The following is a 116201-nucleotide window of genomic DNA, read 5'->3' as shown; positions in this document are numbered from 1 at the left end:
TCCGATTAGACAGAAGTAAAAATCAGAACAAAATAAAGCATAAGTGTGAATGAATGACTGTCCCATCAGAGCTATATCAGGCCGGAACCGTTACAAGTAAACCAACAAAGCAAAAAAAGACCCGAAAAGTAGTTTAAACGTGCAAGACAACTGGAACCTAAGCAGATGTACTCTGAGATCTGCGCCTCGTTTTCTAAGACTAAATACATCAGCGACCCAGTGAGGGCTTTCAACGATCGTGCAGCCTCCAAACTGAAAATATCGAGAACCTTAAGGCTGCAACAGTTTAGGTAACCGGAAAGCGGTTATGACAACGTTTTGTTTGATCAGCTTCGACTGCACAGTGTCATAAGTTAACACCCGCTTTCCATTTCTTTCTTTGCGGAGCTAACCCAAGTTGTGTCAAAAGGTTTCGGCACACTTTAGAAACCGCCAGCTTTTGTCAGAGGGAACCCAGCACGTTAACGTCAATCCTGACTGGGATCTTCATAACTTCCACCGTGTTTTTTCTACCAGGCTCATTTCGGCCGAGGCCTCGTCAGCATAGACTAAAAATCATTTATCTCGAAGCATGCTGTAAACCCAAGAGGCCTAAAAGTCTGCTCAAGCATGACGTGGGCTCTGAAAAGCAAGATGTAGCAGAGCACGATGTGAATGTCAGACTCGATGCATGTTTCTTCCCTCTGAGAAAGTAATTTTCCGCTGAAGTAGACACAGAATGACGTAACGTATAGCCTTGAAAGGGAGAAAAATTTCTTCGGACTACTGCAACACTCGTTCATAATCTTGTCGAAGTCATGAAGTTGCATGCACACTCCAACAGAATGGAATTGGAGGTCACGTGTCACGCTGCATGCAAGGTCGGTCTGCTGCAATGATTGAAAAGGATGTCGCACGAGGCTTGGCCGTGAGGAAGTCGGTAACCTCACTCGACTTGTGGACGAGCAAAGGGTCGTTAACGTGATGCTTGTTTAGGTGCTTCTGCAGGTTACGTAACCTAATAATGATAACCAATTATTATTATTATTATTAGGTTACGTAAGATTTTTTTCGGCCTATGCTGCCCATCGTGACCCACAGGCTTATTGTCGATACGTATGGCGTATAGACGGCGTCAGTAGCGCCACCTTGAGAAAAATAGGTGAATTTTTGTGGGACTGAATTAGAGAACGAATAAATGTAACCGGTTTCGTTGGTTCCGTGGAACGATGAATTAATAATAATAATAATTGGTTTTGGCGGAAAGGAAATGGCGCAGTATCTGTCTCATATAACGTTGGACACCTGAACCGCGCCGTTAGGGAAGGGATAAAGTAGGGAGTGAAAGAAGAAAGGAAGAATGAGGTCCCGTAGTGGAGGGCTCCGGAATAATTTCGACCACCTGGGGATCTTTAACGTGCACTGACATCGCACAGCACACGGGCACCTTCGCGTTTTTACTCCATAAAAACACAGCCACCGCGGTCGGGTTCGAACCCGGGAACTCCGGATCAGTAGTCGAGCGCCCTAACCACTGAGCCACAGCGGCGGGGCAACGATGGATTGGTGGTGGTGGTAGTGGTTTTATTAAAAAATAATAGTAAAAAGGAAGGAAAAGATTTTTGCTAGCCCCGGCATCTGCCATCGATACTGAAGCACCTGAGCTGGGGCAGCGGAAATAAAGGACAGCTGGCAGAATGGAGAAATGAAATGAAAGAGGTGAGGGGACAGGAATAGAGGACAGGGGGAGAAGTAATATGTATTAGCGGTTCGTTTTTGAACGTTAAATGCAATGCTTTCATTTCCTTTCCTATAAGTGAACCGTTTCCTACCTTTTTTTCGCTCTAAAAACTAAAAATTACCAACAAACAAGCCAGTTATAATTTTTCACTGGAATGTATTACCTTTTAGGTTTCATGCAAAGGTGCTTTAGAGTCAAAATTACCGTTTATACTGAAGCGCTCGAAATCAAATATTCCTCGTTTCCTTGACGAACGATCACCAGCCCGTAAATAATTTATCATTCCCACTAAGTATTTTAGGTTAAATTCTGAAACCATTTTCTGATAAAATTGTGTCCCATGATAGCACTCCTAGGCGTAGTCTGTTCGAGTGTCTGCGCAGGCTATGGCCTGGAAATAAGTGATCGGAATTTAGGGGACAAGTGGCAGGCGGCAATGGCAAGGTTTATGGTTTATGGGGGTTTAACGTCCCAAAGCGACTCAGGCTATGAGGGACGCCGTAGTGAAAGGCTCCGGAAATCTCGACCACCTGGGGTTCTTTAACGTGCACTGACATCACACAGTACACGGGCCTCTAGAATTTCGCCTCCATCGAAATTCGACCGCCGCGGCTGGGATCGAACCCGCGTCTTTCGGGCCAGAAGCCGAGCGCCGTAACCACTCAGCCACCGCGGCGGCTGCAGGCGGCAAGGGGCAGTGGGAAGCTCTTTTTCTTATGAATAGTGACTACCGATGTTTACCCGCCAGCATTTTCAATGCGCTGCTGGGCCGTAAGGAGGACGTCTCGAGCTCGATTACACTGGCTGTGTTGTACGAAGCACTGGTGCAGGGGGGAAGCTTTGCGTTCAAGGTATTCTCTTTTGTCAGCTGCTGCGTCCCAAATTTGTGGGAGGTCTTATTTAATACGACTTCCATTCCCGGCCTTCAGGTCTTTGTCTAGCACGTCTTCTGGCTTTCTATAAACCGAAGCTGGTTATATTCCTTCTAGCTTTCATCGGGATTAAATTCTCGGCGTCTTAATGCACGTCACCTCGCTACGTGTGAAAACTATATTTCGCCTTGAACTTGAAATTATTCCGGAGCCCTCCACTACGGCACCACTCACTTTGTTCCTTTCTTCTTTCACTCCCTCCTTTATCCCTTCCCTTATGGCGCGGTTCAGGTGTCCAGCGATATATGAGACAGGTTCTGCAACATTTCATCTCCCCCAAAACTAATTATTATTATTATTATTATTATTATTATTATTATTATTATTATTATTATTATTATTATTATTATTATTATTATTATTGAACTCAGAATTCAATACACGCATCCTTGGCCGTCCGCATGGCGCGGTCGCTACGATCAGTAGCCTTCCTCCTCAGTCTCGAAATACGTTTCTTTGAGCATTCTTTTTCAGGCACTTGGAAAATCTAAGGTTACACTTTTCCTTCGCGAATGTTTTAGTCTAATGCTGATAGCAGCATCATTTTTCTGAACACCTGGATTTATATCTTGATTGCCATAATTTAATAACATTATATATGTGAGGCAGACGCGTTTCATCAGTTCCGTCTGGATGGCCATCCAATGGTTCTTCTTCTGAATTTCCCAATGCATTCGCCTCTGCGCCAAAGTATTTCAATCGAACTTTAGATTTCGCGTCGCAAATCGCACACCTCGTACTCTCCCCTAATTCCGTTATACTAAATCATAAATTTTTCAACGCACTCAAGGAAGAGTGCGTTGCAAACCTGTTGCTTTGTGGTTGTTTTCAAAAACTTCTTGCTCTCACTTAGCTTGAGCAACAAATTAAGGACGGATGAATTTTGAAATGCTTTGAAAATGTAGGATTAATCATTTCGAGAATGCCTGCATCTCAAGGCATGTATGCTAAGCATAAAGACTCGGGACACCTATGAAGCATTTGCCGGGACGCGATCCAAAACTGTCACATGCTTCGTAGTTTCAGCTCGTCTTTTTCCGGTTGCACAAACTCGCAGCAATAAACCAGATATTCACGAGAGAAACCTTCACAAGAAGGAAGCCTCGTTTTTATCCCTTTTATCGCCGACAGCATGGCGCGTGTTGAGCAGCTTAAAAGCACGGGTTTTCGTGCCAAGAGCGGCCTTTCATCGCAAAAGTAATTTTTATACATTTCCAAGTCAAATTTTCCAAGTCAGGGATTTTGTTATTTCTCAACGAGCGGTCTCGTTCCATTAGCAATAAGACATCAGTCTGAATAGCTATCATCGCAATCTATCTGGCTACAATGACGCCAGCTTTACTCGGGAGTCTAGAGGACCTGTTCAACAAGTCGTTCTTATCGGGGCTCATTTAAATTTGCTTTTTTTATGTGGTTATACCTAACGATGAGACTACAGCACTGGTTAAAATGATTACATAAGTGTTAGTGCAGCTACAAAAATGTGTGGTAACTGCAACGATGAGACTACAGCACTGGTTAGTGGTAACTGCAACGATGAGACTACAGCACTGGTTAAAATGATTACATAAGTGTTAGTACAGCCACGAAAATATGTTGTAACTCTAACGATGAGACTACAGCACTGGTTAAAATGATTACAAAAGTGATAGTACAGCTACAAAATTTTTGTGTGGTAACTGTAGGGAAGAGACTACAGCACTGGTTAAAATGATTACATAAGTGTTAGTGCAGCTACGAAAAAATGTGGTAACTGTAACGATGAGACTACAGCACTGGTTAAAATGATTACATAAGTGTTAGTGCAGCTACGAAAAAATGTGGTAACTGTAACGATGAGACTACAGCACTGGTTAAAATGATTACATAAGTGTTAGTACAGCTACAAAAACGTGTGGTCACTGTAACGATGAGACTACATCACTGGTTAAAATGATTACATAAGAGTTAGTGCAGCTACGAAAAAATGTGGTAACTGTAACGATGAGACTACGTCACTGGTTAAAATGATTACATAAGTGTTAGTACAGGTACGAAAATATGTTGTAACTGTAACGATGAGACTACAGCACTGGTTAAAATGATTACATAAGTGTTAGTGCAGCTACGAAAAAATGTGGTAACTGTAACGATGAGACTACAGCACTGGTTAAAATGATTACATAAGTGTTAGTACAGCTACAAAAACGTGTGGTCACTGTAACGATGAGACTACATCACTGGTTAAAATGATTACATAAGAGTTAGTACAGCTACGAAAATATGTGGTAACTGTAACGATGAGACTACGTCACTGGTTAAAATGATTACATAAGTGTTAGTACAGGTACGAAAATATGTTGTAACTGTAACGATGAGACTACAGCACTGGTTAAAATGATTACATAAGTGTTAGTGCAGCTACGAAAAAATGTGGTAACTGTAACGATGAGACTACAGCACTGGTTAAAATGATTACATAAGTGTTAGTACAGCTACAAAAACGTGTGGTCACTGTAACGATGAGACTACATCACTGGTTAAAATGATTACATAAGAGTTAGTACAGCTACGAAAATATGTGGTAACTGTAACGATGAGACTACGTCACTGGTTAAAATGATTACATAAGTGTTAGTACAGGTACGAAAATATGTTGTAACTGTAACGATGAGACTACAGCACTGGTTAAAATGATTACATAAGTGTTAGTGCAGCTACGAAAAAATGTGGTAACTGTAACGATGAGACTACAGCACTGGTTAAAATGATTACATAAGTGTTAGTACAGCTACAAAAACGTGTGGTCACTGTAACGATGAGACTACATCACTGGTTAAAATGATTACATAAGTGTTAGTACAGCTACAAAAACGTGTGGTAACTGTAACGATGAGACTACAGCACTGGTTAAAATGATTACATAAGTGTTAGTGCAGCTACGAAAAAATGTGGTAACTGTAACGATGAGACTACGTCACTGGTTAAAATGATTACATAAGTGTTAGTACAGGTACGAAAATATGTTGTAACTGTAACGATGAGACTACAGCACTGGTTAAAATGATTACATAAGTGTTAGTGCAGCTACGAAAAAATGTGGTAACTGTAACGATGAGACTACAGCACTGGTTAAAATGATTACATAAGTGTTAGTACAGCTACAAAAACGTGTGGTCACTGTAACGATGAGACTACATCACTGGTTAAAATGATTACATAAGAGTTAGTACAGCTACGAAAATATGTGGTAACTGTAACGATGAGACTACGTCACTGGTTAAAATGATTACATAAGTGTTAGTACAGGTACGAAAATATGTTGTAACTGTAACGATGAGACTACAGCACTGGTTAAAATGATTACATAAGTGTTAGTGCAGCTACGAAAAAATGTGGTAACTGTAACGATGAGACTACAGCACTGGTTAAAATGATTACATAAGTGTTAGTACAGCTACAAAAACGTGTGGTCACTGTAACGATGAGACTACATCAATGGTTAAAATGATTACATAAGAGTTAGTACAGCTACGAAAATATGTGGTAACTGTAACGATGAGACTACGTCACTGGTTAAAATGATTACATAAGTGTTAGTACAGGTACGAAAATATGTTGTAACTGTAACGATGAGACTACAGCACTGGTTAAAATGATTACATAAGTGTTAGTGCAGCTACGAAAAAATGTGGTAACTGTAACGATGAGACTACAGCACTGGTTAAAATGATTACATAAGTGTTAGTACAGCTACAAAAACGTGTGGTCACTGTAACGATGAGACTACATCACTGGTTAAAATGATTACATAAGAGTTAGTACAGCTACGAAAAAATGTGGTAACTGTAACGATGAGACTACGTCACTGGTTAAAATGATTACATAAGTGTTAGTACAGGTACGAAAATATGTTGTAACTGTAACGATGAGACTACAGCACTGGTTAAAATGATTACATAAGTGTTAGTGCAGCTACGAAAAAATGTGGTAACTGTAACGATGAGACTACAGCACTGGTTAAAATGATTACATAAGTGTTAGTACAGCTACAAAAACGTGTGGTCACTGTAACGATGAGACTACATCACTGGTTAAAATGATTACATAAGTGTTAGTACAGCTACAAAAACGTGTGGTAACTGTAACGATGAGACTACAGCACTGGTTAAAATGATTACATAAGTGTTAGTGCAGCTACGAAAAAATGTGGTAACTGTAACGATGAGACTACAGCACTGGTTAAAATGATTACATAAGTGTTAGTGCAGCTACGAAAAAATGTGGTAACTGTAACGATGAGACTACAGCACTGGTTAAAATGATTACATAAGTGTTAGTACAGCTACAAAAACGTGTGGTCACTGTAACGATGAGACTACATCACTGGTTAAAATGATTACATAAGTGTTAGTACAGGTACGAAAATATGTTGTAACTGTAAGGATGAGACTACAGCACTGGTTAAAATGATTACAAAAGTGTTAGTACAGCTACGAAAACGTGTGGTCACTGTAAGGATGAGACTACATCACTGGTTAAAATGATTACATAAGAGTTAGTACAGCTACGAAAATATGTGGTAACTGTAACGATGAGACTGCAGCACTGGTTAAAATTATTATATAAGTGTTAGTAAAGCTACGAAAATATGTTGTAACTGTAAGGATGAGACTACATCACTGGTTAAAATGATTACATAAGAGTTAGTACAGCTACGAAAATATGTGGTAACTGTAACGATGAGACTACGTCACTGGTTAAAATGATTACAAAAGTGTTAGTACAGCTACGAAAATATGTGGTAACTGTAACGATGAGACTACAGCACTGGTTAAAATGATTACATAAGTGTTAGTACAGGTACGAAAAAATGTTGTAACTGTAAGGATGAGACTACAGCACTGGTTAAAATGATTACAAAAGTGTTAGTACAGCTACGAAAATATGTGGTTACCGTAACGATGAGACTACAGCACTGGTTAAAATGATTACATAAGTGTTAGTACAGGTACGAAAAAATGTTGTAACTGTAAGGATGAGACTACAGCACTGGTTAAAATGATTACAAAAGTGTTAGTACAGCTACGAAAACGTGTGGTCACTGTAAGGATGAGACTACATCACTGGTTAAAATGATTACATAAGTGTTAGTACAGGTACGAAAAAATGTTGTAACTGCAAGGATGAGACTACAGCACTGGTTAAAATGATTACATAAGTGTTAGTACAGGTACGAAAATATGTTGTAACTGTAAGGATGAGACTACAGCACTGGTTAAAATGATTACAAAAGTGTTAGTACAGCTACGAAAATATGTGGTAACTGTAACGATGAGACTACAGCACTGGTTAAAATGATTACATAAGTGTTAGTACAGCTACGAGAATATGTGGTTACCGTAACGATGAGACTACAGCACTGGTTAAAATGATTACATAAGTGTTAGTACAGGTACGAAAAAATGTTGTAACTGTAAGGATGAGACTACAGCACTGGTTAAAATGATTACAAAAGTGTTAGTACAGCTACGAAAACGTGTGGTCACTGTAAGGATGAGACTACGTCACTGGTTAAAATGATTACATATGTGTTAGTACAGGTACGAAAATATGTTGTAACTGTAAGGATGAGACTACAGCACTGGTTAAAATGATTACAAAAGTGTTAGTACAGCTACGAAAATATGTGGTAACTGTAACGATGAGACTACAGCACTGGTTAAAATGATTACATAAGTGTTAGTACAGGTACGAAAATATGTTGTAACTGTAAGGATGAGACTACAGCACTGGTTAAAATGATTACAAAAGTGTTAGTACAGCTACGAAAATATGTGGTAACTGTAACGATGAGACTACAGCACTGGTTAAAATGATTACATAAGTGTTAGCACAGGTACGAAAATATGTTGTAACTGTAAGGATGAGACTACAGCACTGGTTAAAATGATTACAAAAGTGTTAGTACAGCTACGAAAACGTGTGGTCACTGTAAGGATGAGACTACATCACTGGTTAAAATGATTACATAAGAATTAGTACAGCTACGAAAATATGTGGTAACTGTAACGATGAGACTACGTCACTGGTTAAAATGATTACATAAGTGTTAGTACAGGTACGAAAATATGTTGTAACTGTAAGGATGAGACTACAGCACTGGTTAAAATGATTACAAAAGTGTTAGTACAGCTACGAAAATATGTGGTAACTGTAAGGATGAGACTACAGCACTGGTTAAAATGATTACATAAGTGTTAGTACAGCTACGAAAACGTGTGGTCACTGTAAGGATGAGACTACATCACTGGTTAAAATGATTACATAAGAGTTAGTACAGCTACGAAAATATGTGGTAACTGTAACGATGAGACTACGTCACTGGTTAAAATGATTACATAAATGTTAGTACAGGTACGAAAATATGTTGTAACTGTAAGGATGAGACTACAGCACTGGTTAAAATGATTACATAAGTGTTAGTGCAGGTACGAAAATATGTTGTAACTGTAAGGATGAGACTACAGCACTGGTTAAAATGATTACAAAAGTGTTAGTACAGCTACGAAAACGTGTGGTCACTGTAAGGATGAGACTACATCACTGGTTAAAATGATTACATAAGAGTTAGTACAGCTACGAAAATATGTGGTAACTGTAACGATGAGACTACGTCACTGGTTAAAATGATTACATAAATGTTAGTACAGGTACGAAAATATGTTGTAACTGTAAGGATGAGACTACAGCACTGGTTAAAATGATTACATAAGTGTTAGTACAGCTACGAAAATATGTGGTTACCGTAACGATGAGACTACAGTACTGGTTAAAATGATTACATAAGTGTTAGTACAGGTACGAAAAAATGTTGTAACTGTAAGGATGAGACTACAGCACTGGTTAAAATGATTACAAAAGTGTTAGTACAGCTACGAAAACGTGTGGTCACTGTAAGGATGAGACTACATCACTGGTTAAAATGATTACATAAGTGTTAGTACAGGTACGAAAAAATGTTGTAACTGTAAGGATGAGACTACAGCACTGGTTAAAATGATTACAAAAGTGTTAGTACAGCTACGAAAACGTGTGGTAACTGTAACGATGAGACTACGTCACTGGTTAAAATGATTACATAAGTGTTAGTACAGGTACGAAAATATGTTGTAACTGTAAGGATGAGACAACAGCACTGGTTAAAATGATTACAAAAGTGTTAGTACAGCTACGAAAATATGTGGTAACTGTAACGATGAGACTACGTCACTGGTTAAAATGATTACATAGGTGTTAGTACAGGTACGAAAATATGTTGTAACTGTAAGGATGAGACTACAGCACTGGTTAAAATGATTACAAAAGTGTTAGTACAGCTACGAAAATATGTGGTAACTGTAACGATGAGACTACAGCACTGGTTAAAATGATTACATAAGTGTTAGTACAGCTACGAAAATATGTGGTTACCGTAAAGATGAGACTACAGCACTGGTTAAAATGATTACATAAGTGTTAGTACAGGTACGAAAAAATGTTGTAACTGTAAGGATGAGACTACAGCACTGGTTAAAATGATTACAAAAGTGTTAGTACAGCTACGAAAACGTGTGGTAACTGTAACGATGAGACTACGTCACTGGTTAAAATGATTACATAAGTGTTAGTACAGGTACGAAAATATGTTGTAACTGTAAGGATGAGACTACAGCACTGGTTAAAATGATTACAAAAGTGTTAGTACAGCTACGAAAATATGTGGTAACTGTAAGGATGAGACTACAGCACTGGTTAAAATGATTACATAAGTGTTAGTACAGCTACGAAAACGTGTGGTCACTGTAAGGATGAGACTACATCACTGGTTAAAATGATTACATAAGAGTTAGTACAGCTACGAAAATATGTGGTAACTGTAACGATGAGACTACGTCACTGGTTAAAATGATTACATAAATGTTAGTACAGGTACGAAAATATGTTGTAACTGTAAGGATGAGACTACAGCACTGGTTAAAATGATTACATAAGTGTTAGTGCAGGTACGAAAATATGTTGTAACTGTAAGGATGAGACTACAGCACTGGTTAAAATGATTACAAAAGTGTTAGTACAGCTACGAAAATATGTGGTAACTGTAACGATGAGACTACGTCACTGGTTAAAATGATTACATAAGTGTTAGTACAGGTACGAAAATATGTTGTAACTGTAAGGATGAGACTACAGCACTGGTTAAAATGATTACAAAAGTGTTAGTACAGCTACGAAAATATGTGGTAACTGTAACGATGAGACTACAGCACTGGTTAAAATGATTACATAAGTGTTAGTACAGCTACGAAAATATGTGGTTACCGTAACGATGAGACTACAGCACTGGTTAAAATGATTACATAAGTGTTAGTACAGGTACGAAAAAATGTTGTAACTGTAAGGATGAGACTACAGCACTGGTTAAAATGATTACAAAAGTGTTAGTACAGCTACGAAAACGTGTGGTAACTGTAACGATGAGACTACGTCACTGGTTAAAATGATTACATAAGTGTTAGTACAGGTACGAAAATATGTTGTAACTGTAAGGATGAGACTACAGCACTGGTTAAAATGATTACAAAAGTGTTAGTACAGCTACGAAAATATGTGGTAACTGTAACGATGAGACTACGTCACTGGTTAAAATGATTACATAAGTGTTAGTACAGGTACGAAAATATGTTGTAACTGTAAGGATGAGACTACAGCACTGGTTAAAATGATTACAAAAGTGTTAGTACAGCTACGAAAATATGTGGTAACTGTAACGATGAGACTACGTCACTGGTTAAAATGATTACATAAGTGTTAGTACAGGTACGAAAATATGTTGTAACTGTAAGGATGAGACTACAGCACTGGTTAAAATGATTACAAAAGTGTAAGTACAGCTACGAAAATATGTGGTAACTGTAACGATGAGACTACAGCACTGGTTAAATGATTACATAAGTGTTAGTACAGCTACGAAAATATGTGGTTACCGTAACGATGAAACTACAGCACTGGTTAAAATGATTACATAAGTGTTAGTACAGGTACGAAAAAATGTAACTTTAAGGATGAGACTACAGCACTGGTTAAAATGATTACAAAAGTGTTAGTACAGCTACGAAAACGTGTGGTAACTGTAACGATGAGACTACGTCACTGGTGAAAATGATTACATAAGTGTTAGTACAGGTACGAAAATATGTTGTAACTGTAAGGATGAGACTACAGCACTGGTTAAAATGATTACAAAAGTGTTAGTACAGCTACGAAAATATGTGGTAACGGTAACGATGAGACTACGTCACTGGTTAAAATGATTACATAAGTGTTAGTACAGGTACGAAAATATGTTGTAACTGTAAGGATGAGACTACAGCACTGGTTAAAATGATTACAAAAGTGTTAGTACAGCTACGAAAATATGTGGTAACTGTAACGATGAGACTACAGCACTGGTTAAATGATTACATAAGTGTTAGTACAGCTACGAAAATATGTGGTTACCGTAACGATGAGACTACAGCACTGGTTAAAATGATTACATAAGTGTTAGTACAGGTACGAAAAAATGTTGTAATTGTAAGGATGAGACTACAGCACTGGTTTAAATGATTACAAAAGTGTTAGTACAGCTACGAAAATATGTGGTAACTGTAACGATGAGACTACGTCACTGGTTAAAATGATTACATAAGTGTTAGTACAGGTACGAAAATATGTTGTAACTGTAAGGATGAGACTACAGCACTGGTTAAAATGATTACAAAAGTGTTAGTACAGCTACGAAAATATGTGGTAACTGTAACGATGAGACTACGTCACTGGTTAAAATGATTACATAAGTGTTAGTACAGGTACGAAAATATGTTGTAACTGTAAGGATGAGACTACAGCACTGGTTAAAATGATTACAAAAGTGTAAGTACAGCTACGAAAATATGTGGTAACTGTAACGATGAGACTACAGCACTGGTTAAATGATTACATAAGTGTTAGTACAGCTACGAAAATATGTGGTTACCGTAACGATGAGACTACAGCACTGGTTAAAATGATTACATAAGTGTTAGTACAGGTACGAAAAAATGTTGTAACTGTAAGGATGAGACTACAGCACTGGTTAAAATGATTACAAAAGTGTTAGTACAGCTACGAAAACGTGTGGTAACTGTAACGATGAGACTACGTCACTGGTGAAAATGATTACATAAGTGTTAGTACAGGTACGAAAATATGTTGTAACTGTAAGGATGAGACTACAGCACTGGTTAAAATGATTACAAAAGTGTTAGTACAGCTACGAAAATATGTGGTAACGGTAACGATGAGACTACGTCACTGGTTAAAATGATTACATAAGTGTTAGTACAGGTACGAAAATATGTTGTAACTGTAAGGATGAGACTACAGCACTGGTTAAAATGATTACAAAAGTGTTAGTACAGCTACGAAAATATGTGGTAACTGTAACGATGAGACTACAGCACTGGTTAAATGATTACATAAGTGTTAGTACAGCTACGAAAATATGTGGTTACCGTAACGATGAGACTACAGCACTGGTTAAAATGATTACATAAGTGTTAGTACAGGTACGAAAAAATGTTGTAACTGTAAGGATGAGACTACAGCACTGGTTAAAATGATTACAAAAGTGTTAGTACAGCTACGAAAACGTGTGGTCACTGTAAGGATGAGACTACATCACTGGTTAAAATGATTACATAAGTGTTAGTACAGCTACGAAAATGGCGCATTTCGGTAAAGTTTCATCGGCACTCGGAAGCTCGCTGAAGCGGGGTGAGCAAAAACCGGATTCGTTAACAGTTATGAACGTGTTTAGCTGGAAGACGTGTGTATACACTTGCGATTGTGGTGGAAGAGGTAGGCGGAGAATGTATGTAGTGACTGCTGTGAGCTGCTGTAGTATTGATTGAGGGACTACTCGTAGAAATATGTCTCGTCCTCCATTCGTGGGAGGGGCCAGGGGAGCACCCGCGCCTGGGTAGTAATATCGCGATCAAGTTGATGGGCCAGCTGAGTGATGGTAATCGCTGCGTGATCGGACACCCACGTCACAGTGACTGAGGCAGGAGAACGCGGGAGAGGAGGGAGAAAGCTGCATGAAGGTTTTCAGGAACATCCTCAGGAATTCGGCGATCATGAAGTGCTACCCTACAGCCCCCAGAAGTGTGTAATCGGGAAGATTGAGGGAGGTGGTATGATGGGAGTGAAAACATTTATTAACTGGTTGCAGATAGGTGACTGGGTTTCGGCCCTATCGGCCCCTTCCCCTCACAATACTATGCTTCCGGCGAACAATCGGCGCCAGTTCAGGGATTCTCTATACCTCTACAAATTCTCGATATCTAGCCTGCTCTCCCTGCAGCAGTTGTGAAAATCCAGCAACTTCAGAGAAAAGGCGAAAATGTCGGTTAACATTCTCTGAAAACTAAAGGGGATTTTCTCTTCGGTTATTTTAATCCTCGTACTTTCTAAAGTTGGAAAAAATTATTTGAATTGAACAACATCGGCAGTGGGATAGAAGCATGGGCCAGCAGTGAAAGATGGTGGAAGGGCCATGAGTGAAGTAGTATGCTGAAAAAAATGGCCTCTAATACAGAGCGAGCCGAGATAGTCACCCATAGGAAGAATGCAGTAGATGTGGCCAAATCTTCATATAGTGCCCTACGTCGTTTCTACTGAGCGTATTAGGGGGACAGAGCTTGAGAACCGGAATAGCTAGCCTTGAATATAGCGAGTTGCCACGCCGTTGGCGTTGATAAGGTACAGTACTTGTCACATACTCACCCACCGACATAGTCGCGCCAGATTTCCTGTCAGCGCTTGGTGTTATTATTATTAATATGTTATGTTGACATTATTATGTTGACATTACATTTCGTCATGTGAGTGCCACACGGCGATCACAACAAAAACGACCAGCGCAATGGAATAGCATATCTGTTAACTTTTAACTTTTAGCTCTAAGATTTTTCAGCTCTCACATTAGTTGAACCTAAGTTTAAAAGAAAAATGGCAAATTTAATTGAAAGACAGCCCTAACAATGTCATTTGCTGTTCAGAACTTGATAGCACTTGTGAGCTTTCGTTAGATCTAGCAGCTGCTGATGATCTACTGTCGCTGTGAGTGTCATTTTTTTAATTAGCAAGGAAGAATAAATGCATAAAAAATATGTTACATCTTGAAAAGCTTCAAATGGAGTGTTGCAGGTCGTCAGCGGCACTGAATATGATGGTGGTGATTACTAGCTGTGTATGGCGGACGTATTGTATCGCGCCGCTGAGACCACGGGAACACCTATGCTTTTTCAGTTTTTACACTATTGGGAATTGCGTTGACTTCGTGTGGGGGCGAAATCTCACAGGATTGGTTCTAAAGAAGTTCCGCAGCCTCCATGCTGTCAGTTGACATGCGGGTTCTTACTGACAGGCTTCGTTGTAGTGCAATGCGGCCAGCTTTGTTTGTGCACAATGAGTGCTTTTCGCATTGCACTTCTAGCCGCTGTGGTAGGCTGCCGTGGTCACGTGGCTACGCACAAACGGTTCTTGCCCATACACTTGCTTGTAGCTGTAATCATGAACACGTGGTTTTCGCTGCTACGCTGCTCCTGCTACTAAGACAAAAACCTGGATTTGCTGCGCATATTTTCGATTACGTTGTACCTTCTTGAATTTGCATGTTTCTCCTGACTTCCTGATCTTATCACGAGGGCAGTAAATAGTTCAACTCCGGAAACAACTGTGTTTTCGAACATTGTAACTGCCTGAGGAGGCGTCGGTTGTTGCCCGCGTTATAGCTCGTCCAAAGGCACGGAATTCACAGAATTTCATGAAATCCCGACTCGGACCGAATCTTCTTGCAATTTACTGCTTATTTGTGTAGCCTTATGCCACTTTCTGTTCTATTTGTTATTCTGGAGGACTCAAAGACACTGACTACTAGCTTGTTTATTAGAGGAAATCCGAGCAACACGCTGCAATACGTTTAGTGACGCACAACTGAAAAGGTTAAGGCAGAAAGTATGAAGGAGAAGGTCAAAGAAGACTAACTATTGTGACAAAACAGACCAGCCCGAAGTAAGCCCTAGGCGGCCAAGTGGTCAAGGGTACTTCTCGGGAAACTGTACGTAGGCATGTAATTTGTATTCTTAAAACGTTAGACACACAAAAAAGCATAATACATGAAAAATTTAGTTTTCCTAGGTAGGATACGCCTATTACGCGATGTAATTCCAACAGTTATAGAATGTGCTGAGGAAAAATTGTCAACATGTGCATGTCATGCCATTCTACTGCTTAGCGTTACACCGAACGATTTGAAGGTGTCCACGTACTTAATCACAGTGCCACTGAGGTATAAACGGGGGCGGTTAAATACATGTTTTCTTTTAGGAAGAAATACTAACGGTTTTGCTTTCTTCTTATTTATATTTATTGAGTTAAATGATGACCATGTGTCAAGTAAAGCGAGTAGACGGTTTGCCGTTTCAGTAAAGTACTGTATATCATTGGAAGCAAACAACAAGCTGGTATCATCTGCATGTATAATGTATTTTTCATGACTACTAAGGTTAGGGACGTATTTTAGGGACTTATTTTAGGTATATATTAAAAATTAGTGGCCCCAAAATGTAACCGGAGTATTCCATTGTGATCTAATTTTGCGAAGAAAGAATTGTGATTCAAGCAATAGAAAGCTGTGCCGAAAACATATCGATTGAGTGTTTCACCGGCATCCGTACTTAAATCAATTTAGTGGGCTTCCAATAATCGAGTATGCAGCTTTCGTCCCAGTACTGTTGATATCATTCGGCAGCCTTGCATTGCTTTCTTGTTTAGCATGTTTAGGCACTCTGCATCACTGGGCTTCCATCACCAGAATCACACGTAATGAGCTAAACTATATGTTACAACTCTTGTCATGCCAAAACTATCGCAGATCGTGGATGGATAGATGGATGGAAGATAAGACTGTCCCCTGTGAAATAGGTTGGTGGCAGTTGACACCGTGCTGGGCTTTTTTATACTTCTTCCACGGTGTTATCGGTGTAATAAATCTGTCAATAAATTCGCCATTTTCTTTCAATACAATTTTTAAGCCTGCACTTGAACCCTTGTGTCACCTCCCTGCTTTTGAGCCACCAATCTTACGATCGCCTTTTGCTAACTTCTACCTCAGATTCACTCACATGGTCATTGTTATCTCTAAACCCTAGGACTTCAGGGAGAGTGTGTGGGTCGCCAGATCGCCCTCTGTAATGCAACCCGCCACGAGCTCCTGGGATACATACATCTGAACACCAACCTGCGCCAGCACCCCTAACGCCACGTCCGTCTGGAATCGGCCCCTGGACACAAGGCCATGGAAGAGAGAGAGAGAAATACGAACGGAAAGGCAGGGAGGTTAACTAGGCTACTCCCGGTATGCTACCCTACGCATGGGAAGGGGAAAGGAGGGAGAGATAAAGGGGAGAGAGAAAAGAGATCAGTTTTCCACGTGTCCGTTGGCCATTACTTGCAGGGTACACAGGAGACACACATGATAGGTCACAACCTTGCACTCAGTCCACAAGACCATGGAAGGAAACGAATAAGCTTATGCTTTGGAAGTACTTTGGTTTGGACTAGTTGGTGCATAGCTTTTTGATGATGTCAGGACGGCGCGAAAACAACAAGGACAAAAGAGGCACACGAACGATGTTTCAATGAACGTACCAGTGAGCACTTGCGGAATGTGCACGACGAACATGGAAGCTTCCTTGCAGACCACTGCAAAACCTGCAAGGAGTGTCGTCCGGAACTAGACAAAACAATTTTTTTGAAGAGCGGAAAAGACAAGTTTGAGCGAGAAGTAGTAGAGGCATATTTTATTAAGAAAGCGGGAAGCGCATCCGTTAGTAAACCGTCCATTTCAATCAGTGACGCTGAGGTGGCTTTTCTCGAAGGGTGTCTAGGTTTTAATGTGTTGAAGTTTTCTCTGCATAGTTTGCTGTTCCTGAATGTGTTTTAACAGCCAAACGAGAATTGTGTAGAATCCAATACCTTTAGTTCTTTGACGGTGAGAGGATTTCTCCAAGGTTTAAAGTTTTGACACTTGTTTTAGTACTTTGACGCTGAGAGGATTTCTCGAAGGTTTTAAGTTTTTTATGTCCATGATTTTTTCCGTTGTTGGTCATTCATTCATTCATTATCACACGATGTACTAAAGGAAGAATTTTGATATTGCGATTTGTTTGCCTTGGCCAAGCGTGGGTGTTTGCTGTGAGGATGAATTGCTTTCCTGTTGGTGTTGCGCTCGGATAATCTTGGGACGTAGTTTGCTTTTATCAGGAGTTTAGTGCTGAATGCATGAATGTATCTTACGGTCTGTTAGAAGTAGCACCTACTTCCTGAATTCTGATTATTGTTTACAATCTCTTATTCTTGTGTGATAGGCTTTCGCGATACGGCTCGGGTGCTTCATAAAATGTAAGGGTTTGGGCGAATAAACCTCAGTTGCAAGTTGGCGCCTGTCCTGTTGTGTTAGTGTGCCTCTTTTGTCCTTGTTGTTTTCGCGCCGTCCTGACATCATCAAAAAACTTATGCTGTGGCTTGCGGCACTCAGCCGAACCACTTCCTTGTGGCCATTATTGCATTCACTGGCCGTTGTGTCTGGTGAGGTGAAATGACTGTATCTTAACTTCCAATCTTGCGTGGCTGTACTCTGTATAATGTAAGATAGTTTTCTTACTAAGCAGGACGCTTACTTGGACTACCGCTAGTTCGAGGTTCTTTTCCTCTTTGCACGGGTTGACTATTTAAATGCGTCTCATGTGCTGCATTGATCTCTCTTTTAAGTAGATTACTTTGGGAAGAACTGTCGCAACTCCTCGTCGGGAGTTTGATTTTTCGATCCACTTGGCCCGTTCGTAAGTCAGATCTTACTTCGGATGGCTAATAGTTCCTAGTGGGGCAAGGCAGAATTGGACTGTACCCAGATGGGAAGTGAGCGCGTCCTTGTGAACCAGATGTGATACTTGTGCTTGCGCCACCGTTGAGAGTGTGCTGTGGAGGTGGATATGAGCACTGAAAATACAGTTCGAGAAAAATGCTTTCTATTTTCTTGCAAACGAAATTGTGCTATGTGTTTCTGGTAAAATACTACTTTGCCAACTCGTGCATAAAAGGGCGTTATCTAGAAGGCGTAATAAAGAAGGATGTTCGAAACGGCTTTTGGCGTCCGAAGCATGCTTTCCCTACTTCGCTAAAAGCAGGTAAGGCTCTAGGCCTTTCAGTTCCTAACTTGTCACGACTTTCATGCGAGTCCTTCGCGGCAGTTTAATCTGCCTACAACGCTTCACCTAAAAAGGGGATAATGTAGCGTAACTTAATTGGGCGGGGGGGGGGTCTGACTGGATGTGTCCTCGAGTTGTAGTCAAGCGCTTTTTTTGTTTCGGGACGGGGGGGGGGGGGCTAGATTTCTCACCATCGTGATTGTTACATCTTTTGTTTTCCATTTTTATCTCCCGATGCTAGTGGAAATGAAATTTGCAAAGCCGAGACGGCATTCATACTAGTGACAGTAGAGCCACGGCTCTGCCATCTCGGACTATGGATACGTGGCAACCCGTCTAGCAGGTGCACTTAGATGAAGATGCATATACATATGATGCAAATAACGTTTTTAGCACTTTGTAGTTCTAGCGCAATGCAGTGTAGCAGACGTGACGGCCTTTCAAAGTCATAACCTACTATCATTCTCTATGTTGGCTATACTCAATCTTACTGATCCGTCCGGTCGTCTTGTCCGCTGAGCTCTCCGCCTGCAAGAGTACAAGTGCTCCGTCTCGTATAAGACTTATCGAAGGCACCCTGACACTGAGTGCTTCTCCCGGCTACCACTTGCAACGACGCAAGCTGATGCTCATGATTTAGACCACTACATCGCTTTTATATCACCAGAGTTCTCTTATTATCGCGCCTTCCACAGTGAACAACATCAGGAGCATCGCCAAGAGAAATTCCCTAGCGCTACGCAGGACTCTACCGGTGCCAGCACTTTCAATGCGTAAACATTACTTGTCTCATGCGTGGCGTCCACGGAAAGTGCGCACGAGAGTGTTAACAGAAAGTGTGGACGCTTACCCGAGGTAGTAACTCGGGTAAGCTCGGAGGAACACCGCGCAAGCAGCAGCCAAAGAAGTTCGGGTAAGCACGAGTAAGTTCGGAGGTGCGTCGCGCCAGCTGCTCGAAAAGCTGCTAGGTAAGAACAACATCGCCTAACCGATGCGCCACCGCACTGGTAGTGGTATGAGGACTCGCCGCCATCTGTGAGTGTTAAGTAGATAATGACCAACTCCTCTTATATGGCATTAACACACGGAACTCCGAATGGTGTGTGGTTTGGTGACCAACGCGAATGATGTTACACAAATGAACAAACCACAAACGCGCCAACGGAAACTGCAGTATACAGTGCACAATGCTTTCGCATTCATAGCACGTAAGCAGACTTACGCGCCCGCGGTAGTTTTCTATCTACGTGATGCTCTCTTATACAAGAAGTCTTACTCGGCCACCGGTCTTCGTTTTCTCATCGATGTCCGCAAGAGTCTCCGCTCCCCCGTTTTACGTGCTATGCATGAGGACCCAACTGCTAGACACCTGAGATCTGCGAGGACCCTCCATCGCACTCAGGAGCGGTTTTACTGGCCGTGGTTGCGCGAAACGTCTGTGCCCATTGTCAGAGTCACAAATGTCCGACTGTGGCTGCTCCTGGTATGTTTCACCCTTTGGCGCCCCTAAAAGCTCATTTTTGAGAAAGTCGGAATCGACCTGTTCGGTCCTTTCCCAAAGTCGCGCGATGGCAACCGCTGGATCATCGACTGCGTGGACTACCTCACTCGTTACTGTGAGACGACCGCCCTTCTCGCTGCTACGGCGCGCCACGTGTCTCTTACCATGCTGCATTCTATCGTCGTGCGACATGGACCTCCACGACCTGTTATAAGGGACAAAGTCAGCCAGTTCACCGCCGACGTCATCGAGGAACTCCTCCGCTTTTGTGCATTCCACTTCCGACATTCGACCCCTTATGATCATCAAAGAAATGAGTTAACAAAGAGCACCAACAGAATACTGGCCAATAAGTTTTCTATGTACAGTCTTTGTCAAAGGTATACAGTCCAACGGGTTTGCTTCCAAGCCGTGTAGCGGGGCTCTTAAGCACATTTGACCGTCCTAAGCTTGGGAGGGTTGAGGTCTTCAGTTCCGCCTTCGTGAGATTGGGGTCCCTGAGTAAGCAAGAGGAGCCGCGCTGCGGGGCTCAGAAGCAGACCCCTTAATTGGCCTGTAGAATTGTGACAAAGGCTGTACATCATTTCTGATCACAAGAACAGGGACTATGTTTTACCCCTCATAACACACGCCGTCAACACTGTCAGACATTAAACAACCGGCTACAATACACTCTTCATCCTTTGTGTGCGTTCCCTCGGCTCACTAACGACACCATCCTCCATTTCTTCACCGATGACGATCCCTGCATAGCGGAGACTCTCTGCCTGGCATTCCAAAACCGCTCAAAAGATCGCTATGACAGCCACCATCGCCATATCATTGACTTTCCTGGCTACCAATCAGAAAGCGTTGGTTACACCAGAAAATGCTGGTAAACTACACTGGTTCTTATGTAATAGTTAACCAAATCAGTGACCGGAACTACCGGATTGGGCACCTTACCTCAAGTGGACGACGTTCCGCGCAAACTGAAGTCAATCACGCTGTCTGGTTGAAACCCTACCATTCGCGTGGCAATAGAGGGGCGGTGCATGGCTTTTGATTCTTTATTGTTGGGTGAAGCACACTTGGGGCGTTCTACCAGCGACACGGATAAAGTAGGGCCGTAATTTTAGCAGACAAAAAGATTATTCGGTGCTTATTTACTTATTATTGGTATATTCTACAGTTGCACTCTCCTCACGGAAGAAAAGCTGCAAGCAGTATCGCTCTTTTACTCGATTGTTCCCCGACACATGTTAAAAATGAAAGAAGGCCGAAGCTGAAATTATTCCAGTGGTCTCCTAATAAACCACTTTGATTCCTAATTCCTAATTCACCCAACATTATACGCATATACACGTCCTTGGTGTGGCGGAATTCCCACATTGACGCAGATTACATGGACATGCTCAGGTAAACCGAACAACTTAAAGCCGTACAATGCGGCGCTGGAGCAGTAGGATGTGACGCCGGCCAGCGGCACCCGGGAAGACCAGGAGGCGCTAGTCGCCATCGCCAAAGCGTTGGCGGAAGCCACTGGAGTCTTGGACTGATGACCCCATCCACAATCCCGTCCGGTCTCCTTTTTACAAATAAATGTTTATTCCCGCTCTCACACTTGTAGACCGAGATAATCATCTGCAAGAGAAGTTAAAGGAAAAAGCGCTAAATCCAGCACTTGGCTGCACTACTGAAGCCCAGTGTTCGGAGTAATAGATTAGTATTATTCTAAGTAGCATTCGTAATGTAATACATTATCTCGTGAAAACATACAGTGATCGCTCTGTGCTACTTTGTCCTGTATTTAGTGTTGCTGCCAATACACCAGATGAATTTATTTCAGTGTCAATGTTAACCGGCACTTACCTTTTTTGCTGATAAGAGAGAGAGGAGGAAAAAAGGCGCTGAAGGTTAACCAGGTGAAGACGCTGGTTTTCTACCCCGCACTAAGGGAAAGGGAAGAGGCTATGCAGGCGTGGCGGAAAACAGGGAGCTAAGATTGATACGAACATAGGGTTTCATACGGTAGATTTGTAGCCTATAGCGCAGGATCGACGTCTTCGTGAAGCTAAACTGTGCCTGGCAGGCTTTATACTGACATAAAAATGCAGGAAGCGGGCGACAAACTTTATTTTTCATATTTATGTGCCTAATCAGTGACAGCTTGTTTTCGGTTGTGTCAGATGCCCTTGGTCTCACAAAGTCATTTGAACTGTCGCAAGCACTCAAGCACAGAACAGTGAAGATAAAAACACAATTCTGGAGAGCGCCATAACGGTAACATGCGCTGGCAAAGTTAAAAAATAAAAGAAATCACCCATTATGAAATACACTGCAGCGTACAGCTCCTGTGTACAAATCCCTGTAAAAAAATGGACAGTGCTAAATCCATTCGTGCTAAATATCACTCAGTGACATGAAATTGCAATCATGAACCGCTAATCAATGTTGGCGGCTCAAACGTGCCGTGAATAGACTAGCAAAATTACAGTGCCCCAGAGGACACTCAGAGAAATGCCAAAGCGGAATGCGTGTAATACAGGTATTCAAGGAACCTACGAGAGGCGGTTAGAGAATTGCTGAAAGGCTGTTGAGCGTCAACAAAATAATCACAACACACCCGTACAAGCTTGTACTTCATGGCATTATGTGCCTAAGAACATATAACAGGGAATGCACCTCTTCCTGGAAGAAGCACTGTAGAGTATTATATCGCGACTCGCGAGCATCAACACGGACGTCATTGACAACAAGGCGTAGACACACGGTACACCACAACTGCTCGGAAAAACATGAAGTTAGTGGCGTAGTAGATATTTGTTTTGCGTGCGCACGAAAAGATATTGCCTGAGTCCCAGAGCATGCAGGAAAGCGGGAACTGGTTTAAGAAACGTGGAGACAGCCTACTGCATCATCATAAAACTAAATCTAAAAACCGGCAGTGATTCTTTTCAATCACTCTGCATCGCTCGGCTGCTTAAGTTGACAGGCAAGTTTCTGTTCGTTGAAAATGCGCATTTTAGACATTGCAGACAGACTTGCAAAAAATTTGTGAACAGTCAAAGAATGAGAGAAAAGCTGCCGGAGCAAAGCTTTGCCAAGCTACAGGCCTGGCTGATTGCTTTGGGGAAGCCTTACGAAACACCATGCCTTGCCTCGGGCTTGCCTTGTAGAAGTCTTGAGGACATTTTCTCATGACGTCAAAAGTAGGTCACGTGTGCTTCGTGTTGTGTGTTTGTTTTTCTCATCTCATATACCAGGCCAGCTAAGGCTCTGGGGACCGGGCATCGATGATTCCTTCGCCTGAAATGAATGTAGAACAATAAAGCATTCGAAACCGTGTTCACACGACGGAACTTATGAGGTGGACGATGTAAGTCAGCGATGAACCGTGTCGGCGTACAGTGCTTAGAGTGGGCCTACTCCTTCTTGCCCAGGGAACTGGCAACACTGATGGCCTGTTCGATGACGTTGGTGATCCTGGACTCGTCGGCACCGAGCTCCGGGAGCTTTGGTAGCTCCTGGCAGGCGCGGGACCCACGGGAGTAGGCGCCGCATACTAGGCTGAGGGTCTCGCCGAAGATGCTCTCCATACTACCAGCCATGAACTCCTTGCCGGCGTCCGAGTCACAGCCGGCCAAAGATTCCTCGACGCACTGCAGGGCTTCGTGGTACGCACTGAGAAGACAAGCACAAATTTGCCGTTAGCCTCACTGAGCAGTCCAACGTATTAGAGCAATCCGTCCAAGAGAGAGAGAGAGAGAAAGACGAACGGAAAGGGGCAGTGAGGTTAACTAGGAGACGCCCAGTATGCTACCCTACACGTCGGAAGGGGAACGGAGGGAGAGATATAAAGGGGAGAGACGAAAGGGAGATCACTTTCCCACGTGTACGTTGGCCATTACTTACAGGGTACACAGGGCACACACTGATAGTTCACAACCTTGCACTCAGTCCTGAGTCCTCCAAGAATTTGAAAAGTGCCTTCACAGCTGTCCTCTGCGATGAAGGTTCAATCCAAGGACCCAGAATCCTCCAAGTGTTACGCCTAACTACAAAGAGGAGAAGCTCAGAAGAATGGCGCATTGTGCGACTGTGCATTGATTCTTCACAAGAGGTCGCCGAAAGGGTCAGGGGCGCGACGCTGCGTTCGGCAGTTTCTTTTTTCGAGAAGGCTTTTTGTCCAGTATTACGACAGTTTTTAGTAAACTGCGACACACCTCCAACAAATACTTTTGCGTTCAGCATTACTTCATATGGCTAAAATCAAAAACCAACAATTTCCAAAACCTTACAGGTGGAAGAAAAACTCTCTCCGATTTTCTCGTTTTATTTATTTATTTATTATAGATACCTCAAGGGCACTTGGATGAGGGCTTTATAACGTCTACTAGAGCTACTACAGCGATCGCGACAACTTTTTATTTCACGCGAATTGATCCATACCCACCAAATCTGGACAAGAGCATTTTTGAGTGGGAAACCATTTATTTTTTTCATGTAAGATTTCACGACAACAATCAATATATCCGCAGATCACCCGAGGGGAGTCTTGCATTTCTTTTTTTCTATTAACGTTTTTGCTATCGTCAAAAGCCTTCCCCATTAGTTTTCTATTCCACTCTTGAATGTTCTATGCGATCGATGGAAACACATTGAAAGAAATATTTTGCTGCATATCAGAAGAACGTACCATTATTTCCAATATTTAGACAGCATAATCTTACAATTTTCCAATCTTTAAAATTTTTGTCCGATAATGTTGGACAAATCAGCGCATAAAATAGTTTATATTGACACAGGTGATAGAAGAGGAGGACGAAGGGAACTCAGGCGATAGAAGCAGAGGACGAAAAAATCTTCCTGCTCGTGCTCGCTCTACCGGCTGTGTAGCTCCTTGGTCCCCGAGTGCTTTTGGTGTACTATTCGTTACAAATCTGGTGGAGGTGCTGGGTACGCTTCCAGACCCGCGCAGCCCACATGTGATCACGGATCTCACCCCGGTCCACCAGCGCCGCGGCCGTCGCCTGCGAGGAGAGTCCCCAGAGTTCGGACCCCTTCCGGCAGCCACCAGGACGACACAGCCTCGGACGTCGGAGGAGCCAGCTGCCATGTCAACTGAGAGTAGGCTCCCAGCTCACATCCTGTGCCAGCAGCCACGAACACCCCCGTCTTTTCATGGCGACGTGTTCGAGGACGCCGAGGACTGGCTCGAGACATTCGAGCGTGTCGCCCGTTACAACGGGTGGAGCGATGAGCGGAAGCTCCACAACGTGTATTTCGCTCTCGAAGAGTCGGCGCGGACACGGTTCGAAAACCATGAGGCTTCGTTTCCATCCTGGGAGGCCTTCTGCCGCAACCTGCTCGCCACTTTTCCAAACGCCAACCGCCGGGAGCGAGCTGAAGCTGCGCTACACTCGCGCAACCAGCGCCCGAACGAGAGTGTCCGCATGTTCTTTGAGGACATGACCCGCCTTTTCAAGCGCGCGGACCCCTCTATGTCGGAAGACAAGAAGCTTCGCCATTTAATGCGTGGTGTCAAGCAGGAGCTATTCGCGGGACTCGTGCGCAGCCCACCGCGCACTGTGGCCGAGTTTCTCAGCGAGGCGGCCACCATGGAGAAGACTCTACAGCAACGAGCTCGCCAATACAATCGTGACGTCAACGCCTTCGGGCCAGACACCTGTTCTATGCATCTCGGAAGCGCCCCGGACGACTTACGCGAACTCATCCGTTCCGTCGTCCGGGAGGAACTCCAAGCCCTTCGGACGCCTTCTAACATGCCATCCTTCGCGTCGCTGACTGACGTCGTCCGCGACGAGGTGCGCCTCGCAGCCCAACAACAAGCATCTGAGGTACCCCTCCAGCTTGACGCAAGACCCACGTACGCGTCTGTACTCCGTCAAGCTCCGACGTCGGGCTACACCATCAATGCCGCGGCTCCATCAGTGCGGCCACCGGGTCCCCCTCGTGACCCCGCTCTGCCATCCTACGAGCGGACGCGTAAGAGTCAAGTGTGGCGTGGCGGGCCCCAGACCGTCGGCCCCTCTGTTATCATTGTGGCGAGGCGGGTCACCTCTATAGGGCGTGCCCGTACCGCCGCGTGGGCCTGCGGGGTTTCGCCCCGGACGACCCCTGCCCTCGCGATGGCGAAAGGCCACTTGAGATAGCCTCTCACCTATTGGAGCGGCAGAATCTCGTCACATCCGGTCGCCGCGGGTCTCGATCACCGTCCCCAATGCGCTACCGTTCTCCAAGTCCCCGCGGAGCGCAAAGCTATTCCGGACGCCGTTCGCCCAGCCCACGCCGGGAAAACTAATGCCGGCGGCCTCCGGAGGCAAGGCCGCTGCTGTAGGGAAATGTGAAGATCCTCCGCCACCATCACGCCGATACGCCATTTCGCTGGGGGCAGGTAGCGACAGCATCCGACACGCTACCTCCGATTTGTACGTAACAATTGATGGAGTCGACGTCTCCGCCTTACTCGACACCGGTGCCGATTACTCCGTAATGAGCCGTGCCCTCGCCCAAGAATTAAAGAAAGTTTTGACGCGATGGTCTGGGCCGAGCATTCGTACTGCTGGGAGTCACCTGATTACCCCTGCTGGAGAGTGTACTGCAAGGGTCGGCATCCGTGGTTTTCTGTACGTCTGTGAATTCGTGGTACTGTCCGAGTGTTCGAGGGACTTGATCCTGGGCCTCGACTTTCTGCAGACGAACGGCGCTGTCATTGATCTGAACGAAGCCCGGATCACGTTCTCGACGAAACAGGCCGTGGCGCATACCGACAGAGATCCGGGAATCAACGCTCTGCGTATAGTCGACGATGACGTGATGGTGCCACCACGGTCTAGCGTCCTGGTTCTCGTGAGACATGACTTGTTCCACGATTACGAGGGTATCGCGGATAGCCACCTCCCGCTGCTGCTCGCGAAGGGAATAGCCGTCGCTCGAGGCCTCGTCCAGTTGCATAACGGTTGTACTAGTGTCCTACTCACGAACTTCGCCAACGAGGTTCAGCACCTCGCCAGGGACACGGCTGTTGCCTTACTTCACGAAGTTACTGTGTTGCCTGATTTATGCGCCGTCGGGCCCAGCCCTCAAGACGAGGCCGCACCATGCCACGCCCTGCAGACCGTGAAAATCAACCCGGACTTGGCACCTGAGCAGAAGAATCTTCTGTCTGCTCTTCTAGCAGATTTTGCAGATTGCTTCGCCACCAGCTCCAGGGTCGGTCGTACACCTGTCGCCAAGCATCGCATCATCACAGACGAGGCCACGCCGCCTGTATGCCAGCGCCCATACCGTGTTTCTCCTAAGGAACGCGAAGCCATTAAAACGCAAGTCGATGAAATGCTTGCAGACGATGTTATTCAGCCGTCAACAAGCCCATGGGCGTCGCCCGTGGTCCTCGTCAAAAAGAAAGACGGCACCTTGAGATTCTGTGTTGATTACCGGAAACTAAACAACGTGACCAAAAAGGACGTTTATCCGCTTCCCAGGATTGACGATGCCCTCGACCGATTACGTGACGCCAGGTTCTTCTCCTCATTAGATATCAAAAGCGGATACTGGCAGATAGAGGTGGACCAGAGAGACCGAGAGAAGACGGCTTTCGTGACTCCAGACGGTTTATACGAGTTCAAGGTGCTCCCGTTTGGTCTTTGCTCGGCGCCGGCCACGTTCCAGCGTATGATGGACACCGTTTTATCCGGTCTGAAGTGGCAGTCTTGCTTGGTGTACTTGGACGACGTCGTCATTTTCTCGCCTACCTTCGATCAACACTTGGACCGGCTGCGCATCGTGCTTCGAGCCCTGAAATGCGCGCAACTAACGATCAAGCCCGAGAAATGTCATTTTGGTTTCAAGGAACTTCGCTTCCTTGGCCATGTTGTCAGCGCACAAGGCGTTCTCCCGGACCCCGACAAGACTGCTGCCGTTTCCAGTTTTCCGCGCCCAACCGACAAGAAGGCACTTCGACGTTTTCTGGGCCTCTGTTCTTACTACCGACGCCTAGAGCCCGATTTCTCCAGATTAGCTGACCCGTTGACAGCACTGACTAGAGACGAAATACCCTTTCTGTGGGGAAGCGACCAAGAAGAAGCTTTTCAGGAGCTCCGCAACCGTCTACACAGCCCCCCGATACTCGCCCATTTCGATGAAGACGCCGCCACCGACATACACACCGATGCCAGCAATGTTGGTCTTGGGGCGGTACTTATCCAGTGGCAGGACGGCGTGGAACACGTTATCGCTTACGCGAGCCGAACACTTTCGCGATCGGAGGCGAACTATTCGACGACAGAGAAAGAATGCCTTGCGGTGATCTGGGCCATCAGCAAGTTTCGTTCATACCTGTACGGACGACCCTTCCGTGTTGTCAGCGACCATCCCTCGTTATGCTGGCTGGCAAGCCTTAAAGATCCGTCCGGCCGGTTGGCTAGGTGGAGCCTCCGTTTGCAAGAGTACGACGTGACTGTCGTTTACAAGTCGGGCCGGCAGCACCAAGATGCGGATTGCTTATCACGCGCGCCCGTGGACCACGCTCGCTCCGCAAGAAATCACCGAAGATCTTCCTTTCATTTGTGCTCTTAGCCCATCCCATGTGGCTCAGCTTCAACGAACGGACCCGGAGCTAGCGCCGCTCATCGAGCACCTGGAAGGTCACAGTGGTCGGGTTCCGCGTGTTTTTCGTCGTGGCCTGCAATCCTTCACCATGCGAAATGGCGTTCTCTACAAGCGCAACTTTGGAAAGTCCACCGAAACATTTTTACTCGTGGTGCCCACCCAGTTACGACCTGACATCTTGAGCGCTTGTCACGACGAGCCGTCCGCCGGCCACTTGGGAGTCAGTCGCACGCTGTCAAGGATTCGGGAGAAGTACTATTGGCCCAAATTACTTCCATCAGTGCAGACCTACGTGCGAACCTGCCGCGACTGCCAACGCCGGAAGTCTCCACCCATGAAACCAGCCGGATTTCTTCAGCCAATAGCGCCACCGAAGATCCCTTTTCAACAATGCTTTTGAAGAAACCATGTTGCGCATAAAAGGACAACCACGGGAAAGGCCAAAAGAACAGAAAGGCCTTTCCTGTGGTTGTCTTTTTATGCGCAACATGGTTTCTTCAAAAGCAATGTACCAACTTGCCCAACAAGAAGTTCTTCTAAACTACCTTTTCAACAAGTTGGAATGGATCTCCTTGGCCCCTTCCCGAAGTCATCCACTGGAAAACGGTGGATCGCTGTTGCGACGGACTACTTGACACGTTATGCTGAGACCACGTCGCTTGCGAGCGGAACTGCTGCCGAAGTAGCCGAGTTTTTTGTCCACAGCATCGTCCTGCGTCATGGCGCCCCTGCGGTCATTATTACTGACCGTGGCGCAGCTTTCACAGCCCGCCTAACCCAGGCTGTGCTGAAACTGACGCACACCAGCCATAGACGTGCGACGGCGTACCGCCCGCAGACCAATGGCTTGGTGGAACGGCTCAACAGAACTCTGGCCGACATGCTTTCCATGTACGTGGATATAGAGCATAAAACCTGGGACCAAATTCTGCCATACGCTACATTCGCTTACAATACGGCACTGCAGGAGACAACGCGGCTCACTCCCTTCCAGCTTGTCTTCGGCCGTCGAGTTACTACTACGCTGGATGCTATGCTGCCTGTTGACCCCCACTGCGAGAGTGACCCTGACCTCGACATCGCCACTTTTGTGCAGCGTGCGGAAGAAGCGCGGCAACTGGCAAGGCAGCGCATACACCGTCAACAGCAACTAGACGCTGGCCGCTACAACCAGGGACGGCGCTTCGTTGCCTACGAGCCAGGCGACTATGTGTGGATTTGGACGCCCGTTCGTCACCGCGGGCTGTCTGAAAAATTACTCCGTCGATACTTCGGCCCATACCGTGTCCTCCGCCGCATTAGCGACGTCACCTACGAAGTTCAACCCGCCACCCAAGCCAGCTCATCCCACAGACGCAGGCTTACCGACGTTGTGCATGTCGTTCGTATGAAGCCGTACCACGACCGACCACCCGATTGAACTTGAGGCTGACCGCTGTGCCCTGTTCTATGTTGTGATCCTCGTGCCTCACCCTAGCACGCTCGCTTTCTGCTCGTCACTCTAGTGCACGATGGCCGCATCGGGGCGATGCTGCAGGGGAGGGAGCAATGACACAGGTGATAGAAGAGGAGGACGAAGGGAACTCAGGCGATAGAAGCAGAGGACGAAGAAAATCTTCTTCCTGCTCGTGCTCGCTCTACCGGCTGTGTAGCTCCTTGGTCCCCGAGTGCTTTTGGTGTACTATTCGTTACAATATCACTTCAGCACAGCTGAGGTACACAGTATTTCAGTTAGTGCTTTATAGAGCGTCTAAAGATTAGCAAACGGTGCAATTTGTGTAGTGCTATAGCTTCCCCACAAAAGCGCTTCCAGCGCTGTGAACTAAGCACGAAAAATTTCAGATGGGCGTGGTTAGTCCACAGGAAGTTGTGAGATGAACCAAGGTGTCTTATGGGTAATGATAAAATTAATTCGGTGACAACATTACAACGGATGCTCCAAGAAGGCGCATGGGGAAATCACTCCTCTATGAGTTCCGGGTGCTCACCTCGCAAGCGGATCAATTCCCAGTAAGCATGGCATTATTTTGTAGCAACAAGCATCAAAGGTACAATGCGCCAACGACGTCTGTCAATGTCTATCCGTCTGAAAGCGTACATATCCACACCTTAATCGTTACCACTGCCTCTCTCTCTATTAACGTAGTGTTAATGAACAGTCGAGCTGCAAACACACAGGGAGTTGTTACTCACCAGCATGAGTAGTGGATAACTTCCTTGGGTGCAGCCTTGGTAGTACCCCGCTGCAGCTTGTCACTGAGTGATTCCATGCAGCCGTGCAACTCGGTGCCGTGCGCGTTCAAGCACTTGACGCCATTTTTGTACACTGGTCATGGTTTTGCACAGAGGGAAAAAGAAAAACGTTACAGCAGGAACTGAAACACTGCGTACTACACCTTCAACCATCTTCTGTCGTTAATGGTTGGCTGCAAGAAATATATTTTGGCCCTGATTGCTTGGGGCCGATAGTTCGGCTTTGGGAGACAATGTAAAGCGACATATTTTCGCTTGGTCTTCTGTTCTTTTTCTGCTCTTACCGCCTTCTCCGAAACAACGCCACGCTCCCGCTGGATATGCCTTTATAGTTGCGGACCATAAGAATAGAATAAGCATACAATAAGAAATAAATAAGAATGGAATAAGAATAGAATAAGAATAGAATAAGAATAGAATCGTATGAAATTCATTTTTCTATTTTTTTTCTATCTTATTTGTTCCTCAGACAGTGTCTAAGAGGAGGTCAAGGCTAAAGGCAAAGAGCCTGACGAGGCCTTGGCCCTTTGTGCAAGTTTTTGCAGCAAAGAACAAACCTCGGAGATGCTACTTATGTCAGTAGTAGGCATACAATGTGAACAACTCTTTAAAAGGCAAAATTGTACGTCCTGTACATCAGTCTGAAATGAAAATTGTAACCGCACGCAGGAAAACGCAGCTTCTATTATCGCATCCATGTTTGTATACAAAGGGCACAGGTAACAGGAAACATCAAGTGCGAAACCGGCACTACAAACACCATAAAAAATACACGAGAAAAACAAAATCACGAAACCAGAACAATTTTGTATTCAATGGCAAGCATTACATGTTCCATGTGTAAACCACGGAAGACGGATTAGTGATTCAACCGATTTGGTAACGGTCTAGTAATAACACGTATCATTGAGTTGTGTATGGAAATGCTCAATTAACCAAGAAGTGTGTGCATTTACATTTAAAAACAGTAAAGAATTTGTTGAAATCCATGTGCATTGCAGAGCAATTCAACAGTTTAGTAGACTGAAGAGTTACCGTTTGGCGACCATAATTAGTTCGCGTCATACACGCTCTCCGTTTATGATTGCGGATTGGGTATGTACTTGTATGTTCTCTTGGAGGACTAACTGGTTTGTTTTGTTGAACCCACAGCAGCAGTTTAAAGTAATGGACCTGGTTGGCTTTTAGCATGTTGTATTTAACGAAAAGCGGCCCAGTCCGTAAGCTGCGTCTCTAGCCTCTGTAGTACTCACACAAGCGTTGTACCTTTTTTGTGCGACAATTAACTCATTATTTATTATAATTTATTATTATATAATGGAGGTGCTGTTGGTTTGCTGCCTATTCTTCGCACAAGCTCGAAAACACGATAACATCGAAAAGGAGGACGAAGCGACGCTGCCAGCTCAAAGTATATTTACTTTAAAACAAGGACACTTTCTTGGTAGATTTAAACTGCCGCAGAAAATTGCATATTGACACATACCTCTTGACCGATATACAGAAAATTCATCATAAAGAACATCTGTGCCTGCACAATCAATCAATCAATCAATCAATCAATCAATCAATCAATCAATCAATCAATCAATCAATCAATCAATCAATCAATCAATCAATCAATAAATCAATCAATTAACCAATCAATTCTATACGAGCAGAAATCCGTAATCGCCTCGCATCGCTCTCGAACTCGCACGCATGCGTCGGTGACGCTGTACTCCTATAACTGCATGGATGAAAATGAATAAATGTTGTGACCGCACTTAACACCTCTAGGGACAGTAATTTTGGAAGACACCGGAATGTTCTGTAGTCACGATTTTTAGCTCATTTTGTATACGTAGAGCAGTCGGGAATCGAGCCTAGAATGCCTTTCGGCCTCTTCTCACGAGTCGTCCTTTTCTCACGATTCCATGTACTCGCAAAGCTGGGAATATGCCTACGTGCCTCACCTGCTGAGACATCAAGCACGCAATTTTGAAATCCCTTAGTTTTAGGCTTTTTTTTTCTCTATTTCACGAGGCACCTATTTCTAGCCTTGGTGCCTGTGATTGGTCAGGCTGCCTGCGTCAGGCGTCAGCGCTTCGGCTTCTCGCTGTTTTAAATTACATTGAGCTGTGATTTCTCCGCAGCATTTATGCGGCCCATGAAAGTTAATGACGAATAGTCATTTTGAAACCCAAACAAGCACGCGCATTTGGCGAAAAGGGCGCATGTCTTAAATAGTCGTAGGAAGGAAAAAGTCTAACTTCGTTCCTGATTCTATGTTCTAACTTCTGTATACGCAGGCGTAATATTTAGCTGAGATGTCCATGATAACATTGTCTAGCCCCAGGGTGAGTTTATATACAGAGTTCCAAAAGTCTGCAGGGCTCTGTTAACCCAAAGGAAGGACACAGGAACGCGAAGAGGCAGACACATTTTTTTTTTGTGTCTCGTTATGTGTCTGCGTGAACATTCTGCGTCCTTCTCGTTTAAAAGCTGCTGAAGGTCTTCATGGTTGAAATGCCAAGCATACTAGTCCAAGGGAACGCAGTGGCGGTTGTACTGGCGGTTTTCACGCCTTTCAAGGGGCACCTGACATGATCAACAATGGCGGCGCTAGGGATAACTACTTCCGGGACCAGCGTATGTGGCATAGCACTTGTTTTAACATTTTACGATAAACTTGCGTTTATTTGGTGACGGAAGCAGCCTGAATGAGTCAAACACACTCTTTTCTTGGGGATGTAAAGAAATAATCAAAAAACAACAAAGAAATAGCTATCTAGCGGCCTGAAGGTGAATAGGTAGACGATCGGTGCGTGATTCAGATCTAATTTGAAATCAAAAACATCGACGGTGAAGAATTTCGTACTCTGGGAGGATGACAAAGCCATGAGATGAGGCAAGTAAGATCCAGAGATAGTTAATTTACCGTGCTGCTTTGCACAAAACAAGCATGAAAATGCTGTCCCAGTCGCTTGCATGGGTTTTAGCTGATAAAACTGCGCTCTTGTGCAATTTTTCACGCTCACAGATTTTATTAACCATATACTGCCCGACTGGTTCCAGCGGCAGCGGATGCATTCGGCAATTAGAGGGCAAAAATAATCGGAATGACACACAATTCCACTAATACCTTTATATCAACCCCCTCCCTTTGTGGACACGAAATCACCATGTCACTATAACGCATGCCGTAATAAGGTCTTGAAGTCTCTAAGGCAGTCGCGCATAAAGCTCTTCGCGCTTGAAATACGCTTGTTAGTAATGTGTACCCGGAGATGTTTATTTAACATGCCGGGTGTTTCGGCGAACACTCTCAAACCTTTTCAAAAACAGGTTTTTTTTGGGTAGAAGTATGGCTTTTGTGGCATAATATTACCAGTGTTCGTGGACACCGGAAAACCGGCGAATAGTCTTAAGTAGTGAGCTGGTTACTAATTTTTAATAAATAACTTTCTAACGAGTAGAGTTAGGCGCCTAGTTGTAATTAGAAATTTGTAGGCGTTTGTTGGTAACAGCCATATCAGTTTTTAGAATTTCGAAAATGCGTTTACCCCCGCTGCTGTGGCTCAACAAAATCTGGCTGCATCGTGCAGAAGTACACGTGCTTTCGAAAGCATGCAGGCAAAGCAACCCCTCCAGTGCTCGTAACTAGAGGAAAAAGACAAATTCTGTCGAGCCACACCGCCAAGGGTAATCGCGTTTTCGAAATTCTAGAAACTGCTATGGATATCTCTAACGACCGGCTATAAATCTCTAATTGAAAATAGGCGCCGAAGTTCCTCATTAAAAATTAGTTAACCACCCGACTACTTCAAACGATTCACCGGTTTTCTTGTCTACCAACACTGGTAATATAAAAACGCGAAAGCCATAGTTTTACCGAAAAAGCCTATTTTTGAAAATTCTTGAGTGTTCGCTGAAACATTTTGTGTAGCGCCCCGTATTTGCACAGGCCTTGCTAGTCCAGGCTTGTATTATATATTTAGAAATTTAGGCTTGAAGCCTGATAGGAACAGTGCCGTCATGGCCCTGCAAGAGTTTCAATGCAGTGCGAAAACTATTGCTCGCAAGCTATCCCTCCATTGCTGGCTACAGAAAATCGCGAAGTGGCAATTAGCCGAAATGCCATCTCGCTAGCTTGTAGACATCCATGAAACAGCGCTCCGCAGAAAGATTTTTACAGATAAGCTCGGGAAACAACGTCCGTGTGTTGACTGAGCTTAGCTCAGACAGACGAACTACTCCGGAAACGGCGGAAACGATATGGCTTTGCGTGCGTCGGTCTTTATTAAGCTATAATCATGTCACACTGCAGTGCTTGAAGGCCTTTCCAGCAAAGGAGGCTCTTTTCTAGAAACGAACAAAACCTTGAACGGTCAGCGACGCAGCTACACGGTGCAGCCGAAAGGCGAAACAGTCATAACTGCACAAATGCCAACTGGAACGAAGGCACGAGGACTGGCTAGACCGTATTTCTTCTTCATTGACCTCTCTCCTGTACTATGTCTCGATACAACCAATTAGCTCAATCTAAACTTTTGCGAAACAGTCGTTGAGCTTTAGCGCCGGTGGTTGTGCGTAACGTGACTGTAGTGAAAGTCAAGTGGAGTATTTTTGTACATTAAGTTTTTCTCGTTCATAAATGAGCTACCGACAGGTTCTCTCAATAGCAGCAGCAAGCTTTGTTTAAAATTGCATTAGCGGCCATGCGAACTCGGTGGTGCACCAACATTTTAGTGCCCTGGGATCTGAGCAAGAAATGTAAACTCACGTCCAGAAATTGAAACAGGACAATCCTGTTTATGTTTATAAAATGTTTCAAGGATTGTTAGCCACTTAAGCTATTTTATTGATGCTTTTAGTTTTCTACGCCAAATGGCGCTGCAATCGTAGGTAATACTAGCGTTAGAGAGCAAACTAGAAACGAGAGGACTGGGCTTCAGCCTTTCTATTTTGAAGCAAAGGAAATGGATTGAACAGTCATTATCAGAAATAATGTACGCGGATGATATAGTGCTAACGGTTGGCAACAAGGAAGATTTGCAGACTTAGATGGACATCTGCTGTACAGAGGGAGATAGATTAGGTTTCAAGTTTAGTAAGGAAGAATCTGCAGTCATGGCACTTAATGATGAGAATGGTGTACTTAGGATTCAGGAGATAACGTTAGAGGTCGTGGATAAGTACAATTATCTTGGGGTGTGGATAAACAACGGTGCTGAGTATCTGACGGAGCAGGAAAAATATGTAATGACTAAAAGTAGTAGGAATGCATCTGTCAGGAAAAATAGGGCACTGGGGAATTACAATAGGTAGAAAGTGGTAAGATGGATCTAGAAAGGGGTGATGGTTCCTAGTCTAACTTTACGCAATGTGGTCCTGAGCATGAGACCAAAGGTTTTCAAGCAAGGTCAGAAACCAAACAAAGCGGGGATAGGTAGGCTAGGTTTGGGGGGCACAAGGCAATACACCAAATTAAGGGTTGCAAGGTGATATGGGATGGGCACCACTCGTGAGCAGAGAAGCTAGCAGTAAGAAAGCATTTGAGGAGCGATTGAGAGAAATGGGGGAAAAGCGGAGGGCTAGAAAATTTTTCAGCTACTTGTACATGTGAAATGTGGGCACAAAATGTGCAAAGCCAACCAGAAAACTCAGAAGCAAATATCTGGACAACAGTTGGGGGGCAAAAGAAGAATTATCGGTTGAGAAAAAGGTTACAGAAACAGACAGAGCTCTGTGGAAAGCAGAGATGCTGTGTTAATTGGCGCCGGGAACATGCAGAATGTTTCAGCAGAAAATTCCCACAGAAAATAGCTACGATGATTCTAGGGGAAGGTCTTTATTGTTCGAGGCCACGACGGGAGTATTGCGGACTAAGATATACCGAGTCAGGTACCACGAGATAGACACTTTATGCGGTGCGTGTGGAGAGGAGGAAGAAATGGTTGAACACTTGATAGGTTTCTGTGAAGGGCTTAACTTTACAGTTGAAAGGAGCGGGGCTGATTTATTTAAAGTACTGGGGTTGAAGGGCACTAAAGGAAAAATACATTTTAAGCGGGTAAAAATAACCAAGCGAACGTTATCTAAATGGTGGCTAAAATCAAGACAAGTGTGAAATTTCGCGAATCATGGCTTGGTGGAGTGAGCCATCCCTCAATTTAAAGGGTTCAGCCTTATCTATCCATCGATATAAAGGCGCTCCTTCGTGCTCCAAAAGTCTCATATGGGCACCCCCCCCCCCCCGGCACCCCCCCGCCCCCCCCCCCCCCCCCCGACCTCAGCGGCAAAGGCGCAGCACATGCATGGTGTTTCACCTAACACTTTACACAATTTTTAAAAATAGGCTTTTCGAGTTAGAGTAGTGATTTTTCGGCATAGCATTGTCAGAGGCGTAGTGCATCAAAATACAGTAAAAACGTGCAAGTTAACAATCTGGTTAACTAATACTTAATAGTTAACTTTTTAACTGTTACTGTCAGGCTCCTTAATTATTCAGAGGTACGTAGCACACCGTAAGTAATATCCATATCAGTTTTAATAATTTCGAAAACGCCGTTACCCTCGGCGCTGTGGCGAAACAAATTTAGGTTATTTCGACGAGTTACGTGCACTGGAGCGGTTGCTTTGCCTGCAAGCTTCTCGAAAGCGCATCTATTTTGGCGCAATGTGACCGAAATTTGCTGGGCCACAGTGCCGAGGGTTTTTGGATTTTCAAAATTGTAAAAGCTGATGTGGATATAACTTTCGGTGGCCTACACGCCTCTCAATAATTAAGGAGCCTAACAGTAGCAGTTAAAAACTTAACTATTAGGTATTAGTTGACCAGCTTGTTAGTACGCCTTAACTGCATTCTGATGCACTACACGACTGGCGACGCTATGCAGTAAAAAGCACTCTTCTAACTAAAAAAGTCTATGTTTGAAGATTGTGTAAAATATTAGGTGAAACCCCCTATATGCCATGTAGGTGTCACAGTGATGCTTTAAATATCATGGCCTGATTCTCAAAGGCGTTTGAGGTGCCCGTGTTACAGGTGTATTAGATTAGTTCGCGGCGCCACCGCAGCGTGGCGTCGAGTGCGTGAAAATCGCCAATGCTCACGTTTGTGCTGGTCTGTCCCTTCGGTGCAGGTGGCCTCGTAGCTCTCTTCCATGGCTTTGATGGCCAGTTGTGCGGCCACACGCGGCAGTCCCTCGAGGCAGTCTTCGACGAACTTGAGCGTGCATGCAATCTGCTTGTTGTCCAATCTGCAGTACAAAAGGGGCTTATTTTTTGATATAAGAGCGTTAGCTCTTACTCATCACGTTTCTCGGTTTCTTGGGGTCTGCTACCACTTCCCTTCGGTGTGAAATTTTCCAAGTCCGAAGAATTAAAGGTGGCGGCCCCCATAGTAAATTGATACAGCAACCAAATTGGTGATTGATTGGTGACGTCATTGGTATATCTAATTGGAGATTGATGAGGTCACTGATTTTGTGACGTCATAATTAACTAGTCCGGTGACTATGCTTAATCGCTAATAACTCAGTAATTAATGAGGTCATCATAGAACAAATAAAATATTTGGAATCCTCTAGATGAGTAGAACACGTTAGACACCAATGTTAACTAATGAACTTAATATTTAGTTATGGCTACGCTTAACTTTAATGGCTTATAATTAATTGAGCGATGACGTCATGCTATAACTAATAGCATATTCGTAATGCGCTCGATGAGTAGAACATGTTAGAGACCAATCCACCTTATTAGGTTTATATTTAATTACAGTTAGGCTTAACATGGCCGTGACGTGAGCACTCGGCAGCTCACAAGGCGGTAGGCGCCTTCTCGCCGTGAGGTATGGAAACGTAGCCTAATCAAGAGTTACTACTTCGCATAGATTGCGCTACCAAACAGCTGACGCTCGTTACTTCAACGTCTTCCAGACGGTAGCGGCATAATGTTTTCCTAATAACTTCGATGGCAAGTCAGTGATGACCTCATTTATGTCACTCATTTATGCATGGCTGACTCAACTAGTGCTAAAATGGTTCATTGAGCCATTTGATCAATCGGTGGCATGTATATTTTTTTCATTTTTGACTGCTATGATTAAGTGGTAATTCATGTAAGGCTGTTTATCAAGTCGCTTGGCTGATTATGCATGCAGTGAGCCCTCTGTAAATTTTTGACTGAGCGAAGAATTCACCACAAAATGGCGTGTTTCATGTACCGGCCACTTTGATGTCCAGTGCTTGGAAACTAATTGCGAGCAATTAAATTTATATGCCTGCATTAAAAAGTGCAAAATACGTCACTATTGCGATCTCGGGTGCAAATTTGCTTCATAAACTCTTAGAACCAACTGAATGCGATGGGCTGGAGGCGATGAGAAGGAAATTCGGCGAGTATGCGTAGCAAGACAGTGCAACTAAAATATCCTGCCTTAACAGCAATGCCTCTTGTAGGCTAAATACAGGCAAATTTTTCTCTATGCACAAATCAGGAAAGCACTAAACTATAGTTTGTGCTGAAAAAGATGGCATTTACAATTTTACCAGTTTCAGTACGCAGACTGGTTATTGGCGCAGGTCTTTCTTGGCAACATCAGCCGACAAATAAGTAGATATGAATCCTACTAAACAAATAAACAAACCCGAATACGCCATCGCATTTACGGGACATGGTTATACGGTAAACGGCCTGTACTGGACGCACGCAACAGGCGCCATCATGACATCCCTGTAGAAATATCAGTTTTCTTAATCTGTTTAATTAAGCGATGATTCGTTGATAATTTCAGCGATAGGCCTAAAAACCCTACCATTATCTGATTCGGTGGTCATTTACCCTCCATTAAATGACGATGAAGGGTACAGTACTACATCAGTAAGCCTAGATCATGTACTAATTCTCGAATAACGCGCAATAAAAATTCCAAGCATATAGGAAAAAAAAGATTTTCAAAAGACTGCGAGAAGCATTCCTTTTTCGTCCAAACAGCGCGAGACTGAAATAAACTGCCCAATAATATTGTGTGTACAGGAAGCCGTGAATAATTCTCCTCTATGTTCATTGTACTGCTGAATTGACACTTGTCCATATGTTGTTCATTATTTTGTTTTTGTTTTGTCATACTGTATTGCATGTGCAATTTTTTTTCGGGGGGAGGGAGTTTAGTAATATGAGTGTGCAGTTTATGTAACGACACTATTCTTATCTTAGTTCTGAATGGGACTGACAGGATGGTAAATAAATAAATGAAGGTACTATTTAGTTCGGGTTTCTTACAAACATAAACCTCATTGGAGCATTTGTCTTACAGTGCGATAAGCCTAAAGGAATGACCTTCAAATCGCATAAGATTGCACTTGTCCTCAGCAAAAACAAGAAGTAGGCAAATATATGAATCTAAAATAAAAACCTTGCAGAAAATCCGCTTGGCTTGGTCTTGAACTGTCATGAGAAGGTACTCTTCAAAACAGGCAAAAGTCTATGGATTACACAGATCTTCGAACACTTACGCGCAGGCTTCCTTGAACTTTTCGCCACCTTCGTGGAGATAAGTACGGGTTACGAATGGCACATAGTCTGAACCACAGGCGCGAAGCTGGTCTATTTTACATCCAGCCTTCAGCTGAGCCAGGGAAGCTCCTGCAGAGAAGAGAAGGAAAGACGTATATGTTAATATGGGCCGGAACAAGCTACAAAAATAACTGTGCAGTGCTCGAGCGACATAGTGGAGGAGAATGGAAACAACGTTTTTTTTTTCGTTTATTGGACGGGCCATAGAATTTCACTTTTCTTTCTGATTTTCAAATTCACAGATCCTGCACATAGCACTCAACACAGCACACAGCAACAATCACAGAAAACGTCAACAAGGATTTCTTTGCTGTTACTGTACTAGCGAAGCATTGTGGTAGTGTGATTTTCATACCAGTGAATCAACACTCTCAACCACGGACGTACTGGCGTACAGGTACGAGATATATGAAAGATATGCTCAGTCTCAGCATATCGGCTCCTGCAGTATGTCTTTTTCTCCATCTGCAGTGATCCTTGAAGTGCAGCCTAAGGGTACCTTCAATTTGCGAGCCTCAGTCTTTTAAATATCGTCGTCAATGCTTTTTCATGCAAAACAAGTGCTTTTGTCTGGGTAGTCTTTAAAATAATTGTACGTACATGTATGTTCTCTTTTATGCTGATGCTATCAAAGCGTATTATCAAATAAGTACAAGGATGGCTTGTCACGCCATTTTAGTTTTTTGCTTGTAAATATTATTCGCAGGAAAAGGTACAGCGCAAAAAGACTGGTCTAAAGGAGCGGACAGGACACATTTGGTTCTCTCTAACTGGTTCTATCGAACAAGCGGTCCTTAAGCTACTTTTTGCATACCAAGGAGGAGGCTTTGTCGTCCTACCATCGGCAGTTAACCACAAACAAGCATAAGATGCCATTTATGAAAACTTCCTCATATTAAAGAAGTTTCGACCAAACAGCGCCTGTGTCTGTCTGCTCATTTAGTCCCGTCTTTTTTGCGCTGTACCTTTTCCTGCGAAATGTGCCGACTAGCCCAGACAAATACCCTTTTAATATTATTTACGCGGTCTTTACTCTTTCCCGACACCAAACAAGGACCGGAAGTAGTGACCTGGTGTACTGACGTACAAGTACGATTTATATGAAAGACGACATGAGCGGTCCACTCAAAAGCCATATTGATTTTACTTCCACATCAAACTCGGACAGGCACCAATGACATCAAGCGTGTACACGAGAACTACAAAAAAAATTTTCCTCGCTGAGGAGATAATAGAAATTTGTCTTTCATGTTCCTATGACTTACGTGTATTTTCACGTTCAAAAGTTTCCACGAGATAATTTTATTTTGTGGGAAGCATATATCGAGCGTTGTCACTGTTATCTGCTACAGGCCATTTTCTCAGCCACGATCCATGTGTATGGGTATTTGTGAACAATCCGAACGTAAACAAACTCGGTGGCGTGGCATCTGTTAGGCGACAGAGTAAGGCTCATATTCTGCATAAAATCCGATGTCTGCATTGTTGTGAGCTATAAATACGAAACTGATAGGAAAGTTGGCTACGTCCGGCTTGTGAAGAGGCGGATCTGAAACGTGAATAAAATGATAGAAAATTTGTGGTTGGAAGACCCAAGCACGACTCAGGCGTCAGTAGACCTGTTAGTGCACCAAGTAAACGGGATCCGATCAAAGCAAAACTGGGGGAATTAGCCCCTGACCATTGGGTTGCAAGTCGCACATGCTACCGCTGGGCCACGGAGGTATGCACGTTCGCATGGTTTCGTTAAAGTGGGGCTGTAATATTATGTTTTATGGTCTTACGCATAATTGTTTTGAAAGGGGAAACAGTGTCCGCGTGTGCGTTGGCAAGAGTAACCACAACAGGGGCTCATTAACGCTGTCGTGTCGTACCCTTGAAGGCGGAAATTAAGTCTCGCCCAATTTTTTTCTCTCAAGGCTGTGCGGTAAAAAAAGACGTTCACAGGAAAAAAGGAGGTAGAGACAAGAGGAAAGAAACCCAACTTTCAACTTTAATGACGACAAAAGAAGCCAGGCGCACTTATCTATCCGCTGTTATGCGGAGATAAGCTGCATGAGAGAGCGTCAACCTAACAACCAAACACAGAGAAATGGCAATGGGGCATACCTAAGTGAGATAAAAACTAAGAAGGTGAACATATGAACACTTGGCGAGGTATGGTAAAAAAAGAATTCACATGTGCTAACAACAATGCATAACAACATGGGAATACCGAGCTGCATGAAAGATGACAGTGAATAGAAACAAGTGCATAACAAAATGAAAATAGGCATAACAACATGAAAAAATTCTGACATCGAAAGGAAACAAGAGAGATGGAAATAAAAACCTTGTAAAGGGCGGCAAAAAACGGTGAAAGTACATTAAAAATTCTATAAGCAAACTAAAATACATAGCTGCGAACGGGTTAAGAGACTATAAATGTAACCATCAAAACGATAGTTCATTCCTAGAAAGGTTAATAGAAGGTGTGCTAACGCACTTATCTTTTCTTAGGCCAATGAAAAAAGGCCTCAATTACTTCTCTCTCAGTCTTGTCTGGGGCCTTAGCTAGAAACTTAGTTGCATTAAACTTGGGGCAGCAGTTTTGGCAATTGCTGCAGTGTAACAGAAGGTTACCTCCAGATTTGCTCTTCAAGGTGACATTGTGCTTTAGGGTGCCAATGCTGTGTATGAGATTCCTCCTGACGTGCGGCAAAGTGTATGTGGGGCAAACCGGGAAATGTTTCAATGAGCGCGCCCGCAAGCACAATGTCACCCCGAAGAGCAAATCTGGGGGTAACATTCCGTTACACTGCAGCAATTGCCAAAACTGCTACCCCAAGTTTAATGAAAACTAAGTTTCTAGCTAGAGCTCAGGGCAAGACCGAGGGAGAAGTAATTGAGGCCTTTATCATTGACCTAAGAAAAAGACAAGTGCGGTAGCGTGCCTTCCATTAACCTTTCATGAAATGAACTATCCTTCTTGGATGGTTACATCTAGTCTCTCAGCCCGTTCGCTGCTATGTATTTCTGTTAGCTCTTAGAATTTTTAATGTGCTTTTACCTTTTTCTTGCCGCCATTTACACGATTATTATCCCCTTCTCTCTTGTTTCCTTTCGATGTCAGAATTTTTAAATGTTGTTATGCATATTTTTATGTTGTTATGCACTTGTTTATTTTCGCTGTCATCTTTCATGCAGCTCGGTATTCCCACGTTGTTATGCATTGTTGTTAGTCCATGTGAAGTCTTTTTTACCACACCTCACCACGCGTTGATATGTTCACCTTCCTAGGTTTTTAATCTCACTTAGATATGCGCCATTGCTCTTTCTCGTTTTTGGTTGTTAGTTTGACGCCCTCATGCAGGTTATTTCTGGATAACAGCGGATATGTAAGTGCGCCTGGCTTCTTTTGTCGTCATTAAAGTTGAAAGTTGCGCTTCTTTCTTTCGTCTCTACCTCCTTTTTCCTGTGAACGTCTTTTTTTTTTATCGCACAGCCTTCAGAAATGAATATGTACCAACTAGCCCGTCATAAAGTCCTACCAAATTTTTTTATACTGCTTCTGAAAACAACAGCTACTTCATAAAAACAACTAGAAATAAAGCGCTAAATACATATTAGATCATGATCGCAGTCTTGATGCTGCCCTCAGCTCAAGCAGGTGACCAAAATTAGGATTTACAAATTTCTTAAAATTATGAGCTTAGAGGTTACGTGAAATCACCTCTGCAGAAAAGTTATTCGGCCAGAGGAACACAAAGTGAGAATATAATTGACCGCGTCAGGCGCATAATTAACTAAAATCGATTACTGAACGTTTTAGTGACTGCAGTTAGAGGGTACTTTTATAGTGGGGAAGGAGCAGTCGTATTCCTATACAATTCCATTTGATAGAATTCTCTTAGTACGCTTGTGTTCCGTGACAATCGCTTCCGAACTTTCAGCTCGATTCGCATAATTGCGCATGCAAGGCTGAGACGATCGGTGCGAAACCCTCCCTCTTTTTTCTCCTCTTCCGGTTCCCCAGTATAGAGTAACATGCCAGATATTCATTTTTCCGGCCAACCTCTCTGCCTTTCTCGTCAATAACCCCCCCCCCCCCCCCCCCCTCTCCCAGCTTGACACCTCGTTTCGTTTGCCAACGGCGTAGAGCGACCGGTTTGGCTGATAACTGTTTCCTTTTAACTTCTCGTTATTTAAATGAAGAAACACCCGACGCAACAGCTGCGTCAAACTAGGAAAGAGTTTCGCATCGCCTGCCTACGCCATGCATGAGTAATTAAGGAAAATCAGTGAAACCTTTGGAGGCGAATGCCTCGGAACCTGCGTGTTTCAAGAGAATTTACAAAATGCAGTAGTTTACCAATGCGACCGCTTATATTTTTCCAATGTAATCATTCGCTCAAGCCAGCAGCTGCAAAGGTGTTCATTAGCATATTTTAAGTAATTAGTTGCCTAACAGTGACAGATATCGTCTTTGTGTCCTCTTGGCCGCGTAACTTATGTGCAGAGGTGGATTTCATGCACCTCGCAGTGCCTACTCTAGAGAAATCTGCAAAGCTCATTCTGATCACCTTGTATGTTAAACCAAAGAATGTGCTAGAAGAAGTTATAAGCACATTTAACGAAAATTTTTTGGGGTAATCTAAGGTGATGCTTTTAACCAAGTGATGCTTTTGGCTGTCACGTCGGCATAGTGTCGATGCGACGGGAAAACAAATGTTCCAGGCACTGTACCTCCCCTTTTGTATTTTTTTCTTGAAATAGCTTTCAGACAGTTTTCTGTAGACTACTGGTTTTTCGCACAGCAGTTTCGCTTTCAACGTCCCTGGACGGTGATTCTAGGCAAGCGTGTCGAGTTGGCCTCTTTCTGCTACGTCCTTGTGCTAAAAACAAGATTGTGAATAGTCTATTATCCGTAACTATCTAGTCGCCGCGGCATTCGAAAAAAAACAAACAAGCAGCTTGTTGTCAACACCAATTATAGTCGGCTTGGAGAACGAGACAAAGCTGGGACAATTACGCGTCCCAGAACAACGCCTGCTCAGGATTAGCCGTCGTTTGCATACGTCAACGTTGGAATCCGCGGGATGAAGAGCCAGAACAAAAGACACGACGGAAAAACGGGGCCACCGCATTCACTCACCAAGCAAAGAAGACGTCGTTGCCAGAAGCAGAACACCCACCACGCTGTGAGCAGCCATTGTCGCGTTGCCCGTCTGCGCGGCCGTATCCCGCTTTCAGTGAGCGCCGATCCGGAACAGCGATTCATTTTAATACCTCGCCACGATACAAGGAAAAAGGAAAGCGGCTCTTTTCTTCCTGCCGACTGCGTGTGCCTAGCAAAACAAAAAACAAAAAAAACAAGAAGCATAAACACGCATAACCAGCCAACGACAGCGGTGCAGAGGAAGACGCGAAGACGACGTAGGCGAGAAAGTGAGAGGGTATGGACGCATGTAGTGTGCCTGGGGGTCTCGTGTTGCTCACGGTGGCGGGGTGCTGGTTCACCTTGACCATTCGTAGTCGCTTATTGCGCTTGTCTTCGTCGCCTTCGTCTCGGCACCCTCGTTTCTTGTCGATTCTACGCGAAGGCTCTCGCTGAACCCGCGTGCGTGTGAAAAAAAAAAAAAAGGAAAACAGGAAAAGGAATGCATTACACGAGAGCGCCGCGGTCGCTCACGCAGGATGGTTCTCGCAATGTCTGCAGCGAGCGAAGGTATAGGCAAGAGCGTGACAGGCATTGGTCGGCTGTGGCAGTGGTGGCAATTGCGTGAATGCAGCTGACGAGGGAGAAGGGCGAGGGGTATGGGTGGGGGGGCTGTCTGGGGAAGGCTTTCCTTCCGTCTGCGTTAGATGCTGACAAAGAGGAAATGTGTGGTCTCCATGGTCTCCTGGAGGGCGCAGGTCTTGCGTAACGTCCGGCATCAGGGATTCGAGGGCGGCAGTTAGTGAGCGGTGTTTCTGGAGAAAAGAAGGACGTGTGGGTGCCTGGGAGAGAGGATAGAGAGAGTTGGGTTTGATCTCCGGGTAATAACGGTCACCCTTTCTCTGCCCTACGGCTCCGCGCATGCTGCGCGTGATCTCCTCGAGAATGTCTTCCGATCAAATAAGCCCGGAGGTCTCGAACACGACTGATTGCGCGAATTAAATAACGTGCTCACGCCGTGCGTCATAATGGCGTACGTGTTAGACATTCAATGCTTCGTGGAGTGTCAAGGTGTAAAAGCGCGTAGGGCGAGATCAGAGTTTTTCGTAGCTAACGTAAAGGTTCACCTTCTTAATGAAGTCCCCGAGGGTGTTTGGTCTGGATCGACGAATGTTATGAACGTTGTTGTCCTCCAACACGACAAATAAATCAGCGTATAAGGTGCCCGGAAACACGTCGTTTAAGATTTATGATTTCCTTCCATGTCACCGGATGTGCTTCTTAACATGCATTTTAGTATTTTATCTCATTTAGTTATAATAATAATAACTGGTTTTGGGGGAAAGGAAATGGCGCAGTATCTGTCTCATATATCGTTGGACACCTGAACCGCGCCGTAAGGGAAGGGATAAAGGAGGGAGTGAAAGAAGAAAGGAAGAGAGAGGTGCCCGTAGTTGAGGGCTCCGGAATAATTTCGACCACCTTGGTTCCTTAACGTGCACTGACATCGCACAGCACACGGGCGCCGTAGCGTTTCGCCTCCATAAAAACGCAGCAGCCGCGGTCGGGTTCGTTCATATAGCTATCCAATTTTGTTTTTGCTAGGTGCCCCCCTCCCCCATTCCTTTCCTCTTGCTAATATTAAACCGCTGCTAAATTGTTTTGGATTCCTAAGCATGCTACAGCTAATGAATTTTACTCCTGAACGATCACAACAAAACTTGCTGCGTCCGACATGAACAGTTAGTTATTCCTGCATTGCGTTCGACTTGGTTTCGAAGCATTAGGCCATGGTATTCTCAGGACTGTTTTCTCATCGTTAAGGGCGCATTCCGGCGCAACGCTTGCGATGTAGATGTTACACTTTGCTCCCATACAAGATGAAATATATTATAGTGAGAACATTGGCTTAGCTTAGGCGCTAACGAGATGAAACTGATGAATGCGTTCCAAACGTCACGAACCCGCTGCGGTGGCATAGTGGGGTGGCGTTAGGAAGCTGTGGCGAAATGCAAAAGCACACGCGTGTTTTGCAATGCCAGTAAAGGTTAAGAAACCCCAGGTAGTCGAAATTAATCCCGAGCCCTCCCTTAGACCAGATCTCAATTAGAGACGTTAAACACCATCATATCATATCACACTATTCCGAACGTTACGAACTGGATCGCACGATTGAAACCTTTCAGTGACACCTGGGAAGTAGTAGTAGGCCGCAGAGAAGGTCGGGAAAAAATTTTTGACTTTTAATGGTTCTGAGACAATTCAAGAACTCTTTTCGTTGAAGACACAATCGTTCCGATTGAGGAGAATAGATGTATCGACGAAAAGAACAAAACGCAGCGAGTCCTTAAAAATTATTTTAGTGTGGAACTCGACACTTTCTGCAGATGTTAACCGAGGACTACCAATGTGGTTAAGCATTTTTTGCAAAGGATATTTTCGTGTGCCTCTTTCGGGAAATAATTTGGTGCTGGCCAATTTGTTCTACTTTTGTCCACCATTTCAAGTCTCAACTCTGCAGTAGACTAAATTATTTCTCACGAACCACTTTCTGACCATTTGGCATGATGCCAGAAAGACCTTGTGTGTGGGAGAGGTCGCATGTGCCGTGTGAAAAAACAAAATCGAAATATAAAACTCGGAAGTCCCGCATTAGAGCTTAACACAGAGGCACGCTAAGGTACAAGTTCACTTTCCCAAGACGTAGGTATCGAGACGATCGAGAAGATACAGCTGCTGAGAACCTATACCTCATCGAGGAACAAGGAAACCACATTAGCGAATCCACGAGATAGCCGAAAACGAATGCAAGAAACTCGCCACTAGTACGACTATTGCCTCAATGTTGACTCTTTGAATTCCGGATTAGATTTCGCAGGCACCCCCCCTCCGGATGCGCTTTCTGAAGGCCGGAGGAAAATTTTTTAATTAGCTTGTGTATGCTGCCCTGGGGGTAACCATGTCATCAGAAGGAAACGAACCTCAAGAGATGGAAAAGAATGCATGCGAATGAAGGAGAAAGAAAGGGAGCCCTAGATTTTTTCCCTCTGATAGGTGATCAGGCGGACAGCGAGAAAAAAAACAATAGAGAGGATTTTGGGCTTGTATCCAGAGAGCGGTCTCGTCTGAGTCATTTGATGATTAGGATAGAATAAATTTCATTTCCGGGAAGACGAATGGAATTGGAGTCCCCTTTACAAAGCGAAAGCGAGTGTTTATAGCATAAATTGCATAAACGATATTGATACCATTATAGAATATTTACGCGAAAGTTTATCTTGCGCCCAAAAATGGTTAAGTGCGAAAACACTAAATACTTCACGAGGTCAAACCGGCAAACAGAGTTTATGTGAAGCTTGACCTTGAGCGAGACTTCAGCCAAACCATAAATGAATAAATTAAGTACTGCAGCAACTGGGATTCGAACCCGCGGCGGCCCGAACAGATCAGCTTCGCTGGCTGCTGAATGAGATAACTATACTATCACTGCTTTTTTTTCTTTATTGCGGACTTGAGCACGTCATTTACAAACCAATCCGCGCGAACAACACAACACAGGTGCTAAAACTACGTCACCCGCAATTGGGGTTTCGTGAACACATTAAAATTCGCGCATGTATAACAAAACTTCCATTCTCGGAAGCCACTCAAGCACTGGGTCTTGTATCTTGTGGCCTTCAATAACGTTGTGGCTAACAGATTCACGAAAATACTCTCTTATCGGCCTCGCATCAATGTCTGCATGTCTAACTGCCATCCTGGTTCGCCAAATACTGTGCAGGCGTAATATCATAATCATGTCGAAAGGAGCCCCATCTTCTTTGTCAACAGGCAACAATCTGTTCCGAAAGGATCCACAGGTAAGACTTCTTTTATCGTGCGTTGTAGAATGTCCCAAAAGAAAAAGGATTCCCAACATTCTTAGAAGGCGTGTTCAAACGTTTCCGGCTTTCGGCATATGAAACAATGACCTCCCCAAGGTATAAAAAAACCCTTCTCTTCTAGATACATCTTGACCTCAAGAATATTCGTATGGAGCTTAAAAAAGAAACTTTTAACTCCACCCGGTACAGCCATGCTTTTCACTCGTTTTAGAACTGTCTGCCACGAGCCTGCACAGTACAATAACCTGCACAATGGGACCGGAAGAAAGCCATCACATAGGTCCTTATAAAGTTTCGTTCGCCATACAGCTGAGACATATTGCAGGGAAAATCGCTCTTGCAAGACGCGACATGCCATGTATACCGCTCTAAGGAAGCCGACAATGCCCCCTTGCCTAGTCGCCGAACTGACAACTAAATTTGGCAAGACCCAACCCAACCTAACCAGACACACAGTTCGCAGAAAGGGGTCATTTACGTCCCGAAAGAACATAAATTGATTCATCAACTGGCGCAAATACAAATGCGCCAAACCTACTCCTCCATAGCGGACACGATGAAACAGATTGGTTCGCCGTGTCCGCTCCCAAGTGCTTCCTCATACAAAAGCAGCAAGAACCCGGTGCAACCTCTGCACATTGACTCGAGAACAATGAATTGCTTGCATAACATACAAAAGCTTGGTTACAAAAAAATATGCTACATATTGTGGCACGCGCGAAAATAGACCACCTGAAGCCTTTCAGCCTGTCGGCCTACTATACAATCGCTGCAGCCGATCACGCCTCGTGTTAAACTGCAGCGCACACTGGCGCTGTGCAATGCACATCGCCGTCTTCATCAACTAATATTACTGGAATGGCGAAGATGATCATCCGCTGATGCCAACGACGACGGTGCTCTTTAGGCGGCCAGGTGACGCCCCTGCTAGAGCACTGCTTGTGGCTCTTCCTCTGGCCCCGCTGCTTCATCGATTACTTGTACACGAGTCTTCGTCGCCGGCGCTTCCCACGCCCCTGTAAATCGCCGCTCAATACTATCGAACTAACATCGTCTCCACACGTGCTGACGACCCAGCAAAGTAAAATCATGAGCCAAGCAGGCTAAACGCCTGGTCTCGCACGGCTACTCGGTTTAACTACGTTAAAACCCTACCACATTTCTTTCAACGCCATATTTGCTGACATTTGAAGCAGTAATGCCATGATCATTGAAGTAATTAAACAATGTTGGAAGGCAATAGTGAAGCATTTGATGCTTCATTTCACGATGAAGTTATGCTTGTCCACGTTTGGGCAATATGAAATTCCTCTCCGCTGCACAGAGAAAGAAGCATGTTTTTCTGAATTTCAAGAAAAATATTTTTTGCCCTTCAGAAGCTGATCTGGGGTCAGTTGCTCTAGCGTATGCGTTGCCAGTCTTCCACAAGTGTCTGTTCTTAATGTATACCACCTACCAACGTAAAAGTGAGCGAGAGACACGGCTTACAAAATCGCATTTTTCATTGCGGCTCCAGGCTTCGTAACCCAGTCGACTGTCGTAAGTACCGTGTTGCAGAATAACACCACACTTTCAGTCCACACCGCCGCCCAGCGACCAGCACCATGAACTGTATTGCGTCCTTGCATGCGCCAGCTGCAAACGAAAACCAATAATCTCGGTATATATACGCTTGCAACACCCGCACGCCCACACGCGGGTTCTGCTCAGTGTGTGCCCTCCCAGCATGGTCACATGCACAGAGTTTCTACGCGTGATGTGCTTCGGAGAAAGATGTAATTAGATTGCACCGTGCTGAGCAACAACTGCTGAGCACTCAGCCGTGATAACGCTGTCGGCGAGATGAGCGAAAACATGGGCGAATCTCCGTTCGCGGTAACTTTTACTTTTTTTATTGCTGCAGCCCCTCCTTTCTTGGCATATAAATTTATCACGCTCGCACAGCCTCTTCTTTGGCAAAACAACTGCTTCTCTTTTAGCGTAAAGTTATAACCTCTTGAGAGCTTTTGCGACGCGTTGTCTTCACGATAATTGGTGTCCGGTTTTATCTCACACATGAAGTTGTTGTTGTCCTTGGTCTTTTCTTTTGTGCTCCCGTGCAGTGCGTTGCACCGACTTTATTTTTTGTTCTGCACAGGTCTTTACGGGTCCTTTATATTGAAATGCCCAGCTTTTTAAGAGGTGTAAAACTATACATTGTCCCCTGCCCTCCGGCCTTGACGCAACGGTCGAAAGCACATGAGCGCTTACCGAATACTGGCTATTTTCGTTGCGCGGTTTGTTGCTTCCGGTTTAGGTTTCAGTTTGTTTTTTCATGGTAGCACATTTCATATCTTATGGAAGCGGTAGTACATAAAGACTGCAACGAAAATCTCGATTAATGCTCACAAAGTGCGAACAGTCAGAGCAATGTTTCCTATGCACGGAACCAAAGAAAAAGCTTAATTGGCGTAAAAGGGGTGGGGGGGTTGGATAGCTGGAACCGAGGATGCACTGTGTCGATTTCACAGGGAAGTGCACAGAACACCCCTTAGTTTTTTTAAGGCGATAATTATTGCGTCACGGCATAAAGGAGGCATGTAATGATGGTCGAATGAAAAGGATGGTTAAATTAATGAACGAAAAGATTGGCCGGTCTAATTAAGTCGAATAGTGAACGATGATGAATCAGGACACGCTGCCTCCAGGTGATGGATTTCCGTCGGCTTCAGTGCCACGCAAGTCCGCAGCAGGTGCTGTATATAGGCCTGAGAATTCCGAAATTTGCAGATCGGACAGCCGGGGCGGCGATGTAACTCTGGAAATTGAGGCCACTTGCGAGTTACGGCAGGAGTTGGGGTCGATTGAGCTTATAGACTACCAAGTAATTGATCATTTCTTACGGCCTCTGACTTCCGAAATCTTTTGCGGGCACATGCGCATGCCTAAAGATGAGCACTTATTATACAAGGGGTTTGAAGTAAGCCCGCGTCTAATTTTATTAGAACAGCACCCCTCTGAAGCCTATCAGCGAGGTCTCAATCACTGCACGCTCTTTGTCGGAACGCAAAGGCTGCGGTAAATGGACCCCTCCCCCCCCCCCCCCCCTTCCCTATCTTCGTCGGAGAAACTTAAAAGCGCGAACTTTGTAGATCCGCACCGCAAGAGACCAGTTTATAACGCCGACCGGACAATGCATAGCAGGAGTCTCAGTGAATAGAATCACGTACTCCGTGACCTTCATAATTCTATAAAACCGTTCGGCCTACGTATTTTTAGACTAGAACTTCCTCGGTGAGCATGGACTCATTGACCTACGATCCAAGTCGATCATACTTTCTACTCAGGACGCTCTTCGTGTCAGCATGCCACTGGAACCAGCGCAGCTACTTGTGTACTTAATGAAGTGAGCCTCCAACCCCGGTTGGGCTTCATCGTCCCTTCGAGCACAATTTTGAGGCGAAGAAGCGTTTATTTCGAGCCTAAGGAAATGGTGTTGCATGACGCTTCGCTCTGTTTTGAAATGGTCAAGATGGAGTGAGGGCTACAAAATTCAGCGAACAGCAGCGACACCTTGACAGAGGCTTGGTGATCGCGTTCTTAGACGAAACTGCCGCCCTCTCAAACCAGTCGTCAACGATCCTACTAAATGAAGCACCGGAGCCAACCTACGATATAAAACCCAGCGCAGCCAAGGCACGGGCAGAATAGCCCGAATGTCCTTCTTAGAAGCTGCACAAACTGCCTTTCTTCGTCGTCAAAGTTCCGGCACATGCCAGACAAGGGTTTATATCTTAGTTTACCGTGTAAAGTGAGGCAACCCGGGTTAACCTCTATTTGATTTCGGGTATAGTGTATGAATCATATTCTTGTTCGCCTTTAGCCCTTATAAAAATGGTCTATGGGCAGTTTATAGACTTTGCTCCTTATAGACTCTATTACCTTCCTATAGATATTTATTTTTGTCTACTCATAATCTATAGACTGTCGGTAGACATAACTCTACTAAAAGTGTATGGCCATAAATCTATCGATTGTCTGTAGACTGTTCTCTAAGGCCTGTCTATAGAGTCAATAGATATTATAGATAGAAGTATATGGACAATCCTTAGAGTGTCTAAATTAATGTTTGTAATCGAGCTGCTGAGAAAAGTTCCACGACAACACTTTATGACATCAGCATACGGTAGTTTGCCGTCGTGAGGGACTCAATAAAGCCCTGTAGCCTCCACTCCAGTTAGTAGCGCATAAAATATTGCCCTCACAATTTTATTTGCTTGTTTTATGACACTGTACAGTTGTGGACGATATTATTCTATACCTGCATCTAACTGAAAACGCCCGTTCAGCGGGAACGCTAAGGCGCCCGTGTGCTGTGCGATGTCAGTGCACGTTAAAGATCCCCAGGTGGTCGAAATTATTCCGGAGCCCTCCACTAAGGCACCTCTTCTTCCTTTCTTCTTTCATTCCCTCCTTTATCCCATCCCTTACAGCGCGGTTCAGGTGTCCAACGATATATGAGCCAGATACTGCGCCATTTCCTTTCCCCAAAAACCAATTATTATTATTATTATTTTTAAACGCAATGCTTGCAAATGTTTTTGAATAAACAGCCTCGGCATGGGTGCTGCAGTTTCTCGTAATCGAGATATCCCCCTCACCCTTTCGCTTCCAACACCTCTTTGATCTTACCAGTTACCAAACTCCGCATAGAGCCCATGCATTTAACTCGAACTTTCTGATTGGTCCAGAACTTGGAGGTTAGCACTACTCTAGTGGGCAGTAAAATAAACTTCGTACAGGTTGCAAATAATGGAACGTTTGATAGGCACGGGAATGCTGACAACAAAATAAATTCAACGGGTGTCATAATGAAAGGCATAGAAATGATACACACAGATATCAATTAATGGTTGAAAGAAGCTTTATGTTTCAGTCTCCTGAAGTTAATGAAAACGAAAGGAAAAATGAAAAGGAAAATTTGTTTTGAGGAAAGGAATTGACGCAGTAACTGTCTCACATATCTCGATGGTCACCCGAACCGCGCAGTAAGGGAAGGGATAAAGGAGGCAGTGAACGAAGAAAGTAGGAAAGAGGTGCCGCAGTGGAGGGCTCAGAAATCATTTCGACCACCTGGGGATCTTTAACCCGCACTGACATCGCACAACACACGGGCGTCTTTTTACGTTTCGCCTCCATCGAAACGCGGCCGCAGCGGTCGGGTTCGAACCCGGGTGCTCCGGCTGAGTACCCGGGTTTGAGCAATGTTCTCTGAATGGAGGCACTGAAGAAAAAAAACACGGGGGACGGTCGGAATTGACAGTAACATATATCGTTGTCTTCTTTTTACTGTGCTAGATCTGCTAGTCTGCTTACTTCTGTTTCGCCTCGTCGTCGTCCAGTACACGCAGGCTCTCTGCTACAGAAAAATGATAAAAAACTATATATATATATATATATATATATATATATATATATATATATATATATATATATATTAAAAGCGAAAGCATTTGATGGCTCATCGACACGAAAACCCGGCTTCGCCCAGACAATTGGCGGCGTTACAAAACTCGCGATTTGGTAAAACGGTGTGACGTCGTTAAAGGCCGGAAGATCTGAAATGTCAACCAGAAATTGTCAGTACTAGTGCTTATAATGGCACCAACTACATAGAAATGGAATATAATTATAATACAATTCCAATAGAACTAGATTAGAATAGGAAAATAATTTAAACTTTCTCTTTACTCGCACGGATGTTTTTTATGTGTCCGTGGTTATTTTCGCTGTGTAGATTTGTACTGTTCTTTTTTTTTTGTTGATGCTCGAAGCCACCGGCATTTGGTCGAATCTCGTTGTGTGTGACGCGAGATGCGACCAGGTTTATCTGGAATCATCTCAACCACGCACACTTGCTTCTACATTGCTCGTAGTTGTCGTAGTTACTTATGGTGTCTTATCGCAAATGTTTTCAGGACAAATTAAGGTCAGCACGGCCGAAAACGGTGGTGATTGTTCGGTGACCGCGGAACATGTTTGTTGCTATCGGCGCCGCCATGTCGTTAGGTTCTCTGCGGAGGCAAGTCAGCCTCAAAAAGAATTTTTCAGTCTGCTCGTTCATTGTCCACGGCGTTTTCATTCCCACGTGACAATATGCACGAGTGCATGTACAATAAAATCATAATAGCGGTTACCAGACGGCGTTCTGACAACGCCTAACATATCTACGCAATTCACAGATTTCGTCGTTATAAATGGGTTGAAGATTTGTTAAAGGTTTAGCTTGGCAGATGAAAGAAGCATTTTCACATGTAGCAAATAAAGATATAGTTGCCCCTAATGGGCGTCAAGGTTTATGCGCTTCGAAATTGAAAGAGACACCTGAAAATCTTTTCTTGATTGATCAAGTTGTTCTCCCTGATTGCTATATTTAACTTCTTGTATAGCCTCTTTGCTTTAGGTTTTACTTTCAACATAGCTATTTCTTTACAACAGTCAAATACACTGGACGATCTTCGTCAGCCTTGCATTTGTGCCATCCTCAAGGTAGCCCACATTCCTAAGGAGCGTGCCACGGGCGAATGCACCCGACATGTTCTCGGTTCCCCGGAGAAACTTACTACGTTTCGCAAGAGGAAAAACTGATACGCCCACGAATGGCGTATATGGATTAGTAAGCAACTGAAACCGTAGGCCACTTACGATGATGATGTCCTGTGCGAAATTTCCTCGTCATGCGGAATTAAGTACATCGGGTGGACTAAAAGATGTTTAATCTTCTAATGCAGTATGCGTAGAACGTTAGGAACGGTTGAGGAGGATCGCTTATGGTCACATTATTCCATAACGCCGCGGGAGCTCTAAGTTTTTCTTGACAAAGGTGATGTAATCAGAGGAAGCAAAGAGAGGATAGAAAGATATAATTGAAACATAAAAGATACACACATCAGGACGCACTAGTGATAGCGCTCCATCCATAATCCTAAGCGATAAAGAGCTCTCGTTTCTATGTTCTGGCGCATAAATATGTTGCTTGTGGAAAACGAAATGTATTGAAAGTTAGGAATTGTGCTGCTTGTGTCTGTCGCGTACTTAGTCGTTTCCTGATGTTTTAAAGTTTTTTTTTAATGCACAATGCCCCAACAAGCCAGGCTGTTGATAAAGAATGCACTTTTGGCAAGTAAAAGCTATTAACTAAAGTCACTTTTGATTCTCTCTATCCCTTGTGTCGATTCATCACTATCATCATAATAATCATCATCAGCCTGACTACGCCCACTGCTGGGCAAAGGCCTCTCCCATGTCTCTCCAATTAACCCTGTCCTGTGCCAGGTGCGCCCATCCTATGCCTGCAAACTTCTTAATCTCATCCGCCCACCTAACCTTCTGCCGCCCCTTGCTACGCTTGACTTCTCTTGGAATCCACCCCGTTACCCTTTAGGACTAACGGTTACTTTGCCTTCACATTACATGCCTTGCCCAAGCCCATTTTTTCCTCTTGATTACGACTAGAATGTCATTAACCTGCGTTTGTTCCCTCACCCACTCCGCCCGCTTCAATTACAAAATTGACAATTTGCTTTTGAATCCCCATCTTATGTTTGTTTTCCTTTAAATAGCTTTTGGTTTCGGATGGGTTTCGGTTGGCGAATAGCGCGTTTCGTATTGAGGAAAACGAGAATACGACCACAGCTCGTGCATTACCGATGGAATGGTTCGGCGAATCGGTCAAGGAAATATCAACCCAAATATAACGACACGGCACTATATATATATAGTCTTTCAGGCGAAGGAAAACCGTTGCTGGGCTTCTAACACCTACGAGCTTGGGCCAGTGCCACGCCTACACAATGGCACCTCCCATACTTCGCGTCTCCTGTTATAACGTCTACATTTGTATGTGACCTTTTCCTGGTGTTCTGTAGCTGGGTCTTTGGAACAGCATCAGAAGCAAATATAGCGAGATGTTTTGATCGCTTCCTCAGAAAATTACCAGCGACGAAGAAGAGGTAGCGTTTGAAGGGCACAGTCGCGCTTTCCGCATAGGAATAGTACCAGGAATTGACGCGTGCGTGGCAGTAATGCGGAGGCGCGACTCGCTTGACAGCACCAAGCAGCCTTGGTTCACGTGGTCAGAACGTGAGAGGGGCGGCGACATTGGCGAGTAGCTAAGTTTAGCTGTTTATAACTTTTATGAAATGTTTACCATGCTCGAGGGAGCGCGGCTGCTTTTGACGAATTGAGATTGAAGCTGAAGCAAAGGACGTTTCACCACATTTTCTCGTCTGGGTCGGGATATCTCAAGGGCGACCAGCTACGAGTCAAGTTTCCGCCCAGAGGTACACGCTTGACCGTTCTGGGACTTAATAGACTCTCCTCTCTGTTTCATCCATGCACTGGAAGGCATCTAGGCTGGTCTCATCGCTTCTTCTACCATAGCCTTACTTTCCCTCCTCCCTTTCTTTACATAAATTATTTCGACAAAAACGCGTATAGAACGTTCACAATAAACAACTTAATCTGTCTTTCTCTCTCGCTCTCGCGCTGTATGAAGTCAAAATTGACAAGCGCAGCGGTAGCCTAGGGGCACAGCTTCCGCCTCGAGTGTAGGAAGACGGCGGTTCGAATCCCGGTGTCACACATTTAGGCACCTGTTAAAAAAGAGTTTCGATAAAACTGAATAACCAGGCCTTGGGTGCGGCTTTATCCCGGTGACCAGATCCTTATCCCGGCGGCCTTATCCAGGTGACCAGGATGGCACCTCCTGCTGGAATAAACTCATTAACCCCCGGCTGTGAGACCACAATGGCTGCTCAGCAACGCACCAAAGCAGTGGTCAGACGTGGGACGCAGCGAAGGGTGCTTAGGATCTCTTGGTTTGTATAGTCCTTTCCAAAAAGGGCTCCCTGGGCGCTGCAATCTTGCTCGCTGGGCTGCTGTGTGCACGTGACGTCAGCAGTGGAAGCGGCAGCGGAACCGGTTTTCAGCAGCCCGAACAGGAAATGTTTCGTCATCTTCGTCGCCCAATGGAAATGCCTATAGGCTGCCATACGGAGCCCAAAGCGATGTATGGCTGCGCGAAGGCAGCGCCGCGCTGTTTCCCTAGCGGCAGAATTCTGAAGTATTGATTGGGCACGACGCAGCCGCGGAGGTTTGATTGAACATGTTCGCGTGCTGCTGGGGACTGTCGCGCTTATCTCCGCGCGGGTGCGGTGGGTGCCAGCAGATGGCTATACTTAGCGCCGATTATGTTCATCGTTGGGCAATATCAGCAAGGACTGCAGCGGAGCCGCAGTCGCCTAAAAGGGCGGGGCGAGGGGGGAGGGGAGCGTCTGGCGTGTCTTGTGAGCGTCCCTCAAATGACGCATTCGCTTACAGGCGTGTGTGTCATCAACAAAATTGTTGTCAGGTGGCAAGAATCGCGTACTGTTTGTGAGGCAGTAAGGCAGGACGCTGCAGCAGGGGTTACAAGATGAAAATAATTGAGGGTCGGTTACAATATTCTGTAGCATGATATTCAGTGACATATGCTAAGATATTTTTTTATTTTACAGTACGTTGAGGTTGAGAATATGAGAGTCTATTGTTCTAGAGCGCTCGTTTTAGTTTCCCCTGCCTACTCGTTTGCGACTAGCTCTTCTCTCCGGCCAGCCCCTCTAGGCGCGTTAAACATTTAGTTTCAATTACATGCATTTAATTTTTCAAATTATTATTTGTGTATATAGTTAATTGGTCGAATTTGATAATTTGTTCATTTAGTGAATCGATTCACACATTCATCTGTATTTTAATCGATTTGATGAATTACTTTAGTGTATTCGTCAATCTATTAAATTAACAAATTAGTTAATTAATATTTTGCTGTGCTTACTAGGCGCTCTAGCAACGCGACCCGCATCTTCAGATGTGGTAGAACCGAAGTTAGAGCGAAAATGCGACTTACATGCTGCAAAAGGCATAAAGAAACGAACACGCAATCACATTGTCGGCAGCAGGAAGAGAAACGCTTTCGCATTACTGCACCTGTAAGCAGACAAGTGAACCCCTGCAATTGTTAGGCGTGCAAAACAGCGTGATGGAGATATGGGCTGTTTCATAGCGCAATGCATCCCATAATAGCTCTTCCTGCAAAAAATTAACATAAACCACATGTTGTGCAATGTGGGCGAATAAGCTACAGCTGTACCACCTCTCCACACTAGTGCCGCTTTACACCTGGGCTGCTGTTCTAAATGTGCGGTAATATAGTCTCACAATGGCTGGACACATGGACCGTAGCGGTAAGAGAGGAATTACAGAAGGGGTAAAAAAAAGACAGACTTTGAAACCAAATTCATGTATTTTTGAGCCGCAATTCGCGAAGTGTCGCTTACTAAAACAAGCGCCTACACACGTTAAAAAGCTCGCGTACACCATGTTAATCAGACCTAGAACTGAATACGCATGTGCCAAATGCGACCCGCTCCTAGTCTACACCATGCGTGACATTGAGCCCCTGCAAAGTCTTGCCGCGCGTTGCATTTCTTCCGATTATTCCCCATACACAGGTGTGACATCTTTAAAAAGTCATGCCGAATTAGATCCCCTATCACTACAACGAAAACATGCTTCTTTATCACTCTTTCATAACCTTTATCATTACGAAGGTTGGGCGATGACTTCTTTCAGTCACCCACTGTCATTTTCTTTCGCCGAGATCACCTATACAAAGTCAAACGACTGGCATGTCACTCGGCTCATTACGCACAATCATTCGTACCCAGAATCATAGCTGACTGGAATGACCTACCATCATATATTTCCACTGAAGTTCGCACAGCGCAACTTCATTAAATTCTGCTTACTCATATCGCAATGTGACGTCTGTGTGCTTTTCCGGCTGTTATTCTTGTTCCGGACTACTTTAATACGTTTTCAATTCAATTCAATTCTTTTATTTTTCCAGAAATAAAGGATCCTGGAAAGGGTCAAGAGCTAAAAGCTGTCTCGACAGCTTGACTAGGCCCATGACCCCTTCTACAACGCAGCAGGTTTACAGCAATAGGTAACATCAATTAAGAAATGTAAAGAACAATGAGTTATACAATAGTAGAAATGCAATTTAATTATTAACTAAACAGCATATGATTTCAAAATGTGTCTACAAAAACTGTACTTATAGTTTTGAGCACAGCACAATACCAACAAGAGAAGTAAGCAGACATAAATATAAAGAAAAATTGAATACATACATGTTCTTGAAAAACAGCACTTGCAATAGTTTCTACATATTACTTCTCCCCCTGTCCTCTATTCCTGTCCCCTCACCTCTTTCATTTCATTTCTCCACTCTGCCTGCTGTCCTTTATTTCCGCTGCCCTAGCTCAGGTGCTTCAGTATCGATAGCAGATGCCGGGGCTAGCAAAAATCTTTTCCTTCCTTTTTACTATTATTTTAATAAAACCACTACCACCACCAAATGAAAAGGTAAACACGCATAGCCATTCATTCTTTGAATACAAAAAACATTCTCAGTTCTTTTACGCCGACTCTCATCACACATTTATGCTCATTTAGAATAAATGGCAGATTATGCTGTAGTGACTGAAATTTATAATTATTTCGAAATTTCGGGCGCACCCAGAGATCATCATTACGCGTGGATAGTGTAACATGTCTTCTTTTTAGAGATCCTAGATTCATTAAAAAAATCTATTTTCGACACTTTATTGCAATTTTTCTCTGTTTGTGCTGCTTTTACTGTTCTAAATGTAGTAGTAATGGGTGGTTTTTATAATAATGAACAATAATTGATTTTTTGGGGAAAGGAAATGGCGCAGTATCTGTCTCATATATCGTTGGACACCTGAACCGCGCCGTAAAGGAAGGGGGAAAGGAGGGAGTGAAAGAAGAAAGGAATAAAGAGGTGCCGTAGTGGAGGGCTCCGGGATAATTTCGACCACCTGGGGATCTTTAACGTGCACTGACATCGCACAGCACAGGGGCGCCTTAGCGTTTTATTAAAATAATATTAAAAAGGAAGGAAAATATTTTTGCTAGCCTCGGCATCTGCCATCGATACTGAAGCACCTGAGCTGGGGCAGTGGAAATAAAAGATAGGAGGCAGAGTGGAGAAATGAAATGAAAGAGGTTAGGAGACCGGAAGAGACGATAGGGGGGGGGGGGGGGTGAGGAGGTAATATACACAGCTCTATTTACACACTAAGAAATCTGTACAGGTTGTGCTCGTGATTAGTTGATGATGGAGCAATAAAAACACGCGTTCACAGCACTGTGTTGGCTACAACTGGAGTGGGGCGTCCAGTTATTAATCTTCCAACGTAGAACTCGCGGAGCGTTTGGTCTTTGCGTGTAACTACCTGGCGGAGAACAGACGGGACGTCAAGCTCGTGTGTTCGAGGAATGCACAGAGGCTCACTAAGGTTCGCTTACGGGTACGCACACTGCCCTGCGGCTGCAATAGCGTCTTGAGGGAGTCTGGTAGTATGCGAACGCCCTAGTAGGCCGCAAGCATATCGCGACGAGCATCGGCGAACGCGGCACAGTGAAGGAGCAGGTGCTCTAGTGTTTCCACTGCACCGCATCCGTCACACACATCACTCCTCGCGATTCCGTGACGCGCCCGTCGTTCCCCGGGCCACACGCAGCCAAAGCTCGCGCGGAGGATCATTGCACGTTGTGACCGCGTAAGTGCGCGACAGCCGGTGATGCTGTCGATGCGCTCACCTCCTGCGATGCGTGGGTCGGGGTGCTGCTTTCGGAGATGGTCATGGATGACCGCGCGCACGTCCTCCAGTGCAAGGGGCAGATGGCTTGGAGGTAATTGATATGCGGCCGTCGCGAGGTCGTCAACTTCTTCGTTGCCGGCGATGCTGCAGTTACCGGGCACCCACTGTGCACGCAAGGCGCATCCTCTCTGCGCAAGGCGCTCGATGCGCGAGCGAATGTCCCGCACTAGTGGGGTACCGCGGCCGTTGGATTGCAGGCGGCAGAGGGTGGCGCGGGAGTCGCACAGCAGGGCACTCCTGGGAGGCGGAGGGCAGAGGGTGAGCAGTAGGTCCAGCCCGAGCCGCATCCCCATCAACTCCGCCGTGGTGGAGCCGGAGCCCAGGAAGGTTACCTGTTGCTGGCTGTGCAGTCGCAGGGTGGGCATGGTAGCCGCTGCTGCAAGGGAGCAGCTGTCGCAGGCCACTGAACCGTCGGTGTACAATTTTTTGTGTTTCAATTTTAACGCGACAGCGCTAAGGAGCTCGTGTCGCAGAAAAGTCGGTGTCGTCGGCGTCTTTGGCCGTGAGCGAAAAAAGACGCATCTCGGTGGACACCCGAACCGCGCCGTAAGGGAGGGGATTTTAACGCGACACCGTTAAGGATTGATTGAGTGATGGATTGATTGATCAATGGATTAATTGATCGATCGATCAATTGATTGATCGATTGATCAATTGATTGACTGATCCATCGAGCGATCGATTGATTTTTCCTTCCCTTACGGCGCAATCCGGGTGTCCAGCGAGAAATTCGAGACAGGCATCATTTCTTTTCATTAAAAACAACTGTTCATTTCATTTTCCTTCTCTTACGGGCCGGTTCGGGTGTCCGCCGAGATATGTGAGACAGGACTCCTTTCCCTAAATTCTCTAACGGGCCACGCGTTGCGCCGAACGGGCGATGGCGTTCCGTGTACTCCTCGACAATGCTGCGACACGCTGTCGCGTCTCACTCGTCACTCTTAAAGACGAAGCTTAACCGTCCTCCATTTTTTTTACACTTTCAATTTTAGGTTTCAATTTCAACTTCAATTTTGTTTCAATTTCAGGCTGTTTCAGGTGTTTCAATTTTTACTTTATTCTCATCTTGTGCCATCTTGTCTTTGTGAGAACTTTCATCGCACTTCTAATTTTGGCATGTGACTATTTTGTGGTGTTTTTAATTGTTTGCGGCATGTTTTCTCAGAAATTGTCATTATTGTGTTTTGCGTCCCTCTCTATGCAACCCGCTCCCATAGGCCCTTAGAATATTTGAATAAATAAATTATCAATGTTTATGCTTGTAGCGTGAGCACTGTCAATTTCTTCATTATAATCGACGCGCAAACACGCCCGCACACTCACCACCACCCTCCAGCCACCACGAATGCATTTATTGAAGCGACAGCTTTACTACTCCCTTCCGTAGGTTGTTTGGCGTGCGTTTCATATGGCCTTTCAACCGATTGATTGATTGATTGAGCGATCGATCGATTTAATGATTGATTGATTGTTTGATTGTTTGATTGTTTGATTGTTTGATTGATTGATTGATTGATTGACTTACTTACTGACTGCATGACTGACTGAACAACTTTTATTTATAGCATAAAAGACGTTTCTCCCCGCCCCCGACACGGAGGCCTGGGAGACGGGGAGTTGCACGTCCGCGGTTAGAGGCTGGCTGGCAGCCCTTGACTGGTACCGGCCTCTTCCACCAGATGGATGGTTTTGCGCTGGAGCTCAAGGTCCGGGCTTTTTAACAGGGTCTTCCAGGCTTCTCAGCTATCAATATTTGGGCTCATATATATATATATATATATATATATATATATATATATATATATATATATATATATATATATATGAGCCAAAGAGAACCAAATGACGGCGCCGTGCCGCAGCTGTGCCTGCCGAAACCGACGAAGAGCGGGAGCTTCGAAAGCAAAGGCAACGCGCATATAACCCCCTGGGACAGTGTGCACCTCAGTCGCGCTTTAAGCTATGTAGCGGTAGTGACAGATGTGCGCTGCACATTAACGTTGAGGGAGAAACGCGGCGCTGAAGCTATAGGCCGTCGGCGTTCGTTGTGTTCATTGGCGTTGGCGTTGACAACGTTCTAGACTCTGATGATTTTGAGGAAAAGAAGGCGCAGAGCTGGTTCCCTAGGACAGTGGACGCCTCAATCGCACTTTGAGGTACTTAAAGGGAAGCTGAAACGGTTTTCAAATTGCATGAAACGCTGTGGTTGGGAAGAAGGGGCTTTGAAAATCATGTGTGTAAATTTTTTCTCGATTCTGTTCGCAAAATGAGCCGCAATCCCTTGTTAAAAACCCGCCGCCGACACGGCCTCTTCGCTTCCGGAAGCGCCGAATGGGGGGACGGAACTGGCGGAAGTGACGCCATTCACGGATAGTCTGCCGGCCGTCCTGCTTTGCTTGCAGCTTTTCGGCCTGCGCTTTGGTGAACGACGGATCCATAATTTGCAAAACGAGGTTCTCAAGTCAGCTGAAGCAATGCGCTACGCAGCAACACAGTCGGTGCTGGCCAGAGATCCCCGTAGATGACGTCACGACGATCCCGGGCGTTCGCTGCTTTCGCTCTGCGCCCTGAGACGGTGGTGCCCGTTTTCTTCCAAAAAACAGCTTTGTGCGTTCATTTCCACCCTTTTCGAATGCGATATTCTTTAACAGTGGACTAAAAACTATAAAATGCCGCATGGAACTCAATTTTCTCGAAAAGTGCTTCAGCTTCCCTTTAAGTGGCCGTGGTGAGAGAGAGAGAGATGTGGGCTGCATGCATTAGCGCTAACAACGTCGTGGCAGACAAGCGGCCCTGCAGCAATAGGCCGCAGCGTTCATTGGGTGAGCAACCTCTCGCGATCAACCATTAAGTGCCACTGGCAGAATGGGCGCGCTGCCTGTCCCGTGTGCGGAACTCACTCAACGTTACATACGCCTAACCGCGTCTAGTTGCCCGATACACCACAGCTTTCGCTCTCTAACCAGGTTCAACAGTAGTTAAAAAGCCATTTTTGAAGCTTTAGAGCCCTCAGTTGCGTTTCGCCTCCATTTTTGACGCCTTAGTGCCAGCAGTTGGGTTTCGCTTCCATCGAAACTACTCGCCGCGGTGGCGCCGAGGTTAGGGCGCTCGGCTGCTGATCCGGAGTACCCGGTTTGGAACCCGACCGCGGCGGCCCCGTTTCGGCCGCGTTTCGATGGAGGCGAAATGCTAAGGCGCCGGTGTACTGTGCAATGTCAGTGCACGTTAAAAATCCCCAGGTGGTCGAAATTATTCTGGAATCCTCCACTACGGCACCTTTTCCTTCCTTTCTTCGGTCTTATTCCCTCCTTTATCCCTAACGGGGCAGTTCAGGTGTCCGCCGATATGCAAGACACATACTGCGCCATTTTTTTTCCCCCAAAACAATTTTTTTTTTCATACGAAACGCGGCTGCGGCGGTCGGGTTGAAACCCGAGTACTCCGGCTCAGTAGACGAGCGCCTTAAGCCACTGAGCCAACGCGGCGGGTACCTGTCCAGTGTGCGGAACGCACTCAACGTTACAGACGCCGAGCCGCGTCTACTTTCCCGATAGACTACAGCTTTCGCTCTCTACACAGGTTCCGACCGCGGCAGCCGCGTTTCGATGGAGGCCAAACGCAAAGGCACCCGTCTGCTGGGTGATGTAAGTGCTCGTTCATCTTCAGGTGGTCAAAACTACTCCGGAGCCCTTCACTACAGCGCTTCTTTCTTCCTTTCTTCTTTCACTCCCTCCTTTATTCCTTCCCTTACGGCGCGATTCTCAGATCTCTCTGAGATGTGAGGAAGATACGGCGCCATTTCCTTTCCCCCAAAACCAAATTTCAATTTCAGACACGATTAAGCAATAGTTAAACCTCAGCTATTTTTTTGCGTTGACCAATAGTCGTGAGGTACGAACGGATATAATTCCCAGCTTATATTATCTATAATGCTTATGCGGTCAGCGCTGAGTATTGCGAAGGAAGTAAGATTGCTCATCTTAGGCAGATATAAAAGAATAAATTGGGTGGAATCTTTAATTTAACCAGTCATTATTTCCTTACCACATGGGATGAGATCGAGACTACAATGGACAATTGCAATCGTATCATTTACAGTTGACACACCAGGTGTAGGGGTTTGCGAGGTTGCTTTGCTGTTTCGGCGTGTCGCCTGCCTTCTTGTGCGTAGGCAGTGGAGTGGAAACATTTATTGCTCATTCAAAATAGTGGCCAAGTATTCGATGGCGGGTGGTGCCTTTACTAGGGAAGGTAGTTTGAGCTGCCTACTTCAAGTACTAGTGTTCGGGTGCCTTTCGGCTGGCGGGCGCCTGTATACGGTGAGCCAGCCACCTACAAAGATCTGTGACGTCGTCGTATCTGACGGGGCTAGCCTGGATGATGTCGTCGACGCGGCAGCCCCCGTAGTTCGTTTAGAAGAAGTTTAGAGCGTGTAGCACTTCGGTGGACGCAATTACCAAGGAACTGTCTAAAGTGAAGCCGCTATGGCTGCAATCGTTGATGGGTCATGCACAGCAGACCCCTGAGGACGGCAAAAATCGGCGGCGTACGCTCACGAACGACACCGGAGCAAACGTGAAACATCAGTTGCAGGGATTCCTTCCATGTCCTCGATAGTCGGTTCTAATGACGCAGTGTAAATTGATTAATAATCAGTGTCAAGTGTCCACAACTATGGTAACGCTTACGCTGCCTGCATAGTGCTATCTACAAGCTCAGTGTAGCAGGCAGCAAAAGGGACTGCAAATTTTTTTGAAGCTAAAAGCTTCAGTACCCTAGGTAAAGTATTCTTCGGGTAGGCAGCACAACAACCTTGAACGACCTTCAGCCCAACCAAGGATAGCCGTATATGACCATATGTGGTGCAGTTACCTTGCCACCTGACCTTTAGTTGACATTTGACTTCTCACCTTGAGTTAACTTCTCACCATTACTTCACATTTGATTTCTCACCTTGAGTTAACCTCTGACCTTTGACATTGGGTGACCTTTGGGTTTACCTTTGACCTTGAGAACATCCGATGGGGTGATGTGAAGCCACGTGATTACATCTGAAGAGGGTTTCATAAGGCCATGTGGTACCACGTCATAGCCACGTGGTCGTGTGGGTATATATAGAACGGCTGTCGCGAGCGTATAGTGGAGATGCCATGGACGAGCCTCTGGTGCTTAGCGAGCGTGCTTGCTTATCGCTGAATTTCAGGGTTAGCCAGGTTAAGCCACTGCCAATTTTTTCCTCGCAAACTTCATTTGCTTATTCAGCTGCCTGCCATTTTGTTTGAAACAGGTATCGGGCCTTCCTGCTTTCGGCGCCTTCATAGAGCAGCCTGTACCACTGTGATGCCCGGAAACACTACGTATTATTCGTTCTGCGGCGTTACCAATAACTTTACTGAGAAAATGCGCCAGAAAGTTGTGGTGTGATATTTTGCTCAGATACTCATCTAGAGCGGCAATATCTATTGCAATGCATGTTGTCTAGTACGCGTGCTTATAACTGCTTTAATCGGTTCGATCAAACATGATGTGACAAGCTGATGTCACAGTTTTTTGGGGTGTGATTCTTTTCACCTTTCTCATTTCGTGCTTTTGGTCTCTGGTTATATCCTGGTAGAGTCTTCAGACTATGATTCTGCATACTGTATATCATCATATATGATTTTTTTTTCTGTGTGTCTTCAAGAAACTTGATTTTATCAGAGTTTCTCTCTTAGTCTTTTTCACAGTTCCCATCTTTTTACTGTGCCAGTTCCCCGTCGATTTTGTAAAAAAAAAATAACCCCTTCATCACAAATTCATATAGTTTCCGGGTGATCGCCTTGGGCAGTGAGAAACATCGAGGACACCGACGCTTTTCGAGGCAACCACTTGAACAAACTGGCATGGCGAGCCAAGACGAGCATGTCAACTATGAGTCGCAAGCCAGATCGCTATAGCCCGGAACAGAGCAGTTCCTGGCTGCATCAGCTTCAGTCAAGGACGTTTCACGGCTGTCCGGAGGACTCTGGTGAAAACTGGCCCTACTGCTACCAACGTGTAATATTAATAATAATTGGTTTTGGGGGTTCGATCCCGACCGCGGCGGCTGCGTTTTTATGGAGGCAAAACGCTAAGGCGTCCGTGTGCTGTGCGATGTCAGTGCACGTTAAAGATCCCCAGGTGGTCGAAATTATTCCGGAGCCCTCCACTACAGCACCTCTTTCTTCCTTCCTTCTTTCACTCCCTCCTTTATCTCTTCCCTTACGGCGCGGTTCAGGTGTCCAACGTTATATATGAGACAGATACTGCGCCATTTCCTTCCCCCAAAAACAATTAAAAACAATGAAAAAAAGGAAATTGCGCAGTATCTGTCTCATATATCATTGGACACCTGAACCGCGCCGTAAGGGAAGGGATAAAGGAGGGAGTGAAAGACGAAAGGAAGGAAGAGGTGCCGTAGTGGAGGCCTTCGGAATAATTTCGACCACGTGGGGGTCTTTAACGTGCACTGACATCGCACAGCACACGGGCGCCTTAGCGTTTTTCCTCCATAAAAACCAACAACGTGTAAGCAAGTATAACCACTGCGACCAAACAGTACAGATCGCCAACGTCGCCGTTTTGTCACCGGCACGGTATTCCTTCCATTCCAGAACCGCGAGAACACCCTATAGCTACGTGCGGTAATAAGCTTGTGGATGAGACCGCGAAGTGCTTCGGCTACTTCATATCAGAAAAGTAACGCAAGGTAGAACGGTTGCTCGCTCAACGAGCGCAGTTGGCCTGGAAACCTGTACGGCGTACCATGAGCCCTAAAAACGCGGGTCCCATCCCAGTTGGGTGAAGACGTTGATAATTTTCCGATCCTCTCTAAATCTGACGTCATGCAACCTTGCCGCAGTCTTAGGCGCTGAAAATGTGGTGAATTTCTCTCCATATTGAATGACTGACCTCTGAGACCGCCGTTGTTACATACTCGGAGACAGCTCTTTTTGGCAGTCAAGGAAAGGCTGCAGGGGCGGTCCGTCCGTAACTGTGTCATTCCACCAAATAGTTCAGCCGCATGACGGTGCACCTAGCCTCCGGCTGCATTGCTCTCCCCGCTACGCCTTCACATCATTTGCGGGATAGCTGGCGCCATCTTTGGAAAATTCCTGTAACTAAATTTGCCTGGAAAATTCACAGCAATTAAAAAAAAAAGCTTTTTGTCTTGACTTTGAACATTGAATGTTTCCAGTTGTGTTCGAATTATGCCTCAAATAGCGAATATTGATAATATACTACGTTTTTGAGATAAAAGTGATAATTGCAGGCCAGGACTACATTCCGCTTCCAAGTAATAATAATAATAATTGGTTTTTGGTGGAAAGGAAATGGCGCAGTATCTGTCTCATATATCGTTGGACACCTGAACCGCGCCGTAAGGGAAGGGATAAAGGAGGGAGTGACAGAATAAAGGAAGAATAGGTGCCGTAGTGGAGGGCTCCGGAATAATTTCGACCACCTGGGGATCTTTAACGTGCACTGACATCGCACAGCACACGGGCGCCTTAGCGTTTTTCCTACATAAAAACGCAGCCGCCGCGCTTCCAAGGAAGAGTGGGTGTATTTCGCGTGCTTAGCTTCCACTTCACTGCCAGGAAAAGCTCTCGTGGAGTATGGCGTTGACTGTTGTGCCAACGGCGATCTTGCCTGACTGGTGCTGAAGAGTTGTGAGCTACGAGATTACGAACCATTTTCAAAGCTTTCGGCGCCCACCTGTCCACCCCGCATATGCCCTGTCTATGTACCGCATCCTGACTTATCTGCCTAGTGGGCAGGTAGGCCAATGAACAACACTCCACACCAAACTATTCTGGACAAAAGCATTTTTGAGCGGGAAACCGTTTTTGAATGCAAATTTTTGACGTAGTATAAGATTTCACTATAACAATCAATATATCCGCAGATCATCCGACGGCAGTCAGGTATTATTTCTCTATTGAGCCCCGCCGCGGTGGCTCAGTGGTTAGGGCGCTCGACTCCTGATCCCGTGTTCCCGGGTTCGAACCCGACCGCGGCGGCTGCGTTTTTATGGAGAAAAAACGCTAAGGCGCCCGTGTGCTGTGCGATGTCAGTACACGTTAAAGATCCCCAGGTGGTCGAAATTATGCCGGAGCCCTCCACTACGGCACCTATTTCTCTTTCTTCTTTCACTCCCTCCTTCATCCCTTCCCTTACGGCGCGGTTGAGGTGTCCATCGATATATGAGACAGACACTTCGCCATTTCCTTTCCCCCCCCCCCCAAAAAAAATCAATTATTATTATTATTTTTGCTTTTGTCAAAAGTGTTCCCCATTGGTTTCCTATGGAAGTCTGAATTGTTCGATGTGACCGATGGAAACATTTTGAAAGAAAAACTTTGCTACATATCATAAGAATGAACCATTATCTTCAATATCTCGGCAACAGTATCTTACAGTTTTTCAATTTTCAAAATTTTTCTCCCGGAATGTTGCACATGCCTATGGGCAGGGTTATGCTTCCCGAACCTTTGCGAAGCCGGCTTTCACCTCATCCAGACGTGTGCTGTAGTGCTCCCGACGTTACCTTCCGACCGCTACGCGCCTCCACCGACACCTACGGTGTAGGAAACTCGCCTATCTGCTCTCACTCTGGTCATTGCGGGCACGTTATGCGGTTTTTTCAGCGTCGGCGGCCACGCTCTTGGACAAGACCATCGACGGGTTTTCCGGGCTACTCAGCATGGATCCACTAAGAGAGCAATTTAAGCTATACTGCTTTCAGAGTAGCTTCGCGGTTGAATAATAATAATAATTGGTTTTTGGGGAAAGGAAATGGCGCAGTATCTGTCTCATACATCTTTGGACACCTGAACCGCGCCGTAAGGGAAGGGATAAAGGAGGGAGTGAAGGAAGAAAGGAAGAATAGGTGCCGTAGTGGAGGGCTCCGGAATAATTTCGACCACCTGGGGATCTTTAACGTGCACTGACATCGCACAGCACACGGGCGCCTTAGCGTTTTTCCTCCATAAAGACGCAGCCGCCGCGGTCGGGTTCGAACCCGGGAACTCCGGATCAGTAGTCGAGCGCCCTAACCACTGAGCCACCGCGGCCGTGGTTCGCGGTTGAAGGAAAATTCATCCTCGTCCGGGTACTGAACCCCGGACCGCCGCTTATCTATGGCAGTCACTCTGTGCAGGAGATGACGGATGTTTAAAATAAAAACATATTTGTCTTTAAGCGCAAAGGAATAAACTAAAAATGTGGGAACTAGTTTGCTGAACGAATGAATATCAGAAGAGACCGATGATGGGGTCGATATGTCCAAACTGAGCATGGGACGCTGCGCTGTCCATAATGAGACATGTCATTGTCTGGAGCCGGATCTTTGTTGGAGCGCAGCTGAAATTCACTAGATATCTGAGAAGTATCTCATATATGTCATATTATATAACTAATATCATATCTCATATATCTTAAAAGATAACGTCACCTAGGGCAAAGAGTGCCGGCACAACATGCTGGAATTGGAAATCCGAGCGCTAAGCTGATGGCCACTCAGAAAGTTGTCCCGAGAGACTAAAATGTAACGTGGGTTTTCAATATATTGCGTTTGGCTTGCGCCATGCAGGCGTGTTTGTGAGAGAGAGAGGGATTAATTTCATTTTCGAGCTCAAGTGAATGACCGAGGAGAACTCTTAGATCTATCATTTCTGAAACTGCGCTTCGAAACCGTGCAATTCCTTGCGGGCATTTCACAAAGGTTTCAATAGGTTTAACAGGAGGTGGGGCCTCATTTGAGCAGTGCTGCCAGCTATCGGTGGTGTCCTGAAACTTTGCGTTCTTTAGTATGCACGTGGCGGGAAGGTTGCTGAGCAGTTGGTCTGAATGCCGCAGATGGCGCGACGGTCTTTTAAACTCTGAATGCTGGCTCAGTCGGAGAGCCTGGCTGTATGGACCTCGCCCGAGGGCTTACTCTCCGGCCGATCTTCGCGACTTCCTCCGAGGATGGATATATTTCAGAAAACGAGCGGCTGTACTCTTTTCCAGATATCGCACAGTTCTACAGACTTAGCAGAGGGGAATATCCGGAACCTTACAGGAAACACAGCAAGAAGGAGGATGCAGCATGCAGGCAGTTGCTGGTGGGCATTTTCCCGAACCCAGCCACACTGAGCAGCTTCCTGCCGGGCTAAAACGACGGCAAATGTAGGGCCTGCGGAGAACAGGCGACCCTAGTCTATATGATGTGGGCATGCGCACTATTCACCACTTCAGTGGGCAGTAAGGAGTCATGGGAGGGTTTGCTACGCAGCCAGGACCTGGAAGAGCAGGAGGCCATCATCTGGCAAGCCTTCGAAGCTGCCAGGTCCCAAGGAATTTCAGCCGTTTGACAAGGACGGGAGGGCTAGTATGCCCTCCTGACACTTATCTGAACTCAATAAAGTTTTTCTGTGCTATGCTATGCGGTCCTATGCTATGCTATGCTACGCTATGCTACGCTATGCTGTGCTGTGTTTTGTGGAGTTTCAGAAATGGTATAACCAGCAAAGAGCTGTGCAGTTCAGTACACTTTGTGCCTGTTTGACCAAGGCGATCGGGCAAGGCGATCTTACGGGTTAGGAACAGTAGCCCTTATCTCTTGAATTTCTTCGTTCCAATAGAGGGAAACTATCTTGGGAAACTTCTAATGCGTGATAGAATGCACTGCCTCGTGAAGAATGTACAAAATCTACAATATCTAGAGTTCATATTCTGCACAATTAACAAGTTATTCATAACAGGAGGGGAATGACGGCTTTCTATAAAACACGCAGCCGGGTCGCGTGTAATATTATCGTTGGCGTTGTGAAGGAGTGGGAAGTTCGGTACGCCCGGAGCTGTGACTTAATTGACCAAGAGGAGTTGAAATGTTTTTTTTTTATCTCTGCTTAGATGGGCAATGAGGGACTTGTAATCAAACTTCAAATTTACGGCCCTGTGTTACTTCAAAATCCAAAATTTCGGCCTGTTTCCAAAGCGGTTTAAAATTTCACAAATTATAACTCAGGAGTTAACTTGTCATAACGAGGAAAACATTCCTGCTTGCTCTTTGGGACCAAGAACGCTGTGGATTCAGTTTTGTTCCAGCGGCACATACCTGTTTTGGGTAAAGACATGGCTAAAGTGACATTGTGTACCTTGGTTTATTGAGAGAAAAACGACAATGTGCAATTTTCTGTATTCTGCCGATACATCAGCAAAAAAAAACTTTTTATTTCACTCACATATTCACATAGTTTCACTCTGAGGATGAATATGTTCATGATGCTCACACTTATGTACACCACACAAAGCTTGCACAGGCTTTCATACAACTCAATTATTATAGATGACGTACCGAAGCAGCCTTCCTGATGTACGAAGCAAAGCAGTCTGATGGATTTCGCTTCCGGGAGCTATACTGATGAGCATACGGCAAATATTAAGCATGATATCAAGTGTTTCTCGGTTATTTGTAGAGCGCAAACAGGACACTAACCGTTTGGTTCATTGAGAGTCCTAACTTGTTCGATTCCAAACTACTTGAGGCTGCTCGCACTCAAAACATTCGATTATCGGTCGTGTTTTCGCATTTTAAGAGACGAATCAGTATTGGCAGTAAGCACTAGAGCCACGTGCCCTATTTGACTAATGGCTTTCTTCCAGCCTTCAGAGCACGCAAGCTCCTTTTCCGGCTGCAAACCAACGCAGCTCCATCGATATGCTAGACAGTGGACACACGTTTTTTTTTCCCTTGATGATAAATGAAGAACAAAACTCAACAGACAGCAACTCACGAAGGAAAGCGCCTCGGGTCAACTCTCCACTACGCCATCCACTTTCCAAGGGCAATAGCTTTAAGCGCCACCTGTTGGCTATTCGCTGAATCACACGTCGCTCAGCTAACTTGCGTTCTCGTAGACGGCGCTTGCGCGGCCTACCTCGATAATGAGGCTAATCGCTGTCATTGTATGCGATTCTACGCTATGCAGCCAGCTCTGTGTCGTTGCAAAAGCGACCATTTCCTGTGAGCTATACAGCGATCTTACAGCCGGTACCTCATCTGTGTGGCAGGTACCTAAAGAGGACGCTCTCCGAGGCGAGGTCTGCATGTTAACAATGGGGATGCCTAAACCATCCGCAAAACAACCAGTGGCACGGCTGTCATAGAGGCACGCGCAAACAACTTCACTAACTGTCGTCGAGTGAAGCTTCAAAGCCCATCTACACATCTGTGCAGTGCGCCGTATCCTGGTGGCAGCCCGTAGCCTAGTAGCCCGCGAAGGTCACCAGAAAATTCGGGTAACATGTCTATCCCAGCTTGCTGGCGATGACGGCCAGTGGATCTATGAATCCCTTGGCGCGTGCCTTGCTGTCATCTTTCGTTGGGAGCACGGGGAGGGCTTCGCAGGCGCCTGTGCCTTTCTTGTACTTGCTGCAGGCCAAGTTGAGGACCTCGCCGAAAACGTGTTCGATAATGTCGTTGAAGAACTTCGTGGCTGCCGGCAGCTTGCATTTGCTGGTCAGGGCTTTCTCGGCGCACTCGACGAAGTCGTGGTAGTAGCTGCGCGTAATGGGCAAAGAAACAACGCGATATAAGAATGATCTTATTTCGTATTTTTCATTTTTCTTTCTCTATGACTCATACACTCGCACTGGTTGGCTAAGAAGGCGACAGACTTTACAGGTCGTCACAATTACCAGAGGCAAAGACGTATCGCCCGGTAATGTTGTGGCTACTTTCTTCTTCGCTAAACAATTATAAGTTCCCTAGAAGAAGTGCCAAGTCACCGGTGGTGTTTGAGCCCGTGCAGCGAAGCCTGAGTCCCGCGGAAAAGTTTCTGAGGTTGCATGAGCTTTATTGTGCACAGCCCACTTGTGTTTAGTCTGTAACCTTGCAGAACCAAATTAGCAGTTACATTACGCTCCCTGGAGCTGCCATTTCGAACTATAAAAGGGCCTCAAACCAACCTATATGGTGAACTTAAAGCTGGAACACTACAGCCGCTTCTGAACTAGCCCTGCGGTTAGCTTTTGGAGGAGTGTTTCATAACACCATGCTATTTGAGCCCGTAGACTACCCAGGTGATGTGTAGCCCTCTTGCCGCTTTCTTGCTACTCGTTTTTCTGAGACAGTTATGGACGTCCGTTACGTAAGTACACGCCATAACCTTCATCAGTGTCACATACCCAGGATGGGCAACAAATTCGGCCCAGCTTTGGCAAGAAGTCGACAATATGGCTTACTCACCAGCACGAGTAAGGAATCTGCTGGCGGTCGGGGGCCCTGGAGGCGCGGTGGAGGGCGACGAACATGTCGCTCATGCACTTCTGGATGCCTGGACCGGCCTGGTTGATGCACTTGATGCTGTCCAGGTACTCTGCAGTGGATGCAAAGCGTATGACACAGTAAGCAGGCTGCGATGAAGTGGACACGGACATGGGCAGGCCAAGTAAAGCTGTGAGCAAATAACCGATTCTTTCTTAGGGAAGAGAAGTGGATGCCAATAGAAGGCATGCGTAGCAGGGGTCGTGAGATAGATAAGCAGACAAGATGAAGTCTGCAGGGGTACGGCGGGTACAGTTGACGTAGGACACGGTTAATTGGAAATGAGTGAACCTTTGACCTCTAGTGAACGTATTCAGGCTGAGATTATCATAATGAAATTTAATTTGGCATATTCGGCATACCCGCCGCGGTGGCTCAGTGGTTAGGGCGCTCGGCTGCTGATCCGGAGTACCCGGGTTCGAACCCGACCGCGGCGGCTGCGTTTTTATGGAGGCAAAACGCTAAAGGCGCCCGTGTGCTGTGCGATGTCAGTGCACGTTAAAGATCCCCAGGTGTTCGAAATTATTCCGGAGGCCCCCACTACGGCACCTCTTTCTTCCTTTCTTCTTCCATTCACTCCTTTATTCCTTCCCATAAGGCGCGGTTCAGGTGTCCGCCGATATATCACGCGTACTTGCTGGTAAACATTTACAAGCGGCTTTGTAGTGGTTTTCTAAAGGAAGCACAAGCTTCACAGGGAGAATGACGCGGTCAATCAGGGTTGGACCGAGTAGAACGGCTCCAGGAATGGTAGCGTATGTTCTCACAGGCATGCCTGCGTTCATTCAGGTGTGACCTCAATTTGATGCCGGGATAAAAAGATACTCTTGGGAAAGTGGAATAACCTATGCCATGGCCTGTTCGTATGAAGGTTGCCAAATTAAAAAGAATAAATTAATAGGGCTGGGGTTAAATGCGCTTTATGCATGAATTCGGAGAAAAAAACAGACATTCAACGTATCGCCATTTAGATAATCGATTGGATTACTAAACCTAATGCTGTCAGGATTGACATCCTGATTTCTTGGCTCTTGCGTCTCAATATTATCGTTGAAAGAGTCCTTGGAATATCATTGTTTCGGAGTTGTGATTAGTGGCTTGAGAAAATAGTATGCTAGTCGACTTTAAAATCAAATACATAAGCCAATACATTTTAAGATTCTTCACTACAGCCAAGAACTTAAACGCTTTGCTGGAGCCCTGATAAGTTTTCTTTCCCAAAGCTCGCGACAGCTACTAGGCGAATACGAATTCAATCGTCACTAGTAGTCTTAGCACTTCTGCGCAAATTTAGTAATGGTCAGGATAGTTCCGGCTGGTCCTGGCGGCGCATTGAGGTGATGCAGGCATTACGCGTAAGACTGTAAGCGAATGTTCAGGTGCCCGCTTGACCACCGACAGTACAAAACTCTCAAGCTGCAGACAATGCGACATCATCTACCGATGTACTGACCCTTATGCTTGACATGGGTGGTGTTGCAGAAGGTGTCGTACTCGTCGACGGCAGCCCTGAGCATGAGCAAGATGACGCCCTTCGGGAGGCCGTCGAGGCACCTGACCGAAAAATCTTCGCCGCATTTCAATTGGCCCTTGAACTTCCTGCAACGAAAGTGGGTAAAATCGCCTTAATGAAGTGTAGATCATCGAAGTTATTTATGCAATGCTCTGAACTGCAGCAACAGCTTTCAGTTGAGGCTTCTGCGCATCATCACTAATTGTGGCGGTTTCACAACCTTTCAAAAATTTATTTAGTCAGTCATAGACTGTCCACAAACTTTTGTCTATAATGTCTATAGACTGTCCATAGCCAAATCATATAGAGTATACTATATAGGTAATACAAATCCCATGGACAGTTTATAGACAATCTATAGATTTATGGCCATACATTTTTAGTAGACTTTTATCTATAGATAGTCTAAAGACTGTGAACAGAGAAAAAGAAATCTGTAGAAAGGCAACAGAGTTGATATGGAGTCTATAGACTGTCCATAGACCATTTATATAAGGGCAGTGACATCAGCGCGCAAACATGCACCAATTTTCAATAGTAATAAGATAAATGAACAGACTTACGTGCACTGAGCTGCGAGACCTTTGGCATCCTCAGCGAGCTTATTACTAAGGAAGTAGGGGACAAAGTCGTAGCCACATTTCTCTGCCTCCGTCGACGTGCACCCTTTCAGGTCCTTGTAGATGGCAGAACCGGACACGCCTGCGTAGCAAACGGAAAGAAATATTGGAAAGGTTGCTTTTCGTGCACCTTTGCGACAACTTGCGCGCTGGTTGCGGAAAGAAAGACATCTCGAATTCAGTGACCTAGGTATATACACGCACTGGTCGAATTGCACAAATTAGTGTTTATATAAACTCCTTCCTGAGCAATCCGTGGTTGTTTCTGTCGGAGAGTTATTGCGGCAGTCGCTACTTAATGGGTGTTTATACATTTATACAACGCTTTCTGTCATTGTCCTGAAAGTGACAATTCGGCATGGATGGCTCAATTCTGTCTGCCAAATAATCCTGCTGTGGCGAGTCCAGAAGCGTGGTAAATAGGATTGAGGTTGTTCCAGATTATTAGTAAGATTACAACAAATATATGCTGCCCGTCGCGTCCTAATGACATTCATCTTTAACTTTTATTTGGAGCTTCACATTCTTAAGCATCTATTAGCATTTCGAGTTATCATTTTACCCTTTTCAGGAAGCATTCATTGCGTGCCCCAGGACAGGACAATAGACAGTTGAGTACGTGCGCTGGAAGACATTAATTCTATAGCAAAGAATAGAATTGGCTGATTAAAAATGTCTAAAAACAATGGGTGCTTCCTGGTCATGGAAAGGTGTATAGAGCACCTGTTTTGCAAACATCGCAGAGACAACAGAAAAGCGCGTGTCGCAAGGGGCTGACACTCTTCGCAAGTTGAATTGAAGGAGGCGCATTGTACATAGCTTCATAACACTAATTGTTTCATTCCCGGAAAAACAGCACCCGATGCGCCTACACAGATGCAACACTTCCTGTATGCCTACTTCGACACAAAGCACACACACACACTTTGCTTTTTTGTTCTATTTACGGCAATGTAACGTGACTGTATCTTAGTTTGGCCGATGCATTCTACCATAGCTGAGGCTCCGAAACATCGTTTGATGTCTAATTTGTTTTGCACGGAAAGGAACTGAACCTTCCTTCCGGCAAAGCGAGCGAAAGTTGAGCGTATCCTGTCACGTAGACCGCTTGTGTCTTCAAAGATGAAGGGAGATCCCTTTCTTTCTTTCATCCGTTTCTGTTTTCTTCACGCTTTTGGCCTGCGGGCGGATCACGTGTGATGTAAACACCGACTGGTCGGAGTAATTGCGGCGGAAATCTGAGATCCGCGACTCGCATTCAGGAACGGCCGTCCAAGGTTGGATTGCGCGGGACGCTAGCTGCATATTTGCGATAGCATCACCATCGCTCGCGTTCTTCTTGGCTCGAAGAGACTACGTGGACGGCGAGGCCTCCTTTTTGTCTTGGGTAAAAGCCGTCGTTAGTGGCTTCCGCTCGCGACATCAGGTTTTTTCGGGCAGCGGGCTTATACTTAGCCGTGCTGCAAATGGTCCTCCATCATAACTGCTGCTGCCGTGAAGAAACCTTATGAATAAAACCGGTATTCTGCGTACAGTGGCTATAATTTAGGCCGATAAGTATGAAATTAATGCCGGGACTGGAACAGGATGCAAATTAAAGCCGGCAATCAGCGGGGAGCATCACGCCAAGTGACGACGAGTAGGACCACTAGCCGGTCTGTAACTCGCATCTCTCAGCTCCTTCGTTCGGCCACTTAAAAGCAGCTGATAGAAGAACGATCTGGATGATTTATACAAGAAAACAAGCGCCAATTAGGTTACCAAATGCTTTCTGTGTGCATGTTGAGTGCAAAGACAAAACGAGCCAATCAAATATGTGACCGTAGCATCGTACTACCAGATTCCCCCAGGTACTACTATGCGTGCCATAACATAAAACCACGTGCCATAACATAAAACCACAAAGGCAGTGCGAGGTACCAAAAGAACGGCGCGCCGTATAAAGTTAAAGTGATCCAATGAGGCTTAGAGAGAGGCTTTAATCAACCGCGTGTGGTTTTAGTGAAGTTGACTGATTAACGGGCTGACTGATTGATCGATCAGTCGTTCAGTGTTGTATACCTTGTCCCCCCGTGCCAGTATACGGGCAATGTCGTATTTCGCCTTCGTAGAAATGATACCGTCCTTTCAAGGTGCCAAACTGTCAAACTCTTGTCAAGCGACCAAACACCATAGGCAGTGAGCCACTGCGTCGGGCAGCTTTGCATGATTCGTAGGATATAATTAAAAGACAGAGGAAGATACTAATCACAGAGCAGCCCTGGCGAAATTCATCCTAATATAGTCTTTATTAATTAGGAATTGCCCATTTTCACCGCCTGGAGGAGTTTTAAGGGACACGGATTAAAACTCCTTGACCGCCGCGGTGGCTCAGTGGTTATGGCACTGTCTGCACACCCGAAAGACGCGGGTTCGATCCCGGCCGCGGGGGTCGAATTTCGATGGAGGCGAAACGTTGGAGGCCCGAGTAATGTGCGATGTCAGTGCACGTTGAAGAACCCCAGGCGGTCTAAATTTCTGGAGCCCTTCACTACGGCATCCCGCATATCCTGAGTCGCTTTGGGACGTCAAACGCCCATAAGCCTAAACCAAACGACAAAATAAAACCGTCCAATTTTTGTTCGTAGTAAATATCGAATTTATGGGTCATGGCGCGTTTATTTCTGTCCAGAATTGAAAAACACTTCGACTTCTGAGGAAATTGCAGCGAAAGACTTTCCCTGGCGCTGGATTCCAATTTATGACGTCTACCCCGAAATTCGGTGATTACCATTCTGGGCTAATGGCGGTCGACCCTAGACTCTGGGATTCGCGCCCAAAAATGAAACTCTGTCGATGCTCCGCAATTTAGTTCTGAAATCGGCAGGTGGCAGCAACAACCTTATGTTCTATTTTGCAGATTTGAAGTCTTTGTGTAGGCAATGTGTGTCGTTGTATTTGTTGTTTGAATGCGATAACCACTAGATACATGCCACCTTGAATTTCTTCTCAGTGCCCTCGTAAGAGGTGGAGTATATCAGTGCTTTGTAATATATAAGGGCGCGGTTAGGTTAGGGATTAAGTTAAGGCGACGTTATAATTGACAATTTGGCTAGTTTCGGATTAGGTTAAGGCGACGTTAAAATTGACAATTCTGGCTAGTTTTCTGAACCCGACCGCGGCGGCTGCTTTTTTATGGAGGGAAAACGCTAAGGCGCCCGTGTGCTGTGCGATGTCAGCGCACGTTAAAGATCCCCAGGTGGTCGAAATTATTCCGGAGCCCTCCACTACGGCACCTCTCTCTTCCTTTCTTCTTTCACTCCCTCCTTTATCCCTTCCCTTACGGCGCGGTTCAGGTGTCCGCCGATATATGAGACAGATACTGCGCCATTTCCTTTCCCCGAAGAACCAATTATATAATTATATAGTTTCCTGACTGACTAAAGAAGTCCGCATGCATGCGGCAAGCAGGCTTCCACCGACAGTGAAGAGCGGTCCCTTAACTGGTATCGATGACCTTCGTCCCCCGCGCCAAACTCTTTTCCTGTTTTCTTTTTTTTTTTACCGCTGTCGAATCTTTATACGCTCGGTCGAGTGAGCAGGCGTGAAAAGGGCGGCAGGATCCGACCTTGAAAGGAGCCTATTGGCTGCCTTATGTCACGCAACCGTGGGAATAGTAAGGGACAACGTCAAGGAAAGTGCGTTTGCTTATATAAGCTTACAAAGAGCCGCACGTGCGGACTCCACTGCGGTGCCAACTCGCTTCTTACTTTAAAGGCATACTTAAGGCTTTACGATCTAACGTCGATGCCTTTCTAGCTTGGCATGCAGCCCGCGAAAGGAGTATAATTCAGAAACCCCAGCGAGGTCGTAAAGAAAGAAGAAGAGGCACGTGCGAGGGAAAACTGCCTCCAGGGATGCTTGACGGAGCTAGCATCGATTTCTATCAATCGCGTGGAGAATCAGTGTTGCTCGTTGTGGTCTTCAGAGAAAATGAATAGGGCTGGAAGCTTGGCACTCCTATTCTGGTCGCTTTGCTATCGTTACAGCCTTCTTACTCCTGAGTTATACTTCCTAGTTTTTCTTTGTTTTTTTTGCATTATTTATATCTGATTCAATGCTGTAAAGTTTGCTTGGCTTCGTGCATTTACTTGGACTGAATTCAATCCTTCCATGCCATCTTTCTTTTTGCTTTGCTGAAGTGAAAAAGTTAAATGGTCTGTTTTTCCCTAGTGACAAGACTCCTAGCATTGCGTACATTTGCATTTGTCAGCTCGTGCTACTTAAAAAGGAATAAAAATTGTCCCGCCTTGCCCCGCATACACTTAGAATATTAGTGACAGTTAAATTGGCCCTTTAGCACTTTATTTAATACAGACCGCACCTCACGGTACATTTACGGGTGGACAACGTAAAATACGTTGCTAATAGTTTACTTTTCCTCTTGTTTTTATGTTGTCTGCACCTAGCATTCTCTAGGTTCACTTATACTGATACGCCGCCCATACACTAAACTGTTTCTTTTAGATCTCGATACTTAAACCACCATTCGTAGTTAGTAGAGTGTGCGTTTCCTCGTACGCACATGGTCCTTTATTATTTGCAATGCTTCGTGGCACTGCACATCACCGCTATTTAAATGAAAGTTTAAAATTAAACCATAACACCGAATGTACTTTATAATCATGGGGTGTACTCTTCTCTGTGCTCGTCCCGCCTGTTAATTTAGAGAAGTCATCTAAGAAGAGTTCGAATTTCGCAAGAAGGCAGCTTTAAAATAAGGTCTATGGGAGCTTCGATGATAATCGGCTATACTTAGCACCACCTTTCACAATTCTTGAGCGCGTTTGGTCTGGCATGTTTTAATAGTCATCTCCTCATTGAAGATATCCTTACGGAGCACTACACCCGAGGAATAAAGTGGACCTTCGCTGCCTGCTTCGAGCTGGACTCGCCGTGAACGATAATATGTCAGGTTGCGACACTTCAGTGTTTGCTCAATGCGGTGATGTACTGATGGAAGCACATAATGTAGCGGATAGCAGCCCGCGAACTACTTGGGAAGCGTAGCTGCGAAACGATAACAAAAGATTAATCGCTCAAAATTAGATAAACATCGAAACGGCCGCTGTAAATTACGCGCTAACGAACTTGGTTGCGCGATCAGAATAGCAGTCGCGATGACGCAGTGAGACGAATTCCGCTCTGTATACGTTGTCTACCTCCTTCCATGACGACTCTGTCTACGGGACTGCACGAAGAAAGTAAAAGTGAAACACTCTTTTCCTGAGTTTCGATGTTTCTTCGCTAGGGTGTAGTGGGTCACCAAACTGTTCTGTCAGCGCGTCTTGCGCACTCGTGACGTAACCAGGCTGCGCCAGCAGCATGTAAGAGTATAATGAATAGGACTGTGTTTTGTGCAATTGGCTTGTCAGGGTTATGGGGTCGCATTTATCCCAACAAATGGCATCAGCATATAAGTCGACCAGTAGGAGCCACAAAAGCTATTGATTGTACTGCTGTTGCAGCTTCTGGAATGTCGCTGTAAAATACGTCTGGCACTTCTCCTTTATCCCTTTCCTTACGGCGCGGTTCAGGTGTCCAAAGATATATGAGACATATACTGCGCCATTTCCTTTCCCCAAAAAACCAATTATTATTATTATTATTATTATTATTACTATTATTATTATTATTATTATTATTATTATTATTATTATTATTATTATTATTATAATATTATTATTATTATTATTATTATTATTTTGGGGTTTAAACGTAGCTTGACATAGCGTTCTCTTTTTCGTGTGCACGTACAAACGTATGTATGCATGTGTGTGCGTGCTACAGGTATATATGTGCATGCGCATGTATGCATGTGCACATATATATCTGTCTAATTTAATGTTTGACATCTTGGGGAAAAACATAGCCTGTTTTTATTCTAACCGAATCAGAGGTTTGGAATTAGTGGAAGCACGCTGTTGAAATGCTTGAACTTGTTTCACTCGCATATTTCAGATCCCAAAAGCTTAACAGTCCACACACTTTTTAGGGACGACCTTTTTAAAATTAACCTGTCGTAGCCGAGCATCAGAATACGGTTAGAAATGTGCCATATTTTCGTTAGTATAATTCCCTGACTGGATCAGTTTGAAGACATCCTTGCAGATAGTAGCCTCCTGCTTATCAAGGGTTCTTCAAGCGAACCATTTGAAACGGCAAGGTGTTCGCTGATTTATAACAGTTTCAACTGCAACCTCAAGCTCAACACGTGCCTTGTTGAAACACCTTGTGATCAAACTGACGCAATACGGGACGATTATGCACATGACGCAAATTCACTTTTCTTGCGCGCGCGCCGAGGCTAAATCTGCGGCCCGTTTCCTGTCTGACGCCCGAAACGCATAGCCTCAGGATTACGCTCCCGCAATTGTTTTCCTGTTATTTGTAGGCAAGCCGATACAGATCCCCATAGAGGAAAATTCAGCTTTTGCTTTTTTATTTTTGTTAATTGCGCGCAAGCAGCACGCAACAAAGCTTCGCGCTGTTAAGCAAGAAAAAAGGTTGCTGGGCCCACTTCATCAATGAGATAATAGATCTTGACAAGCTAAGCACGGGAAAAAATGTCGGCGCACTGGAGATACCGCTGCGCACTTTCTCTCAAGGCCACCTGTTACTCAATGAAAGCCTTCGCAAGACCATGTTACCGGAAGCGCGTGTAAAGGAAGGCTTGCAAGAAGGAAGTGCTTTTGTTCATTTTGCCTTTCTTCATATCCGTTTCGCGTCGTTTGATGAAGGCGGCGGTTTAAGACAAAGCGACAGGTTCGGGAAGCAAGCTGGTAAGCTTCGAGGATTGAAGCTCTTGCTTCCCACATAACTATGGGTAAGCCTAAAAAACTGCACGGTCGGGTCAGAGGAGTTTGAAAAGGAAAAAATCGAAGGCTGCCACTGAGAGGACGTCCGTGACAGATAAGGATATGGCACATTGTTTTTTTTTTCGAGGCATTACCTTGTCTGGTGCAGCCAGCAACAGCGTATACGCAAAGCTATATGAAATCCAGTGGGAGGCGGAGTGATATTCCCTTCGAGAGTTCTATATATCGGCACAAGTTCCTTCATTACTTGATCTAGACTTCAGAGCTTACAGCCTAATGCGTCTGCGGCTCTGAACCTGTCCAGAAATTTCACGAGTGTGAGCAGCCGCTGGTCGTGCCTTTTCTAAGTGTTTGTTCTTTCTCTTTGTGTGTGCATGTGTTTGTGCGTGCATGTGCGTGCGCGCGTGTGCGTGTGTGCGTGCGTGCGTGTGTGTGTGTGTGCGTGTGTGTGTGTGCATGCGTGTGCGCGTGGGCGTGCTCGTGTGAGCGTGTGTGTGGGCACACATGGTACTGAGTAGAGTAGTATATTTCCGCGGTATGGTTCCAAAAATAGGTTCGCTAAGCATAAACCTCTTTCTCGTAATTCTTTTCAATTCAAAAAAGTCGATCTGATCCCACAGACTGCACGTATTATGGCAGCTGCGCACAGTAGAAAACTTTACGGATAATCACTACTGAAAATTGCAGGCGTTTGACTGTGAATAAAAGGAAAATTGCAACACCATACGACCCAGAATATGCGGTCAGTCGATTCTGAGAATTGGGGTTTAACGAACGGTGAGATGTTTATCGTCGTTGTTCTGGCTTTAGCGACGCGAACGAGCTAAACGCTAAGCTGAGAGGAAAAATAGAGGGCGCCGACAGAGCCACAGGACTAAGTTTTCGAGATTTAGAGAACGATGAGAGAACGACGTCAGGACATACATCAGAAGGTGCCTTGGCAGCCGGTAAAAAACATCGTTTGATTTGCATGCTAAGTTATCTAGAAAGCTCTAGTAACTATAAGGTAACCCGCGGTGGTGACTCAGTGGTTAGCGGGCTCGGCTACCGAGCCCGGAAATACGGGTTCAATCCCTGCTGAGGCGGCCGTGTTCCAATGTCAGTGCGCATTAATTAACTTCATGTCGTCTAAATTTATCCGGAGCCCTCCACTTCCACATCCTCCACATGCCACACGTCGCTGTGGGACGTTAAACCCTTCATACCATGCTTAAGCAAGTAGGTATTAATGTCGTCACGCCGAAACAGTCGCTATGATTTTAAGCTCCGTAAAAGTTGAAAAGCTGTAGACTAATTGTGCTCTCGGCCCGCACTGGTAGCAGTTTAGCTTTCCGATGTCAGCACGAATTTTATCGACTCTTATCACTGTGCATCACCACTTGGCACGAGGAAATTATTCCACAAGCAGAAAGAATGATCCCAATGTACTCCCGCTAACTCGCTCCTCCAGCAGGATCCTTAGCTCAACCACAACTGAGCCTAAGGATTTAAACTAGCCTGCGGTTCGCTAGGTGCAGGCTTGAACGGCTAAGTGCTTCCGATCACGTCTGAGTACTCGCCCCGCCATCGCATTGTTTCCTTCACCTTTGTCGTATACAATGAAGACACACACGAGGCTACCGTTTGGAAAGGTGGACACCATAACAAGCCCCCTTTGACTTATCGCACGGCGTAACAAACTTAACAAGTGGTCACCGTGACCAGTTGTTGCAAATGAGCCTCTCACAATGAGGCAATGGGGCTGGAAATTTGGACACCGCAACAAACGCTCCTTAACTTATCGCACGCCGTAACAAACTTCTGGTCACCGTGACCGGTTGTTGCAAATGAGCCTCTAACAATGAGGCAATGGGGCTGGAAATTTGGACACCGCAACAACCGCTCTTTAACTTATCGCACGCCGTAACAAACTTGTGGTCACCGTGATCGGTTGTTGCAAATGAGCCTCTAACAATGAGGCAATGGGGCTGGAAATTTGGACACCGCAACAAACGCTCTTTTACTTATCGCACGCCGTAACAAATTTGTGGTCACCGTGACCGGTTGTTGCAAATGAGCCTCTAACAATGAGGCAATGGGGCTGGAAATTTGGACACCGCAACAAAACTCTAACTTATCGCACGCCGTAACAAACTCGTGGTCACCATGACCGGTTGTTGCAAATGAGCCTCTAACAATGAGGCAATGGGGCTGGAAATTTGGACACCGCAACAAACGCTCTTTAACTTATCGCACGCCGTAACAAACTTGTGGTCACCGTGCCCGGTTGTTGCAAATGAGCTTCTGACAAAGAGCCAATGGGGCGGCATACTGCGGTTCCTACTTCTGCCTCAAGTTTGCAAAACATGATTCAATTCCATGGCTTATATCCGAAAATGGCAGTCTAAGCAACAGCAATAGCTCCATGCCTCTTTCCCAATTGGAGCGAGCGGTCTACGATTGGAGAAAGATACTAGATTTTTATAAGCTGTCCAAAAGAAACCTGCTAACGTGGGATATATTTTTCGGAAGTATCAAACTTAGTTTGAAGCCAAGTTAGCACAAAGTTTTGAAATTCTTGAAAACAAGTTTTCTCGGATGCACGAAAGATGAAACTGACTCAAGCCCACAAAGGCCAGAACTGGCGCCACCAATACTTCGAATCGGTCGAGATGACCGCACAAATCGATAGAACCATTCGGCGCATACATCTGCAACACCATCCTGGAAAAGTGCCGTCTTTTTGTGCGAATCTCAGCCTGTGTAATAACTGGAAAAATGTTTAAAACACACCTATACCTGACAGTGTACAATTCCTAAAGCTCCTGATTACCTTCCCGCACAACGCAAGCAATCGTCACTCACCTGAAGCGGCGTAGGCCAGGGAAAAGCACAGGATCGCGACCGCACGGTTCATCTTGACTCTACTGAGTGAGGATTGGGAATCGCTCGACTGCCGGTGTGGTCGGTGCTTGCCATTTATTGGATTGGCCACCGGCCATGCCCGTAAACAGCCGCCACCGCTTCTGTCGAGCCAGGCACGAACGCACGCACACACTCACAAACACACACGCACGCACACACATTGAAAAGGATCTCACTCGCACCAACCATCCGCCGAAACGAATGCCATACAAACAGCCTCTACAAACCTGCACACACACACACGCGTACCCTCTCATGAAAGAGCAGCAGAGAGAAAGGGAGCGTGTTATGCGACAAACCTATGTGACCGGAGGGTGGAGTAGCGAGAGCATTATTTTCGTTGCTTAGTAGTCTCCTCCCCCCCCCCCCCCCCCCCACCTTTCCTCGTTTGTGGCTTTGAAACATGTTTGCCTTGACGACAGCACCCTAGAGGCGACGGCTGCTGTTCTCGCTACTGTGGAAGAGCATGTAGTAGTTTCACTGCCAGCATCGTAAACGCCTAACACTCCTCTCCCATCAATTCACAATCCTAACCACTCTTCCCCTGACCCCCCTTCCCCCTCCACTCCCTTGCCTTTACTTCTCTCCTCTAGCCTTTCATCGCCAGCGCTTTGCGTCCAATGACCATCAAACACCAGCGAGTCATTCTGCACGCTTCGCAGAGAAGCATCTCCAGGCGTTTTTGAGCGGATACAGTAGCGAGGTCGCAGCCCGAGAAAAACAGAAAGCTTAAAAACTGATGCGCCGCACTTGAGTCGAGTTTTCATTCTTGTTTTTATTTTTTTCCCTCCTTATTCTCGATTTGCATTCTTGATGGCTCGGGACGCGACTGCCTTGAGTCGCGTTGCACGCGTGTACGCGTTATGCGCGGCGTCGGCTAATTGAAGGTCACCTTTCCGTTCGCCGCGAGCGGAATCGCGGAACGTGTCGGGAATAATGACTGGCCCGTGATTTATGCGCAGGCATTTGCGGGTTGTTATGAAGGCATACAAAGAATGCTCCAAACACGTGTCCGGGCCGAAGGAGCTGTTGACTTGGAGGCGCTATGCGGCGCCTTGATAATATTGAAATTAATAATTTAGCCAACGGTTTAGGAGGAATTTCAAATATTTTAAATTTCAATCAGTTTAAAGCATTTTTCAAACGGTGTGTGCGGTCCCTATTGCGACAGCGCGCGCCATTTGCCCAGTTTTAAAATATGAAGAACCAAGTAACCCGCAACTGTACCCTTGTAAATTTCATTCTGCTTCCGACCTAAATGAATACGGCCGTGCAAAACTACTCGGTTACTTTCTACTAATTAGAAATAATGTTCTGTATGCATACATAGTATGGGTGATGCTAATTGGTTGGAAGAATCTCAAAGAAAGCTGCAAAAAGTTTTTTTTTCTGTGCTTTCACCGTTCCATTCATTTTTATCGTGCTGTCCTGTGTGGTGATATCTGGTCATTCCAGGTGAAAAATAAACATTTTTGTCTTGCATTTCTTTCCTCATTATAATTTTTAAAACTCTGGGACCTCAATCATTCCTCATTATACACCATTGCCGTAGCGGCATATAGTCACTATTATTCCGGTTCATTAATAATGTGACTGGCTAGGGCACGTGAAAAACTCAATTTCCACGCACAACAAATAAACGGAATTGTGTCAACACTCTTTCTGCATGGGAAAAAAAATAGTACAAAATCTGCCCATATGTTCTGGTAAAAGGAGTCTAATGCGCCTTTCTGACGTCGAGTAGCTGAAGCAAGACTGCTTACTGGAAATGTATGGCGAAAATAATGGACGCACACAAAAAATGGACAAAGCATATTCACAACTTTAAACATTGGCGCTGCCGCTTCGGTAGCGCAATGGCTATAGCCCTCCGCTGGTAAATTTAAAGTTGTAGATTTGATCCCGACCGTGGCGGCTATATTTCGAAAAACAAACCTTGTGCATTTAATTTCAGCGCACGTTTAAATATGAAAATGAACCCAGGTGAACTAAATTATTCTGGAGCCAACCGCTACGGCATGCCGCATAGCCGACAGCGATGCTTCGGTATCGTAAGAATCCATCAAATGCAATACTAAAGCCACGCACCATTCTTCAGCTCAAATGAGGCTTTTAGGTCCCCTCATCTGCTCTGTAGTTTGTATACTTTCAAATCTATTTTTCATTTTGAGCTGCCTCTTTCCTGCGCAAGACAGATTCTAGCGTATAGGGCTCGTGTTACCTACCTGTAGACAACGCACGGTAGTTCCCAATGCAAGACCCGCATGCTAATGGAGCTATTTTTTTTGTTTCCAGTAGTAACCACCACACTTCATCGCTATCGTGCAAATCATCTTTTGTAAACTAAGCTCCTGCCCGTCGTGGCTTATCGCTCAATGCCCCTCGCTTGCAATCTTCCAACGTTGTGCAGTCGAGTATGAAACGGGAGTTAGAATGGCAGTACAACCGCTGCGGTACGGTGTGTGCAGTAGTACTGTAGCCCCGCCGCGGTGGCTCAGTGGTTAGGGCGCTCGTCTACTGATCCGGAGTTCCCGGGTTCGAACCCGACCGCGGCGGCTGCGTTTTTTATGGAAGAAAAACGCTAAGGCACCCGTCTGGTGTGCGATGTCAGTGCACGTTAAAGATCCCCAGGTGGTCGAAATTATTCCGGAGCCCTTCACTACGGCACCTCTTCCTTTCCTCTTTCATTCTCTCTTTTATCCCTTCCCTTACGGCGCGGTTCAGGTGTCCGCCGATATATGAGACAGGTACTGCGCCATTTCCTTTCCCCAAAAACCAATTATTATTATTATCAATACTGTACGATATACCAGACACTAGTCTGTGCTGTGGCGCATCTCCGAAGATGCTTCCCAGAAAGATGCATCGTGAACATGCGCGTGACTAATTAACGTGATTAATGGTTCGTCCACACGGAGAGATGCGTGACCGAAACGTTTGTAGCGTTAACCACGGCCGTCCGGAACATGCCAGACACGCTGGAGTTTGATTTTAGGCTATGTGGTTAGGCTGGGTTAGGTTGGATTAGACGAAAAACGTCCGTTGTTTTGTTTGTACACGCAATGTTCGGTCCCTTAGTCGATTTGGAGGGCTACTATGTAGAGAGGACCACGGTTCAGGACAGTGTTGGTGAATTTCTATATGAAATAGGACTCCAACGTTAGGTAGTAGCACGGTGTGGCCTATCGAACAGCCTACCCCATAGTCCTGCAATCTACAATAATATCACATAAAAATTTCCAGTTGCAATGAAATGGCGCTCCTCTTATCCGGTGTACGTGTTAAGCTTTAAAAACTGCTGCCTATGATGGGCAGCATATGCAGAGGGCTACTTACTGCCGTGTAGGACGGTGAAGTCGTCACAGAGGCGTTAATAATAGGAGAAGAAAAGTTACATGAAGCCATCGGGAGAGCAATAATTGAAGACTTGTCTGCATTGGAATGGTCCTGCACAGGAATTCTGGCACACAATTTCAAGTGCTAACACTCTCTGACTGCCACTCTGTCTTGACAGTGCTATAAAGCATGAGTAATGACTCTTTGAGCAGATTCATTTTGTTTTTTTCTTCGTCCACAGCATGTCAGAGAAGTGCTGTTTTAGTGAATACCAGGGCCTTGTGGCATTTACTTAAATCCAGTGGGTGATTTGTTAGCTAATTAAGGCCTCAATATATATTTGCCATCGCTCATACTAAATCTTATTCTACTGACAATGGATCGATTTGACCGTTACCGATATCTTCACTACATGAACTATCAGCTCCTTCTTGTTACAACGAACTACCAGCATTTAAAATTCCCATGTCGTGTTGGTTCGCGCAGCTCATGGAAATGCAAAACATTCATCACGCTTTTGCGGTACAGAAGTCAACGCCTAAATCTTCATTTATGACATTCAGGGTTCACACCTTAGAACTAGGCTTGCGAGTCATGGGGTGGTGTTGATTTCCTACATCACGTTATTATTGCCTCTCCACGATTTCCACCTTAGGACTTATTTGAAGATTCTCCTCGCTCGATTAAGGATTTCTGTTCCAGTTCTCCTCTCCTTCGGTGCAAGCGTCAAAGGTTATGCACTGAAGCCAGTGTGCGAGTTTTTCCCTAGTTGTGTAATTGCAGCCAGGAGATACCTTTGTTATTGGGGTATATATAAAAACTTTTTGAGTGTCCATTTTCTTTCTTTGAAGGGGTTATAAAATTGTGCTTAAAACAGCATTGAGAAGCGTGAATAATTAAGTACACACGATTTTATACAGGCAGTTTTGTGCGGTCAGCGCCAGCGCTACGGTGAACCTTGACATTGACCCGCCGCGGTGGCTCAGTGGTAAGGGCGCTCGGCTACTGATCCGGAGTTCCCGGGTTCGAACCCGACCGCGGCGGTTGCGTTTTTTCGGAGGGAAAAACGCTAAGGCGCCCGTGTGCTGTGCGATGTCAGTGGACGTTAAAGATTCCCAGACGGTCTAAATTATTCCGGAGCCCTCCACTACGGCACCTCTCACTTACTTTCTTCTTTCACTCCCTCCTTTATCCCTTCCCTTACGGCGTGGTTCAGGCGTCCAACGAAGTATGAGACAGATACTGCGCCATTTCCGTTCCCCAAAAACCAATTATTATTATTAACTCAGAGCTCGGCCTGTTCGTCTCGTTCGCCAATGCACACTCCCTTCAGCTTGTAGGGACAGGTCTCGTCTGCCTAGATACTGAAATCAGTTTAAGATGCATACCAGTGTCTGCATACCTGCTGGCATTTAAGGCGATTGAAATGTGTGAATGGTCCGAAGTAATTTTTTCCTGCACCCTCGCACCTTAAAGTTTTCTTTTTATTTTAAAAACACTCCGTTTCAAAACGCGCGCATGCACACACACGCACGAAGAAAAGGCACATTAGTATGGGCACTTTATCGTCTTATCACCGTTTCTAAGGTTGAAAAAGAGGAGCCACAAAAACAAATAAAAAGCAGCGAAATTCACTCACGTGCTTTGCCCTCTGGTCAGAAAGCTCAAGTGGCAATTTTATTTCCTATGTTCAGTCCTCTAAAAATTTACCGCAATGCTTTGGCGCCAGGAAGGCAATTTCATCTTTCGCAATGGGAATGTCTCAAGTTGAACGTGTTGCGAAAAGCTTAACAGCGGATATTCAGCTGTATCAGAAAATTAACCTAGATAGATAATTACCTCTTTGCCTGAAAGAGCACCTTTTATTCGCCCAAGGCTGAAATCGACACAGATGAAATGAACAAAAATCTTTTCTCATGCGCTAGCTAGCGCGCATTATGATGTGATTTCGTGAGAGCGCATATTGCTGATGGATTTCAGTTTTCTTTGCACGTCATGCCGAAGAGCCCAAGCTTGCGAGTTCGACTACTTTATATTGCTTGCCGCATCAGACAGCTACGATGGTTGTCCACCGCAATGCTAAAAACTATATCAATGCAATGGCACTGCTGAACACGAACAATTCACAGAAAAGCATTCCCGGCGGCGGCGTTGGTGCTGCCGCTTTACTAGCACGCTGCAAGCACACATTTAGAAGGCGGCGGTTCCGTCGACAGCAAGGCCAAGGCCACGAGGGCAACTGCACATCTGGTTCCCCTTTCTTACGCTTGCTGTAGCACCGAATATAGGCTGCGTTCATTTCGCGATGGTGTACTGTTCGACCAAGAAGTCTTGCGGCTTCACGTTTCGCCTCACGTAGAGGCTCGCTCAGTGTGCCGGTTATCGCCTTCGCTCAGGCCAAACCGCTGACTGAATAATTTTGCAGTGGCGTGGTAGTCTCTTCATCAGCAATAAAAATAGTGTTGCAGGATATAAAAATCCTTCGGCTAGCTAAGTTCATGTATTCGTTTCAACTGTTCTGCTAAAATAAACCGCGTAGAGGTTTAAAAAATCCTGTCGCCGTGCACATCTACACCCCAGAAAAAAAAAAGAACTTATTTCGCAAGGAAGAATAACCAGGCCTTGGTGGTGCCTGATCTAGGTGACCAGAGGCGGCAACACTCTCTCTCTATAGAACAGGATGTGGCCAACCTGGTGTTGTAATTGGCCACTGCCTTCTTTATGAATACGCATATCAACTAACCCTCGCGGAGCAGTGGCCAAAGTCGTATAGTCACAACTGTAACGCAGCAAACGCAGCTAAGGATCTCTGGCTCCGGACAGACTCCCATTGGAATCTGAACATGACAGCGTTTAATGCAAGAACTTGATGCAGTGAATCTAGCCTAGTAGTGCATTCGAGAAAATAGCGGGTATTAAATAGGATATCGGATGTCATATGCCATAATGAGGTTCGGGCGAGAGATGAAACATATGCAGTAATAAATGGTGTGCACTACTATGCTGCCATGGTTGAGCCGACCAGCGAGAGCTAGTTGCGGAATTGTTGATCGATAAGGGTTGGGCTGGCAACATAGGTGAGACCTACAGCGTTAACGATAAGTTGGCAGGTGTCGTAATAGAGCTTAATCAGAGGTAGAAATTGAAGCACATGCATCTTTACGCGCATACATCCTGTCATAATAGGAGGTAGATAGTACAAAATTGTTATGAAGGCTATGATTCGGCAGTGAGTACAGTACAAAAGCACCACATGGTTCTGATTGGCGCCTGCAATGCAAAGGTAAGCCAGAAGTAGCTGCGAGATCATGTACTTGGGTGAATATGGCATTGGCTCTATAATTAGCAGTGGAGAGGTAAAGCGTAGTTCGCAAAACGAAATAGTTTACGCATCGTGAATACCATCTTCCGCAACCAGGAGAACCTTAAGTGAACTTACACGAACCTGAACGGTTAAACTAATAATAAAATTTACGTCATACTTTGTGATTATCCTGGAATAGTGCACGGTGTGGAGATGCTGGAATTAGTAAGGGAATAGATCTACTTTGCGCAGGTAGAGACTTCAGGACGAGACTAAAAGAGAATTAACTGGCAGAATAAGCACGTTTTCGAGTACAGATGGTACGCACTCTCAGGTTATGAATTGCAGTTTACCAATATCCTTCAAGAGGAAAGCATATAAAAGCAGCATCTTAACTTGGAGCATCTTTCACGGGAGATCACCGTATATTATTTTTTGATCACATGCTCGCAGCGCAAATGCACATACGTGACATCTTGAAGGACCCACTGGATTATTTCCCTCGCACGCCAATTACGAACATCTATTTATGTTTCAGCACTATGAGGTACTGGCTCACAGCGTCAGCCTAGACTCATCTTGGAAGGACGGATTCAGCAAGGACCAGAGGGTCTTCTGGCATGCGCCAGTGACTTGAACTTTACGATCGCTGGCTTTACTACTCTAGACGTTTTGTCGGCCTATGTTAAAATCCGGGTGTAGAATATCAAGGTGATCGCGCCGGAAACACTAACAATGGAAGTATACAAGAATGTGGTGTAAACTTTCCGCTAGTTTCATGACGAACGCCGCAAATACAAGTGCAAATAGAACGTGCTAATACGGTGACAATACTGCATTGTTATCAGTGGAGATCTCTCCAAACGCACCTACAATGCAGAAATCACTGCGAAAGAATCGTTTCTTGAAATCCTGTCCTTAATGATGGTCGCTTATGACGCGAGCAAGGCATGCGGCATTGTATTTAAATAAAATATTGCTTTAAAGTTGAAGGGTTGACAAACGCCAAATTTCTTTGGGCTTCTTTTTTCACTTAGTATTTGGTTATAAGCGGCGTATCTCCCGTGTTAGCTTATGTTCGGCCTGCAGTCGTGAAACGTGTGTGGAAAGGATACGTCATTTGAAACCTCGACTTTCATAGTCCTACTCATCAAACGTTTCCTGGTGTAATTACGCGTGCCAATTGCGCCTAGTATGACCACAGCCAAGGCATAGCTGTGCTTTCCAGTGTCTTCTTAGGCGTCCTTTCCTGTCGTTGTCATGGTCTTTCGTATGCGAATAGATGTGATTGACTATATTCTTCTTCGTGCATATAGCACGCGTGAGTAAGCAACATATGCTCATTGCCATCTTCATCACCAAAAGAATATAACCACAGCAGGTGATGTGCCTAACGGTGCTGTATCCTTGCGGTGGTGTCGATGCTTATTAGCAACACGAAAATTGATTTCTTGAGCGCCGATTTAAGATATGCATTCCTATTCATGCTTCTGTTCATAAGAAGGACACCATGACATTATCGTTACTAGTAAATTACGTGGTTACGTGGACATCATCAGCACGGATTATCATGCTGAGTTGACCGATGGCTGTTTTTTAACGCCGTAGAAAGGTTAAGAACATAAGTGGTCGATCCCGCAAATATTCTGTAAATTCCGCAAAATGTTTTTACAAGTTTGTTTACCGCATTAGCGACTTCAGTTCATATACTTCATGTACTTCGCATTCATATTCATATACTATAAACAATAAGTGAACGGGAATGCGATTGGGTACCGGAAAATCTGACATACCGAAAGCAAATCTGGCGAAAAAGCTGCAAGAAAGGAGCCTCGTTGATGGAGGACTTGACACATGGCTTAAGTGCAGCCGTTGCTTCCATAATCATACAGGTACACAGGATGCACAAGCTAGCATGAACCAAGGTTTAGGAAAAGGAACAAAACTGACCGATCTAAAGATGCAAGACCAAGAAAACGCTGTAACTCTTGTATCTTTGATACTGTCGGTATAAACATGGCCGTTTTCCTATGACGGAAAAGGACCAAGTCAGGTTAACAGTGACCCGAAAGGAATGAACTGAGTGTCCACTAAAACTTTGCGCCACATGTTCGGTACACCGCCATGTTAGGCAGAGTGCTTGACCTCACAGGTGTACAGAAATTTTTTTTTTTTTTTGCGGTGCGATGTCCACCCCACTCTTTTGTGCGAGCAATAGAAAACACAAGCCGGAAAAGTTAACGCAACTCTTTCCTGCTCAGTGTGTTTCGTAGCGAAGATTGTTTTTACTCCGGGACCTTGCTACAGGGAAAACACCGCTCTCCCTGATCGTGGTGGAATGGCTCGGAAACCGAGCCCCAATGACCCGGACGATGACTGTGATTCTTGACTCGAGAAAAGAAAATAGATAAAACGATGTAAGAAGGAGAGAAAAATAAACAGCCAGCACCCTGGCACCCTCGGCGTTCGCACGAGTCTTGCTCCTGCCGTTTTTCCCTCTGGTGTTGAGAAACGTCTTTGGCATCCGTGGAATAGACGTACAGCTTCGCGTTGGATTGTGAGGTAATAGTAAGAATGAAAGAAGAAAAAATTGCAACAAGCAGAGAGGATCGAGGCAGCCAAGCATGCGAGCCACGCGCGCGGTGAAGTGGCAGTAATCCTGCCCTTGACCATGAAAGCAACGGGGTGTTTACTACCGTCTCGTTTTTCAAGCGAAGAAAAAAATCCTGCCCGTCGCCACATGGGAGCCGTACTTCTGGAATGAGTCTTATGACCCAGTGAAGAGACAACAGGCGAAGCGGCGGTTCAAAACATTTTTGCAATTCAAATGTTTCATTACATTACTTGGGCTGCCTGTTTAGGGCATGTAAACATGAGTGACAAAGCACATGTCACCGCCCTTCAGTGCTGCATCAGTGTCTGGGCGCAAGCATTCGTGCGTCCGCTTGTGGGAGTGTGTTTTTCGTGAAAGGCTTACAAAGCATGGAGCGCCACCAGATATTCCAATTTACTGTGCGCCTTCGACTCACTGTGGGTACAAAGGATGTAAAGCCTCTTTTTTTTTTCCGCAAGCAATCGACTATGGCGGCTAGCTCAGGTTGTGCTCTAGAATTATGCTGTCTGCCTTGGCTTAGGCACGAAAAGCTTCAGACTAAATATGCTATGCCTGCCCTTCTTGTACGCGGGCTCATAAGTTGTCGCAGTCACTCCCAAACGTGCAAGACAGCAAGCAAGCAAACAAAAAGCGAACAACAAACAAGCAAACAAAATTTTCGATTGCTGTTTTACGCGTGTTTTGAGTATGGTCGCTCAGCTAGCCCAGGAAAATCAACCTTACAAGTAATAAAAAAGCGTCTAGCTGCTGATTTATTGAGTGCATTATTCGATCCGTCACTCCTGAATATGAAAAAAAAAACATACATAAGGTTTTCTTCGTACTATGCATGAAAACATGAGCGCGAATAGACGAGGTGCGTAATAGTAGAGGAACAACACAAGCGTTGCGGTGTCTGGACACAACTGCCTGCAATACATTACTCTCTTCTTTATGAGGAGCTTTTTTTAGTTTTGTAGGCCTTAGTTTTAGACAACATTTTCAATGAGCGCGTGTTTGCATGCAGTTGTGTTTACGCCTTGCTAAAGTTTCTTGAAGCAAGATTGTACAGGCGCAGATTGAAGGGGTGTGTTTCCTAGTTGGGTAATTGCCTTCGTGGTTTTTCTTAAACTACTATGTCCATACGAATGTCCATACGCGGATAGAAAGTTAGCCAACTGAGATTACAGTGTCCGCATTACAGGTTGTTTTAACAATCTTGGCTGCTCTTGCCCCTCGGTGGTGTACGGCCGTTGAAAGCCAGAATTCGAAACCCTGCAGTTAACCATACGCCGATAGGCGATAAAACTTTCGTCAGCATTAATATTTTTTTCATTTCTTGAATGGCGCGTCAGCCGATAGTAAACATCTCTGACAGCTACCGGTTGCCCCATCAGCTGGCGCATGCGCCATAATAACGAACCGTAATTCAAAAAAAAAATTAGCCGGGCTAATTGGTTCATGATAGAAAAAAAATTAGCAGCACACAGACGGCACAAGAAGAGAAACGCACACAAGAGCGCTGACCAGCGACTGAAAGAATTTTATTGCACGACGGCAGTATATACCACACATCACGCCCACTGCATAAAAAGCATAAAAAGTTCAAAACCAAGCAGCAAGATCATAAGAATGTCAAAAATCGTGCGGCTTGGTTTTAACGTTTTTATGTTTTTTATGCTCTGAGCGTGGCCTATGGTATATATTGCCGTTGCTGCAATAAACTTTTCAGCTGCTGGTCAGCAGTCGTGTCTGTCTCTCTCTTTTTTTTGTCCCGGCTGTTGCGCTGCTAGTTAACTTTTTGTGGACAGCAATTAGCTACTACAAGCAGTGCAGATGTCTGCTACTGTTTCTTAGAAGTGCTTTCTTGTACTCTTCTGCATATTGTTTTTTCAGTTTATTTGTTTCGTTCTGATTCACAGAAACCGGAGCAAAGGCAAAGGCAGGAAGCCTGACAAAGGCCTCTGCTCCGTACGCAGTCAGCAGACAGGCATCGAAAACATACAATTGATGCTCTTTTTAGGGGACAAAACGGATAAAACAAGCAACACTGAAAGGCCATGAATGCTATCAAAAAACAAGCAAAATAAATCAAATTAATTCAATGTTTTCTTTCAATATTACATTCTTAAGGAACTTTTTGGGAATTGGCCTGCTGAAATCAAGAATTAAGTTATTCAGTGCGATTTAGTAGAGACGGTATTTGGATGCGCGAATCGGCAGAAAATGTGAAAAGCTCTAACAAAACAGCTCTATCTTCAGAAAGTTAACGCGAGCAAGAGCGAGGCGGGACGAATTTGTCGGCCCTGGGGAACGTTGAATGCTTAGAGAGGGCTGCAAGCTTTATGGTTTGTCACTTAAACACACCGTAGCTCTGTTGGTAGACCATGAAATTTGGCATAAGAAGGCGGTTGGCTCAATTCGTGTCGCTGGCATGTTCATTTCTTTAAATTTGGATTGTCTACCATTTAAACGATTCAGACGCCGCGGTGGCTCAGTGACTATGATGCGCAGAGCTGTTGAGCTGGAAGACGCGGGTATGATCCCGGCCGCGGCGATGGCATTTCATTAGAGGCGAAATGTAGATGGCCCGTGCACTGTGCAATGTCAGTGCATGCTAAACAATTTCACGTGGTAGAAATCATTCGCAGCCTTCCACTACACCGCCCTTCGTAGCCTGAGTCGCTTTTGGGGCGTTAAACATCATGAACCTAAACACACACCTAAACCCAATTTTAAACCTTGTAAACGATTTATAAACTACATTCTTTCTCTAAAATAATAATAAAAATAAGACATATTATGTGTTCCTTCATTTCAATAGCAGTCACGTTTTCGCTTTCATATCATAAAAATCCCATTTTGCCATCAACTATTAATAGATCACGCAAATTGTCTGCTTTTAGGGAGTATGCTATTCAGTTATCGTTTGGCAGTGACACCTGACTTCGGAATGGTGCTCACCCCATTCTACTCTCGAAGAGACAAAGTGGTTCTATATTTGGTTTAGATAAACCTAGTTCTAGTGCAACCTAATAGCAAGGGCTCGCGCTGATCGAAGCAGCCAAAGTCAATGCTATCGTTAAGCGCTACCTAGCCGAACACGATGGTGGAAGGTAGAGAAACACTTTGAGCTACCGGTTCTCTTTGCCAACATATTTACGTTATCTATTTGGCCATGTTGTTGCGTTTGGTAAAAAGTAACACTTTTAAAGGGAGCCAGTTAGACTAAATCAGTTATCAAACATCACCCCTCCTTTCGCCACCTAGCGACGAATTTAAAGGGAAGATTGGCGCCAGCTTGCACCTCAGAAGAAACCTGGCAAGCGCGGGAAGTAGGAGTCGGATTTCATAAACTTCGTTCCCAGGTGATCAGGTATGCACGGGGTGGTCGCGCCAAGAGGATCTTATCGGCTGCCATCGTTTACTCACTATCTCCCGATCCTGGGCAGCTTAATACAATACGCCATTAAATACCGGAGTCTAGATGGAGCGCGTGGAGCGAGTGCTGTACGTTGAACGCATTAATACGCGGCAGACGAGCGATGAGGCGACGATGGGGTGTAGTGTAGTTTCGAAGACTTTTACAGGAAAAATACGCCATTAAACGCTCAAAAAATTAGAGAGGTTAGGGGTCCGTGAAGCCTAGATAAGCTCACGGCACGCTTGGGGCAGGCCACGTGTCAGTTAAGAGCATGAATAAGCAGCCAGCATCTTGTGTTGTTTTTCACTGCGTGGCAACATCGAGACAGAACCGGTAGCGATGAACAAGATACTTTGTTTACATAGAGCCCGGAGAACAGGGGCTAATGAGGACGGGAATAGCCCGAAGACATGCGCTTCCGCCACTTTTAACGCGGCGTGTTTTTCATTGCCATCATCACTTGCCCAAGTCTTTTCGCTGAAAATGTAAAACTTTCCTCTTATTGTGAATCTGTGCTTTTAATTGTTGCCACCCCTTATGTAACACCCCGGTTTTGGGGCCTTTAAAGTAATAAAATGAAATAAAATGAATGAATCACAATAAATATTTCAAGGAAGCCGTATTTGAAGCTTTACTTTTAGAGTAAATTTAAAGAATAAACTGGTCTCAACGAGATGTAGTTCTTTCCGTCTAAAAGGCGTTGCTGTTGTTTATCAGCAGGGCTAATTAGGCTAGTGAATCGCTCTTTGCAGTTGATGAAGCTTCTAGAATATGCGGTGTTGTTTCATAATATAAGACTGAAAATTGTATAAACTTGCCAGGTCATTATGCAATTGTCTCTGACAGAAAAGGCATTGCTGGGGTTGGCTTTACGTGCGTGCGCGCACGCATGCGCACGCACACGCACACACGCGCGCGCGCACACGCACACGCACAAGCAGAAAGAACTATTATAAGGTTTTGTAGGGTGCTATGAATTTTTTTTCTACTGCGCTTGGCCGCCACGTAAAGCTGCTGCTACTTCTTCTGCGCGACAGTTGGATACTATTATTACACAAAACTATCAAATACGTGCTCTCCTTGCGTCCTCGCAACGACGTCCCCCGCGTAGAGCTCATAAACAGCGATCAGGCAGCTGGGCATCTGTGAAATCTCACCAGCTAACCTACTCTGGCTGTGGCCTCAACGGTTCATCCGCACAACGTTCTTCGATTGGTACAGCGCCCGAGTCCCAGAGCTTGCAGCGGCTATTGATTACGGCATGTACATCCTGCAATACATGTGCGTTATCTGTGCTGGCCTCTCCTATATTTTCTTGTAATATATTCACTCATTTATGCCGCTTCACGCAGCGTAGTGTAGCTGGCTAACCAAACATAACCAAACATACCCGTGGTTAGGCTCTCTGTTTTTCTTCCTTGTGGTTGCGGTTAGCTGGGGAGAAAAACTTGCGTAGGCCACTAGTAGAATACATTCCGATATGAAGAGATATTCAGTGCGAGAAGCAGTATTGACCTAAATTTATAACGATATTGAGCGAGCTATAACTAACAAGGATATGTGCAAAATGTGTTAGGTAATGTAGTTGGAGCGATGAACACCGTGGCGGTCGAATTTCGACGGAGGCGAAATTCTAGAAGCCCGTGTAGTGTGCGATGTCAGGGCACGTTAAAGAACCCCAGGTGGTCGAAATCCCCGGAGCCCTTCACTACGGCGTCTCTTATAGCCTGAGTCGCTTTGGGACGTTAAACCCCCTTAAACCATAAACCATCGAGCGATGAACAAAACCTGCTGCTGTTCGGGAAATAAAACTCAAAGACGTTCTTCAAGAGTATTTTTGTCCAGGTCTTGCAGATCTAGGTATCGAGTTAGAAAACCAAGCATCCTAAACTTTTCAACCTCTGAAGAGGTTCGAAAAGTTTCTATGAGAACATTTTAAACCGTCCAATTGGCTCCACAGAGCATTAAATTTCAAGCGCCGTAGCTTGGTTTAAAAAGGGTTTCCGTGACCTGAGCAATAGCAGCCAACATGCAAATGATCGCGACGGGAGAGCGTGCTTCGAATACCCCACACTTGGCAACGGTCCCGCAGTGGCCGTTGACATGGTGGGGCAAGGCTGGCGCCGATTATCTCCCCCTCAGCTCGTAAGAGCCGCCATAATTCTCTCCCCTCTTGTGTTGATGGAGCTTCTTTCAGAACGGGAAATGACTGTTCGTAATGAAAGTGGCTTTCAGAAGTTGCGAAAGTTGTTGTTCTCACGCTGAACAACTTTGAAAGTGAAGCTTTCTTCGCATCGTTGGTGTTTGCCTAATTCACCATTCAATCGTTCTGAATAATTTATTGAGTAAACTTAAATACAGGCTTCACGAATAATACTGTTTAATACTTTGGTTTTGTTGCTAGAAAGTGCGCATTTTCCTTGAAGATCTCAGGTCGCGCTCAATGGACATTTTTTATTCTTTACAGGAAATGATAGATGAAACAAATCACAAGAAAATCGCGCAAAAATTCAGCTTGCACTGATGTGAAAATCGTATATGTTCCTTTCTGCCTGCAAGCAGCTTTTTTTTTTCCTATAACAATTTATGACGAGGATATTGTTTACTGTCGAAAACAATCTGGAAATTTTTGTGTGTATATTTAAACTCCATATTTCTCGCTAATAACTTGAGTGGCTCAAAATTTTAAGAATTCAAGCACCGCTCCCACACTTCGACGCTCACGCCACTGCAGTCCTTACCATCGAAAAAGTATATTTATGCCCAAATAATTATTTTCTCCATTATCGAAGCACTTTATTCAATGAAAACTCAGCTACAGAGTCCCTTATTACAACATTCCACTGCGTAAGCGAACAAAAATTTACAGCACCAGATTGCGCTTTGTAGTCGTGCCTCCGAACTTCGAGAGGTCCATCTTTATTATTTGTTCCTTAAAACCAATATTTGTTTCAAGACACGAAATGAATTGCCATTCTTTCTAGCAGAGATTTAAAATGTAGCCGACCGCACTGACTTAGTGAAAACGCCTTTAGGCTCTTCGAAAAAAAAGTGAAAGGTCGCGTGCACAGTCGTAGTTGCTGTGCATAAAAGGGACAAAGAAGGCATGCAAAAAATTCATAGAGCACGAATTCAGCAATGGCACTGATTCTCTTACTCCGATGCACATACTTGTGATGTTATGACGCGCCTTGGGGTGAAAAATAACATTAGCTGAAAGAGTCACGGAAACAAAAATGTGATTTCGTTTCCTTTGCGGATAAAAGGTGATGACTGATAGAAGGGCAAATGTATGGCCATGGCACTGCAGGTATCTGCAGACAAGGCGCCCGTGTGCTGTGAGATATCAGTGCACGTTGAAGATCCCCAGGTGGTCGAAATTATTCCAGAGCCCTCCACTGCGGCACCCCTTTCTTCCTCCTTTATACCATCCCTTACGGCGTGGTTCAGGTGTCCAACGATATATGAGACAGATACTGCGCCATTTCCTTTCCACCAAAAACCCAATTATATATATATATTCTATGAATACTAGCTACAAGAGACAAAGAAAAGTATCCATACAGCTGGTATTGAGACACCGAACAGGAATACCGAAACACAGAGATCCTAGCTCAGTGATTAGATATTAATTTAAGCCAGAAAGCTGGGCTAGTTGGTGTTTAGACAGCGCTTGGGTTGTCTTCCCTCCATTCGTCCCTGCCGTCTAGGGCTAGTACTATGTCCTCTCTATGACATATGACGTCTCGATAGCAAGAAAGAAATTCAATTCATATAAGCAGTAAAGTTCTTTGTCTAGCTGTCGAAAAGACATTAGAGCGCAAGATGTTGAAGATGGTGGTGGTAGCGATGACGATGGTGGAACAGTCAGCCAATCGTGCCGTGCTAAAGTAGCTGTAGGAGCGTGCTGCGATGTGTCTGGAATAAAAAAATTATAAATGAAAGTCTAAAATGGCACGTCCTTTCCTGCTTGCACGGAGATCAGTCAGACGCATGTCATTGCCACTACTGTGGAACCTCTGCTGGCCCGCAACAGTGCCCACAGCTATTCGCCCTTATCTGGGCATTTGCTGTCCGGAATGATTTCCAAAACGGTGTATGAGGAAAGCGACCACTTTTGCTTTCTGATCCGTCAACGTGCTCTAGCTGTTTGAAGCGGGCAAATTACGTGTCATTCGATACCGCACACTCTTTAGTCATTTAACCTCTTTCAATACTATTAATTGTGATGAATTGCCAGTTTTACATTTTTACAGAGTTCTTGTTCAATGTAACTACACTGAATGCGTGCAAAAAGTGGCATTCACGTTGATTTCTGTGTCAGCATCAGTTTTTATTTTTGGCAAATTTGTCGGCATCTGCTATGCTTGTACTCTGCTCTGAACTTCGAAGCTTGTACCACAGGAAGAGAAAGCCATTGCTACGCATGTAGATACAAACGGAGGTACCTCATTACTAATGTGCTAGTATTACTATCATAACCATGGAATATCATTGGTGCTTTTTCGTTTATCATGCTACAGGGCCCAGTACGGAGCACCGTGCGCTCGAAACCTGACCTTAGCCTGCATGCACATTCCTATGAATCGTGTTTAAAGCATCGTGTCGTTAAAAAGCTGTATCGTGCCCTCCGGCCAGCGGTGATTGTCATAAATGCACAACAGAGCTCACCGTTCAGTCGCTCTGGACAAATGTATGGACGACGGTACGGAGTTGTTGCAAGCACTCAGCACATTCACATCTGATAAGCAGTGAAAGCAGTTTGGCATTATGAGAAATAAAATGCGAGTCCAATAAAATGATTCGAACGCAAACGGCTGCATGATACTCGACAGATGGACAAAACATGTGGTGCGCAAGCTGGGAGGATTGCGAACAAGCTTTAAATCAGGATAGTGAAAATAGAGAGGGCTGCTGAAAGGAAAATGAGCTTAGAGACATTAAGAGTCAGGAAGGAAGCGGCATGGGCGAAACAGGAAAGAAGAGCTGATAATATCCTAGATGAAGTCAACAGGAAATTACGGACAGTAGCAGAGCATGTCTTGAGTGCAGATAACCGTTGCTCGGTTAGAGTGACTAACTAGATAAGCAAGGAAGGGAACACGATCGGGGGCAGTAGAGAACGATCTGGCAGCTGTGATTAAGAAATTTACCGTGATAAGGTGATTGCGGCTTCTGCCTGACAGGATTCTCTGGAGAAAGAAATAGGCCTCTGTGCTTGTGGAGGCATAATCAGGCAGACGTTGCTCCGCCCAATAGCGAAGCAGTTGATGTTTCATAGCTGAGAAGAATAACAGTCTGAAATGGAAATTAAATAAGGGTTAGGCATATTTTGTGCAGAACTGTATTTCTGAATGGTGTTCAATGTTTCTAAATAACAGCCCGGAGTGGAATCAAATTCAGGGGTACTTATATATGTGGACAACTGGCATGGAACAAATGGCGGAGAATATGTCGCTTGCATGCATGTACACACTCACGCACACGCACGCACATCCTTTCTCCTGCTGACTGTTTCTAGTACTCCGTACGCGACCACTGTTGCGGGACATCACGCTTGCCGCGTGGAATTCAGGCCAATTTTCGCATTTCCGTTTAAAAACCTTGGACCCAGATCTGAAGCTTCGGCTTCCATCCGGCTTACCACGACGTGAAGCGACTTTGTTGTGTCGCCTGTGGCTTGGTGTAACTTTCACCAAGCACTACTCCTTCTTAATAGGTATGGCTGACAACAGCTCCGCATGTGCCATCTGCGGGTGTGATGAGACAATAGCCCACATTTTTTTGTGAATGCCCTGCCTACAGCGCCGAAAAAAGGTCTCTCTGCCATGCACTGGAGCATCTAGACCTGCGCCCACTGACGGAAACGGAGATTCTCGGCCACTGGCCGCGGCGGTCGTCGGCGGTGAAGGCCTCCAAGGCACTGCTCCGCTTTTTGAGGACTTCTGGCCTGCACGATAGGCTGTGACTGTACCAAACGCTGTGACTTTGCATAGTGACTTTAATTTCCTGCAACTGTGTTTTCTCCTACATCTCCCCCCCCCCCCCCCCCCCCCCCCCCCGTGCAGGGTAGCAAACCGGCTATTCGTCTGGATAACCTCCTGCCTTTCCTCCTACTCCTCCTCCTCCGTACGCGAAGAGTTCGGCAGAGGCTTGAGCCGAGCCAGGCCAGCGTTTCTCTCATTTGAGAAGAGCCTTTACATGCTTAAAACCTGTGTATAACCACACGTGTCCACGTCGGTGCCAAGGCTAGGCACACAGCAGACATAACACATTGGAAAGTCGTTAGCGTTGGCTTTTTCCACGCTTTCCGGCATAACCCTGTGCCAGTTCGGGCTTTTTTTTTCCGGAATGGCTGAAGAGAAATAAAAGTTAGTGTTTTGTTAAGTGCCTGTTCTTTGTACAACAACCGCATTAGATAACTTCCGCTTGTTGGCAGGCCTCGAATACGATAAAACGTAGGTGAGTTAGGCGGTAAAAAAAAAAAAAAGCTTCCTTCGGCGAATAACAGAATGGGGGAGACTTCATAGGGGCATGAACTTCGGCACCATTTCTGGCGTCTTTGTTTCGCTTTTCTTAAGAAATCTTCGCGTTGTGCGATGCGTGTCTTCATCAATGTTGTGGAGTGCCTTAGTTAGAGGATTATTTAAATATTAATGCGCCACTCAGGGATGCCTCTATTTCCTTGTTATCAGAAGGTTTTCCTTGAGGCTACAAGTTGAATCAAAATAGAGAAAATATTTCTTCGCCACAGCATTGATGCTAAACTAGCACTTGATTTAAAATTTTGTTTCGTCACTACATCTCTCGCTTGCCCGAAAGAAGCTTTCCTGCGATCATCAGATCGTAACTAAAGCAATAGACGCACGCAATTCTCGAACGCAAAATCATAGGTTGCTTAACTGTTCATAATTCCCGACACTAATAAAGGCACTTCGTGCTTGTGCCGTGTCTGTTATTAATAGAATGTGTCACTCCAGTGGACAACTCTACATCCGGTTGCATCAATTATCGACGGTAAGTTGCATTGCGGACCACTTTTTTTCTTTTTGTTGTCGGCATTAAGAAACGGTGCCAGTCTAATTCTTGTCTCTATTTTTAAAAAAAAATGTTTGCCTTAATTTGCTCACGTCAACGTCCGAAGCCAACATGCTAAGAGAAATCGTTGAAAAACAGTGTATAATCACTACTTATTAATCTTAGAGTAAAAATTAAAGCCCGTAAGGCATTGGTTGAGACTCGTATACGTTTGGGCGTGATGATCGTTCTCAACACCCAGTCGAGGCATTGCAGCTGCCGAAGGCTTGGTACTTCTCATGACTTAATTGCACACAAGGTATATGCAAACAAACAACGGTTTTGTAAGTCGTCCATAATAGACTTCGAACCGCTGCGACACGCGTGGCACATCACATATTCATGAGAGTGTACTAGTTTAACTTGAAGAAGATGGTGCATGTGTCTCAGGTTAACGAGAATTAACAAATGTTTTAATTTGCGAGTTTTCTTCCGACCCATATCCCGCGTCGGTTACTTACGAGGCCGACTGGTCGTTAGCAATGAGCCGTTTGCTTAAGGCCCCGCAATATGCGACCAACAAACTGAGTCGCACTGACTGTGCTTTGGTCTGCAACCACAGCACTTAGTCTGTCCTTTTGGGCTGTATACTCTGGTACTGCTCGTTTGAAATTCGAGCCACCCGCTGCCACTTCCAAATTATCTAAGAAGCGAACTTCGCATACAATCAACCAACTAGCACTTTTATTGTTCTTTTCATGCTTCTTTTTCGCCCTGCATAGCAACATGAACAAGCGATGCAACGAAACGTAGTAGCTGTTACATCTCTTTGCCTTCAAATCGAGCGGAAAAAGGATACCCAATGTCGAAACGTATAGCAGAGACGCAGGGATTGTGCAATAGAAGAGCTTTCAAACGGCGTGACATCTGTTGGATTTCTGCCTACTGGCTTTCAGCATGTCGCGCCAGACAGCCGTCTATATGTTGCCACGGCTGTAAGCACTTGTGACATCAGCTTCGGATATCACCTTGAAACAACCCTGCCAACTCTCAAACGCTGCAGTTATAGACTGGTATGGCTCGCTTCCTTATCATCACGCTGCTCGTGGTCCACAAGTCCGCAAAGGAGAGACGAGTATGAGGCCTTCACGTTACATTGCCTTACACAGGAGCACGCATGCAGTTTTCAGATCCGGGCGGTTCGCCTGAATAACTGGACTGGGGACGTTTTAGATTTGTGCCGCGGCGCCGATACAGGAAGAAAATATCCCGTAGAAAATTCGGTTTAAAAAAATCAGTGTATAGCTCGCAAATGTGTCAAGCTCATGTGCAGCGTCAAGACAATCGACGTTCGCATTTGGAAGGTGCGGGGTTCGATCCCCGGTGGCTTCGGGCACACGCAGTTGTTGCAGTGGGTACAAGGTTTCTTCTGGCCTGCTACTCGGCTTTTTAGGGGGCATTGTTCTGGAAATGGGTCTTGGACCCCACCTTGAGGGGAGACAAAAAAATCCTGGCGCACCGTATGGAAGACGTTGAAGTAACAGCGTTAGCTGCTTTTGTAAGTGACGTCACGAATAAATCATCAATTGAATGCATCACTGGCGTCATCACTCAATCACCTATTGGGTTGCTAATGATTTCCTATGGCGGCCGCCATCTTAGATCAATCGGTGACGTCATCAATTGGAGAGCATCTTGGCTATATCAATGACGTCACCAATCAATAACCAAATCGGTTGCTCTATCGATTTACTATGGTTGCCGCCATATTGAATTCCTCGGACCGAAAATTTCACGCCCAAGAGAGGTGGTAGCAGAGCCCACGAAATCGAGAAACCTGATTAACAAGAGTTAACGCTCTTAAAACATCTTGTGCCATGGCGCTATTTGGTCACAGATTCCTTTGCGCTATTAAAATTCATCATTATTATAATATGGTTGGCGTAGATGACTTTCGTGCATTACACTTTTTCGCCACACACTCACCGCTCACTCGTGAGCGATGCGGGTGGCCAAGCCGTGCATCCTAAACGGGTAGCACTGCTTAGTGACAGCTTATTACGAGAAGAATTCTTTCCCGAGAGCACTGCGAAAAGCCTACACGTCGTCAGTCGATTAATCCTGTATGTCAGACCGCGAGTGTTGCAAGCGTGTACTGGCATGAAAACCATGCAGCTGCAGGTTTTCGTTTATATTTTCGCGTTTGGTAAACGCTGTCGCACTTTTCCTCATGCTCAACGATACTCCTTGCCGGCCGTGGTCCGCATGAAATGTAGCCCCTTCACGGCTCTCTAGCTGGTCCCTTGAGCACGGCCGCTGCGCACGCTCGGAACTCATTATGCCCGCGAGCTCATCTTGCCCCGTATAGGACTCCTTTTCCTCAATCACGCCTTCTTTCGTGCAGGTAGTGTTTGGCTATTCCGATGTTTTGCGTCCTTCAAGGTCGCAGACGAGCCTTGAAGCAATAGCGACACGAAAGTCCTTGGCGTCTTTGTACGGAGCAGACGTGCAATTAAAATGTAGCTTTGCTGTCGCAGTATTCTTGCAAGCATAACTGCTCCGAGTTCTATCACCTTTTGATGGTCATGAAAGAGCAGCTTTTAGTTTTTGGCTTACTTGCTTGCTTTGCATGGCATGCCTGCCAATCAATCCAACCATAGACCCTGCTTATCAAGAGCGTAACACTTATGGTCCGCGTCGCTTGCGTCATTCCAGCTACAATAGAGGGGCAATAATCCGCGTAATAGATAGGTTCGAGGTATAATAGACGTTGTGCGAATCAGCACTTGCACGCGATTGTCCGCACAACCATTTCAGCAGTAACTTAAGAATAGGCCCATTCAGGCTACGGCATCTCGCCTGAAAGTGTTACTAATTGCCCACAGCTTAGTCCTTATACGTTGCGACCTTAAAGCCGTGTACTGCTGCTGTTGGTTGCTACCTAGGGTAATCTTCACGCTGATAGATCAAAGTGGCTTTTTCCTCGTTAGTGAGGCACGACTAAACCATGAACAAAAATACAAGAATATATGCTAAATGAGACATAATTGAAGATGCCTTTTTGTTTTCTGTATTGTGAAGCTCTGCCAAAGAAATTTATCAAGTTGAAGTGCTCAGGCGCTTCCACCTTGGCCTGTTTTGCTTCGTGGTTGAATTAACCATGCCTAAACAGCAAAAATTTAACGCCCTAACTCCTTCAAGTTAGTCCGTCTTCGAAAATTATGTTGTGCCCAACCAGCGAGCCGCGGATAAAAACCGCCATTTTTACTAGAGTTTGCAGAGTCGGATTATTTTTTAGCACACCATGAAACTCAGCGCTCACCTGAATACCTGGAAATTTACTGGTGATCTTGAAGGGGCTACTTTTTGAACGAAGCGAAATAAAAAAACCTGTTTCACAGAACTTCATTTCCCTTCGTTATTTTTATATGCGCGTTTATTTCGGAAAGCAGCAATATTGCGCACATAACGCGCCCAGTTTAGTGAAGGCTTTTCAAAACTTGGAAAATAGTGCTTTGCGTAATATTTAGTGCAGTGAGGGAACCCCGATGGCGATATGCTTTTTTTGTATTTTCTTGCAGTGCGCAAGTAAGAGCGTCTTCAGAAGCCTGTATTAAGTGCTTTTTGCTCATATCGTTTGGCTGAAGTTAAAGTACTTGGTACTTCTGGTCTGAAGCTTCAATGTCATTTCGGTGCTGCGTTATACAGAGAAATCTAACTGCATTATCTGTATTAGAGTCATCCAGCTAGTGGTTACTTCATTGGTTACTTATACTAACCTGCTATACATTAGATTCCTATGTCCACAAGTGTGAAAGCAACGCATTCAAGAAAAAAAAAAGCATTCAAAATCCGCGTGATCCTAGAAATATCAGTTCTTAATAAGACGCTGAGGCCAACGTCAATAAGTTATTATTTCTAAAAATTGATTCTCTAGTCGTTTCCGGGTGTGTTGAGTTTTTTTCGGCAGAAAAAAATGCATTTATTCCAGCGAAAATTGCATTTGAAACGTTTCCTTTCCCTTTATTAGAATTCGTGACGTATAAATCGAAGCGGACTCCGGAATCAAAGTATTGAAGTAAATGGTGGTGAAGCATAGCACCTAGGATCCGCGCTAATAAAGCTGTGTCGATGGAAGCAGTTTACATGCGAACTGGGCTAGTGATACTGACGCCTAAATTTTATTTTCTGGCCTTTTCTAGCTTCTAAGAACTCAGTTTTCGGTAAAGGTAGCGATACTGGTATTTCGGTTTGCCTGTATAGTCTTGATATCGCTATTTACGCAACTTTGAAAGAAGGGGCCCACTGCAATGTGTCCCTAACATTGCATTTATTTTTCGTCGCGTAACTGTCATCTTTGCATTTTGGTGCGTTCGACACAGAATTATAAATGGCATAATTGGTGATAAACGTGACAGCAGAGACAGTGGTAACAACCCACACGAGTACCGGAGTCACTAAAGGCAACCTGCTTCACACCATGTTGGCGGGAAAAATAAAACAATAATTAGAAATTGAGTGCGCGCTCAGCACTCAGTAAACGACACCGAGCGAGTTGAACAGATGGAACGCGAAATAGGAGAGGAGGGCTTTGTGTAGAGAATAAAAGGAAAATTTTATGCTTCAGCCATTCGTAAGGTAGCACTTCCAGTCTCGTCAGTGACCTCTTCAATTTGCACATTCTGTTCTTTGTGCGAGACTATTAAACAAGAGCGCCACTGTGTTTTGCTGTTTACTCCTGCTACGGCGGGCATAATATTACGTTAAAGCGCTAGCGGCTTACAAATGTGCAAGCGACAAGATGATCAGCTACAGCGCTTGCATTTCCTTTCGCGTCTTTCTGTACATGACCTTCGACGCAAGCAAAACCTTGCGGCAGTGCCTCTCCGCATATTCCGCTGCATAAGAAGGACGGCATCTAAGGGCCTCGCGACACCTCCAACCTTGTCTTGTTGCTGCATTTAAAGTCTGAAGTGCGCGGTAGATATTGCAGCGTCTCAGCTCCTGTCATGCCTCTGTCGTGCGGCGTTAGATACAACGGTCTGATGCAAAGCTGTTGTGTATGAAAACCGTTGCTTGCCCGACTCCTGTACGTAGGCCTTTCAAGGGCTCCACCATTCCATGGTAAACCGATCTTTGATTTTCTGTTCGCATTCATCTCACTGGCGAAACTCCAGGATGAACTGTGCGTGACCCTCACTTTCCCTTGAGCTCGTCAGCCCCTACATACGTGTCACTATTTATTTATGTATTTTTTTCTTATTGGATGGAGTGACTCAGCGCTCAACAAACCCTTTTCTACAATGCATTTCTTCTAGAGCCAATGCTGCTAGCACGTGCAACAAAAACCTTCGCATTGACACAACTTACGCAAACATAGCCTCTCTCGCAGGCAATATGCCGTCGTCTACTGTGTTCTTTAAAAATTATGAAACGATTATAATTCATGCAGCAGACCAGAAACTTGGGTTTCCTGCCAAGGCAAGTGTTCGTACGTCAGTTAGCGACCTATTTTACTAAGGCTCCATTCATGAAAATTACTACAACGAAATTTTTAGGCATGCCATTCATTTCCTCGAGGCCCACAATACCCCAAGGAAACTTTTCTGAATTCTATTATGACATCCATCGTTCTCTTTCCATTGTGACGCCAATGAAAATGCTATGCCGACCACTAGGAATACAAAGAGAATGAGGTAGAGGCGGCTCGGGCTCCCACTCCTCCGTAGTTGGTACGTGCCAGCTTTATTTGAGGTCAACCAAGCCATAAAACCCGGAGAGCGGGCCCGACTGACTTTAGTCGCCCATTCTGTGTCATTAAATCCATGCTTGTAAGAATATCTTGGGAATAGGTTGACTGCATATATGTAGAGTTTTCGAAGACATCTGACAGTGTGGCGTAGTGTTATTTGTTCAAAATTCAATGCGTAAATGTATAAGGATGCACATATGGTACCTGCTCTCTAATGCAGACTATTTTTTTATGTAGATGATTAAAACGTCGGCGGATAAAACTAATAACAAAACTCAAATTGCTTTGTTGGGAGTACAGTCTGGCTATCTTCGCTTCCCAAGGGACCGCCATGCGTTTAAAACGTCGAAACCGTGTTTTTGCTAAGAAAAAAATGCGACTAGCCTTTCTCGACAGCTTCTGAGTGCAGTGAAAAGAAGCAAGACGCATTATTTATTCTTACGGCGGTGTTATTGCGTTTAACGTCACTTTGGCCATAACGTTAAGAGATCAGAAGCGGGAAGAGTGGGTGAGGGAACAAAAGCGAGTGAGTGATTATCCTAGTCGAAATCTGGAAGAAATGGGTTTGGACAGTGCATGCAGTGTGAAGGCAAGATCGTTTTTAAGGGTGACGGAGTGAATTCCACGAGACGGCAAGCTGCGCAGGAGCGGCATAAAGTTAGGTGGGCGGTTAAGATTAAGAAGTGTGCGGGGATACGGTGGCCGCAGCTGGCAAAGGACAGGTTTAATTGGAGAGACATGGGGGAGGCCTTTGTCTTGCAGTGGGTGTAGTCAGGCTGGAGAAGATGATGATTTATCAGCTTTCATAGTAGAATTTAATTTATTTCGCACGAGCATCGAATTCTCTCCTCTTATACGGCATAGTACATTTACGTGTGATTTTGGAAGCAAGTGTTCAGTTTGGTTAACCGCCGCTGGGACACATTCATGTGTACGTCGCCTTTCTGCATCTTGGAATGATTTAAAAGTGAGTACAAGTTCACGTTTGCGTAGGTCCACTATTACATAACAGATGCCTTAGAAATACGCGTCAAACATGCTGACGTATTCTTACTTGAGTCGTTATGGCATCCTGGCTAGTAGTTGCCTACTTACTTAAGAATTTAAATGTAGGCAACAGAAGACTGGATGCAAAAAACATGTATGATGGCAAGGCGTATGCTTGTCTGTGTGCACATGCGCGCACACACACAAGCACCCATATACATATATAGATGCATACATACGTACGTACGTACTAAATGCATATATACAGCCGCATATATAGGTTTTTTAGAGGTACCTAAAATGCTCTGTATTGTGACTGAAAAGCAAGCCATGTGACCCAAAGGCGTTCCAACAAGCGTTTACACGCACACCTACATATATAAAGAAGCGAAAATCTGCTCAACCGGCAGATATAAATCACATCGAAGGCGTTCAAAAAAGCACTAAGATTTACCTACAACGCATATAGTAGGCACGTGTCTGTCACTAATCTACTAAGGCAATCTGAACTCCAGACGCTTCAATCCCGCCGCAAGTTACACCGTTTAAAACTGCTGCATGGTATTATTATTAATTTAACAAGCATTAATTTTGGCTCTTACATGCAATATAATACTTCCCGCCCAACACGCGGCAAACACAGCTCGATAATAGTAGTTCCACGATGCCGAACTAAAGCTTACCAGTTTTCTTTCTTTCCAAAAACAATATCAGAATGGAACGGGCTTCCGCGTGACGTGGTCAGCTTGACAAACCAAGATTCCTTCTTATCTGCTGTCGTGTCGCTGTTATAGACGCAGTGTGTTTGTTCATGCTCTTACTTTTGCATTTTTGTATTCTTAAGAAGCGCAGAGAGTTTGTTATTGCTTCTGTGCTCGCTTTTTATTTTTTGTGTGCTTGCTTTGTAGCATCGCATTATATCAACGATGTATGTTTGTTCCACTCCTGCCTTGGCTACCAAATGGCGGCTGGCAGTTTTGAATAAAATAAAATAAAATAAAATAATGCCATCAGGTGATCTTTTTTCAGACGTTCCTTGGAAGAAGCCGAATTTTAGTCGCATAAAGAGCCTCTTCTTTATTTCTTCACTTTCTTGCGCCAATATAGATGCCCGCCGTAGTAGCATGCCGAACGACCTGCGCCCGTCTTTTTATTAGTGTAATTCGAAGTAGACTGTAAGAACTGAGCCCCTGCTCACCTTGCACTCTAAATTTATTTTGCCCTCTCTAGCACCAAGCTTTGAACGTTCTTGCTCTGAACTCTTCCTGCTGAATGCAGCCCTACCGGCTGAGTGAAAAAAGCAGAATCTCGAAACATTGTGCACTTTCCTGCTTCTCGGCGAGTTGCTTGCTTTGGAAATTGATATATGCTTTGTTAGCGACGAGGACGTTAGAAGGAGGCTTCTCAAGATTAGAAGCGGTTTGTTGTTCCCATGGCAACTAGCCTAGTTCAGATGCGTTGCGCATGTACAACAGACAAAAGGAAAACATTTCCATGAAAAGACTTGTTAGCCCACAGCCCACATTCACTTACGGGCCGACGGACTTCGACAACCTCGTGAGGAAGACTTCGAGCGTATTTTCGGTTGTCTACGGTAGAATGTCTAATAAGGGCCATCACTCACTACAAGGAAAGACGTTGCGTAGGTGCATAAGAGCCGAGAACGCGTGCATCAGGACGGCATGTCCCTGCTTTTGTGTATGTGCGGCGTTTAGGCGGCTCCGCAGATGATCTTCAACGCCGAACGGCACGTGGCCCCTCATCTCCCAGATTGTGTACCCAGTGCTACGGGATACAGCATAAATGGTGCAGCCGATGCATGCAGCTAGCATCAGCGATACTTTATGCGCATGGAAAACGTGGGCCTTGCAAAA

General features: G+C 45.1%; 2 protein-coding genes across 2 annotated transcripts; both read right to left on the bottom strand.

Annotated features, from left to right (window-relative positions):
* Positions 1 to 22563: 22563 nt before the first annotated feature.
* LOC144133131 (uncharacterized) lies at positions 22564 to 46181 on the bottom strand. Its single transcript, XM_077665992.1, has 5 exons — positions 46031 to 46181; positions 40836 to 40965; positions 38431 to 38576; positions 31273 to 31405; positions 22564 to 24129 (listed from the first exon to the last, which is right to left on the bottom strand). Exons 1-5 carry the CDS (start codon positions 46086 to 46088, stop codon positions 23871 to 23873), a joined length of 726 nt encoding a protein of 241 aa, XP_077522118.1. The 5' UTR covers positions 46089 to 46181; the 3' UTR covers positions 22564 to 23870.
* Positions 46182 to 73839: 27658 nt separating this feature from the next.
* Positions 73840 to 88010, bottom strand: LOC144133130 (uncharacterized). The gene is made up of 5 exons (XM_077665991.1): positions 87855 to 88010; positions 78097 to 78235; positions 77474 to 77619; positions 75943 to 76072; positions 73840 to 75255 (listed from the first exon to the last, which is right to left on the bottom strand). The coding sequence occupies exons 1-5, from the start codon at positions 87904 to 87906 to the stop codon at positions 75003 to 75005; spliced, it is 720 nt and encodes a 239-aa protein (XP_077522117.1). The 5' UTR covers positions 87907 to 88010; the 3' UTR covers positions 73840 to 75002.
* Positions 88011 to 116201: the final 28191 nt, after the last annotated feature.

The sequence above is a fragment of the Amblyomma americanum genome, chromosome 5 (assembly GCF_052857255.1).
Source record: "Amblyomma americanum isolate KBUSLIRL-KWMA chromosome 5, ASM5285725v1, whole genome shotgun sequence".
In the NCBI taxonomy this organism is placed as follows: Eukaryota; Metazoa; Arthropoda; class Arachnida; order Ixodida; family Ixodidae; genus Amblyomma; species Amblyomma americanum.
Note: the sequence above shows the minus strand (reverse complement) of the source record. Positions and strands in the feature narration are given on the sequence as shown.

Excerpts from the sequence above, each read along its gene's own strand:
- LOC144133131 (XM_077665992.1), bottom strand. The coding sequence starts at position 46,088 with ATGGCTGCTCACAGCGTGGTGGGTGTTCTGCTTCTGGCAACGACGTCT. Across the intron at positions 40,966-46,030 it reads AACGACGTCTTCTTTGCTTG|GAGCTTCCCTGGCTCAGCTG; the intron begins GTGAGTGAATGC and ends TCTTCTCTGCAG. Across the intron at positions 24,130-31,272 it reads GTTATCCACTACTCATGCTG|TGCGTACCACGAAGCCCTGC; the intron begins GTGAGTAACAAC and ends TTGTCTTCTCAG.
- LOC144133130 (XM_077665991.1), bottom strand. The coding sequence starts at position 87,906 with ATGAACCGTGCGGTCGCGATCCTGTGCTTTTCCCTGGCCTACGCCGCT. Across the intron at positions 78,236-87,854 it reads CCTGGCCTACGCCGCTTCAG|GCGTGTCCGGTTCTGCCATC; the intron begins GTGAGTGACGAT and ends TTTGCTACGCAG. Across the intron at positions 75,256-75,942 it reads CAGATTCCTTACTCGTGCTG|CTACTACCACGACTTCGTCG; the intron begins GTGAGTAAGCCA and ends CATTACGCGCAG.